At 37.8% G+C, this 144,179-nt stretch overlaps 1 protein-coding gene and 1 pseudogene across 1 annotated transcript; one reads left to right on the top strand and one right to left on the bottom strand.

Annotated features, from left to right (window-relative positions):
- Positions 1 to 25,856: 25,856 nt before the first annotated feature.
- On the top strand, positions 25,857 to 26,879 carry LOC148759045 (histone-lysine N-methyltransferase SETMAR pseudogene; annotated as a pseudogene).
- Positions 26,880 to 53,859: 26,980 nt separating this feature from the next.
- DERA (deoxyribose-phosphate aldolase) lies at positions 53,860 to 137,646 on the bottom strand. Its single transcript, XM_019744673.3, has 9 exons — positions 137,494 to 137,646; positions 109,440 to 109,537; positions 108,133 to 108,280; positions 106,519 to 106,614; positions 104,340 to 104,474; positions 91,882 to 92,010; positions 58,494 to 58,606; positions 54,783 to 54,932; positions 53,860 to 54,470 (listed from the first exon to the last, which is right to left on the bottom strand). Exons 1-9 carry the CDS (start codon positions 137,522 to 137,524, stop codon positions 54,414 to 54,416), a joined length of 957 nt encoding a protein of 318 aa, XP_019600232.1. The 5' UTR covers positions 137,525 to 137,646; the 3' UTR covers positions 53,860 to 54,413.
- Between the last annotated feature and the right edge of the window lie 6,533 nt (positions 137,647 to 144,179).

The following is a 144,179-nucleotide window of genomic DNA, read 5'->3' as shown; positions in this document are numbered from 1 at the left end:
AAAGACAGACCTGAGACAGTTCCTATATGAAGCCCTGGAGCGATTCAGAGTTGTCCCACCTTGAGGCAAGACGCATGGGACTTTATTGCCACCAGCACTACACCATTAATCACCCACTGAATCTGGGCTGTTCCTGGGGAAGAAGTGTGACCTTACACTAAATAGCTCTCCTCCCTTGAAGGTAATTCCCTGAGAGTCATTCAGCTAAGAGCTGTCAACCACCAATATTCCCAGGTGTTAGGACACGAGTGCCTGAGTCCTAAAGAGGACCTGGACAGTGTACCACCACAGCCACTGCAGAGGGCAATTCCACCATCTCACTTCGAGTCAGTCAATCCATGTCTCAGGTGTACTGTGTCTCCCCTCCACAAGTTTCACCTTGCCTTTCACCTTGTCCCTTCAGCAACTTTTGGTCTTCTGTTCTGAAGTAGAGTTTTGCTTCAAAGTTCCAAAGATGCGTAGGAGCTTGACCTCTGAAGAATTTGCTTTGCATATCAAAATTCAATTTAAGATAAGATTTGCAACACATTCCTAGGATCACAACATTCTCATTCACTCATTCAACCAGTATTTATTGGATGCTTTCTAGGTGTCAAGCTGTGGGAGCTAAGCAGGAGGAACACAGTGGTGAACAGAACAGAGTCCCCTTTGGCTAAATCTTACTATTGTGTTTCCCCAAAACTAAGACCGAGCCGGACCATCAGCTCTAATGCATCTTTTGGAGCAAAAATTAATATAAGACCCAGTCTTATTTTAATATAAGATCGGTTCTCGTATGATATGATATAATTTAATATAATATACCAGGTCTTATATTAATTTTTGCTCCAAAAGATGCATTAGAGCTGATGGTCCGGCCAAGTCTTATTTTTGGGGAAACACGGTATCATTCAGTGTTGTTCAATTCTGCATAATGATGACATTATGCATATGTTCAGAGTAATCTTTAATTTCACTTCCATTCTGGGGTTGAATGCTATAGAAGATAATTATGTCATTCTTGAAAAATCTATACTACTTCAAGATTTTTCTGTGATAATTTTTTCTCCAAGCAAAGTGTCTTCTTTGACTTGATATCTATTTGAGATTGTAGCCAGAAGAATTAGGCAGGGGCTTTAGATAGCAATTCAAGATAGTGTTCCTGACACCTTTATAATGATCAAGTTTCACATACTGGGACAGTTGAAAAAAATCACACCACCTATGTTTATAATTATTTGATACCATTCACTTTCTTGTATAAACACATAGAACAGATATTTGGGATATAATTCTCCATGGAACTTTCACGTTTCTGCCCATTTAAAGCCTAACTCTAATACTTGGACAATGGAATATAGTTCTCACTTTATAATGTCATTGTTATCATTAGGTTGCTTTATTTCTAATTATTTGCGTATAAAGCTCATTCCTTCCTGCCTCGCTCAATGTCCTGCTCTATCAATTATGTCTTCTACCCATTTGTCACTTCAATCACTTGCTCTTCACAAGTGCCTCTGTCTCAGCCAATAAATATTAAACATACTCAAACTTCCTTCACCTTAAAAGAAATCTCCTCCTCAACTTATCCTCCTGAATTTATTTCTTTATCTCTTCCTGGTACAGTCAACCAATTTCCTTGAATGAGAAGTCTTCACCTACTGTCTCTATTTACTCATTTCTTCTTTATTGCTCAATCCTTTGATATCTGAATATCACCAGCACTATAAACAGGAACACCTCTTGATAAGATCGCTAGTGATTTTTCATTGCTATCAGGGTAAATTCTACGTTATCAACTTGCCTGACCCATGGGGGTACACAGATATTAGATGTGTCTGTATGTTTCTGGATGAGATTAACAACTGAATTGGTAGACTGAGTAACACAGATTGCCCTGCCCAATGTGGGAGGGCCTCATCCAATCCATTGAGGGTCTGAATAGGATAAAAGGCTGGATAAGGGAGAATTCTATCTCTCTGCCTGTCTTTGAACTGAGGCATGTCTTCTGCCTTTGGACTCAGACTAGATAGATAGATAGATAGATAGATAGATAGATAGATAGATAGATAGATAGATAGATAGATAAATGATAGATAGGTACTGTTAGTTCTGTGTTCCTGGAGAATGCTGAATGATACAATCACTATGTCCAACTTAATTCTACTTTACCTAACTATGGCATATGATGTTATTCACCAAGCTTTTCCTCTTCGAACTCTTTCCTCCCTTAGCGTTGCCACTCTCTTCTAGTTCTCTTCTTACTTTCTGACTCCAATTCATTGAATCTCCTCTCAACTGTCCACTAAACTTGATATTCTAAAATGATTCCTTTTTCTTGATCCCTACTATGTTCCCCTGGGGAATTTTACCCATTTTTTCAGCTTCAACTATGATGTATTTGCTTTGTTTCCCAAGTCTTCATCTTTATAACTACAGTAGTATCTCGGCTTTCGAACATCTCCATTGACAAACATTTTGGTTTACGAACGCCGTAAATTTTATGGATCTATGGTATCATTAGATAGTAAAATTCATGCTAAATCTGCAGTTTTAGGGATTGATTTCAAAGGTCTGGAATGGATTAATCTATTTTGCATTCTTTCTGGGGAAACTGTGCCTCGGTTTTCGAATGTTTCAGAACTCGAATGGCCTTCCGGAACGGACTACATTCGAAAACTGAGGTACCACTGCATTTCCCTTCATGATCCACGTGCATTATTCCAATTGTCTAAGAAGTGTTTGCTTCCACGTGCCTGTACTGCAGACTCAATACATTCAATGCTAAGCATGTTGCTCTCCTAATCATCATCATAATCATCAACCGAGTCATCTACACTGAAACGCAAAGTGACTTCAACCCTTCTTGTCATTAGCAGTACTCTACAGTCAGTGGTTTACCAAACCCTCACTATTTTGCCCAATTGTTATCATTTAAATTTATCTCCTCTTCCCCACTCTTCTGTCTTGTTTCTGGTCCTTTATGACAAAGGCTTCCTTGTATAACTTCTTATGTCCTGTCTCTCTCTCCTCCATCACAAAACTGCCAGCAGAGTTATTACTCTAAGCAGAGAATGAGAGTGTCCCTCCTCTGCTTAAATGACTTCTAAGGCTCCCCACTGTCAAAAGAACAAAAGAGCATTCTAATTCATACCTGCTTTTTCCAGCTCATCTCTCCCTCACTCCACCAGACACCCCACATCCAGCCTAATCAGGAACTCATGGCTGTTACTCTTTCATGGTGACTCTGCTATTCCTCTTCACTAGCAATACCAAGTTATTCTCCACCTGGAGAACCTCTACTTATCCTTCAAAGGCCTCACTAAAATCTCACTTTATCTGAGCATATTTTCTCAACATTTTCAGGCATAATCAGTCACTGCTCCCTTGAACTACGCATGATACATTCTCTAGCTTTTTTGTCATGATTGATTGACACATTGATATCCGCCACTCTATGAGGAACTCCTTCAGAGGAGGGACTGCCTCCTATCTACCCTTTTGTCTGAAGTTCCAATGAAGTCAGCACTCAAAAATGTGTTAAAAACTGATGTATTAAAGACGTATGTTAAAATGAATTAAACCTGAGGACATGAAACTGCAATATGATAGTAATATCTATAAAATTTTTATATAATTAACACATCAAGTTCACATCTAAGAATTTATCCTAAATAATCTGAATAATACACAAACATGTAGCCAAAATGATGTTTGAGTTTTTACTTTTGTTTATTTCTTTAGTGCTTCTTGGAAACGTGGATGGTCCATATCATCTTTAGTCACTGCACTTCCCAGAATTTAGGGAACATATTTTATATAGAAAAATGTTTCCAGTATGCCTCAATTTCCATTTTCTGAACTCAAAAAAAAAACCACTTTTTTTTTTTTTTTAAACCTTGAGGCTTTAGCAAAAAGCTTAGACATTTCTTTAGGTCACCTATGGCATTTAGTTGTTATTAACAAAGTCTGACAAGTAAGTTTGCAAACCTGTTGCAACGATGTTGCTAACTTTTTTTAACAGAGGAAATTCATTATTCATTATGAATTTGTACCAACTGGACTAACAGTTAACCAAATTTACTATTTGGAAGTGCTGAAAAGGCTACATGAAAAAGTTAGATGACCTGAACTTTTTGCCAACAATTCATGGCTCTATAATTCATGGCTCTTGCATCATGACAATGCACCAGCTCACACGGCACTGTCTGTGAGGGAGTTTTTAGCCAGTAAACAAATAACTGTATTGGAACACCCTCCCTACTCACCTGATCTGGCCCCCAATGACATCTTTCTTTACCCAAAGATAAAGGAAATATTGAAAGGAAGATATTTTGATGACATTCAGGATATCAAGGGTAATACCATGACAGCTGTGATGGCCATTCCAGAAAAAGAGTTCCAAAATTGCTTTGAAGGGTGGACTAGGTGCTGGCATCAGTGCATACCTCCCCAAGGGGAGTACTTCGAAGGTGACCATAGTAATATTCAGCAACAAGGTATGTAGCACTTTTTCTAGGATGAGTTCGTGAACTTAATTTTGTCATACCTCATACATGCAGATTTTAGGAACAAGTGTCTCTTAGCTGTATGAATACTTAAAGATGCAATTTTAGCATGTGTTTGAGTTTCACACCTTATTTGTACAGTGTACCTATTGGAAGACAATGTTTGTTCTCTTGGATAAAAAGCAAAAATTTTAACGGATTATATAAAAATTAATGAAGTGCAAGAGGTCACCTACAAGTGTTCTGTGATACCACTTTACTAGAGAAAGATGACAGGGTGCTACAGGTTAGGGCTACTCAGGGATCTTCTGGCTCTTGTGAGGGAGAGATGAAAAATCTGGAGAAGCAGTGGACAAGCTGGGAATCTCAGCAGACTTCTTGGTGGACTGTGGGTACAGAGAAGGCTGTTTCCACTCTTCCAGCTGCCATCTAACTAGAGAGAATAATATCAGCAAAGACTCTTCTAAGAGTTCCTGGAAGCATCCTCCTCCTGGCATTCTATCTAGATAAGTGCCAACAGACTTTTGTCTAAATATTCTTGAACTTGAGTCAGGTTAAACGGTGAATCAACCCCAATCTCCACTACAAACTCCAGGCCGAGACTGTGATGAAGACCACACTTGCCACACCCTCTACATGCCGTTGGGGCAAGGACTAGTCACAGTGGTAGAGTAGTATATAGCTTTGCAGGCATGAGCTGCTTTCAGAAGAAAACTATGTGGGAACTCAGGCTACAAACACCACCACATACTGAGATGTACATGATACTCATTTGAAACACTAAGTCAAAAGACATATGCACCACCCCTATGTTTACTGCAGAATTATTTACAATAGCCAAGATATGGAAGCAACATAAATGTCCATCAACAGACGAATGGATAAAGAAGATGTGGTACATATATATAATGGAATATTACTCAGCCACAAAAAAGAATGAAACCTTGCCATTTGCAACAACATAGATGGGCCTAGAGGGTATTATGCTGAGTGAAATAAGTCAGACAGAGAAAGACAAATACCATATGATCTCATATATATGTAGAAACTAAGAAACAAACAAAACAAAACAAACTCATAGACACAGAGAGCATTTTAATGGATGCCAGACAGAAGAGGTGTGGGAGGATGCGTGAAAAAGGGGAGGGGATTGGGATGTACAAATTGCCAGTTATAAAAACAGTCATAGGGATGCCGAGTACAGCATGGGGAATATAGTTAAAAATATTGTAATAACTCTGTATGGTGTCACATGGGTACTGGGCATGTTGGGGTGATTACTTCATAAATTATATAGAGATCTAATCACTATGCTGTACACCTGAAGCTAATATAATATTGTACATCAATGTAATTGAAAAATTAGGGTGGTGAACACACAATGTGAGATATAAATAATGTATTACAGAATTGGACACCTGAAATCTATGTAACTTTACTAACAATTGTCACCCCAATAAACTTTAATTTAAAAAAAAAGAAAAATTAAAAATTATCTAAAAATATAAATAAAAACTTAAAATTCAAAAACACCTTTTTCGATAACAAAGTGGATTTAAAAGAAAAATGCAGGAGTTTACATTTCAAGAATTATATAATATTCAATTGACTTAGCCCATGTTTTGGTTTTTTTTCCAAACTCGAATTGATCCTAAGCCTTACGTGGAGACTAATGTGCTCTCAGTAATGCTGGTAGGCATAGCATTTTATCAGGCCACAGGATTCCTCTTCCACATAACTAAGATAATGTTCTACATCAACACACTGGGCTCTCCCCAAACATTGCTACATTCATGCAGTACATTGTTTCATTGGTAAGGAAAGAAGAAATTTCAGTGTGGGATCAGAGCAAGCAAGAGACTGGTCTTTGAAGTGCTCTGACATTATTTCACAAACTGCACATATTAATCTAGAAATATTCTGCACTGTAGATACTATAAATTTCACCCTATTTTTTTCAGTATCTGATAAAATGTGTTTTCTTTTATTCCTGTGAGGACATTAGCATGAAAAATCGAAGTGTTCCCATTTTGCTATATAGTAATGCTTCCTTTCACTAACATCTATACCTGTCACTGTTGTTTTCATCACTGATGAATGAGATCACTGAAGGCTCTATTTCTGTCCCCACACAACAAGATGTGGTATGAAGAAGACAAATAAATACATTCTGCTCCTTTCTCTTTTGCATTTCTCCCTAGAAGTATTTCTTTCAAACACATTCATTTCTTTTCAAACACTTCATTCATTTATTGACTATCAATTGTGGGCAAGTAATTTATATTTTTCGCCATCATTCAATTCTTTGTCAATTACCTTCCTTTTTTTTTTTTTTTTGCCATCATTCAATTCTTTGTCAATTACCTTTTTTTTTTTTTTTTTTTTTTTTTGGTGGTGATTGTGGTGCTGGAGACATTCACTTCCAGCCAAGATAAATAACAGTGACCAGACTTACCCTTCTGTCTGAAACAACAAAAAATTATATATATACAGGTATATGTATAGAAGTGGTTTTTCAAGAAAATGGACATCAGAAAATTAAGGACAATGATCAATGAGAGATGAGAAAGAAATTAGGTGAGACTTACGATTGCCCTGCTTCCTAACTGGGAAGAGTACCCAAATTGTAGCACAGGAAAGGAGACTCCAGGTAGAGCCCAGAGGTGTCCTGAGTCGAGGAAACAGAGCTGGCAGTCTGGGTAGGTCATGGAAGCTAGAATTCATAAGGAAGAGTAACCATAAAGGAGAGAGTTACAGACAGAGCTCTGGAGATCTACAGTGAGTCTCCCTTGATTAAAAAAAAAAAGTATGCCCCACAATAAAATTCTGCCCCAAAAGAATGCAAGTGATAGGATTAGTAGTAGACAATGCATTGAAATAGTTATAACTGTATTCTTTATGTTCACTAAATTAGAGGAAAGAATTACATTGTAAGTAGAGACATAAAAATATATAAAAGATGCAAATCAAACTTCTGGAAATGAAAACTACAATGCCTGAGATGAAAAATCAGGACTTGCATTAAAGAAATATTTAATAAATATTAAATACAGACCATTGTGTTGAAGATATCCATTCTATTAAGATATGCACCATATGGGAATGACAACAGATCAGATCCTGCAGATGAAAATATTAGTGAATTTTCAGACATAGAATTATAAACTGTCCAAAACACAGAATAAAAAGACTAAATAATAATAATAATAATAATAATAATAATAAACAGGTTTTCCATGAGTTGTGGAAAATCTTCAAGTGACTAAATACCTGTAATTGGTATCCACAAAAGAGAGAGGGCAGATAAAATATTTAAAAGTATAATGATCAAATTTTTCCAAGTTTGATGAAAACTATAAACTCACAAATCCTAGACTTTCAACAAACCCCAAGCACAATACACGTGAAGAAAACTACATGAAGGGCCATCATAATTAAGCTGCTTAAAACCAGTTGTAAAAAAACAAAACAATTTTTGAGCAGCCAGAGGAAAAAAGACACATTATGTACAGAAGAGCAAAGACAAAGAGGTTAACAGTCTCTCATTGGAAATGAGACAAGTGAGAAGACAGTAGAGCAACATCTTGAAAGTACTGGGAGAATAAAACTGTCAATCTAGAATATTATATCCAGTAAAAATATCTTTCAAAACTGAAAGCAAAATATTATTTAAATGTACAAGCTGAAATAATGCATGAGAAACTATACGGATAATATAAAAACTGTTTTCTTATTAGTTAACTCTCTTTGAAAGATAATCGGTATGTAAAGTAAAAATAACAAAAATGTGCAGAATAGATCTTAAATATCATTAGTATCTAGAGAAACGCAAGTGAAAAGTACAATGAAATGCCATTACACACCTATTAAAATCTCTAAAATTACCATTACACACCTATTTAAAACCTCTAAAATTAAAAATGTTGACGGTGTGGAGCAATTAGAACTCGCATGCACTGCTGGAGGAAGTGTAAAATGGTAAAACCACTTTGAAAAACAGTTGAACAATTTCTTTAAAAGTTAAAATACACCTATACTAGCCATTCCATTCCTAGGTATTTACTTAAGAGATATGAAAGCCTATCGTCACACAACTTGTACACAAATGTTCACAGCAGCTTTATTTGTAATAGTCAATAACTAGAAACAATCCAAATATCCATCAACAAATGAATGGGTAAACAATGTGGTATAGCCATACAGTGAAATTCTATACATGCAGCAATCTGGAAGAATATCAAAATAATTACGTTGAGAAAAAGAAGACAGACAAAAAAATAGTGTGTATATATATATATATATATATATATATATATATATATATATATACTATTTTTACACATATACATGTATGTTTGTATGTTTTTACACATATACACATATATATGTATGTGTGTGTGTGTGTGTGTGTGTGTGTGTGATAACATATTGGTAGAAAGCAGATTAATTGGGGATTGACTAGGGCAGAGAGGTATATACATATACTAAATTATATTATTTAACTTTAAGTTAAAGTTAAATTTTATAGTTTAAATACATGCCATTTATTGTACACCAGTTATACTTCTATAAATCTGTTTTTAAAATTTAAAAGAATGGCATTAAATATAAGCTCTCAGACAAGGATTTTTTTTTTTTCTATCTTAACTGTGGTGTCCCAACCATAGATGAATCAGTGACACATACTGTATACTTATTAAATATTTCTTTCATTCAAAGTACTAGAAAAACTGGCATGCGGTTACAGGCACATACACATGTGCCATGTTGTCTTTCCAAAGGACCTTGTGTGGAAGATGCCCATTCTATTAAGATACACCCCTACTCTACGTTTTACCTAGACAAGTTAGTGGCATTCTGTCATCTAAGAAAGCATTAGCTAATCAGTAGTTTTCTGACTCTTTTCACTTGGCTACAAAGAATTCTTAACTACAAAATATTTTTAAATATCCTACGGACTCTGATTTGCTTCAAACTCAGAAACAATGCTCAAGTGTGGCAGAGATTGCTCACTGTCCACCAAATATTCATGACCCTGTTCCATAAGGTAGAGTTGTTGTTGGGAAGAGGCTGACCCTGTCAAAGATTACATGTCTCAACCCCAGGCCCCATCAAATAATTTGTGTGGTCTAGTGCAAAAGAAAAATGCAGAAACCTTTTTTAATTTTAATTATTAAGAATGTCAGGATAAGATAGCAGAGCATTAAACCCAGCATGGAGCCCTTCTAAGCATGGAGCCCTGGGCTGCACATGGTGCGTGCCCATGTAGCCATTCCTGCTCAGCCCCTATTGCATCTGGACTCGGCGTTCAGGAAGGGTGTTCTTTTCAATGAAATGTGAGCAGTTGTAGATATCACTTCAAGCCAAGATGGTTTAGAAGATAGTGTGCCTCCTTCATCCTTTCTCTTCTGCCAGCTGGACATCAATAGTCAGAGTGAGCTCAGATGTCTGTGGTGAGTATGTCAGAGCCTCCATGGTCTTGGGACTCAGAATAACTGTGTGCCACAGAGCCTGCTCTCCCCTCCCCCACTTTAACTGGTACCAATTCTAAACTTTGGATGTTATCTAAGTAATAAATGTCTGACGTGATAAACCCCTAAGATTTGAGGGCTCCTGTTACAGCAGCTAGCATTCCTTTCACTAATGTAATAGTTGGGGATATAAAACTCTGAGCTAAAATCCCTTAAAATCCAAAGAGGTAGAGGAGTCCACTGTTGTGCTCCTACTAAGCCTCAATCTCCACTTCTCCTACGTTCTCTGCTTAGAATAACTTTAGACACGTAATAAGTATTCAAAGCACATTTATTCATTAATTATTTCAACAAATAGTTTCTAAGCACCCCCTTTGTGCCAGGTACTTGGTACTAGGGATTCAGCAGTGCACAAGACAAAGTCCCTGCCCACATGAAACTTACATTCAAGTGAAGGACTCTGATGACTAAATGAATGTGAAAGAAGGGATGAATATACCGGTATTAGAAGAAAAGTAAAGAATACCCAGGTCATGGTGAATGGTGTTATTTCCCAGAAACTGTCATGATACATATAGAATCATGATAATATCAATTAAGACCATCTTATACTGTTGTAGGACTTAACCCCCTTTGAGCAGCAAATGCCACAATAAATTAATGGTTTCCAAGCCATCACTCAGGAAACTTGCAACCATTCATGGTGGGAGGGTAGTAGTAGAGAGTGGGGAGAATCAGATATTCTCTCCTTAACCCAAAGTAAATGGCTGAGAGAGATATCAATTCAGAGAAATCCACTTTTGCCCACAAACCAGATTCCATTCCACCTAGAAGAACTATTATCTTTAGAAGACAGAGTACAACCTCTCTTATCATAAAAAGAATGATAGTATTTTGGACCTTATTGTAAAAGCCTTCCAGAAATAGTTATAATGCTACTGTACAATAATGAACTAAAAGCAGTATGATAACAATACATTGTACAGTAGGGCTTTCAAGTTCAACATCTAAAGCAATAATCATTTAATTACTGTAATTTATTTTACATCTAATAACAAAATATTTTTAATTAGCTACATGCAGAAACTATATAAATTAGCTTAAGCCCCAATTTCTTCAAACTAAAAAGATTTCTGTCAAATATACGGTGATGGAAGGAGAACTGAATCTGGGGGGTGAACACACAGTGGGATTTATAGATGATGTAATACAGAATTGTATACCTGAAATCTATGTAACTTTACTGACAATTGTCACCCCAAGAAACTTTAATTAAAAAAAAAAGAGAGAGAGAGATTTCTGAAGGCCTTGCCCAAACTCAGACATAGCCCTTCATTAGTCAGCGTTTCACCTTCCTTTTCCTCACACTGAAAACCACTTGCTTCAGCCCTAGTAAAAACAAGCTACACTAGAATGCTAATTCTCTACTTTTTTTAATTTTGTAAGTGCAAGATGTGTACAAAACATGCACAAATAATAAATATGCAACTCAGTGGTATATCTCAATGGGAACATACCTATGTAACCACTTCCAAAACTTTAGGAAAATCTTAGGCCTCAATTCTTTTATGTCCCCCCTCCCAATTATAATCTTTTCAGGCATTCCACAGGTAATATATATTTAGACATCTAACACCATAGATTAGTTCTGCCTATTTTTGAACCTTACATAAATGGATTATACAAAAAACACCCATATGTCATTAAGCTAGATTTACTAGTTATAAATATTTGGCCACACTTGATCAATCTTTCTCTCTTTCTCTTTCTCCTTAGATAGATAGATGATAAATAATGATAGATAGACAGATAGACAGACAGACAGACAGACAGATAGACAGACAAATCATTAGAAAGTAAAGATGATGGACATAAAACCTCACTTTTAAATATTTCACTATGTGGGTCCTAAGACAAAGCCATTTTGCTACATAATCATAATACTATCCCATTTAAGAAAATTAACAGTAATTCCATACTGGATATCTAATAGGCAGTCCATATTTAGTTTTCCTCAATCATCCAAAAAATCACTTTTTAAAACTCTTTTTCTACACAATATTCAGTCAGGTCTCACTCATTACATTTGGTTGTTAACTGTCTCTTTTGAACTCTTTTAATCTAAGACCTAACACTTCCTACTTTTTTCTCCATGACATTTCCTTTTTAGAAAGTCCAAATCAATTTGTCTTTTAGAATATCCCACACTCTGGATTTTTCTGTTCTCTATGGTGCCATTTAACTTGTGCCTCTATCCCCTGTATTTCCTCTATACTACAGGTTAGGTTAGAGGCTTGATGAGTTTGGGTTAAATATTTTTGGAAGAATACTTTGTAAAAGTCTATTCTGTCTTTATATCTATCCAGTACACTTTCATATCCATTCTTCTCATATAACATCCTCCCCATTTCTCTGTGGCTATTTCCAAGAATAGCAGTAGTTAAGCCCCTGCAACCCTTTAGTAAACCTAAAGAGGTTCACAGAAAATGTGAAAGAAAAGATTGCAATGTGAATGGCAGTGTGACTAGATGGCTACAGCCCCTTCCATCGAAGTCTCAGTTCTCTGACCCTCATAACGGCAAAACAGAATCTTCTATTCCACGTACAAAGACAAAATACCACTTCTTCTTATTATTGTAGGGAGAAGTAGAAGCAGCCAAGTGTGTTTTTACAGTTACCATTTATTAAAGATAAATATTTCCCAGTGCATTTCATGCCTACTGACGTAAATAAAAAGGCAGAAAAAGAAAAGTGAAATTAGAGCATCAGTAGGGGGACAGTGATAGTATTAGAGATGTGGCTTTCAAACTTTTTAGACCATGACTTACAACCAAGTGTACATGAGTATATATAAACCAAAAAAAAATCATAAAACCATACTTAACCTTGCTACACATGAGGAAACCCTGGTATTTTATAACCTAGCCTGTCATTATATTTTAAAGAAGAAAAGAAACTGTGTTTTATCCATAAAATTTTTATAACCCCCAATGGCTCATGACCTGGAATTGGGAGGAAATGCACCAGGCTAGTTAGGCTGTGTTTAGAAAACAAATGAGGAGGAATTAGAGTAACAGTAGTAGCATATCTCAGTAGAGAATTATCCGATATATCTTAATTATTCAAATCGATTTTTTCCTTCAGCTATAACATCTTGTAAAGATCAATTGGAGTCAAATGACTTGAGTTTGAATTCTCGCTTATTTTCAGCCAGATTACCTTGAGTGTGTCCCGTAGACTTTTCTGGAATTGTATTCCTCCCCTGGAAAGAGGGATAATATCAAGTTCTCTGAGTTGTTGAAGAGGTTAAAGGAGAAAGGGAACGTGAAAGGAAGGGCCTGTCACAAAGCAACAAGTGAATGCTGTGTTGTGGTAGCAGGGCATGACCTCTAAAGCCATAGTACCAGTATCACTTCCCTTTGAAGAAATCAGAGTAAGTAAATCAAGCAAGCTTTCGGAATCATTTTAGAGTGTGCCCCATCGCCCTGATGAACCCTCACTTCTGGTGTTTCAGACCATCTAGAGAAGAATCGGTTAGACAGTGAGAAGCACTAGGCAAAAAGGATCTGAGTTCATATCTAAATCCTCTCAGAGTGACACAATTCATGGAGCAAGAAATAGTAGAAATTAGCACAAATGACCAGCTCAGATTCTGTAAACTTCCTGCCATAAAAATAGTGACCAAAAACCAATAAAATGGTTTAAGTCTGTGCTGGTTTATTCCTCTAAGCAGATATGAGTCGCCTATCATTTGTTTTAATTATTCCCAATGTGTTGCCTACCACATCACAAGCTTCTTCAAAGGAAAAGGAATGCACAGTTGTCATAACAACAAAGCTCTTCATTACCCTGGGAACTTTCGACAGCTTTATTTAAAATGAAGGAGAAAAAAGAACCCTAACCAATTAGCTTTATCAGTCTGATTCATGTTCTTCTTAAACTGATAACAGTGTTTCCTGAAGAACTTACAATTTGATGGGGAAATGTGTCATGAATATTTATGGAACATAAAATTCAGGAAAAAAAATTGGCAAGCTAATTATCACTTGGAAGGTGTTTCTGGTCAAATTCCTGCCCAGTGATCCATTTGATTTTTAAAAATGACTTTTATTAAACAAATCAAAGAATTAGTGGGACTTTTGCCAACATCTAGAGCAGCAATGAGCCCTATTTAGGTTTAAACTTTAAAGCCAAGGCTTCACCTCTACTAATTTGATTTGCATTAACTTTGCATTCTGTTAAACTGGAAATGTTCTTGCCTGCTTTCCACCCTTCCTTCTCTGTGCCAGAGATACAGCGAAAGTCCCTAGAGAGTTTTAATTCTGCCCTTCTCTGCAGAATTAAAAAAAACAGATGTTTTCTTCTGGCTGCAGGAGATAAGACTGAGAAGTAATTATTGTTCTGGTCCCAAGTCCCACAGGTGTTTTCATTCCTAACCTGTGACCACAACAAAAATAAATAGTAAATACAAGAAGGTCTAGCTGGGGTGCTCTTCAAGTTCAGACTTGAAACCAAATGTTTGAATATTTCCTGCAAGTGAAAAGCTATTCAGGAGTCAGCAATTTTTTTTTCCTGTAAAAAACTAGGTATTAACTGTTTTTCACTTTGTGGCACCCAATATTTCTGTCATGACTAAGCAGCCATTGCCACTGTTGAGTGAAGCAGCCATAGACAATACATAAAGCAATAGGCTTGGCCTAGTTTAGTCCAGCTCACTCAAAAGGGCTCCCAAGAAATTAGATCTCTACCACCAAAGGAACAAGTGCATAACTTCTTTAAATAAACAATAGTGAGCCCTTGAAAAGCACATTCACAAAGGCTTTTCACATATATTCTTTCATTTAATCCTGAAATGAGGATTACTTAAGAGGCAGCCATATCATTTCTGTTTTATCCTACATATGGGAGAACTAGTCTTGGGGTGCTCAGGTAACTTCCTTGCTTTTCAAGACAAACAGCTGATCTCTTGATTTCAGTTTCACTGACTTTTCCACCATGTACCCAACTGTCTCATTAACAATGCGCTTTATACAGATCAAACAAAAAAGGTATGAATGATAACAATTTCTAAATAATGTTCTGTGAATAAGTGTAGTTAGTGCTCAAGAGAGTGAAAAAAACCCATTAACACACCTCAAGCTCTGTTGAGTGCCTCATGATGCTAACTCAAGCATTAGACCAAGCTTTTAGCAACTAGAAATCCAGAAAATACTGTATCCTGGGTCCAAGAGTCACTTCAGGACTTAACCAGAGGCTAGTTCACCCTAAACTGCCTGCCTTCCCGAACTAAAATCAGGGACTTCATCAATTCTTTGGAGTCAGAGATAGAAATCCAATCTGACACAGTCCACACTGAATCAAATGCAGGAGCAATTATTGATCAGGATGGGAATATACTTAAAGTCCACATATAGGAAATATTCTTCAGTTATGAAAGATTGTGCAGGCAACTACAATTTAATTATGACAACTATATACAGTCAGGATATTGCATTAGGAAACACAGATGCACCATCTGTTAAGGAAACACGATTTAACTGATTTTTTTCACTACTCTTAAGCCTTGTAAATATTAACTCTATATTGTTCAGCTCAAATGAGAGTTTCCATGAAAAATATTGCTGATGGGGCATCTGTAAATGGTATCCTCAATATCCAATTCAATTCAATTCTACAGCATTTACAAGCACCTACAAGAATCGTCTCCTAAGTGTCAGCTACAGTAAAATAATATCTGGCTTCAGGGAGTTTTACTGTTAGGAATAAGAATAAAACACATATATAAGTAAGATACATGACAGAATTTGGTATAGGAAAAGGATTAATACTACACGGATCCAGAGGAAAAAAGAGAACTGGAGAAAGGGAAGAGAGGTCTCACCAAGAAGAGGCTAGAGGAAGTTTCAGAGTGAACTGGCAGGAAAAGAGGGAAAGGCAGCTGTCCCGCTTGCCCATGGACTGGCGTGAACAGGAAAATAGGGCAGAAAATTGAATGAGGGGGTTGGGGGTTTAGTTGATTTCAAGTTTGCCACAGAGGTTAAAACTAGAAGTCCATAGACCAGATTCAGCCTGGAAACCTCATTTTCTTTTTGGGTTTACAGTTATTTTTTTAAAAAAATTAATTCCCACATTCAAAAGTTGGAAATTTCACGTACAAGTTTGATTTCTGGCTTCTCTAAAGAATCAGAAGAGCTAGTAACCAGGGGCACCATTACTGCATGTCAACGATCGGAGCTGTGTAGAGGCTGACCCTTAGGGCACGTCCTCTCCCATTTGTCTGGTCCCCCCCCTCCAGAGCTGTATCTATTTATGTTACCTGCATGACCTTGATAGGCATTTGAATTTGCAACAAATTTTCCAAAAGAAACACGAGCTATCTTCTAAGAACTTGAAATAATTTCACTATGATGGGGAAGGCGCTTAAAATTATTCTGTTCACTTCAAAAAGAAGTGACCAATTATTAAGTTATAAGCCCTGAATTAATAAAATAGGAAAAGTAAATTGAGTCATCTATACTGTGCAAAAGATTGGAAAAGATAATTGAGCTGCTTATAAGATGAAAATTGTTCATTTCATTCGATAAACAATGGTGAGTAATTGAACGTTTTTGTACCAAGGAATGATATGATTTTAGCTAATATTGGCTTTTTCAAAAGATGTGAATTCTGACTAAAATAAATTTTAAAACGTATACTCTTTGCTTCAGCAAGTAAACAGGTTATTTTATGAAGTATGCTGGAGATAAATGTACTGTAAAGTACATTTATATTTTAATTTATAACTTGGTTGACCTCAATTTGAATCATTAATCTTTTAATTTTTTTTCAGTGCTCTATATGAATTTCAAAACACTTCCCATCAACTTAAGCACCAATATATGTAGAACCAAATCATTAAAATACTTTAGTTTTTACAAGTTGTGTGTTTGCCTATAACTTTCCTTTTCTTTATACCACTTATTTCCAAATGAAAAATAATTTGTGCTGAATATATTATAAAGTCCATTTCTAAATGAAAGACAATCATTTCTGAGATACATGTATTCTGAAATTCTTCACATTTATTGTTGACTTTTTTTTTGCAGTTCACTATAAAATACCAAATGTCAGTTGATTACCTAAGAAATTTAAAGTTATTTCTTTCATAACATTTATATGTGCATAGTCAGCCTTTTGAGTAAATGGTATCTGTGACAAGGACTATTTTTATCCTACATTTAAAACATTCATGTTTTCTTTATGTATTCATATAGTAAAGTCAGTAATTTGTGACATAATATAGTTATCATTTTTTTAAATGAACAAAGGTAATTTTAAGCACCTTCCTGATGATAATTAAATTAATGCAAGCTCTCTTACCTTTTCTAAGAAATTATGTCACTCAATGAGCACATCTCATCCGTTAGCCCTTTTTTTTTTTTTTTTTTTTTCATTTCTTTTTCTCAATTCTATTACCTCTCCTCTTCTAAGGTTATTAGTCACCTCTCCCTTTAAGATATTATATTCATAAAATTTTAAACGCTGCACTTGGGCTATTGGCCAAGAATAAGTCCAGCAGCAGCTACTAGTTATCTATCAGATAAGGTTATTTTTTATTTCTATTGCCACTAGAACCATTTGTTTTTAGAACTACAATCTCTTTAGTTTATTACAAATGAGCTTGAATTTTACAACTGTATGTGAATTGCACATATTTTTATTTCCTGGATAAGACCTGTCTGATGACAAATTTTAAAATAATCTCTTCTTCAAGGCAAGGGATCTTACTTAAGCCAATAAATGCTTATCCCTGACAGTTGAACTGCCAAAGAAGACTATAATTATTTTGATAACCATTGGTTTTCTGTAAGAGATGTTCACATATATGCACACATTTAGGTGGGTTTTGTGCCATTCATACCTCATAAATCAATCTGGCAGCTCCTTATAATCACTGTGCTTTTCACATCCGAATCGCCTTTGTTTTTCAATGTCTTCCTTTTGCTGAAATCTGAGATCATGTGTATTATTCCAAAAGTGTTTCTCCAAGAAGTTATAAACATACTTGCCTATATTTTTTCTTGATCTTTAATGTGATGCCTTTGTTTAGTTTTCCTGAAGTCATATTGCCTTTTTCCTGCACCCCCTTGCATTACATGTTCTTACGAATTTGCTACGAGTTATCACCCCATCCATTTAGCATTACTACTTTCCAAGGTTTTCCTCCTATATGAGCGTCTGTTTCATATCACATTTTCCAAATACATTAGCTCCACTTATCGAAACATCACTACTTAAAATAATTCTGTGTATCGTTAGTCAGCAAATTTTCTTTTCACGTTTTATGCTCATACATACCCAATAGCAATTTGGTGGTGATTTTGAGAGTCCCTCTGACAAATAACTGCATCAAATTCCTAAAACATTACTGATATTTAATTTCCTTTATGTAGTCATTTGGATCTTAACTTATTAATGCTTAAGGCATTAAGTTCATCTAGCATCACTGGAATTAGGTAATTTCTACATCTTCATGATCTACAGAGAAAAGCTATTTCCATGTGAAAGAAGGAATCAAAAACTAGACATTATTCACAGCAGAGACTGACTGTGTGATATGCAAAGCTTGTAAGGAATATCATTGATCACATATTAGAAACAGCCTTCATACATGTCTTACAATAGTGTTTTGTATTGCCATTCAACTCATATTTAACTTTTTATATCTGGTCTCCTCAAATGGACACAAAATGCTTGAGAACATGGTGTGTGTGTGTGTGTGTGTGTGTGTGTGTGTGTGTGTGTGTCTGTGAGCTTCTTGAGATTTCCACAGCTTTTAGCCCTTAAACAGTATATATAATAGAGTCTTAGAAATACGTGAAGAAGGAAGGAAGGGAGAGAAAAGAGGAGGAAATAGGCAATGTAATAAATGCCCTTGAATAACACCAGGATGATTAAGAGCAGGTGATTCAGGGTTTACTGATCATCCTGCCAACTCACTTATCAATAAAATGTCTAAAGGCAAGGGGAGAGGGAGACTGGGGAAGGCAGTCCGATTGTACAGTGTTTATGCTTTTGGGGAGAAAAAAAATCAGTGCTATTGTAGAGAAAAGGAAAATTATCAGTTTTTAAAGAGACTAAAAATAAAGATGAAATACAAAGCATGGTCAGAGAGCTGCAGCTGGATATTCGGCAGTGTCATGCGGGAGACCCTGCTCACTGCACCATTTGTCGTGCGGGGTGTCACGCGGGGTCTCTGCTCCCGCTCCCCACATAACGCAGGATATGGTGAGGCCAAAAAGGAACACCCACGGAGCCATAGGTAGGGGAGTCATACCACTATATTCTTTCTGGCGGCACTATACTCTCAATGGAGGCTGGGTCCACACTGTCCGCAAACCGCCATCCACACTTGCCAGCCCAGCCGCCATCTTCTTGCTAGCCCCCATTCTTTCTCCTCTTCTCTTTCTGCTAGCATAGCCACAGCAGTTATATTAGTGGCCAATGGCTCACTGGTTACAGCTGACGGCCAACTAGCCACAGCTGATGGCCATCCCATCACAGTTGATGGCCATTTACTACCTGAGCCAGCACCTGTCTATGTGAGGCCGAGAGCCTGAAAACTACTTTCTGAGGCTCTGCCCCCACAGGCAGATTTTCAACAGTCACTCAGTACACAGCAGGGACTCAGAACATGTTTGCAGGATCCGTTAACAGTATTATCTCACCGTTTGTATGAATTCAATCATATACCCGTCACCACGCAAAGAGCTTTATGTGAATTATCAATTTTGAAAAACTCATTTCATTTCTATGAACAGATGATCAATCCATTTTATATAGATACTTATTTAATGTATATGGCTCAGCTTATTGAATTCTTGCTACAGCTCTATGATGTAAGTACTATTATAATCCCTATTTGTACATTTATACAGATGAGGAAACTGAAGCCAAAAATGATGAGTAACCGACCCAAGTTTTTACAATAGCTAGTAAGTAGCTGGGCAGAGTTCAAACCCAGGCTTTCTAGCTCCAGAACCTACATTTAGGCACTGCTCCAGAACTCCGGGGATTCTGTTACTTAAGTAATAAGCCTTACTAAGATAGAATTATGCAATTCTGGTGGCAAGTTCTTACCCATGCTAGACACCACAATGTTAACTCTTAGTGCTTGAGTCCTGTATATAACACAATCCAAAAGAAAGATAGAGCCTCGGGAATTCATTAAGAGATTTCTGGGGTATGCCTGAATCCATACACAGGAATGAAAACGACACACATTTTGCTTGTCTTACTCCTAATTACAGATAACAAACTATAAACAATGTACATGAAGATGACACATCAATTCCTCTTAAGAACATTAAGTTAGCGTGAGCAAAAGAACAGCGTCTTTGCGCTGTTCTACTCTCTATTCCCTGCGTGGCTCCCAGTTCCACACTCTTGTGCTCTAGGGCTGTGTTTCTGGGTCTTGAGGTTTCTTGGTCTTTTCATTAACAAATGCCTGTAGGTCTCTTTGAGTATCCCCAGTATGAGTTTCCTGGGGGCTTCCCTCCCATCTGAGATACAGTTCTAAGTGTTTACAGGCCTTATTTTCTTATTTTTGGCCCAGACTAGTCTGTCCTGCCAGAGCATTTGGTCAATTACTGTCTCTTAGGCAGATAGAATTTTAAAAATGTAGATTTTCAAGTTCACTCTCATTAGCAACAAGAATAGCTTCCTGTTTTGAAAACGTATTTCCCAGTGTCCCATGCCACGATGCTCTGTCAGTCTACACTACACAGCTTGTTGGAAGCAGGGGCTCAGAGACATTACTCTCGGATCATTTCATACCCCAGTATCATGTGAGCTCCATATCAACTTTCTGATCAACTTTCACATCCTCAAATCCTTCCCTTGTGTTCCTTAGGACTAGCCTTTACCACTGGCTTATGTTAGGTTCTTGTTCCTTTTCTATCCTTTGAGATTTCCGAGCCCTGTGGTCCTGAGCCAGAGAATAGCCTTAGATAAGCGTGAATTCTAGTCTATGGTCCACCACACTGTCAGTCTCTGCTGGGGGCGTTTCAAAGATTCTGCAGCAGTTCGGTCCTTTCATTTACATTGATATCATTTTTCATTAATCTTTTGGGTATTACAAAAACATGAAGGACCCTAAATGCTTTACTCTGAAAAGTGAGAATATTTGTGATCTAAACTAGGGAAGTTTCATTCATTCAACATATTTTTTTAGCATCTTCTATGTGCTAGCGAAACGGCAGTGAACAAGACAAGCAAGGGCTCTCTTCCCCTGGAATTTACATTCTATGACTTTGTCATTAGTTAATATTTATCAACTACATTTTATATGGAGAACATATGTTAGGTATTTGGGGTGGCCAATAAATAACCTCACTCCTTCCCAATTGAATTCAGAACCAATTTAGAGATAGAAGAGATAGACACATGGAGATCAAACTAACAGCTTTCTTACTGTTAAAGCTGATTGGAGAATGTGGCTTTAGATCTGCCTTTATTGCTGAATAGAAAAGACTCATTTCCTTATTCACTGCTATACCAGCTGCAGACTATTTGTCCCTAGAAACAGAGCCCTTACTACAGGGCAGACAGCTGACAAGAATTCATAAATTCTGTGGACATGTTCACTCTAAAAAAGAAAAGTCCAGAAGAGGCTGAGTCCAGCATGTTCGGTTTCTTCTCCTGAACTCACAAATCAGAGTAGCTGAAGGGACAGGCTAGGATCTCATCACATGGAAACATGAAACCAGAGTGACTGTTTATACAAATAATAAGTGAGACTCTGAAAACAAGTATAACTGAGTCAGGGAAAACATATTTGTCTTGAAACACTGAAGATTTATTGAGACTTACCAAAAACTCTCTAAGAGTTGTGGGTCCACAGGTGAAGTAAACTGGTTTTGAGAGTTTGTGCCATGTGATGGTTTCAGTAAACGGTCATAACACTAATGGTGAAAGCAAAAATTGCAGGTGAAGCAAAAATATGTAGATTGAGAGTTGCAAGCTTTTACTTCACATCTGAATTCAAAAAACCAACGATTTAAAATACAGTCTGTATATCAGTGAAAAGTAATTAAAGGAAATATTTTTAACGAAGCATTACATGTACCGTGTTTCCCCGAAAATAAGACTGGGTCTTATATCAATTTTTGCTCCAAAAGATGCATTAGGGTGTATTTTCAGGGAATGTCTTATTTTTTTATATACAACAATGTACATTTATTCAAATACAGTCATATCTTCTGGAACATCGTCATAACGTACTAAATGCGTTTATCTGGATGACGATCTTAACTGGGGCTTATTTTCAGAGTAGGTCTTATTTTCGGGGAAACATGGTAGAGACAAGTTGTTTGAGTAAGCCTACCATTGAAAATTCAGTATCACCTTCTTGCAGGTTTGGACTTATTAAACTATTTTCCAATATAATCTAAAAAGTAACAAATGGTTTTCAATCAATCATAACAACTAGAGTAATCCGCAATAAGACCTCAGGTAACTTTAGATGACAACTGTCTCACTCAGGAGGCTGCTGCAAACACAAGAGGCCATCATATTCCAAAGCTGTTGCTTGTTCCAAAGATATTAGGTCACACTGTTGAGTTCCCCAATTTACTTAAATCTGTTATTTTATTTCAAGTGCTAACTGTCTCTCACAAAAAACAGAGACTTCTCTCAGATGCAATTATTAGCATTACAATAGATAATTACAGGAAAGCCTAAACACAGAGCGGGAAGAGTTGCCTTGGTTACATACCTGTGATGCTTTAGGTATTACAGTTCTAGTCATGTTTCAAAATGTCCTAAAACACCCCCATAACAAAGTGTTGCATTCTTTTCTTTTCTTCTTTGTGGCCATTCCAAGTTACTTTTAACCAATATGGAGGATTATGCTTCTACAGGTATTTGCACAAGACCTCTTAAGTAAATAACCCTACAAAACAATTTAGAACATTTCTATATACCTGTTCATGCACTTTAATGAGAAAGAATTTGAGTAACTGTTTCGTGCTAGAGAGGCATATTATTATATTTGCTCTTTCCACAATCACGCAATGCAGTCATTACACAAAACTCTCATCTCTCTTTTTAAAAAAGAAAACTGTAAAATAAACCACCTTATAGCCCATCGCTATCCCAGTCCCAAAATGGGATTTTCCTTCTTGAGTGTGGATTGAGTAAGGCTGGTAGGGTGGCCAAAATGTAGACCTCTATTAGGGCTCTGCTAGTAAATCTTTTGTTTTGTTCTTTCCTCATTTATTTGGGAATAGAGATTTTAAAATTTAAGATAATTATTCAGATATTGATCTATTAATTTAACTAACCATTTAGAAAGCACATAGGAAAATTCATGCTATAGAACACCTTGTTGTTTGTCAGGCTGTACTAGTGGCCAGTATAATATCTCCCTTTCACTCATTAATTTTGGTTATGAGAGATATTTTTTATTTCCAAAATATCATGTGTACCCCTAGATGACTTACATTTCATCTACCTCAATAAAGATATTCAAAAGTATAAATGATAGTCACCATTTATTAAGGACTTCATACATACCAAACCCTGTACTAGAACTTTTAACAAATATGTTACTATCTAAATATTACAATAATTTTATCATGCAGGAATGATTATCTGTATTTATATAAAGGAAATTGAGGCTTACAATATAACTTGAACGGATTTTTTTTTCTTTTTTTAATCCAAAAATATTTTTACTAAGGAAGTAGAGTGGAATGCTTAAGAGTCAGAATACTGGATTAAAATCCTAGTTCTGTTACGTAATGCTGTATAATTATTGGTAAGAGTCTTAACTTCTCTCTGTCATAGTCATTTTATCAATAAAATGGAGAAAGTACAAAAAGGGTTACAGTGAGAACTAAATGAGTTAATACATGTAAAGCACTTGAAACATTGCCAGGCACATGGTAATTATCCAATGTTAAGTCTTTAAATAAACTAGGCAATTTGTTACTCATAAACTGACTTGCTTATACCTCAAAGATGCTTCAAGAGAAGAATATGACAATAGTAATGAAAGTAAGATTGGGGGACTATGTAAGGATTTTTATTTTCTGTCTCATTTTTATTCCTTCCTCAATGGAAAATTGGAAATTGACTTGAATGAATTGCTTCTGTTCCTGGAAGAGACAGATAATGTTTCCTAATACAGGGTCCCAGATCTAACTGGTGTGTGTATGTGTGTGTGTGTGTGTGTGTGTGTGTGTGTATACACACGTCCTTCACCTTTGAAAATGCTAATGTTGACAGCATTGTTTTCCTTGTTTATAATTATAGCTGCAAAGATTAAAGCATCCCCAGCTGATCTGCCACACTGACACATGTATAAAATGTCCTTTCGGAGTGATGATGTCCCTTGACTCAAGCACTGTCACTGACTAAGGCTAATATCCGACTAGAGTCCCTGAAACACCCACAGCGAGCCAGCAAGCCTGTAAAGGGGACTCCCAGGAAGGCTGGAGAACCTGGAACATAACTTGTCAATTCACCCTGGCCATGCTTGTGTGCTTCAGCTGTATTTAAGGAGCAGAAAACCGGAGGAAGAACAGAGAAGGCAGGAGGTGCACACTGGCATTTGACTCTGCTTCTAAGAAGTGTTGGAAATGAACACTGCACTGGGCACACTAAATCCGTGTAGCTTCTTTTTGAGATGTAAGTATTAAGAACCATTATTCTGATTCAATTTTCCCATGGCTACCCATATCCTCTAAGTAGAAAGGAAGGTTCTTTATGATTCTACAATTTATCCAGCCTCATTTCTTACTGCATTCACCCAGCACTACCCTTCTATCTTAAAACCCCGAATCTTATAACAGTGATACTTAAACATGTTCCATAGCTCTTTCATCTTTGCAGACCTTCGCACATGCTGATACCTTTGCTTGGAACATTATTCTATTCCGCTTTTCTTGTTAATGCAGCCTGTCAGACTCACCTCCAGTGTTCTTTCCTGCAGGAAACTTTCCTCGCTCCAGTGTGGTTCAGGAGATCTGTGATGGCCAGCCTTTATGATAGCCCCAATGTGCCTACCTTCTGATATTCACATTCTTGTGGTCTCTTCCAACACTGAATAAAGCTGACCAGTGTAACCAACAGGAAATTGTCAAATGTCTGGCTTTTGAGGCTAGGTCATAATAAAAATAGTAAATCTTACCTTGCTTTCTCTTTTATTGCTTACTCTAGAGGACACCCACTGCCATGTCTTGAAATCATTCAATCAGCCTCACAGAGATGTCAGTGTGGTGAAGACTTATACCAACAGCTAGTACCAACTCCTCAGCCATGGGAGTAAGCCATCTTAGAAGCAGATCCTGCAGCCCTGGTTGAGCCATTGAATGACTACAGCCCTGGTTGACAGCTTGACCATAATCTCCTGAGAGATCCCAAGCCAGTAACATTCAGCTAGGCTACTCCCAAGTTCCTGACTAATAGAAGCTATATAAGATAAATATTTATTGTTGTTTTAAGCCTCTATGATTTGGAGTAATTTGTTATATACCAATAGATACAGGGTCCCTCTCCTCTATTTTTTCACAGCACCCTGTGTTTCCCTCTATCAAAACCTATCTCCCGTTGTCTATTTACTTCTCTCTTCCACTAGCCTGAGGTCATCGTGAGAGTAGAGACACAGCAATTCATCTTTTAATTTGCAGAGCTTCAATGGTCCAGAGAAAGACTATTCCTAATGATTGTATAGGTTATATTAGGTTGGTGCAAATGTAATTGTGGTTTTGCATTGTTGAAATTTGCTGTTTGATATTGGAATACATTCTTAAATAAATGTGGCTATGTTATATATCATTTTAATGCACATTTCTCGCTTTATGTTTTTTTTGATAATGACTTATTGCTTGCTGTTTATTTTTATGTGTTTTAGACTATGGAAATGATGTTAGACAAAAAGCAAATTCGAGCAATTTTCTTATTTGAGTTCAAAATGGGTCATAGAGCAGTGGAGACAACTTGCAACATCAACAACGCATTTGGCCCATGAACTGCTAAAGAATGTACAGCACAGTGGTGATTTAAGAAGTTTTGCAAAGGAGACAAGCGCCTTGAAGATGAGGAGCATAGTGACTGGCCTTCGGAAGTTGACAACAACCAATTGAGAGCCATCATCGAAGCTGATCCTCTTACAACTACACGAGAAGTTGCCGAAGAACTCAACGTCGACCGTTCTATGGTCGTTTGGCATTTGAAGGAAGTTGGAAAAGTGAAAAAGCTCGATAAGTGGGTGCCTCATGAGCTTACTGAAAATCAAGAAAATTGGCATTTTGGCATCTTCTCTTATTCTACGTAACAACAACGAACCATTTCTCGATTGGATTGTGACATGTGATGAACAGTGGATTTTATACAATCGGGAATGACCTGCTCAGTGGGTGGACCGAGAGGAAGCTCCAAAGCACTTCCCAAAGGCACACTTGCACCAAAAAAAGGTCATGGTCACTGTTTGGTGGTCTACTGCTGGTTTGATACACTATAGCTCTCTGAATCCTGGCGAAACCATTACATCTGAGACGTATGCTCAGCAAATTGATGAGATGCACTGAAAACTGCAATGCCTGCAGCCGGCCTTGTCAACAGAAAGGGTCCAATTCTTCTCAACGACAATGCCCGACCGCATGTCACACAACCAACGCTTCAAAAGTTGAACAAATTGGGCTACAACGTTTTGCCTCATCTGCCATATTCACCTGACCTCTAGCCAACTGACTACCACTTCTTCAGGCATCTTGACAACTTTTTGCAGGGAAAACACTTCCACAACCAGCAGGATGCAGAATATGCTTTCCAAGAGTTCATTTAATCCTGAAGCACAGATTTTTACGCTACAGGAATAAACAAACTTATTTCTCATTGGCAAAAATGTGTTGATTGCAATGGTTCCTATTTTGATTAATAAAGATAGTTACAATGATTTAAAATTCAAGGACCGAAACCGCAATTACTTTTGCACCAACCTAATACAACTGCTCAAAAGTGCCTGCCCAATGTGCTAAAGCAATGGAGGTTGAAGTCCAGCCCTTGTTCACCCAACAAGTTGAATGTCCTGGGGAGGGCTGCTGCCACCGGGAGAATGACGCACTTCTGCCTTTGGACAAAGGCACCTTACACAGTAAATCTTGTGAAAAAGTCACCATTCTCATTCATCCACTGTCATTCATCCACTGTCAGTCAGGAGACAGAAACCATACAGAGAAAGTTGACTATAAAGAATAATTATCTACAACAGGGATTCAAGTAGTAGAGGGTTGGCTACTGAGGGTAAAGAAGAGTCTGAACAATACGGGATAACTGATATAGGGATAAGCCACTACCTCTATGATAGAGACTAAGCACCCAAGTAAGGAATAAATCTAGAAGAAAGGCCCCTGTCCACCAGGTCCAAGGGACAGGCTTTGCTGGAGAGAGCATAGCAGGTGTCCACTAAATGACAAGGAAGTTTGCTGACATGCAGCAAAGCAGAACTTGCTGGGAGGCGAACTGGGAGAAGACACCGATGGGGAGGTGCCACCCATGCCAAAAGAGAACACACTCTGAACCAGGAAGAGGAACCTCTTCTTCCTCCAGGACCCTGTATTGACAGGCATAACTAAGTCCTACTTGGCAAGGGATAAATGTTCCAGTATCATTAGCAGGGCAACAAAGTGCAGATTTGCAGTGGAGAGGCCATAGATTGATAACTAGAACACCGACCTAGAAAGGAGTCATTTTCTAATTTGTCCACCCATAAGGGATGCCTTTTTCAGACTCTCATGAAGGCACTCTATGGCTCTAGTGGTTGTTTTTTAAAGAATCATTAAAACATGGTTTAGGGTACTTGGTGTTCCAGGGTTATTCTTCACCTGGTTTGCTCTTAGCAACTGCTGTGCCCAGACGGCTGTTTCTCAGAGACAATGTGTGCTAATGTAATGTCTTGGCTATTCCTATTGACCTTGCCTTCCGCCCGAACTTAGTAGCCTCTTAGCACTCCTTCCGGCCTGCCTGAATTCATCTACATGGCAACTGACTCCCTACCCTGGTGACTTCATTTCCCACGACACAGAAGCCCGTACTCTATGATCGTTGATGTCTACAGAACACCTGGACACCTTGTTATTACAAATGTGGGCCTTGCAATTGATGTTATGTACACCAAGTAAGTATGACAGATGAAAGATGAAACCTTTCCCCATGCTGAATCTAATGAGGATACAGGACTTCTGTCATTTTGAAGTTGACTGGCTCTTAAAAGCAGTTTGGTTAAAGTATCTGTCAGAGAGGGTAATGTTTTGTGACATCAAATCACAATAGTATCTTCACTAATAGGGATATAATGGTAACAGATGCTTGCGTAGAGTTATACAGCATGAAACTATGGCTTGTCATCTTATTTCTATTTGTATTATTTTTCTATAAAATGAAATAATATTGCTATAAACACCTAGCAGTCTCTGAAGAAATAAGCTAATTGTATGTTGAAGGAAAAGTTCTATTTCTAATGTATTAAGGGCAGAATCAGTGTCAGTTCAGTCAACATTTATTGAGTCTGGTGAAGTTACAAAAGAAAGAAGAAGGTATTAATATCCTTGCCCTAAAGTAACATACCATCTAATATTTTCTATCATACTTTGTGTTGTATTCTGTATACTGCAGTTTCTTAAACATTGTTTCTCCTCTTTTCTACAATACTTTGATACTAAATGAAAGCAGAAAACTGGAGAGCTGCACCGTATGGCTATCTGGATTCTGTTGAGCATTACTGTAAACAACTATCTCCTTCATCTTCAGATGCACATCTTCATTTACTAAAGGATCTTGGAAAAGGTAAACAGTTGGAAAGTAAATTTAAATTTAGTTCTATTGAAATGTCTTTAGTAAGCACTTTTTATATGCTAGAAAAGCGTCACACAAAACAAAAACCTATACAGAAGGTTCGAGTGTTTCACTATAGTCCTTGAAGAAACAAAGAAAGAAAAAAAAAGATTTGCAAGCACTCAGATATAGTGGGCTAAATAACCATTACTTTAAGAAAAGAAACACAGACAGCTACCGTAAATCAAACGTACTCACCAGTGATGTCTTTCTACAGAATTAAGAGAATAAACCTGATTAATACTAATCCAAATAATGTAGAAATGATGCTGTTGAGAAAGGAAAGGGGTCAGAGGTACAATAATGATAATAAAAATTATAATTAATGCTAACATTCCCTAAACTCTCTTGGTGAGCCAGGCACTGTGCTAAGCCTCTAAGTGGTGTGTTAGTCAGGGTTCTCCACATAAATGGAACCATCTGTTTCTCTGGAGAACCCTGATTCGTGTGTGTGTGTGTGTGTGTGTGTGTGTGTGTGTGTGTGTGTGTAAAACCATATATATAGGACAATTAAGTTCATGAACTCATTCTAGAAAAAGTGCTACATACCTCATTGCTGAATATCACTATGGTCACCTTCAAAGTACTCCCCTTGGGAAGCTATGTACTGATGCCAGCGCTTAGTCCACCCTTCAAAGCAATTTTGGAACTCTTTGTCTGGAATGGCCATCAGAGCTGTCGTCACATTACTCTTGATGTCCTGAATGTCATCAAAATGTCTTCTTTTCGGGGCCGGCCCGGTGGCTCAGGCAGTTGGAGCTCCATGCTCCTAACTCTGAAGGCTGCCGGTTTGATTCCCACATGGGCCCGTGGGCTCTCAACCACAAGGTTGACGGTTCAACTCCTCGAATCCCGCAAGGGATGGTGGGCTTGGCCCCCTGCAACTAAGATTGAACATGGCACCTTGAGCTGAGCTGCCTCCCAGATGGCCCAGTTGGTTAGAGCACAAGCTCTCAACCACAAGGTTGCCAGTTCGATTCCTCGAGTCCTGCAAAGGATGGTGGGCTGCGCCCCCTGCAACTAGCAATGGCAACTGGACCTGGAGCTGAGATATGCCCTCCACAACTAAGACTGAAAGGACAACAACTTGAAGCTGAACAGCACCCTCCACAACTAAGATTGAAAGGATAACAACTTGACTTGGAAAAAAAGTCCTGGAAGTATTCATTGTACCCCAATAAAATCCTGTTCCCTTTCCCCAATAAAAAAGAATCTTAAAAAAATATATATCTTCTTTTCAATATTTCCTTTATCTTTGGGTAAAGAAAGAAGTAATTGGGGGCTAGATCAGGTGAGGAAGGAACGTGTTCCAATACAGTTATTTGTTTACTGGCTAAAATCTCCCTTACAGACAGTGCCGTGTGAACTGGTACATTGTTATGATGCAAGAGCCATGAATTGTTGGTGAAAAGTTCAGGTTGTTTTAGTCTAACTTTTTCACGCAGCCTTTTCAGCACTTCCAAAGAGTAAACTGGGTTAATTGTTAGTCCAGTTGGTACAAATTCATAATGAATAATCCCTCTGATAGTAAAAAAGGTTAGCAACATCATTGCCACAAGTTTGTGAACTTAATTGTCCAACCTCGTGTGTGTGTGCACACACATATATACACATGACATAGGTATGTATACATTTATATGGACATATAGAGAAAGACAGATTTATTATAGGAGTTATTATAATCACGTGATTATGGAGGCCTAGAAGTCCCATGCTGTACTGTCTGCAAGCTGGAGACCCAGGAAAGCTGGGGTGTAATTCAGTCAGAGTCCAAATGCCTGAGAACCAGAAGTGATGATGTCCCAGTGCAAGAGAAGATGGACGTCTCAACTCAAGCAGAGGTGGGGAGTTTGCAGTCCTTCCACCTTTTTGTTCTATTCAGGCCCTCAATGGACTGGATGATGCCCACCCATATTTGTGAGGTCTTCCTTCTTTACTCAGTCTACCAATTCAAATGCTAATTTTAATCTCTTCTGGAAACACCCTAGAGACACTCAGAAATAATATTTTACTGGCTACCTGGGCATCCCTTAGCCCAGTCAAGTTGACATAAACTTAAGCATCACAGGTGGGTACTGTTATTATTACCGAATCTTACTCTCCTTTTAACCACACTGCTCCACTGTGTATTTCCCCAATTTGGAATAGAGACGCACATTTTGACATGTTAATGTATTTACGGAAGAGAATGAGATTTCCATAGGTATTAAACTATAAAATAAAGAACTCTTAGTTGCCATAATGTTTACTAAATAGAAGGGAACAAACAAAAAGAAAACAAGCATTTAAGAGACTCTGACATGCCAAGCAGCACAGTAGGTGATTTGACACATATTATCTCATTGAAACGCATTCCCAGTGTTGTGGATGGTAAGCAGTATTTGGAGCCTTTATTTTCACTTTGTCAGCCCTGCCTTGTGATAACAGTATCAATGCTGGGGGAATGAAAGCTCGTGAATGAACATGTGTTTTGGTGCAGCAATTCAGGTTGGTTTGGGGTGAAGCAGAAGAGAAGCCCCTCGAAGAAGAATCACAGTTTTCTTAAGAATCCTTTGGTTGGTTACGTGTAATAGGAACTCACTCAAACATGGTTAAGAAAACATAAAAAAGGTTTTAGTAGAGAGTCACAGGGGTCTCCCACTGAATTCAACTGCAAGAAGTACATCCAGGTCACCTGCAGACAAGAACTGGGGAGTTTGCTCATTCCTTCTCATCAATGGTCCCTCTCATTCCCACTGTTCTCTACAGTGATTCTTCTCTGTGTCCGCCTCCTGGCCTCTACTCCTTGCTCAGGTGCCTCTGGGCCATCCCAACCTCAAGATAAGTCCAGCAATCTTGGGAGAAAGAAAATGTTTGGCCCAGTCCAGCCTTTGGATGATCCACCCTTATATCTAACTATCTATGACCTGAGAGGAAAAGTCAAAGTCATAAATGATAAATGTGGGACTATAATGGCTCAACCCAGGGTTGATGAGTGTATAGGGCAGGGGGGAGGGAGGGAGGATAGAGGAGAAGCTAAAGGTTTTGCAGGCAAATTAACCAGCATCAATTCTACATCAATACTAGAAGAAGGTTACTGCTACACTACTTCCCATAGGAATTTGAGTAAGATACTTGACCTTCGTGTGCCTCATTTTCCTCATCTGTGAAATGAGGATAGTAAGTTTTTTTTTTGTGAGGGTTATGTGATTTAATTCACATCGTGTGCTTATAATGCAATACATTTTACCTATTATTATTTTTGTTGTTTGTTGTTATTGTCTGGGGTCAGCTCCTGACACCTGTACGTTCTATAACCTAGAGACTCAATATCGTTCAGCACACTCCTTATTTTACTGGAATAATCTCTCCTTTCCCACATGAAAAATCTAATATCCCATAGATTTGGGGGTAAAAATTTGAAAGATTTCAGAGCAAGAGGAATGGGAGGCTTAACTCTTTTAAAAAAGTATCATTTTGAGTCATTCACACTACTGTACGTTTTAGGCATAAATAAAAAATGTTTGTGGTTGATAAGCAATGGAAATTTTTGGATTTCAAGGAGGAACATATAGAAAAAAAATGAGTCTTGGGCAGTGGTTGAACTATTGCAATTGAACTGGCCAGTCGATTAGTTCCAGCAACCAATTTCACTGGCTTTTCCATGTAATTGGCCAGTTGCTTGACCACTGTATAGAAATGCTGTGGAATATGGGCATTATTGAACAAAGCAAAACGAAGCAACCCATTAAAACAGATTGCAAGGAAAGAAATAAGGCTCTGCTGAGAGGTGGTTTTACATAAGCTGTCCCATTTTGAATAGCAGAGGCTTTCTTTGCAAATCTTCATTATTTGGAGTTATTTTGTGATTTCTGGTATAGATATAATTTTGGCACCATTCTCTATCCTTTGAAACAATCTCCCTTCCATTTTTAAACTTTTGTGTAACACACTCAACAATTACTCTAATTCTAGTCTCTTAATTCACATTCTTTCTCTGAAATCTGACATTATATACTCCATTTCAAGAATTTAGTTAATTTCCTAGTTTGTGCTATAAAAGAGAAAACTGCTTTTTTTTTTTTCTTTTGCTAGATTGGTGTCTCTATCCATCCAATTCCCTGTATTACCAGTAGCTTATCATTCACTTTGTTCTGCCTTCTCACTGTCAAAAAAAAAAAAAAAGCTATTTTTTTATTCCTTTCCCTCTGTACTGTCACTTCAGATTCACAGTTGCTGAGTGTTCCAGGAGCCCACCAGAGGGACTTTCTCATGGTGTGATTTGCAAACTTTGAAATAACACCCACCAGCAGAAGCACCATATGCTATGAAGTTACACCGTAAACTGACAGGAGCATCTCATTTGTCATTTGAAATTCAAAAAATGTCAACAATTTTCATACTCAGCAATTGCCTAACTGCCTCTCTGGTTAGCAAGGAGTAACATTTACTATAAATGCCATGAAAATATGAAATTTTACATTGTGATTCTAGAGGAATCATAACAGCAATGCCAGTATTAAGACTTACACAACTCGATGAGCATATGGACAGACGTATCAAATTTCTATACTCATTTTATATTCCATGTGTGCATCTCTAGTTGAATGGTTTTATCTGTAAGGTTTATGACATCTAGGCTATTCACATTCTATAACAGTGGTGATTCAAATGTGCCTTCTTATGATAAAATATAATACCAAAGAATATTTTTAATTCATTAAAAGCAAATTTAACATAAAACACAAGCTGTTCCTTTGTGATTAAGCTGAATTTTCAGCCAGCTGCACTTAGTCACAACAGAGCCAAGAGAGAAAACTACTTGGCAATTCTTCCTAATTAAAGGATGTTAATTACTGCTAAATACTATATACTTTCTATGTTATAAAGGTTCATCTAAATCAATGTTATTACAATACTAAAGAAATTAATAATGATTTAAAATCTAGCGTGGCCAAAGTACCCATTAGTTCATACTTCTAAATGACTTCACAGTGCAACTTCTGAATTGGTATTGTATAAAGTCTAGAATGGCCTCGCCCATTCAGCACATCTTTTACGTATTAATCATAGTACCTGATGGTGTTTCTTCTTCATACCTCCATAGAGATGACATGGCAGAAGCAGCAGCAGAGGTTGTGTGAAGATGCAGAATGGAACACAGTAAGACTCGGTGCTTCCTCACCTTTGGCCAGCGCTGCCTCCCTGGAACAGAAGACGTTAGATTGAACTCCCCACTATCTGTATAACCAGTAGATTAAGATCAATAGGGACAAGGAAACTAATATATACTGAGCCTCAGAGGCTTTCTCATTTGATACAACAGCCCTCAGAATAAGTATAAATACCCTTATTTGCATATGAGGATTTGGGGGCTTAGAAGTGAAAAATGCCAACTGTACCCAATCAATAGAAGGCACAGCTATCTCGCAAGTACATTCTCTCTGACCTCTAGTCACAGGTTCTTTCCACTAAATCATGTTCCCTACTCCAGGAAGGAAATGTGAAAACACTTTGCATTATGAGCCCATCTTCTTCCTTCACTTATCACTTGGCCACAGTCCTGCTATGTTGCTCTGAATTTTGGTTTAAGAGGTGACTTGTAAACCCTCGACTTGGCTCTGCCATTGAGGGAAAGTCACTCCATGCCTTTGAGCCTCAATTTCCTCACCTACAAAATGAGTAACAACTCTAAGTCTCTCTTAAGATTGTGGTGATGATCAAATGAGGTAATCTAATGGGAAAGAAGGTATTTATAGGTATAATACAAGACTAGGTACTTTGGTTAAGTGCTCCACATGAGAATGAGTAGAGAGGGAGAGGAATTTGGACTTTTTATAACCCACAGGTGATAATTATTTTTAGATGACTAAAATCCACTAATGGTTATAGGCAACTGCATAGCTGAGTTATTACAATACCAAATACTTAGGACTGTGAGCTCTCGGATCAGACAGATAGACCAGAGTTCAAATCCAGGCTTCTCCAATTTCTGTTTGTTTAAGCTTAAGTATGTTACTTACCCTTTCCCACCATAGTACCTCACCTGAAAAGATGAAAAATAAGGTACTATCTTGTAGCCCAGGCTGACTTTATAGACATGCAACCTGAGTACTTACATAGGACCCCATGCTCAGAAGCGGTCCTGAGTACTTACATAGGACCACACTTGGTTTCATGCTCTGCTGTCACTAACTTGAAATTCTTAAAAACATTATCTTTGAACCTGTGTTTTGTAAGTGAAGTCTAATGTGACAATGGAATATGTACATGAGAAGAGGAGATATGCACAATATGTGTGTCTGCTTGAATTCCTTGCTACTCCATTAGTGTGTAACACTCAGGATGCCCCATGAGCACAGAATCCCAGTGGACACATCATGCATGGGAGTTCAGTGATCTTCAAAGCAAATGCAAGATAAGCATGTTGGGTTTATGGGTGAGTAAATGAAAGCACTGACAGCCCGAGAGGCTATTCTTGCCCTTTGAAGTAGAATTTGTTTGAAATAAAGAAGGCAGATGCTCTCAGACAAACAGAAACAACCAAGGAACCCTATCATACCCTTCCTTACTTGAATGTTACTTCCCTGTATTAGCCAACCACTTGTTCTGAAAATGATGACACTGAAGGAAAGGAAAAGACAGGGCAACCCATAGTGCTTCTTCTTTTCAGTCCTTTCTTATTCATTAGTAAACCAAAGATGGACAGTATAGTAGAATGTGCACATCTCAAGAAGTGAAATAAAAACTCTCAAGTTAGTTTTCCACAGCATTCTGCTGTTCTGATGAAAACAAATTACATAGGCATATATGAGCTACAAAATACAAGATGTATAATTTTTGTGATTCTGTATATGAGTTAAAATGTTCTTGTAGTTGCATTTAAAACTGGTGCTTATAAATATGAATGGTGAATATTTGTTAATAATTAACAAAAATTTTGTTAGAATGACATGAAGTAGCAAATAAAAAAACACCATGAGGAACCATGAAGAAAGGAAAAAGTTATATATTTCAGTACTTTTTTGAATAAAGGACTCTGCATTTTCATCTTGCACTGGGCCCCACAAATTATGTTCCCATCACTGGCCTTAGCATTTGTGACTATAAAAGTAGACATTTGACAGTGTCTGATACTTGTAGTAATTGTTCCTGAAGTTTTATGCTGTTAAAAGTGTTTTTAAAAATGTGCAATCGAGAGCAGAGGTTAAAAAATGCATGCTCTGGAGTCAGACGGCCTATGTCTAGGTTAAAATCCATGTTTTTTCTTTTACTTCGTAGCTGTGTGATCTTGGAAAAATCACTTAACTATTCTGTGCCACAGAAAATAACAGTGCAGACACCACAGAATTGTTGTAGAGAATCAGTGTGTCATCATGCCTAGAATAATGCCTACAGAACATGACATTGTTCATTACATTTTTGGAACTCAATTTTGCTGTTGTTTTTGCCATTGGAATACAGAGGAGGGAGAAATTAATTCAATATTGGAGAAATCAGGGAAGGTTTTACAGAGGTGATAACATTTGAGCTGTCCCTTATGAAACTCACATTCATAAGTAAAGTTAGTGGAAATGAAAAGCCAACCATAGAGACAGCTTGCAAGTGCCTACACCATTTCCTGACTCTGATGGCCAGGCCATATCAATCAGAGCCCTCTCCAAACTTTCAAATAACTTTTGTAAAACTATTTAGGCTAGCATGCTATTCTCTTTACATGTTGATTTATGCTCTTAGGAAGACCATTATAAGAAAAAAAAATTTCTTTAAAAACACATAGTTGTCAGAAACAATCCAAGATTCCCTCACTGGAAGACTGCATAAGAGAAACTCTTAGCAGAATAAAATTGCTCCTAATGTGCCGGCATACACAGAAATCAATCAGCCTTTTCCCGCAGCTCTTGTCTGTTCATTTTATATAGTTGCCCAGTTTGACAAGAAATCCAGAGAACGGCTGAGGAGTGTTGTCAGCATAAAGATGGGAGAGAAGTGATGTACTAGGCTAATAAAAGGACTCACAAAGGTCCCTGAAGTCATAAATCCTTCCTGCGGCTTTTAAAATCTGTTTCCTTTGTAGGATTGTGATGATGGAGCTTTGACAGAGTGCCCTTTCTATCCTCTCCCCTGCATGTCGGGAACCCGAGCTAAGTGTGTGGAGAGAAGACAAAATGCAATGTAACTTCCTGCCTTAGCTATTCTCCTCACTCCATGAGGGTCTGTCGCAGCCTTGCTGATGGAGTCAGTGCTGCCTGGGCCTCCTGATCTTCACCTGCCTGGGCAGCCCTGCCCTCCCCATTAATTCTTATGATTGCCTCTTTACCACATGCACTTGGAGAACTACCTGATTCTCACACATCAGTTCAAATCCTGGCATTAATCCTTAGCGTTTTCAGTAAGAGGGTGGCTTTCTTTTTGGTTTCGTCAAGACTCTTCAGGTAAGCCTGGAATGGGAAATATTGCAAATGCGAATTATGCACTGGATATTGACTTACCACAATGTAGGAACAGTATCCAGGCACTCCACAAATAGGTCAGCTTTGAACATGAGCAATAATCACAGTGGTAGAGGAGATCATCGAGAAGACGTGATTTCTGATCCACTCCAGAGCTGGACCGGGACAATAGAAGGTTCCTGACTCCCCCCTTCTATCCTTGGAATATATGTTCCACCCACCATTTTCATAGCCGGAGCCATTTCAAGGACGCAACCTAGAGAGAGTCAAGTGTTGTTGAGATGGATTGTACACGTAACTGAACCCAGCTGAGGCTTCTATATAAACTCTGGCCATCAGGTGCAGAGATCTACTCATTTTGTAGGCGCCCAAGAGAAGCCTCCTGTGTAAAAACCCCATGCTTATTAAAGTGACACCTACCAATCGGAAGTGGTCTGCCACTTTCTTCAGTCTCTCCCTGCCCTCCTTGTCTGTCAAAGGTAGGTATCGTATTTCCCCCAGGAGAACTCCTGAGGTTTCCATCCAACACACAGACACAGTCAGCTCTCATGGTTCCATATTTGGGATAATCTGCTTTCCTATACTTGAAAAATACAACTAATATGTCTATTATTTCAGGCAACATGCAATTAGGAAAATAAATTGATAAATACCACTATAAAAATGTACTAAAGAAAACATTAATATATTTTTATTGTTGGTGATTTTATTTACCTATATATTACTTTCCCTTATACAGTGTAAATATTTCCAAGTTACTGGAGATATATAGAAACCTAGGTGCTCTCCCCCCAATAACGATATTTAAAACAAAGCTAAAACAAAAATCTACCTTTTTAAAAATAAATCTAACAGAAATAGATTCATAGATACAGAACAAACTGATGGTTGCTGGATGGGAGGGAAAGGTGAGAGGATTAGGAAGTAGACATTGGTCGTCACAAAACAGTCACGGGGATGTGAAATGCAATATGGGAAATATAGTCAGTAATGTTGTAAAAACTATGTAAGATGTCAGATGGGTACTGGACTTATCGGGGAGGTCACTTCATAGATTATACAAATGACTAACCACTGAGCTGTACTAATATGAAACTAATATGAAATAATATTGAATGTCATGGGATGTATAGGAACATAGTCAGAGGAATTGTAACAGCTATGTACGATGTCAGATGGGTAGTAGACTTGGGGGGGTTATCACTTTGTGAGGGGTGTAAATGTCTAATCAGTGTGTTGTTTTATACACCTGAAACTAATAAAAAAATTAAAATAAATCTAAATTAGTTTTCCCTTCAACCATCTATGGCAAGCAGCGTGTTTATTCCAACTGTACCACCATTGCCACAAATAATTGTGAGCTTGTGGTTCACTGTGCTTCATATTCCTCTATCAGGAGACAAGTCCCATCAGCATGGGTCTCAAAGTGACTCACAACTTGGAGCAGAGCTGCAGCTGACCCAAATATAGTGGGAGTGTGATGTAAACCTGGGCTACATGTGAAAGCAGCATTCCCTGATCCGGTGAGGAATTCAATGCAGCATTCAGAGCTGTAGGAGAAATCGAGTCTCACTGCTTTATAGCCACTTTTTCATCCTTTATTTTCCTTATGTGATTTGAGCCTACATGTCAGACATTGGTAAATGACTTTAGGCTGTTGGGACAAATTAATTTTGTTCTCAGAGGATGAGAATCACTGCCACTGAGTCTTTAGCCACTGCTCACAGGGATGATGGGTGTGTTGGGTGTGTAGTCATATATCTAGAGATTGGGTGGGATCATGGTCCCCAGGGTCAAGCTAGACCAAGAGGGTTTTCACCTGAGCTGCCGGCAGCACCTTAGGCAAGAGAAAAATCAGGATCATCGTCAAGAAGAGATTATAGCTAAAACTGTAGAGCTAATTGTCAGGTCTGAACTATGAGTTGCAAGTGGGAGATTAAGTAATGAACTCAAACACTGAGAGGATCAGAATTGGACGAAGATATGGAGTAAGAAGTAAGCCAGGATGAGAAGTCTAAGACATAAGGCAATAAAAGAGTGAGAGAATATTTGAAGCGTACTCTTTTGATGGAGCCACAGAATCCTGAAGATATTCAAAAGAATGTTCCTAAGGCTCTGAAGGCAATTCCAAAATAGCAATTCCAAGAATGTTTTTATCAGTGACAAAGTGACACTGAAGTGTATAAACATCCCAAGATGCCTACTTTGACGGGGGAAAAAAAGCACCCATTTGGATGTGTGAATTCTGGCATCTTTGTTAAACATCAGACATACTACTTAAGAGTGACTCTTTAAATATGCACTGTGTTCAGATACAGGAAAAGCCAACCTGGAACACTGGTGTGTTTTATTTCTGTATTGCTAGAGGTTCTATACTTTTCTTTGTTTTTCTCAAAACACAGTCTTCTTATTTGAAAATATTTATGTGTGTGTGAGAGGACAGGAGTTTTTTTGTGCATTGTTCTTTGAAACTTTTTTCTACATTACTGCATTCTCACACATCCTTTTCCATGGGGCAGAATGACTGTTTTTCTTTATAACCATCAGTTCACAAATCCTCAGGGACCCTACGTGGCACAGCTCATGATAACTTTCTAGTTCTGAAAGATTTAAGGGGAAACTATATTAACTTTATATCAGCAGATAAAGCAACTCAACTTTATTTGAAACCTTTATCAGTCTGACCCCAAAAGAAGAGGTACCTTGATTATTCCAGGTTGCAGTCGGTCTGTTGACATATCTGGTGACTGATTCAAGTTACAGTCTGAATTTCACCAGTTCACTTTGAGATTTTGAGCTAAGTCACTTCACCTTCTGTAATTTGTTTCTTCTCCCAGTGATCCCCACCCACTTCACAAAGATGTTGTGAATATTAACATCAAAGGCTTTGAGCACTCCCGAAGAAAGGCACGCCTCCAAATATATGGCATTAAGTCATCTGAAAGGCTCCACTTCATGATTATCATATAAATAGTCAAGAAGATTTTATCAAGAGACCAGTTACTTTGCCCTAAATCCAGCTAACTAATGGGGGTGGGGGGAATGCATAGGAGCCAGAAACTATTAATGACATATGTCCTAAAGATGTAGTTACTAATCACTTTAACTGGGGGTGGGACTAAAGGTAAATCAATAAGCAAACTGTTTGTAGGAGGTATTTTACAGTGTTGATGTGCTTGATTTTAAGGTACTATCCTTCTCATTTGATCAAGGACATGGAATTCAGTGCAGGGGACAAAAATCTAACAAAACGATCAATGTCATTAGTCACCAGAGAAACGCAAATGAAACCACAATGAGATAACTACACACCCAACTGAATGGATAAAAGTAAAAAGACTGACATTACCAAAGGCTGGTGGAGATGTAAAGCAGTCAGAACACAAATAAATTGCTGGCGGGAGTGTTAAGCGGGACTTTCTTACAAAGGTAAACATTACCTACACAATGACCCCCAAATTGCCTTTCTACGTATTTACCCAATAAAAATGAAAACATATGCATATGTCCACAAAAAAATTGTACAAGAATGTTCATAGCAAATTTATTCATAACAGCCCTAAACTGGTAATAACCCAAATGTCCATCCATAGGTGAATAGATAAAATGTGGTATAGACATACAATTGAATACTACTCAGCAGTGAAAAGGAGAAAACTCCAGATACATCAACAGTATCTCATGTGAAAGAAACCAGACAACAGAATGTGTCAGGTTGGCATTAACAATTCTGCTATTATGTCCACAAAGACTGTTGCCCATTTCCAGTCATATAACATATCTATTCACACACACACACACACACACACACACACACACACACACTCACACACACAATTTGTGGCATGTTAGAATGTAAAATCATTACATTAAATAATTTAAAATTTTGGAGTGCTTTGTATATGCCAGGCACTATGTTAGGTGTTTTACATGCATTGTGTTAGTTAATGGGTAAGGTACTATTATTATAATACTCATTTTTTTAGACAAGAAAACTACTGCTTAGAGAGGGCAACTGAAGTCACACAGCTAAAAATAGAGTTGGGACTCAACTTCACGTCAGTCAATCCGAGTCCAAAGCCTGTAGGAAAAACCGGTGCCCTCAGTTGGCCTTCATTGTTTTTACAGAAATACAGAACCTAGTCTATCAGCCCTATTAACCTATGTGATTGATCACATTGTGGTAGAGAAGAAATGAATCATGGAGTATGGGTTATTTACTGATAAATATCTACATTTATCAGGACATCGTTGTCAAGAAGAAAGAGATAACCCTATCAAACTGGGAAACAAAGAACACAGGTCCCTTGTAAGAGAAGGTCCCGGTATTGAGGGCATATGAGAATTTACTGCGATAGTCAAGTAAATACTCGAACTGGATTCAGTCCCTGGGCCGCCAGCTTCTAGATTTCACCCACCTACTTTAGTTTCCCACTTTCTGCCTCCCCCAGAAGTTCAAAGCTCAGTCCACTCATCTTCATTCTCACACCACAGCAAAGTCAAAGGATCTTTGCTCCCATATAAGGTACAAAGACTTGGACTGCAGTTCCTCCAGGAATTAAGGCAGATGTAAGAAGTATGTGAATAGCCCCTACGCCATTCCTCCTACAGCACGCATACACAAACATACATACATGTTCAACATTAGAAAATGAAGAACTCAGACAATCATAAACAAGAAAATCAATTATACATGACCCCATTATCCCAGGATATCCAATTATTGCTATTTTGTTACTTCCATGTTTTTCTTTCCATGTATAACCTTTGGAAATATACTGTACCACATATTCTTTCATATTGTTTTTTACTTTGATATTTCATATTGTTTTATACTTGATATCATTTTCCCATGCCATTTACTATTCTTCTACAATGACATTCTCTTGTATTTATTTAATCATTTTCCTATTATTGTTAAGATTTACATAAAAAATGCTTTAACCATATAGATTTGTGTACATCCTTATTTTCCAAAATAAATTCCTGTATATGAAATTGCAACTTTTTGTGACTGTGTATTATCAATTGGCTTCCTACAAAATTGTTCCAACTTACCCTTCTTCTAGCAGTAGATGGGGTGCCCAATTACCCACACATTTGGCAACATTTGGTATCATTATGTCCATTGTTAACCATCACCAGAGTGATGAATAGAAACTGATATGTCTTCTATTTGCTGTTTCTTGACTGTCAGTGAGTTTGACAACTTTTCATAAATTTAGCTACCTATGTTATACAAAATACCTACTTGTTTTTTGCACACTTTTCTACTACAATGTATTTTTTATAGATTGGTAAGCATTTTATATATCAAGGTTTTCAATTTTTTCCCTTCTTTGTTGCAAATGTTTTTTTCTAGCTTCATTTACTAAAAAAAAACCCTTTATTTTTAAACAGTTATATATAGATTCACAAGTTGCAAAATATAGTACAGAGTTTCTGTGTATCAAGGTTTCTGCATTGAGAACATCTCACGTTAACTATAGCACATTACCAAAACCAAGAAATTGACATTGGAACAAATTGGTTAAATACACTACAGACCTATATAGATTTCTTCATTTATTTTTAAATCTATTAATGGAGATTTTTAAACATGAATTTTAATGCATTCATTCCTATTAAAAAGAACCTAAACTTTACACTTCTGGTTTCCAGTTCCACATGTAAGAAGCTTGGAAGTGGCCGCGCTATCTAAACAAGTACTAAGCTAAAGAAACTGAAAAATCAACAGCTCTTCTTGGATCCATAAGCTAGAGGAAGACATGGCAAACTGCTGCCCCCAAGACTGAAGACAGGCAAACGCAGAATCATGACTTGCAAGAGCAGAGACTCACAAGCAGAAACAACCGCAGGGACCAGTGCAGGGGACGGGGGGGGGGGGGGGGGGGGGGGGCAGGGGGCGGCAGGTAGGGTAGGAAAAGCTGCACTGTATTCGATGAATTGCTGGGGTCAATGCAGATGAGTCGGAGGTTAAAAATTCCAACATTCTCTACCACAAAACCCCTAGTCATCCTCAAACATTACCTATTGTATGAAGCTTTATTTAACCTCCTAACGTATTCTCCCTTCTGTTTACATAACATTTTGCACATATAAATAAATTCAACAGGTGATATTAAGACTATTACACGCTAAGTACAAAGGATATAAATACAAATAAGGTAATATTTCTGTCTTCAGAAACTTGCAATACTGTATCTATGACAACATCTCTGATATTGCCCTCAGACTTTTATCCTCTACATTCATTCTGTCAACAAATTTGGAAGCATTAAGCACACAGGCACCCTTTTTCGATGAAATAATTTACCCTTGTCATTGCACCATCTGTAATCTGTCTATATCATTTGACCCTCACAAATCTGTACTTGACTTTCACGATGCCCCTGAAATCTTTCCAAACTACTCTTATTTCCTATCAAGATCCAGCCAGACCAGTGCCACCAGTAATTATCCCCCAAACCTAACAATTCATTTTTTATCTTTCCCATTTCCCTAGTAATTTTATACTTGGGTGGATGCCTTTGTGTGTTCGTGCATTTGGTATTTACAGCTATAATGGTAGAAACTTGCAGTAACAGCTCATCATATAAAGATTTGGAAATAACATGGGCCAAATCCCGCATCCTAAGACCCAGCAGTAAATATAATAAAAGTCTGATATAACATGTTTAACCTATAAGAAGGGCACTGTTTCTGTCCCTGAACAGCTCGTTATAGAGATTCCACTGCATAATTATTTCTCCCCATATCTATGGCAGCCAGCAGACTGCTTGAGAACACAATCATTGGCAGGATGGTTAGATTAACTGACCTTTGGGGTCTGTTTTTACCCCTTGAAATTCTGTAATTCTCGTGAGTTTCCTTTCCTTGGAATTATGGCACAAAGATTTCATTTCACCAAGTACTTGGCACACAGTCTGTCACAGTGGTTAAAAGTACAGATGCTGGAGACAAGAGTCACTGGCCTCAAATCCCAGCTTTGTGTGTGACCTTAAAACAAATCACCTCATGTCTCTATATTTTCATCAACTCATGTGTAAAATGATGACAATTGTACCTATCTCATAGGTATGTTGTGAGGATGAAAGTTAACCATAGAAAGCACTTAGAATAGTACCCACCATATACTAAGTGTACAGCAAACTAGCAAGGTAGTACCAGCAAATGTGTTCCAAAAAATTCTACAAGTTCATGAATTCCCCGCAACTTAAAAATATCCATTTAATAGGCACTCAAGAAACACTGGAGACTGCTCTTGGGTCTGAATTTTATAGACTTATCCAAATCCTTTTAAATACCTTGTCTCATTGAAATGAAGAGATTTTAAAATTAGAAAAGCAGTTAGTCTTTCTTGAAAACTAATTCTCAGCATATACACCAGGCATATATACATATTGAATCTACCAACGAAATCTTATAAGTCCATGTTTTCATAATTCTATTATATTAAAAAATATTCATATACATTTTTTAGAGCTCAAATCAAGCACTTATCAAACTGTAATATCTCTTCTTTGCAAACTCTTGTTGTAGGTGTGTCAAATGTTCTAATCACTCCACCAGGTACAGACCCTCACTGCAGTCTAAAAGATATTATCAAAAAACATGTTAAATAGTTCCACAACACTTGGAAAGTGAAGCTTGCTTTAAACTATGGAGTGGATTAAGCAGTGGGTAAATATGCCACATTTGCTCTTAAGTCATTTAAAAAAGCATTAAAACATATTTCAAAGATTTCAAACATGCAATTATTTTTGTTGCCACTCAAAACATAAAATAAACATCGCTTTAAAAAGATATGTGCAGTTTTATCAAAACAAACAACTCAATGAATAAGAATTGTTTTCCCAAACCATTTTTCATACATTTGCAACCTGTCCAGCAAGTTTTAAGTCTTAAAATACAAAAAGCATTGGTAAAATGTATCACTGTCCCCCCAAATTAAAATGCATTAAACTCAAGTTGTGGTTATTTTACGGAAAACTCCTCTAAAAATATGTATCATGCATTTATTTAGGAGTTCCATTCACTGGCAAGCTGTATTTTGTCTACCTGGATGACACTGATTTTTTTGTCCTTATTTTGTGGATCAGTCTGATTTTATAATCATACCTTCCTTGTATTTACCTACAGTATCTTTTAAATTAATTTAACAAATAAATTTGGATCACCTGCTCTCTTTAAAGTACTTTACTGGATATTTTAAGGAGTTTAAAGCTCTAACAACAGGATTACCTACCAGAGTTCCCACTCAGGGTGGACATAAAGACAGTGCAGACAAATAGACAGAATATAAGGCGATATGCTCTGTTCCTATCATTTTACAATTTCCAGGAGTAGTGTCATCACGATGAAGGGAGAATACACAGGCCAACCAGCCCTCTCTCCTAGACCACCCTTGCCTGCCAATTTCTTACTCTGCCCTCAATTTCTTATTCTGTGATTCCCTAGCTTAAAAGCTGGCCCCTATACCCACTCCAGGCTGGTGTGTTTGTTGACACACACATATAGAGCCTCTTTGCTGACTCGGATTTCTCTCCACCCTTGAGTCCCAGACTTTCAAAGCTCCAGGTAACAAATCTGTCTGCCAGTTCCGCTTTGTAAGACACTATGTAGCCTAAATCTCCTCTCCATCCCTTGCCTACCGCATACCCAAACTGGCCTGGCACAGGAGAAGAATTAGAAAAAAACAAAAGGCAGTAATTTTATTATAAGAATAATTTAAAGATCAATAGAAACAAGGCCTTCCAGTAAGTCAAAAGAATAAGAAATGGCTTCTGATTTGAAATCTTCTTTTCTGATGCTGCTTAGTGATGGGCTTTAAGGACGCCCAGTAGGTTGAACTGGAGCAGAAGCAGCATGTTTACACTCATAAAAAGATTAGATTTGTATTATCAAAATAGTATATTTTTACATCGGTGATTTTCCACCTTTTTTGTAGCGTCATCCTGATACCAGAGAGAATAACTGGAACTTTTAAAACAGCTTTTACATGCCAGCTACTTCCCAAGTTCAATTTTATTTATTATTCCCCTCCATATTCCAATGGGAAAGATGTTTTATCTGAGGGTGAGATACAGAATAATACCAGATGCCTCTGGTGCTACAGCTTCAACCTCCATTTCTTAGCATGTACGGTTTTAGAGTTGCTGTTGTTTCTACTACTGATTTCAAAGTGAATTGAAATGTATATCCATTCCAAACACAATTAACAGCTCTTTCTATTCAAATGTAACATTTATACAAATTCCAAAACTTTGGCCTCAAAGACAGCAGATCAAAGTAGGTGGCATACTCTAAGAAGGCAGACCCATAAGTTCTATGGATCAGTAGGGAAAGGTGCATGAACTGGCAACAGGAATTTCCATTCACTGGACCTAGTTTGGCATCAAAGAGGAGCAGAGGAGTTAGGGCTAAAAGAAAAGTTATACAGCAACCCAAGAGTTGCAGGAAGCAGCCTGTTTTTGAAGAAAGGCCAGAGAACAGATGTGCAATGTGAGTAGCCCTAAAGCCATTGGTGGCTAGGGAGAGTTAGGGCCAAAATAATTCAAACACACAATCTTGTGTCATAAGGAACTATGTGTCTGTGAACAGTAAGAATTCCTGCTGGCCTAGAACATGGACACGGCATCTCTCCCACATAAAAGTCCTGTCAGTTGCTGATCTAGAAAAAACAAACAAACAAACAAACAAACAAACTCATATCATATATGCAAAACGATTACAAGAAAATAAAAGGAAAAAATAAAAAGAGATAAAATGGAAGTCAAAGAATACTCACCAGAAAATAATATTTCCTTAGAGCAGATAAAAATTTGGGCCAAACATATTGCCATAAACTTAAAAAACAAAACAAAAGATCTAAACAAAGCTACCACATTCGTAAAGCAAGAGCTCATATCAAATATACAAGAGCTTGGGGAAGATACTGCAAGACCTTAGGAAATGAAATATGATGTGGCAGAACCCAGGAAACAAATATTTCACTGGCAGCAACCATGATCTGCTAAAAACATGGAAAGAAACAAGTATGTTAGAAAAAGAGTGCAATTCAATGAAGTAGAAAAGAATTAGAAAATAATAATAGCTAGACAGGACAGATTTAAAAAAAAAAACTCAACATATGCAATAACTAGTATCCTGAAGTGGTAAAATAAATAATAAAATAGGAAAAAATTAAAGATATTCTTCAGAGTAACTCTCCAGAAATATAAGTCATGACTCTATAGACTGAGGGGGAACACTGAACCCCAGGAAGAACAGACACAAAACATTCAACCTTGAATCATGTTTTAGTAAAATTATTGTAATTTAAAGAAAAAAGAAACTGTTGCACATTGAGGCAAAAATTTAAGTCAGACTGTTACTTTCCACAGCAATGTTCGATGGTAGAAGAATATTGGAGAAATGGTACAAAAGCCCATTGGTACAAAGTCCAAGAATTGTACACAGCTAAATAATCATTAACATGTAATGAAAATTAACATTTTTTGAGCCTGCAAAAACTCAGGAATATACTCTAAACCCTTCCTGAAGAAACAACTATAGGCCGACTTTTGGAAAGCAGAGATAAATGGAGTACTGGTCCTAAATATTGGCTTCATTCAACTGTAGAACTAAAAGTAAAATGATTTTGGAGATTACGATCACAGAACAGAATTTACCTGTTATAAACTCTAATGATGTAGAAATAATATAGCGAAGGCTTGGAGGGGAATAGGACAGATGGTGGACAGTAATATCAATATGCTGATTTTTCTCATCTGGTAGAGCAGAGGATAGTAAGATTATTGAAGCTGATACATCAGTATAGCAGAGTTATAAAAACATTTCAAAGTCTAAGAAATATGATATGAAAAGTTATGTAATCATAAAAAATCAGGTGAGTTTGGGTAGAAGACGAAGGGGAGGAAGTAAAAAAACAAAACAAAACAAAACAAAAACCTAAAACTAAGTTTATCATTACTCATATTTGGAAGTCAACAGATAGCTGGCTAGAGATATAGAAGTTTAACTATTTTGGGGAAAGTTCATAGTTTTATATTGCTGGTGAGAGTGAGTGTAAAAAGGACTTCATAGTACTTCTCTAGACCTGCATTGTGGTATGGGACAAAGAGACAAGAGGTGACTCTAGAGTCCAGCTTTAGAGTCTGACTGGAAGTGGAAATACAGCTGAGGGGCAATGAGTCCTTCCCCACCACAAAGTTATGAACCGTGTCTCCTGTTACATGGTAGTTAACAACTATCATAATTAGTGACCAAACGACATCTTTTGAACACTATGTCCCACTTCCCTCAAGAAGGCCAAAGGTGCTTTCCCAGCTTCCTTTACAGTTAGAATACAGGCATGTAACTGAGACTCCAACAACCAGACACAACCACACAGGAATGGTAGGAATAGAAAAAGAGTGCAATGCAATGAAGTAGAAAAAAATTAGAAAAATATAATAGGTAGAGAGGGCCGATAAAGAAACAACAAAAAACAACTCTTATCATATGCAACAACCAGTATCCTGAAGAGTTAAAAATAATAATAAAATAGGAAAAGACAGCAATGGAGGATTCCATCTTTGGTCACTGGGGGAAATGAGGGCTCCAGCTTTCAGAGGCGGCAAAGGCAGAGGTTCGGGTATCAAGCACCCAGAGGTGGTAGCATTGAGTCTTCACAGGAGCAGCTCTAAAGAGTAGTTTGGGCATTATTCCTAGCTGGCTGCCTCCGTACCCAACGATCCGGCCTTTCTATTCTGTAAGATACTCAATACGCTTTAAAAATAAATTTTGTTTTCTGCTTAAACTATGTAGAGGAGAGTTCTGTTACTTGCAACTAAGAACCATGCCTATGTATTGTCTGGCAGAACAACACACTTAAAAAGCAATTAATAAATTTAAAACATCCTTTTGTGTTAAAAAGACTGAAGATCTAATGTTTTCGTTACCCCCCCCATCCCCCAACTGGGAGATCACTTACACAGTAGCTTCAAATTAAGAAGCCAAGTGTCTGTGAATGGTTCCTTCCCTAGAACGTTGTATCTATTTCAAATATAAGTTAAAGAATGGGTTCTGTTTAAATAGGTCTTGGTTTTAAGTGCAGTTATACTGGAATCACCAAAAATTAATGCTTTCCAAATAGGTCAAGATCAAACACCCCTACAGCTTACTATCTTGGCTTGCTGAAATCCTTTGGAAGATTCTGTAGATGATTCTCAACTCATCTAAAATGTTTATTTTAGGCTCCAAAGCTTGCTTTTTAAACCCCAAGTGTAATCAAGTTCACTGCTTGCTGTGAAAAGATTAAGAGATAATGTCATTTGCATTATTCCTTCTCTAGTTCTTGGCTATGAAACCCAACAAAATATACACATATAACCTGGCTTTCATGATAAAGTGCAGCAGCTGGTGGGTTTCTACTACTGAAAGGTGCATGGACACTGGCGTCTAGGTGTTGAGTACAAGGCTTTCTTTTTTTGGGGGGGGGGAAGGGGAACATGACTTTATTGGGGAACAGTGTGTACTTCCAGGCCTTTTTTTTTTTTTTTCCCCCAAGTCAAGTTGTTGTCCTTTCAATCTTAGTTGTGGAGGTGCCGTTCAGCTTCAACTTGTCCTTTCAGTCTTAGTTGTGGAGGGCGCAGCTCAGCTCCAGGTACAGTTGCCATTTTCTAGTTGCAGGGGGCACAGCCCACCATCCCTTGCGGGAGTCGAACCGGCAACCTTGTGGTTGAGAGGATGCATTCCAACCAACTGAGCCATCCGGGAGCTCAGCAGCAGCTTAGCTCAAGGTGCCATGTTCAATCTTAGTTGCAGGGGGCGGAACCCACTATCCCTTATGGGTCTCGAGGAATTGAAGTGGCAACCTTGTGGTTGAGAGCCCACTGGCCCATGTGGGAATCGAACCAGCAGCCTTCGGAGTTAGGAGCATGGAGCTCTAACCGCCTGAGCCACCGGGCCGGCCCCGAGTACAAGGCTTTGTAATCCAGTGGTTCCAAAGTGTAGTTCCTGGATCACAGCATCATCATCTAGTAACATCTTGAAAATACAGATTCTGGAACCCCATAGCAGATTTACTGAATTGGAAACTCTGGAGATGGGGTCCAAATTTCTGTTTCATAACCTCTCCCAGTATTTCTGATGTATATGAGTTTGGAAAAGTAATTAGGGAACTACTTTCTTTGACAGCACAACCAACCACTCCGATCAAAGGAGAATCTACTTCTGAGAAGGGAATAGCGTATGTACCTCATAACACATTTCAGAGCATTAGAGTTCTTCCCTAGAATTAACCTAACTTCACATGTAGCATAAACTCATTTCTTTCTTCTATAGAGGAAATACAGGACTCCTGGTTGTTAAGATCTAATATGGAAGTAACTTCCTGGGATCGTTAGTCATCAAGTACCCTGCAGTCTTTTCCTTGGGCCCCATTCCTTTTACCTTTATTTATAATGACTTTTTAAAACTCTCATCATCCTTGTCAAGGTCCAGAATAAAGTATAACCTCATTCTACTGTTCAAATGAATTAAAACACATTTCCTGTCATTGGACCATAGAAACTAATCTGCAAGACCTAGGCTTTTTATATTCTACCTGTGTTTTACAGTAAAGTTGTACTTCTAGAAATAAAAAATCAAATTTTGTCTGTCCTTCCTAGAGATTGAGTCCTCCTCACCTATTCTTCCTAAAAAACAAGTTTTAGTTCATCATAAGGTCACTAAGTATTTCACATATATTGCATTCAACATTCTGATCCTCATTTGCCCTATTAAATAAGAATTGACCAGATGGATATTCCTCTGACTCTCTCTCTTGAGCAGGTTTTAGTTAATTAAAAATGATTATTTTTACTACATATTTTATATATCAGCCAGATGTTACCTATGGTCATTTCTGGAAAGGATCATTTGGTGGTGATTATAAAATATATATTTTCCTTTGGGAAGCAAGACTTTTGTGCATGATCAGGAAAACAACTGTAGAAATTGATTTCACCTCATACCTTTTGCCTAGTGCCAAAATGGACGTAACGTCTCATTTCCTTTGAAAGTACAATCTATTCAAATTCTTTCTTCTTTCTATTTCTGCATTCTGGCCCTATTCATGTTGTGCCACAAAAATGATCAAGTTGATATAAGAAACATTAATATTGATCTCCCTCTGTACTAGAAGTGAAAGTTGACAAAGAAGCTGATTTGGTTTTTCAAGATTTGGCTTAAAACATATACGAGTATATATGATGTAGCAAACTGTTCTGCTCAGTCAGGGCAGACACCATTTCATGTACCCGCAAGGATGCACTTCCAGGTTAATAGCTGTAATAGTTCCTGCTTTGCACGAGTCTCCTCATATGCTGTATTTCATGCAAACTAATTTGCCTAACTTTCCCGTTAATGTTGAAATAATCCAGAATGAGGCAAAGATAGTAATTATGAAACTGTTTTGTGATTACACTAGTCATTCTTTCTCCATTTGTAGACTAGAATCCAAACTAACTACCCCCATCTTTTTCTTTAAAAAAAGTCAACGTTAAACTTTCTTTTGTTAAAAGAAAGAGTTCTTGAGATCACCCGAAATTCTAAAAGTCTAACAGATGAAATTAACCACACCGTCAGTTGGACTAGATTTAGATGGTTGGTCTTCTCCGAAACACCAGTTAGAAGACACCTGGAGGCAAAAGTGAGTCTGAAGTTCACATGTTGAGGAACATAATTTTAGGCATGGCAGGATATATAAACAACCAAGGAACTGTCAGCATTATAAAATATTTCACAGCATGATATGCATCTAGGTTCTGGGCTCAACTTTGCCTTTCTATGTGACCTTGCGTACCACCTCCCACTTTGAGTTTCTTTTCTCACGTAAAAAATGATGGATGGAACTAGGTATTCCCTAAACTCATTTTAAGCCCCTAAATTATATGATTGGCTGTTTAAAAATAACATTAAAACCTAATATGCTTTATTGAACAACTGTGACAATTTGGAGGGGGTTGATTTTATTAGAAGCTCTAAACACAGAAAACAGCAAAACTCATTTTCTGCTTGTATAAAGCATCTGCTCCCAGTGTTCTCAAGTACACAAATCTGCTTGTAGTAAATCACAGTCACCTCAGAAATGACCTCTTCATGTTTTCATAGCAATCGACGTTTACTAGAGTCTTCCTATTCAAGTCATCTATGTTACATTTGATTTCAAGAGCCAGGTAAGGTGGAGACATTCCTGATAAAGAGGCTAATAGTCTTTGAATAAATTGTCCCCCAAAATCTAACATTACTTACCTTTAGATCAGGCCATGCTCATCAGCCTCTAATAGGTTTTAGGGACTCACCAGTCTTAATTTCATATGTGAATCTATAATTGTCCACAGAGGTCAATTTCAGTGGATGCCTCATATAAATTAGAATTGAAGATAATGATGCCTGTTCACTTGATCAACTGAAATGACCAGCTGGGTTTAATGGGAGGAAAACAGAAACCCCTGTGAAATTGGAATAGCTTCAAAGGTGATAGAATGTAATTATTTTTCTGCAAAGTTTCTTCTCCAAAGGTGACTGGCCATTCTGCTGGTGGGCACCTGGACCAGCATGTTATGAAAGTGGATATGGCATTCAGAGACACTGACCATATCCAAATCATAAGTCAAGAGTCAGCTTTCTGCTAAGGTGCTGGGAGAAAGCAGGATTTTTTTTCTCGTTCTATTTTAGTCATTTCATTTAGTTAGAGAGGTGCTTGGAGGGATTTACCTAATTGACTCCTGAGAGGCAAACTGTAATTTAGGTTGCTACAGTAAGTTTTTTCTCTTTATAACCACAAAACATTTTCTTGGATTTGTTATAATTATCCTTATGGTATTATAATTTTAGGTCTGAAAAAGCTTTGATATCACCTAACTCTACCCCTCTATGTTACAAATGAAGAAACTGAGGTCCAGAAAACTTAGGTTCTATGATGTAGTAGAGGTGCTAGCAAGCAAAAAAAAGGGGAGGTGAGAAGCTGGGAGAAACAGAGGGCAAAGGAACCAGTAGACTACAACACAGATTATCATGCCCCATAGCTGACAGTGAGCTCTGTTTCTGCACCTGTGTGGGGAATAGTGCTACACACCGGTGTCGGCAAAGACTCACAGACTGCCTGCCTGGGCTTGACTCTTGACTCTGCTAATTTTGAGCTTTGTGACCTTTGGCAAGTTGCTTAAGCTCTCTGTGCCTCAGTCCCTCATCTGCATAAAAGGATGTTAATATCAGTACTTCCTGTTGTAAGGATTAAAAATCTTATTGTATTTACTTTACTGTTATAGGGATTAAACAAGGATTAAATTGATATCTGTAAGGAGTTTAGTACTTGTTAAGTGCTATGTTAGGGTCTGCTGCTCTTTTTTCCTATTCACTACACCAGAAAATCTTAAAAGTTTCAGAATACATATATAAGTTGTATTCATTAATAATGTACTGAGGTGCTTTATCTGAGATAAATACCCAAGGATTCTACTAGGGAGATTCAGGAAGTCATTGATAAAACCTCTTTACATGTTCAATGGATTAATTTTGCAATATGGTTTTGTTATAACTTAAAGTTCAGAAAAAATAAACAACTACAGGGATTTTTTTTAATTAAAAAATTCAATGATATCCATAGTCTCACATAACAATGACAGAAATTTCATTAATAAAACAATTAATAAAACAGTATATCTGTTGCAAAAATTAAAGATGGATTTTCAAGGCAGGAAATTAGTGCTGAGTCAGTGATTCCTGAGTCGTTAGAGGACAGCAGCAGGTCAGGGGTGCTACGTTTTCTTTTGTTAAAGCACGTTTCTTGGGCAATTTAACATTTTTTTTCCCCTTGGAATTCAATGTTGTCAAAGCTATCATTAACATTTTATGTGGAGTTTTTAAGAGAAAGCCTTCACAAAATTAACAGTGCAGATCTTATAGTAATTAAGATCATTTTAGATGTGCCTGAAATGAGTACCATGTGTGGAATGGCTTTTTTTCCCCTTCCATTCTGTGAATTAAATTCAATGGAAATTTTAAGGGAAAAAAGTCAGTTACCTATTCCTCCATTTTTTCACTAAATAATTGTAGCATTTGCGTAGAAAAATAATTTTTCAATGCTGCAGAAAACTTTCCTGGAATTCATTGCTGATTTAAGACATCGGAAGGTCATGATAAGCTGCATATCTTCCAGTTACGTGATGGTAAATCTGTGAGGAAGGCAGAATTTAGTTAATTAATAATTTTATATTATTACACATATCAATTAATTATTACACCATTACATAATAATTAATAACTTTAATTAACATTTCATTGTAAAGCCCCACGATTACAGGCTTCAGCATAATCTCCATCCAACCTGCTTTAGGAAGCTTGCTAGGAAGACGGCAGAGGTTTGGGTATGATGAGGTACCTCAGATGAGTGTTCCTCTTTAGTTCTCACAGCCCAATAGATGACTTTTCATTTCTTTCTCAAAAACACTTTCAATTTGTTCCAAGGACAATGGGTTATTATTCACCTGCCTCTCGATGTCCGAAAGCAGAGTGCTGGCACCTATTCGAAAGAGTTCTGGCTTCAGCCATTCATCTCCTAGCTCCTCCTTTATGAGAGAGAGCCAAGCAAGGGAATCTTTGGCACTGCGGATGCCGCCTGCTGGTTTAAAGCCTACCTAAAAGGGAAGGACGGAAAGAGAACAAGGTTTATTATTACTGAATTGCCTTAAAAAATGGCACTGCATTATTACAGGTTCTCTCTCTCTCTCTTTTTTTTTTAATCTATTTCAGTTCACCCAGCGAAAGAGCTTAGATCACTGACTCGCCCATTCGCACTACAAAATGACTTTTCCAGGATTAATGGGAAGAATGTCACAGCTTCTGAGGAGACACTAATGAGAGTTAATAACCCTCATTAACATTTCACTTATTGGAAAGTCATAACCCTCAACCATCTAGACTATAGCTGTGAACCTGGGATAAACAAGAGAGGTGCCAATAAAAAGGAAAACATGGCACAAAAGTCCATTCATTCTACAAGTAAGCCTGTATAGACACCTTTCAGCCCTTCATCTGGAGGTGCAAAAGACGCAATAAGTGTATTTAAAACAAGAGGAGCAAATCAGCGAGGTCACCCTAACCAAACTGGCAGTAGTCAGCAAGGAGAGCTGACAGTTGTTTTAATCAACTGAACTGCAGAGCCTTTTTTTTTTCTAAGTTGTAAATAGAGTTACAGAGAGCAGCCCAGTTAAATAAGCCCAGTAGAAAGACAGTGTAGGGTCTCTTGACATTTCAGCAGTCTTTGAAGTTGACCACAAAACAGCACAATTCAGCCAGTATCTGATGTTTACAAATGACATCTCTGAGTCCATTAGAAAAGGATAAATGTGTTCTATATGTAGTAAAACCTGCTTATCTGGATTTACTTGTCTCGAGAACTTGACTATCCATTAGATACTCTAGATGGGAGTAATCAAGAAAACACCCTATAGCCCAAGTACTAAAGCTCACACACGTAACCACTGAGAGCTGTTGGTTTGACAGGCAGGGGTGGGGACTAACAGAATGCTAGGGAAGGGAGACAAGGATAAAGGCACGGTCCCATTATCAACCCAAGCTAGAAACCTCACGGTTAACCTAGACTCCACCATTTTCCTCACCACACCACATATAATTGGTCAATAGTCAAGGCCAAACAATCCTACCATCTTAACTTCTATATGTCCCCTGGGCACACTTTCCGCTCCCCTCTTACTTCTACTGTATTAGTTTAAACCCTCATCAATTCTCACATAGAATATCAGTAAAGGTCCCCCAACTGGTTTCCCTGCCACAATCACACAACGGCACACTGTTTAGCAGCAGCTATGGAGAGATTCTAACCATATCTGCCGATTATTCTGGAGTCCAAGTGACTTGTAAGAGTGAGGGGAGGTGGTGGGAGTGGGGGAGATAAGTGGGATGAGGTTATTTATTGAGGCAAAAAAACCCCAAAAAATCAATTAGCCAATATTAACATAATGTTAATCATAGAAGCACTTCTATCAATTAGGCACTGATGCATATAGATTTTTCTATATAATTCGGTTGTGTCAGCAAATCTGTTTGGCAATTCTTCTAAACAGAGGTTCTCGCATAAGTTTGTACTTTTTTTTTTTAAGGAACAGAGTATGGAAAACATAAATCTGCAGTGAAATCAGTTATGAAATATTAAACCTCTGCTTCTTAGGAGTGACACTAATCATGGTCGGGAAGGCAGCTGATCACATTTTAGAACACCCCTTAAATCAACGATGTAGAAACTTTACAGTCTAAGGGCTACCCAAGCAACTTATCAACAACCTGAAAGGTTCTGCAAGCTACAAATACAGTGCCTCGCTGTGTGAAATCAAGTGTGACTAAAATGAATACGGTTTGACTTATACCTGTTTGTTTCTTAATGAAACTGGGATGAACTTTGTTTATTAGCTGAGGAAAGCACCAACACAATTTTTTAACAAAGTGTTGAAAGATAGTGAAGTGTCCCTTACCCTCTGCTCTGGCCTAGCACATGGGGCATTTAAAACGCTGACTGAAATTCTTCACTTGTAGTCTAAGGGGACTCCTGGGAAGGGACCTGTTCATTTTTGTACCCCTTGCATTTAACATAGGTTAACATGGAACATAGCTAACGACTGAGTAAATGTTTGTTGAGACCAAAACTTGATTGGGTCCCCAATGAAAGGTTTTAGTCCTGACTACGAAGCTTATGACAAGTGGAGATGCCTGAGGACTATCTCTGATCCAGGAGAGCCAGGGATGAGGGCCCAGGCATCTTTAAGTATAAAAAGTTTCACATCTATTTAGATGTTCTTTGGACAAGAATAAGAATCATTGGTCTCATGAGAGATGGGCCCACTCACTCAATTGGGTACCCAAAGATAGAGTTCTCTCATTTTTTACAGCTTTACTTACTTATTTATTTTTAATTTGGATCACTGCGAAAAGGCTACTAAGCAGAGGTTATTCGCGTCGGGTCAACTTTCATATGTAGGTCACAGTAGATATTTATCCTGTTTGTACTTTTTGAAGATATAAAGTTATTGTGAAGGAGAAAATTCTGGAAGGAGTTCACTTCCTCTGAAACCCAGTACATTCTAAAAAAGGTCTCTGATTCCAAAATAAACTGAAGCTACAGTCACATATAAAGTCATCACATCCAGTTGGCAAAAGATTAAAGGTCTTTTTTGGGGTGTCTATTTGGCAGAAATCAAGAGATTGGTTTTAAAAGCTACCTTCTGAGGAAGGGAAAGTCTCATTTAAAAAAAATTACCTTTCTCTACAAGGATGTAGGAAAGAAAACTCCTTTGAGATAATTTGCAACTAAACAAGCAACTTGAAGTGAAAAGGAAAATCCAAACTCATTTTAAAAAACACCTCATACGCATTTTTCCTTTTAACTTCATGTTTCAAAAAATATGTATTATTTTTCGAAAAGCTGACAAAAGCTAGCCTATACCCTCCTCAGCTTAACAGTCTTCCAAAGAGCACATCCAACTGCCATGAAACGCAAAAATGGATATTTAATTCAAGAGCTATATAACGGCTAGCTACCTTTTCCCTGCTGTTTCACAGCATTTCATTATTTTGTTTAATAAGTTCATCTCCTCAAGAATTTTCTCTTCACCTCATATTATTAAAAGTAATAAGTTTTTCTGGACCGGGGGTTTCCCAACAGAAAAACCAATTTATGTGTGTCCTTCAATAATGACAGGAAAAGATTATTTCCCATTATATTGCATACTTTTCATATCACCACCACAGCTTATCATTCAATAAATGTTACTCTGCAATTCTTTCCATTCCTCAAGGAAGTTTAATTTCTGCATTAACCTGTTTTCGCTGGCCAACGCCTTACCAGAAAGCCTCTGTGTTGCAGCAGAATTAGTTCATTAAAGAACGCATTTAGGAATCTCTTGTCAGAGATAAAATTGTCTTCGGTTAATAAAAGAACATAAAGTAAGTTTACATCTTGATCACACATGCTTACTCCCACACTCACACTCACTTTCTGTTAATCGCACATTTTTCTCCATGAATGTGTTCTTTTGTAATGAAAGGTAAATTAAACATTTTAATAAAGGTAACTCATTCACACCTTCTGCATATAAAGATAGTTATCAGTTATCGTGGCTGTAACTAGCACTATAAATAACATTATCTTTACTCTGAAGAAAGATTTGCTGGCAATAATATACCTTGTTTCCAGTTTTCCAGAAGAAATCTCTAATGGCCCGTAGCATTACTATTGCTACAGGGAAGGTGGCATTTACTGTTTCTTTTCCAGTAGAAGTCTTAATAAAATCTGATCCTAAAACAAAAGGAAGAAAAATAACACATTAATTTAAAAACTTTTAAGATTTTGAGTCAGTGGAAGAAATGAGTCATGTAAATTTTTTTCCTGAGGAACACAAATAAAGTTGTGTCATTAATTATTTGAAAACTTAAAAAAAAAAAAAAATTCCTCTCTTTAAAATAATTCTGTCCATACTTTTTCTTCTCCTTATTATAAGATGAATTGAATTAAGCACCAAATGGATTCGTACGGACCCCTGGGGCTATTGCCTCTATATTTCCATATTACCAATTAAAATCAAGTTGGTTTATTTAATGCATAACTGAGATGAATAAAAACAAATTTATGCCCTGTGCTTAACACCATATAACACTTGACTACAAAACTGGAGTGCCAACTCATGAAGAATCCCCATTAGCTGATTTCTACTGTTTCTAAGAATCACCATTAGCTGATTATTAACTGTTTGTTAAAAGTACTATTGTATCTTCCATCCAGATTAGGTTTTTCATGAAAGACACCATGCTATTTCATAACTTGCAAATATTTTAAATAATGACCCGTGTTGCAAATGTATCTTAAACCTATTGATGTGGTTTAACAGAATAACACAAGGAGACAAAGAAACGATAATATTGTTAAGACTCACTGAGTGCAATGCACTGTGCACTATTCTAACCAATATGCTACAGTGTCTCCAAGGAATTTACCTAGGGTCGCACAGTCAGATAGCCAAATAGAGGTTCCATCTTTCATGCGGTGGTTACTTATCCCAGAAAGCCTCAAAATGTGAACCACAAACCTGCAGCATGTGCACCACCAGGGAGCTTGTCAAACATGCAGACTCCCTGGCCCTACACTAGACCAACTGAATCTGAATCTGAATATAAACAAAGTTCCTAGGTGCTTCGTATGCAAATTTACAGCCCTAGCCCACTGAATCTATGGACCCTCATGTAAGGCTAACCTCTGAGGTTCTCCCCTCAAGAAGTGGTTGATGGAAGTGGAGGTAAGAAGTGGCCAAAACTTTCCCCTCTAGTTTCAATTGGAAAAGATACTTGCATGACTATTCTGTGGGTTGAAAGGTTCAAATTGATACCCCTTTAGTAAGCACACTGTGGGTACAGCACAGTGAAAAAATATAAAAACAAATAATTCAAACCCTTGCTCTCAAAAGCATGCACAGTCTATGTGCAAGTGGGAATGAAACATAATCCTTGTTGAGGTAGAAGTCAGGAGATCTGGTTTCTAGCTATGATATTTACCTGGCAAATTCCATCTCCCAACCTTTATCATTTGTACAATAAATCTAAAAATTCTTACTGACTTCATAGTGTTACTTAAGAAATCAAATCAGACAATCGATGGGAAAGCACTCTGAAAACTGTCAAGTGTTATACAAATATAAATGGAGCAAGGATCTAGGTAATATTGCAATCTGTATAAATATCATAAGAATTCTGATATATCAAACAGATCATCATAAGCCTTCTTTTCTTTTGCTCTGTAAACAGGCCCATGGGAGAAATGGAGAAATACTTGTCATAGACGCATTCATTCAACAAATATTTATGAGTGCTTATGATGTTCTAGACTGTTCTAGATGCTGGGAATAGACCACTAAACAAAATACACAAAGTTCCTGCTTTTGTGAGAATTTCTAGAAGAGAAAGACAAGAAACAAATGTATAACAAATGCCAGGTGAAGATAAGTGCTATGAAGTAAAATAAAGCAAAGTAATGAGATAGAGCGGGATGGATTTGGGGAGAGGTAGCTATATTTAAATAGAGTCATCATAAAGATATCTCTGATGAGTGAAATGCAAAGATTGAATGACAGGAATCTATGAAAAGAGCATCACAAGTAGGGAAATAGCAAGTGCAAAAGCCCTGGGGTGTGTGCAAAAGATGGGGCGTGTGCTAAGTTGATTAATACATGACATGAATGAATGAATGGAGTGGGACTACAAAACCGCTACCTGGCTCCTACAACATCAGAAGACAAACAGAGAGGAAATTAAAACCTCCATATAGATGTAAGAAGGTGAGCGGAATATCCGAAAATAATTCACAATGAGACCAAGATGTGTTTTCTAATAGGTGACACTGCTTGGATTCACTAGAAAACTTCTGGGTAAAACACTGGATATCATCTAAATTCTTTTAAGCATCTTGAAAGAAAAGATTATTAAGGTAAAACACAAAGACCACATTTGGAGGCCTTGAAAAAAAGGTATAGTCACTTAAAAAGCAAACCATCAAAAGTTAACCAAAAGAGCCAACCGCCTTTAGAAGAGTTTGGAGGCAGGGTCAGGGAGGATACTCTCCTCCTAATATATCACAGTAGGTTTTTGTGTGGACATAGTGTTTTTTCATGTGCATATATTAAAGTTCACTCTTTGTGAAACTTTTAGTGGTTTTCACAAATGTACAATGTCATATACCCATCATTACAATATCAGAATACTTTCACCACTCTAAAAAAATCTCCTGTACTTCACATTTTCACCTCCCCCTTGCACTGGCAACCACTGATCTTACTAGCTCAATAGTTTTGCCTTTTGCAGAGTGTCATGTAATTGGAATCATACCGCTTTTCCGATTGGCTTCTTTCCCTTGGCAATATGCATTTAAGGTTTACTCATGTCTTTACATGGTTTCATAGTTCATTTCTCTTTATTGCTAAATAATATTCTGCTATATGGCTACACCACAGTTTGTTTATCCATTCATCTACTTAAGAATATCCTGGTTGCTTCCAGTCTTTGGCAATTATGAATAAAGTTGCTATAAACATGCACATGCAGGTTTTTGTGTGGACATAGTCTTTAAATCAATTGGGTAAGTATCTAGGGGCAACAGCTAAATTGTATGGAAAGACCATAGTTAGCTTTGAAAGAAACTGACAAACTGTCTTCCAAGTAGCTGCACCACTCTGCATTCCCACCAGCAGTGAATGAGAGTTCCTGTTGCTCCACATCCTCGCCAGCAATCTGTGTTGTCAAGGTTTGGATTTTAGCCAATCTAATAGCTATGCATATAGATCCTGTACATATTTTTGTTAGATTACACCTAAGTATTTCATTTCTGGTTTGCTATTGTAAATGGTAGTCTTTTAAATTTCAAATTACAATTGTTAATTGCTGGTAGATAGGAAAGGAACAGACTTTTGTATATTAACCTGGTATCATGCAACCTTGGTAAACTCACTTAGTTACAGGAGTTTGTTGGTTTGGGGGGATTTTTTCCATAGACAATCATGTCATCTACAAACAAAGACAGTTTTATATCTTTCTTCTTGCATTAATTTCTTGTGGTTGTTAAATTATAACATACACAGTGGCTTAAAGCAACATTTTATTCTGTTCTAGTGTTTTTGATTTCTAGCATTACCTTTTAACTATTCCTTAGAGTTTCCATTGCTCTGCTTACATTACCTATCATTCTTTCATGCTAGCTACTTTTTCCATTAGTTATAGCTATTTAAAATTCTCTTTCTGATAATTCTAACATTCCTGTTTTATCTGAATCTGGTTCTGATACTTACTGTTTTCTCTCTATAGACTATATCTTTTTCTTGCCTCTTAGCATCTCTTGTAATTTTTGTTGAAAGCCAGACATGGAATATTGGGTAATAGAATACAACTATTGTATAAACAGGCCTTTAGCATGAGATTTTATGGTAATCTGGCTAGGCGTTGGGCTGTGCTTAATGTCTGCTGTAGCCGTAGGTACCAGAGTCTCCAAATCCTATAGTATCTTTGGTTTTTTTCTCCCCTGCTTACTTTGGGCTTCCTAAATATTCCTCCTCAGAGAGAGTCTATATTTTCAGCTCTGTTAGCTGTAATCCACAAGGTTATTGAAGCCCTATTGGTATGGTGGTAATGTATGGAGGAGAGGAAGTATTTTATAATCTTATGATTAAATTTCAGTTTTTTAGTGGGCCTGTGTCCCTGGCTGTAACCATCACAAGGGTGTCTTAGCTTTGCTCCCCAATTTGGTAAGGCAGGAAGACTAGAAGGGAAATGCCCTCCCAGGTAGGATAAGACTCTATTAAAGTTTTCTGCCCTGGAGAGGAGGCGTTTGTTAAGGAGAATGCGCTGCACATATTTCACAATGATTATCTTCCCCTTCTCCAGCCAGAGCCCATAGGGATCTTTCTTGGTTCTTCACTGTAAGAATCTGGGGTTCCTAGAGGAACAACCCACCAAGTAGCAGGCCACACTCAGCATCCAACCATTTGTCAAAATTACCATGTAAGTGTTCCTACCAGTTGATGGCTCTGGCAGGTAAGCAGATCTTGGTCGTAACTCTCATGATTGCCTGTCTCTCCAGATTTCAAGGTGGCAGTTTGCCCTCTGATCTAAGTTCTTTGATGAGTCTTAGAAAAGTCATTAATTTTCAATTTATTCAGATTTCCCCTGTTCTAAAGGACAGGAATGACAACTTCCAAGCTTTTCACATAAAACCAGAAGTCCTTAAATATTAAGGCCAACTTTATTATTTAGAAATCAGGTATGAATAGAGATACAAATTATATATGGTATCTACGGTGTTTTAGACATATGCCAAGTAACTATTATGATCAACAGAATTTGAAAGATTCAGAGATTCACTTTAGCCAGAATGGTAAGGGACAGGTAGAATTTGGTACAGTCTCTGAAGGAGAAAACAAATATAAAGAAGAGAGGGCAGATGGAAAAACACTACCATTAGAAGAAACACTGAAAAGTATCAGACACATCCAAAGAATGATAAATGGATTTATCTAAGGAATCACTGTGGGGGCCAGGGAGCATGGGGGAGTGGAGGGCAGTTATGTTTGGAGGGTGTGTGTCAATATGTACTTTACAACATGTGATTGTAAAAGTGCCTTAGGAAACATGAGGTCTAATCACCCACAATCAGTGTTTAAGACACTAACTGCAGTGTCTATTTTGGATAGGTTGAGAAAAGACAATGAAGAGTCAGTTACAACACAAGAGATTAAAACAGCAATTCAAGCATGCAGGCACCACTGTCTATTTCTTTAAATCCAGGAAGAAGACCTAGCTTTAATTACACAAAATACTTTAGAAAGTACATTAATATTTTACTACTGTCAAAAGAACAATGGATTTTCCAAAGGGATTAAGTAGGCACACACTTTTGTTTTACTTCTTATTTTAATATTGTTTCCCTGTCCCTCTGCTAAAACAAAATTACCTTAGAGAAATAAATGCGACATTTTGAATATCCAACACCCCAGAGCACCACAGACTTTCTTCAGAGCTTATGCAAATCCAACATTAACCAAGCTCACCTCTGCTCAGCTTGCGGAATAAACCTTATGAGAAAATATCTTACAATTAAAATAGCTATCCATATATATGCTCTTTCATCAGTGCCCACAATTTCAATGAAATGACTAACCTAGGAGATGAAAGACCTGAAGTCAAAAGTAACACATAAAATAGACTAGTATTCAACTGTGATTAGTTGAAATGAAAATTAATAATAAATTTGTAGTATTATATTAATTTTTTTTTTTTTTTTGTAATTTGAAATCTCTAGCACAATACTTTTTTTTGTGGTCTAAAGCAACTCAAAGCTTTTGTAAGGCCTATAATTACAAGTCTCCATGGTACAGTTTCATTAAAAACTTTCATTAAACAACAGCTGCCCTTGTATATGGTCTTCTAATCAATTTGGTCAAACAGAATGACTTCTAATCAGCTGTTGATAAAAATAGAAGATGAAATTTTAATTCTAATAGATTAACCACAAACTCAAGACAGTCTTCAAAATCCATCTAGCTCTATTCTCCAGTGGATTTAATGACTATTCAGCAACTCATTACTAAATAGAACAAGATGAACATTTTCCAGTTCATTAAAGAAATGTACTATGTATTTTTGCATTGTCCTCATGATTCGTTACAGGGAGTCTTAATTACAAGATAATGGATAATGGTTATTAAATGCAGAGTGCAGTAATGAAGCACTATTCATTTGCGAACCTCAGAGACTGCAAAGAGAGGAAAATAAAATTACTAGCTTCAAAAGATTAACGGATCAAATTATTATTCAATTTTGAAAATCTCATTCAGACTTCATAGAAACAAGGAGATTAAAAACTAGTATTAAGACCAAAGTAGTACATTTAAAAAAATAATATCTTAAGGCTATTACTGCATAATAAGCTTCAGATGTGATTATTAGAAAAACATATAGCTAAAAATGGGAAAACATACATTTTTATTTCTTGAACAAATCTTATTTATGAGATAGGAAGTTACTAGTAGGATCTTAAAGAGAGTCTTGGTGAACACAGAGGATACATGCTACTATGCTACAAAAGAACAGCACAATGGAAGGTATTATTAACATTTTATACTTCACTAATGAAAAATAGGATTAGAATCAACTGCTGCTTGAGAAAGCTTGTCATTCAGTGGAATTCATGCCAACCCAATAATAAGAGCTTTTGGGCACACTATTCTCTAGCACCATGTTTTCTATCGTTCTCTAAAAAAATTACTGATTAAAGTTAGCAAGAGAGTTTGTATGGTAATTCTGATACTAATTTATACTTGCAATCTGCAACGGGACACTTTTTTCTTTTAACAAATATACTGTACAAAAATATGAAGCCCCAAATTAAAACATATTCTTTGATATTGTATTCTTTCACTCAACATAGGCTTGAAAATCATCTGTGGTGAGCTATACAGATCCAGTGTTATGGCTAAAAAACTGGTCAGGGTAAAGATGGAAGCAGAAGGTCCCTGTGGAGGTATCAATATGGTGTTAATACTCAATCTGGAGACCAATTATACTACAGACATCCTTACATGATCTAGGGATAACAGCTAACCTTATGAAAAAGGGGGAGATGTTTTCTAAAAGAGACAGGAAAAGTCTAAGAAGGAAAGAAAAAAATAGAAACACCTGCTCTCTCAGTTCTTTCCCTCAATCTGAATAGTGAGCTCTGGAAATACTTCTCAGTTGATTCAGTCTATCACATGAAAAAGGCAACAGCGCATCATAATTAAGTAGTAAGGCATGTTCAGATTCAATGGCCATCAGAAAGCAATCACAATCTCAGAGTTAGAAACTATCTCAAATACCCCAAGGGTAAGATTAGCTCATGATAACCACATTCCTTGTTGTTGCCTTCCCCTCAATAAACATAAAAATGTGGCCATTTAAAATAATGCAAAACAAAATGATTCAAATGAAAGACAAGGTGGGGACTCTGACTACATAATCTGTAGTAATTGACAGTAATGTCCCTGGGAGACTATTTTAAACAATTATGGCTAACCATACAAAGATGTGGTAGAATCACTTGACACACACAAAAGTCCTTGAGTTATGTCTAATATGCTAGAAGTTTCCTTTCACTTCTAAAACTTGGCTTATTTGAAATGAGTTTCAGAACTGCAATAATGCTAGAGATGAGTTACCAATCAATGCAAATATCTATTTTAGAATGGATTTAAATGGTTTAATCTTTCAAACAACTTTTTTTCTTTAACAAATTTGGAGAAAGCAAAAACTTATTTAACTCAAATGTTTACTAGAGCATATTGTCAGCATTTGAACCAAGAGTCAAACTGGGAAACAACAGAATGTCTCCTAAACCAAGCTCTATGCCTCCTCTAATTTTTAATATTGTTAGTGCTTCTGAGGATGTTTGTAAATAACTACATGGAGTTCACAGTTCAGAAACAAATTCCCCAAAAAGTCATGCTGCACTTCTTAGTTCTCACCTCTCTCCCCCTTCTCCCTCCCCCTTTTGAGTAAGGTCATCGAGCAAGGAGAGTTAGGGGTCAGGGAGCCTTAGACCATATGAAAGTAAAACAAAACGTTCTGAAATTAGATAGTGGGGATGGTTGCACCACGTTGTGAATATACTAAAATCCCCTGAATGGTACACTTTCAAGGGTAAAGCTTATCTTATGGGAATTACATCTTAATTTAAAATTTAAAAAAGGGGGGGTGTTCACAAGGGAGGAAGGGTGAGAAACAGGAAAACAAGTAAAACTAAACCTAAGTAAAATTATCAATTAGTTGACAACTCAAGTTTACATAATCATCTGGACCTTCACCCTTTTTCCTGAACTCACGTCTTAAGGTTACTCCTCGTCTCCTCTGTAAGTGGTTTCCTACTGGCTCCCAAGTATGGCATCCATAATCCAGGCTTCCTTTCTAATCGCCACTAATGATAACATAACATTGAGCCATCACTGGTCTAAGTAGATACAGTTATCTATTGATATTGCTTCACTACGCAGACTAGGATAACCAAATGAACAGTATTCATATTCAAGCATGAAGCTACTTAAAGCATTACTTTTGAGGGAAAATACTTCAACAGATTCATCATTATGGTTCTTTAAAAGATTTTTAAAGAGTAGTGTTAACACTAAGAACTTCATGCTGGCCAAAGAGAGAGAATTCTGACTAAAGGGCCTTTTAGAACCAGCTCAATGATGCCAGCTGGGAATCCCTGACTGCCGTGTGCTCAGTCTAGGACTATATTATCCAACATGATAGTCACTCACCACTGTGGCTACTGAGAACTTGAAAAGTGGTTAGTCCAAACTGGGATGTACTATCAGCATGAAATACACATGGGGCTTTGAAGACTCAGTACAAAAACTAGATGTGTGAAATATCTCATTAATAATTTTTATATGGATTACACATCAAAATGATATGTTGTGGATTTATTGGGATAAATAAAATGCATTATTACAATTACATTCACCTGTTTCCTTTTACTTTATTAATGTGGCTGTTAAAAATTTTAAATTATATATCTCTGTTGGACTGGTCTAGGGCTTCAATGAGACACCAAAATCTGTATTCACTTCGCGTATGCTACAATTGGATGTCCTTTTAAACTAATATCCTTTAAATGTTGGTTTAAATTTATTTAGCAAAAAGGGTTTAAATCTGCCTAGAGGTAGAGTAAGTAGTTCCCTGGTGACAGAATTGAACTAGTCTCTTTCATCCAAACAATTCAGCTCTGTCCCCACATTTGAATACTTAGCTCACCAAACAAAAGCTCTATAATTAATTGGGCCCGCCCTCCTTAGAAAGCAGATAATATATGTTTGGAGAACATAAAAGCATATTCCTAGAATGTCGGATGGCCAATCCCAATCACATACAGTAGAAGAATTGTAGTAAATGCAATTTTCTGTCTTGAACATTTTCAGTGGTTTCAATGCCTCTTATGGATTAACACCCTGGGAAACTGGCCATCTGGCTGGCCCCTTAATCCTGTGTGGAACTGGCCTTGCTTTGAGTTTTCAAACACACAGGAATAACTCTAAACCACACTTACAAACTCAAGACTGCATATGACTTGTGCTCACGGCGCTGTGCTCAATTCAACTATTCTTTCCCAATCCTTCAACATCCATTCAACTAATACTTACTGAGCACCTACTATGTGCAAGTAGTGTTGTAAAAACTAGGGACACAGCAGTGCACAAGACAAGGCTTCCCTTAATGGGACTCTGCACAGGTAAAGTCAACCCTGACTCAGTAATAAGTTATTTGTTTTCTCCTGGTCTGGCTACCTAAAGAAAAACATATTTCTCTGTCTTTATCACATCACCCTGTTCTTCAGAGAGCTGGTAGCATTACTGAAAAGGAAAAATGAGATTCATGACGTTAGGCCAGTACTGGATGGTCAAAAGAAAATGCCAGAAATGGCTACAGGCATCGTTATTGTACAGGTAAATTGGTGTGGATGAAATAGCAAAGTGTTTTAGACTCAATATAAAATGAAAACATCAACCTGTAAATCAAGTTATCGATGCCAAATGCCTCGAAATCAAAATGCTTTCCTTATTTGGCCAGCCTCTACAGCTGAATTTATTGGCGTAGGGATTTATTATGTTAAGCAAATGTCCTGTATTGATATGGTAGTTTTAAACTCATCTTATCTTAAAATGACACAACCATATCTAACACATTCTTTTTTCCTTTGCATTTGCTGGGAGAAAAGAGGGAGATGGAACCTCAATACGAAGTAAAATGTGATTTGGTATCACTATACTTTGGGCAAGGAAGAGTAAAATGAAGAAGCATTTTAACAAAATAACAAGCAAGATATGCTTTAAACAACTGAATTTCATTTTGATTGTGCTTCCCATTGTCACAAGCAAGTTTGGAATATATAGTATATATTAACATTAAAAGTCAGGTATGCTAGTGTGGAATCTATTAACTCGAGAGCAAATTACTCAAATTGAAGAAATAGCTACTTAAAATGGATTTAGAAATATATTTTACTGAACAAAGCAAGCTAGAAAATTAAGCTACTTTATCAGGATTAGAAAGTGCTATGAATTTTAAACACAAAGCTTTTAAAAACAATGCAGAACATATTTGAGATTATCATACCTCAATGTCATCATAAATCTTTTTTTTTTTCAACAATTGATAACTATGTAGAGTTACTTTTTACAGTGACCTGTCTTTCATAAAAACATTGTGTTAATTTTTCTGTGGGGAGTTTTATCTCTAGGTGATTGCTTCACTGTACCTGGAGACTCATATGCTTTCCATTAGCAGATCTATAGATGCTAAACCTTGAAAAGGCTCTGAATGGAAACTATTCACCACGTGGAGCTCTCGGGTTTGCTATGGAGGTTACTGCAGTTACCACTTAGCAACCACTTATAAAAACAATGCTGCCTCAATCCCATTGTTCACAAACAATTTTCAAGTTATAATTCTGTCTCTATTTTTCAACTAGTCACGCCTTCATTTTTATCTGTATTCCTTTCTACTCAGCCACCACCAGAAACCTTGATTCCTCAGCAAACGAGGCCCAGCAACTCTCCTCTATGGTAAGGGTCTAATCAGAAAGAGTCACCGCAAACTTTTGCCAAATCACGGGCATCATTGGGATAAGAGAATCAGTCACAAATTCCTGAAAACACATGATGCAAAGAGAAAGGGCAGAGGTGGGAAAGAAGTCTGTGAATTGGGCAGAAGAATGGTCCTGACCTAGACTCCGAAAAAGTCATGAATTAATACAACATGCCAGCAAGCTGGATCCATTTTGCATATTAACTAAAACTCTATCTCCCTGGATGTCGCAAATTGTTTTTCAAGGCACTGCCTTGCCAATACGTACACACACACACACACACACACACACACACACACAGCGGGGGTGCCAAAAAATGTATGTACATTTTAAGAGATGTTATCTATGCTCAAGCAGTAGTTTGCTGTAATCAGAAGTGTCTGGACACTGATGGTAACCACTTTGAGCAACTCTTGTAATTGCAGAAGTCATATGTAACTTGTATTAATCTTTTGTTATTGGTATATATCGAGTATTACAATTTTAATACAGTTTTTTCCTTTCTTAAAATGCGTATACATTTTTTTATATATATGAATATCCTGTAGTTCCCTTGTAGCAGATGGTCTATGGGTTCCTTTTCTGACACTCTTAAATAGAAATTACATATAACCATATGGTAGAGCTGTGTATTTCAGACAAATAGTTTACACTACACACTTAATACAGAAGTTTTATCTGTCTCTCACAGAACATGCTATCACAAGACTAATAGGTTTGATTAAAGGCTATTCATTTTTAGGAGATTTTCCCCCATCAGAAAACAATATAAATAGCTTCTTAATATGTTTAAGTTAGATATTTACCTATCTTCCCTTCAAACCTACATTTAAAATTTTTGATACATATTTAATGTTTTTTACATTACCTATGTAATTGCTTTGAGTGCAGTATTTATTTCCTCCTCCTAAAGTTCATGTTATATTATAGATATAATTTCTCCCAGGTATTTCAGGGGAGTTATTAAATGTCAAAATCCAAAGTGAATACATAGGTAACTTAAAAATGTAAAACCTCAGAAAAGAAAAAATTGCAGCTATTAAGTTTATTACCAAAAATGGGAAATGGGAAATGGGATTCACAATGATAACCTATAAGGTAAAAAGGCACTTAAAAAACAGAGTTAGAGACAGCTAACAGTGTCAGCTTATGCTCGAGATGCATTTATTTGTGCTTCTGACACAAGTATCATAAATTTACTCTTGAGAAAGAAGGTTTTCTGGATTGACTTGGCTCAGTTTTTATATTTAATACATGGAAATTAAAGAACACAAAAAATGTTTAAGTATGAGGAACAAAGAAGTGTTGAAATATGGAATGGACTGATAAGACAGGTTTGATCATGGCATTTTTCATCTCAAAACCTTCAACTGCTTACAAAATAAAATTCTAGAATTTCCACTCTACAGAATCTGAATTTAGCCTACTATTCCATTGGTCCCTTCTGCTACTCACCCTCAAGTATCTTGGACTTGAGCTCATTCTGATGATGGTGATGATGATGATATAACAACAATAACAACGATAGGAGTAGATTAGGTCTCCTTTTTGAGAACTCACTAGCTGCTACGGGCTCCAACTTAACATTTTATATATCTACTCTCATTTAATCTCCACAATAACTTAAAAGACAGGTACACTTATTATCTCCACTTACCAAAGAAGAAACCAGGGGTTATAGATACTGAGGAACTCAGCTAAGACAACAGTTTATAAATGTCATGAATGGAATTGAACACAGCTTTTTCTAAGTATAAGTCCAGGCTTTTAACCACTGCACACTTCTGCCTCCTAAGCCTGACTAGTCATTGTTCTGCAGAAATACCCTCTCCCTTATCAACTCTGTACTCTCCATCCTTTTTCTTCCTGTCAAAATCCTACCTGACCCAGTTCAACTGTTTCCTTCAATATGTAGCAGCACTGATATTGCTTTCTTCCTATTTTGAATGTAAACATGATGAGTGGAGCTGTGGCAGCCATCTTTCAACCATGAAGGAAATGCCGAGAGACTAGCAGAGGCTCCTATCCTGACATTGATGATGAACTAAGGGCAGTGACTGACTACACCTCTGGACTTATTGTTTGTGGGGACAGAGCCGCAGAAAGCAGTTTCCAGGCTCTCGGCCTCACATAGAAAGGTGTTGGTTCAGGTAGTAAATGACCATCAACTGTGACTGGATGGCCATCAGCTGTGGCTAGTTGGCCATCAGCTGTAACCAGTGAGCCATTGGCCACTAATATAACTGTTGTGGCTACGCTAGCAGCAAATGGGGGCTAGCAAGAAGATGGTGGCTGAGCTAGCAAGAGCAGATTGCAGTTAGGATGCCAGGTTGCGGACAGTGTGGATCCAGCCTCCAGTGAGAGTATAGTGCCGCCAGAGAGAATATACTAGTATGACTCCCCTACCTATGGCTCCGTGGGTGTTCCTTTTGGGCCTGGCCACATCCTGCATTCTTATATGGGGAGTGGGACCAGAGACCCCGCAGGCTGCCCCGCACGACACATGGCGCAGCGAGCAGGGTCTCCCGCATGACACTGTTCTATGATAAAAATAATTCCTTATTTATTTAAGCCACTGTTATAAAGTTCTGTGCTATTTGCAACCACATTCAAACCTATCTGATGCAGTCCCTGGACTGTTTACTGACACTCTGCTGACCTAGAAATCTAATAGTGTACTACATCCATTAATTTCCCTTGGGCATCACTTTCAGCAAACATGGACACAAAGTATCATCCCCCACAGACACCCTGTGCTCTGCCTAGCTGAGACCCCTGCATACCACCAGCTATGCCTATCCAGGCCTCAACTCCCCACTCCACCTACACTGGTAAATCAGACAAAAGGAGTCAAAAGTCCATCTAAATAAAATGTGGAAGGAAAAGTAGCACATGAAAGAGATCCTAGTAAGCTGTTACGAATTATTAGGAAAAGCTGAAACTGAAAAGCCGCAGAACAACCGATTCTGGAGAAGCATCCGAGAAACTAGTGAATGAAGCATCGATACCCTAATCTCTCCGAACAAATTATTGAAGAAACAGAGAGAAAGGAACTGTTTTATCAACAAACAGAGATAAGGAGCTCTAGCAATAGTAGAAAATGGAGGAAGAAACTAAGTTACAAGTCTTAAAAAGCTAATTGGTGAAGACACTGGTCCTGAATAAGATGAAAAATTTCTCAGTGTGCCTGACCCCACTTCCCATGCCAGTGAACTACACACCCTTTGAAGGTCATGGCTCCTCATTCATTGGCATTATATTGACCATATACAGCTGACGCAATGGTCACAGTAAAAAGTTAATAAATATACAAATCTAAATAAATTCAGTATTAGGCAAGCTTTAATAAAGACTAATGCCTACACTAAAGACAACCAAACTCTTCAATGATTCCATAGCTGGCTACTTGTATAAATAAAGTAGGGTTTCTGTTTAATTAATCTCTTTAAATACTTATATAGCACTTACCATGTGCTGAGTACTGTTCAAAGAGCTTTATAAAAACCCTGATAAAAATTAAAAAATAGAGCAGTTACCTGACACTTCAGGCTCTCACTGAAGCTATCTTGCCGAGAAAGTTTGGTTGTAACACGGAGAGTAATAGGTCTATTTTTAAGGCTAAGTGTCCAAGAAAGAATTTTGAGAAATCCTGGATGGCAGCACAGGTTTATGCTTCCCAGCTCTAGGGACCTTTCCTTGACCTATTCTGTCCCACCACAAATATCTGTGAATGACTCCTGCATTCTACGCTGTGTGCTCCGCAATGATTAATAAGCTTTCCTGACTAGAAACTGCTCCATTCTAGAAAGGCAGCACTAAGTGGCATATATACGAGTGCTGGAGAGGAGAGGATACAATGACAGATCTGGAGTCCACAATGGGGTATGATGTGAGGAAGTGAATGGCTGAGGTTTCTTTCTTCCGCTGGGCGTAGTCAGAGAGAGCAATTTATCCAGCACACTCTTAAGTCACAGCTGCTCATTAACTAATTGGGAAAGTTTGGGTTTTGTTTTTCTGATTTTAGTCTTAGTTTCAGTCAGTTTAACTGAGCAGATTTTGTATTAAATTTCCTCTGTTCTCCTTTTGTATTTATATATTTATTTAATCAGAGTATTAATACAACATATCTTGATTGGGAACACTGCTTTCAGCCTAAAGAGAAATTTTATTTTCTCAAAGTTTCTGATTTTGGCTGGACAAATGTCCTGACTTCTTTTCACAGTGGGGTGGGGCAGGGTACAGGGTGAAGAAGGGATTGTAACCTAAGGTTTCAACTCCATGGATGTTTTTTAATCAAATATTGTCACAAAATCCACATCCAGTTCTCTTCATCTATCAACTACCGTATTTCCCCCAAAATAAGACTGGATCTTATATTAATTTTTGCTCCAAAAGACACATTAGGCTTATTTTCAGGGGATGTCTTATTTTTTCATGTACAACAATCTACATTTATTCCATGTACAACAATCTACATTTATTCATGTACAAAAATCTACATTTATTCAAATACAGTGACATCATCTTCTTCTGGAATATCGTCATAACTCTCCAAACCCCGAATTCTGGCTTGAATTTCTTGCAACTCCATTTCCTGTAGAACCATTGGCCCCAATCTCTCCTTAAATGAGCACTTGTTGTCCATGTAGCCTGCTCGTAGTGCATTGGCAACACAGCTGTCAGTGATTTCATCCCAGGAATTCTTCACCCAAGTCACGACCTCTTGTAGGCTAGGCTTCACAAAGTTTCCACACTGATTTCTCTCCATTCTGTTTTCAATGTAGTCATTGATTTCCATATGCAAATTGTCCTTGAACAGCTTGTTTATTGCAAGATAGGCGGTCATTCCTGTGGAATCATTATTTGATCTATTCTTCTCTCTGCAAGGAACTTCTTCATGTCTGTAGCGCTGGGAGTGCTGGCTGAATCCCAGACTAGCAGACCTCTTTGGCCACCTCACAAAACAAGTGGCAGCATTAAATCGACCCACTTCCTTATAATTGCTTGTGTGCACCAGGTTTTTTTGGTTTCAAGAACATAAATGCCTGAAACATGTTCAACCTCATCTTTCTTGCCCTTAGTGATGATTAGAGGTGGGATTTCTTTCCATCCAGACGAATTGCCAAAATACAGGTAACACGTGCACTTTCATAACCAGTGGAGGGAATATAGATTGACGAGGCACCCCTCTGATTAATTGTCATTTGAGATTCTTGGCCCATAAACACTGCAGTTTCATCCACAGCAATCATGTTGGAGAGCTGGTATTTAGAAAAGTCAATGCCATCATCAAAGGAACTGAATGCAAGTGTACATTTAATAACTTCAGTATCTTCCAGCTTGAACAGTGTTGTTGATCTTAGAGACAGTTCATATCGCTGAAGGAAGCCATCCAGCCAGTGTTGTGATGCTTTGAATTCTTCTGGGGATACTTCTAACTGGTGCCATTGCAAGGGCAAATGTTTGAACATCAGCCGTACGCACAACCAAAGCCTTTGCTCTCCTGTCAGCAATCAATTCACAGATGATGTCTTCCAGCTCAGGAAATAATGGTTGCCGACCTGATCCTCACTTGCACTTCTTAGCAGTTCCCTCAACCACCTGTTGACTGAGGTTACTGTACTCTGCTCGCCATTTTCGGGCCATTCGGATATTCATCTTCGTCTCTTTGCAGAAAGCCGTAAGATTCTTGCCCCCGGAGTCCTCCACAATTCCACTCAATGGAATAGCTCTTTCTTTTTGCACTCATCTTCTCTGGGTATCAAAATATTATTCCCTTTAAATCTACCATTAAGTCAAGTGTTAATTGAAGACTTACGAGACAGGAGTGGCAACAAAAATGACAGTTAAGGATGATGGTCCACACAAAAGCGACAAAAAATTGCAGGCACCAAAATTCAGAAAACGTTTATTTCACACAAGTGCATTAAGTACGTCCGTTACAACACACGACATTGAATTATGAAGAGTCATATTAGACACAACCGCATCTGTTCGTTATCAAGTGCGCACATTATTCGTGTGTTGTGTCTGTACTCCTATTGGTCATTCGGCAATAAGTCTCGAGTTCATCTGTTTACCTCTCATCCAAAGGCACCCACTTGGGTATTTACAAATACTTAATTATAATTTATGTTATTATTTATTTTAAGTATTAATGTCAATATCATTTACTTATATTTAATTATATTAATATTATTTTATAATTTAATACGTCCATCGTGTGTTGCAACAGACATAGTAAATGCGTCCGTCTGACTGACGATCTTAACTGGGACTTATTTTTGGGGTAGGGCTTATATTACGAACATCCTGAAAAATCATGGTAGGGCTTATTTTCTGGTTAGGTCTTATTTTTCAGGGAAATACGGTAGTTTTGCTCAAGTAATGTTACACAGTTACTGAACCTGTTACTTCTTTTAAGTGAATTTAAATTTTAACAGGTTTAATATAAAGAATGAGAATCTAACCATGGAGTTTCAGACAATAGCCACAGGAACAACAGGAAAGGGGCAGTATTAAAAGAGAGTGCAAGGGAGGTTTTCTAAAATTGAACTATTTATACCGGCATGCTTATGTTCCTATAGTTATGTGTTCATTGTAATCTTGTCTGCTTAAAAATTTATACTCCCACACAACCTTCTGTGTCTACAGATCTTGACAGAACCTAATAATACCCATTACTCTATTCTTTGGTTCAGTATTAATAATGATACATGAGAAAAATTTTGTCATACCTTAAAACAGGTTTTGTATGAGGGCTTATTAAAAATACACAATTTTTCTTTTTGTAAACTTTCAGGGTCTTTTCTAAGTGCATGTGCACTATGAATGGCTTACAGGGGTATATGTTACACAGTGTCCCCAAAGTTGTATGACCTTGTGATCTCTTTTTCAAAGAAGTTTCAACTGAAATACTGTGTCATACAATACAATTTGTAAATCATTGCTTTAGCTGAAAATTGTCCACAAACACACAACTTTTCTTTACTCATTTAGTTGGTGGCAAACTGGTCTTTAGAATAATCTTTGTAATTCTAACACTACTTTTCTGTACTCCAAATCATCCAAGGGCATGTGTTATCAAGTTCATTATATTGGCTAGAAAATGTGTTTTGAATTAGACTGAATGAAAAGAAAGAAAACAATCTTTAAAACTGCTTTTTGCAAAATTTAATTTGAACTCTATAGGGCATGTAACCAAATTCTCAGTTGCTGTTTCTTTATCTAATTATTCATAGACTCTAATTCTTAAAATAGGTTCATAAATCACACTAAATTATCAAGATTTCTAACCTCTTTTACTCAGAAACACACATATGAAGATGACTTATATAATTCATAAATCAATGGTTCCTAACCTTGATTTTGCAAACTCCCAAGGTATTTCTATCTTAATTTATACTAAGATTTTCTTTAAATCTCAAAAAAATTAATAAATGTAATCTATATTAATTTTTGAGAAAGGAATGTAACAGAGAACCAAAGCCCCATTAAGTCATGTGTTGCCATTGTGCAAAGGATATATTTGTCAATACCCTCTTGTCTTTAAAAAGAGAGCATACAATTTAATGTGTTAAAGAGACGAGTTATAAAAATTTAGGAAGACAGCCAGTTCTTTCTTAAGTCAGAAAATACTGTCCCCCCACCCGTCTTTATTTGCTTCATTTTTTTAATGCATTAACAAAAATGGAAATTGTTGCATTTAAAAGTAATCTTTTAATAAAGATTCCAGGAAGCATGAAACGTCTTAGATTCATAAATCAAATGCAAAAGAAAAAAAGCAAGATTTGGTAGGGAAACAAGGTTACTAGGCAGCAGTTAGGCTTATTTAGTTTAGTTTTGTTTTGTTTTGCTTTCTGCAGTGTTTCCTTTGCCTTGGGTAAGGTCTCTGGGGAAATTATGTGTGCTTTTTACTTTTTCTCTATCTATTTATGTATTTTGACTACTTAGTTTTAGATTCAGATTTAAAGGATCTGCATATATTAAACTGCTAGTTGACTACATAGATAAACCAGTTACATTTTTCTACCTTAATTATTAAATTGAGCAGTTTAATACACAATTCTCCAACCTAGAAGTAGAACGCATTCTGAAAGTTTGTAAATTCATGGTTGGCTGGAAATTAAAATGTACTTCTCCATATAAACAATTTCACCTGATAGTAAGTCCTAGCACAGCTCAGAAAAGCATGTTTTACCTTTCCTGAACCTAAGTCCCATTAATACTATCCCTCCTAAGCATTCTGCATAATAATGTTTTCTTAGGAAACAGAGGAAGGCCAGGATACACGTGACTGTCAGTCTCTACAACCCATCACCTCCATCATCCATCTGCCAGGTTGGGGATGGAGTTCTTCTGAACATGAAATTACCAGTGGAGTTTGCATTTGGACAAGGAATCTCAAGATGACAAAGTGAGAAACGCTGGGTATCCAGGTTTTGGGAGGAGTGAGTAGTGAGAAGTTATGGGAGCTGAGAGCTTCTCAGGCACAAATCACTAGAAATAATTCTCACCAGTGAGCCACGTCCTAGTCACTCTTGCCTCCTGGCACTCTGCCACCAATCACAGACTCACTTGCTTTTTTTCCATCAGCCCTCTCCACTGCCACCTACTTGTTGTTTTAGTTTGTGTCATCGCACAATAGTGATCGATTAATATAATCTCACTGCTTCTCTTGTACCTAAAACAGGCACCCAGCCCTTAGACACACGAGCAAAATGAGCAAAAAGTTCCTCTCTAAACTCCAGCTTTGCTTTCCTTATTTAGAACTCATTTGTTGTGGGTTGAACTGTGTCCTCCCTAAAATTCATATGCTGAAGTCCTAACCCCTAGCACACTGCAATGTAACCATGTGGAAATAGGGTCACTGCAGATGTAGTTAGTAACAGGAGCAGGGTGGGTCCCTAATCCAATACGATTAGTGCCCTTGTAGAAAGAATGCCATGTGAAGAGACAGAGACACAGACACACACAGACACACACACACACACACACACAGGAGAACGCCATGTAAACACAAAGGCAGAAATCAGGGTGATGCTCCTACAAGCCAGTGCCCTACCAGGAGCTAGAGGAGAGGCCTAGAACAGGTTCTCCCTCTCTTCCCTCAGAAGGAATCAACCCTGCCAACACCTTGATCTCAGGCTTCCAGCCTCCAGAACTGTGAGTGAATAAATTTCTATTGTTCAAACCACTCAATCTGTGGCACTGTTATGGCAGTCGTAGGAAACAATATAAGAACCTACTAAAAAACGAAAAAAAAAGACATCACATGCGTAGGTGTTAAGAGGTGAGTCTTGAACAGTTCAAGGTTAGGTCACTTATATTTCGGAACAAATCAAACTCAACTCTCCAGGATATTTCAGCACAGAGCGGGGGCTAGGGAGGGGACTGATAAAGGGGGGAGATGAGGAAGGCGGGCACAGCCAAGAAAATGGCACTGGGCCTAGCAGAGCAACAGCTGCAAGGGAAGAGAAGAGACAAACTGGACTGTTGTGCTGCCCTGTCCAAGACAAGCTGGTATTTCAGGAGAGGATAAGGAAACAGGGACAGCAGCAACCAGCCAGGAAAAAGAGGAGGAGAGAAAGCGGAAACTCCCACAGGCAGCTCTGAGGGCAGGGGCATTCCCAAGTCTCTGCCCATGTGCTGGCCAGGTCCCAGTCGTGCACAAGAGCCACACTTAAGTCAAGGTTATATACATTGGCTCCTACCTGCTATTTTTCCATCTGCGTTTTCTCTGGCAAAAATTTAGAGTTCGTAACACAGTGCCTGGCAACCATTATCCTAATTGTATTTGCTTGAACTTATTTGGGGCACTCAGGAAAGGGACAGTTTGTCTAAAAAATCCACATTGTGATTTCTTTTCTAAGCTTCCAAAGCACCTGAACTCTCAACAAGTTTCCAACTAAAGGCTTCCTTCCTCAAAGTGCCCACCACTTCTGACTGTGGGGAGCAGGAGACAGAGTGTTCAGCGTTCATATTCTCCCAACTCATGACCACCTCACGTCTCTGAAAATTCTTCCTCTAATACCATTTACTCTTCTTGTCCTTCCTCAGTTGCATTTTCCCTTTTCTTACTCTACTGACACTGTTACTACCTTTTAGCAGACAAAAATTCAGGTAGATCCTCTGGAAATTACTGGGATCCAATAATCCCATATATGCCTAGAATTACCCAAACATGGCGCACCTTTAAGAGTATCAAATACAGGGGCAGCCAGTTAGCTCAGTCGGTTAGAGCGCGGTGGTCTTAACAACAAGGTTGCTGGTTTGATCCCCGCATGGGCCACTGTGAGCTGCGCCCTCCACAACTAGATTGAAACAACTACTTGACTTGAAGCTGATGGGTCCTGGAAAAACACACTTAAAAAAAAAACAAAAGAGTACCAAATACAACATCACACAAGATCGTGAGACTAGGGCTTCACAAGTGTCTGTCTCTCTCTATTATTGGGCATGAATCTCTTTCCCATCTCTGTGTGAGTCGCTTTTCCTCCCAGTCAAGTGTCTTGAATAAAAACCCTGAACTTTTCCAGTCTGGCCCTGAAGGAGCAACCAAAGAAAACAATTAGTGGAAAGGGGTGGGTTTAACTAAAAAATATATTCAATTATAAGGGAATACTTGATCTCCTCATGAGAGTGTGAACATTAAAAAGCAGAGCAGGAAGCAATAGAGCATCAGCTATGCCTAGGTGTGTGCTTACAGACAGAAGATGAAAATGAGAAATGTACTTCAAAAATAATTTCAGCAGAAAAGTATATTTAATAACCATTCAATTTAGATAATACCATCTATAATGCAAATGCCTCAAAATAGTTCTAAGGGTTTTTATTTTACATTTTGGAAGGCATTATACTAATGAAACTCTAAAATGAGAATGCCGAGAAAGGCAGAAGAAATGTGTTTTTTAACTGTCTAAGTCATCTAATCTACGATCTTATTCAGAAATCTCAACATCTGTGAATGCGACTATAGGTAACATTATAAATGCTAAGGTAATGTATATGCTTTTTTCTTTTTATTAAAAAATAAACAGGAATATTTTAATTATTCACTAGAATGTTAATATCAAACCAGTGTGATAGCAGCTAACATTCTACAAACAGCCTTTTGCTGGCTTTGTGTGACATGGATGATCTAAATTCTTTCCAATTTCATTGACTATTAGTGCCTCCTCTGTTGTCCCTGCCCAATTTAGCAGCTTTGTGGCATAGGAAACTTACTTTTCCGGTGCCCCAGTTGATGATAAATTTTTTACAAAAAGCATACTATAACACTCATTCTTGGGTCACTAGTAAAACAAAGCATCACCCCAATAATTCAAGGAAAAGCATGAATTTCCTTTTCCTCCTGAATCATTAAAGCAACTGCATTAGTTTTCGATTTTGCTTCACGAGCCTCATCTTGCTAATGTTTTCTAAACAGAAAAATAACCTCTCTTTCTTTTACCTTCATAGCTTTAATCAAATTTCCATAACAATGTTAAATGTTTTTTCCTTGTTACAAAAACAAAAAAGGAGAGGAAGAGTGGTGAGACTATGGTGCATTCTGCAGTACGCCAACGACAGAATGAACAGGTGAAAGTCTTAGAAAGGGAAGCTGAGACTGGGATTTCTGGCCTGGGAAAAAGCCTTGCTTCGGGTGAATTCCCTAATCTGACAAACGGCCTCATTATGAGTTGTTTTGTTCTCTCCTTCCTCTGCTCAGCATACAAGTGTTCACCATATTCTATTCATTCTGCCCCCTTAATATCTCCCATAGCTGTCCACTCCTCTCCATCCCTACTGCACCCACTACCACAATTCAGCTCCCATCATGCTCAGCTTGACCGTGACAACAGCTTCCGAGGGGGGTTCTCTGTCTCCAGCCTAAACACACAGACCAAAGGTTATGATTCTAAAAGGAAAGTATGACCATCGCTCCACCACTACAGTGTCTGGAGTGAGGGTATCTTATTGATCTTTATTCCCACTGCCTGGCACATAGCAGATTTCAATAAACCTGAGTGAAGAAATGGATGGAAGAAGTCCTCCCTTAATGCAAATCCTAATGTTGTCAATAGGTTCTTAGAAACTGCAACTTTAAGCAAAATGATGTATAATGCAACTAATTTTACCATAGGCTTATATAAACCAGAGTTAGGTTCCTAAGGCATATTTCTGGTCACAAAAACATCACCATACTTCTAAACAAAGACCCAAAACACTTCTAATGTTAAACAAATAAAAGTGAGCTTTACATATACTTAAGAGAGATGAATAAAAACAAATAAGATAATGATTTTCCACCTACTTATTCCAGCTCAGGGTTGCAGCCCATCCCAGCAGCTCAGGGGGCAAAATGAAAACCCACCCTGGACAGGACACCCTTCCATTGCAGGGCGTACTCACACTCACACCCACACTCACTCAGGCTGGGACCATTCACACATGTCAGTTCACCTATTGTGCACATCTTTGGGATATGGGAGGAAACTGGAGTCCCTGGAGAAAACCCACACATACATGGGGAAAACACAAATACTTCACACAGGTGGTGGCCACGGGCCAGAACCGTTTTTTTTTTCCTCTCAGTGTCATAATGAAATGACGTTGAATAAAACAATGTTACTCGACAACCTGCTGTGCTCAACTGCTCATTTTGCAGGCTCCTAGGCCACTCGGTTTGTTAACTGTGGTCTGTCTCTATTCAAGTTTCCCTTCCACCCTAGAATTTGAAATTCTGTTTTTAAATAATTTCTAAACTGCCAGTGTGAGAGGAAAGAACACTTGTCTTAATATCAGGGAACCTAGATTCTAGATCAGAGGTTCACATTCCTGCCTAAACGGTAGAAGCACCTGAGGATGTTTTATAAATGACTAATTCTCTTGGTTCCATTTAAGACCAAGTAATAGCAGAACCTCTGGTGGTAGGATCTTTTCAACTGTTTATTTAAGAAGCTCTTCAGGAAATTCTAATGTGCAGACTGGAACGAAAACCTCATTCTAGACTGTGTTTTGATTTCAGCGCTTTGTCCCTGGGCAAATTCCTTATGAATTTGGCCTTTCTGTTCTTGGTTCTCCCACCTATAAAATAAAAGCTCTGCTGTTAATGAGACTTTCTTATGCTTTATAGTCTTTTTTGGTTTTTAAAGCATTTACAACTATTATGAGTTAACTTTTGAACAGTTAGTTGCTCCATTTCTCTTGGCTTATCTGACAATGCACAAATCAAGGAAAAACAGACATGAATTTGTAAAGACCTTTCAGGGACAGACTAAAGGAGTGGCAGGCAAAATTCCAATATGAAAAGTACGTTTCCCAACATACTAACTAGTTCCTAAGAAGACAAAAGTTACATATACATCACCAAATATTATGGATTTTTCAGAGCCATTAATGTTAAAACTTTAAAAAAGGAAAAACGTTCCATAATAGTTCACTCCCTCAGATGTGTAGTTTCATCATTCTAACAATGACATTTTTGCATATGCTTCCATTAAAGTCATGACTGCAGAATAAGCTGATGATTTCAATAATGCCCCCTCCTTCCTTAAGTCTTTCTACTGAACAGCTTGCTGAGAAATTTAACACACAGGGTCCCTACTTCCTTTATTCTACTGATGGCAATGTAACCTTTTCTCTCGCTTCAATCAATTTTTCCCTCAGTTAACACATCTTTCCAAGTTAAAAAAAAAAAATACTTTTTTCATTTATTTGGCTTCTAAAATAAACCCAGAAACCTGCAAATATTTTTTAAAAAGCAAATAAAATGCAGAAGAAAAGAGAACACAGGAGAATCGCTTGCTCCATTTTATAATATTATGGTACATTGTGTAGTCTTCTGTCAGTATTTATTATCAGTCATTTAGTTTATGATAGAGAATAACTTTTGATTACTGATGCTTGTAGCATTACTCACTCTGTCTTGGACTGTTTGAAGATCTGTATTTTTATTACAAAGTCTAATAAAAATAAAGTGAAAAACCCATAGGTCCCAAAACTGATTCCTGGCTTGTGCTGTATGTCACTCCTTTCCAATCTAAAAAGTATTTCCTTCTACTGTTAGTCTCTGTCTCTTGCTCATAAGCAAATTTATCTCCTAATGCCTCATTCTTTATTTTAGCCATTAATCTCCCATTGAGAACCTTACCAAATGCTTTTTGCAGATAAAAATATTTAATATCTACTAGATTTCCCCTACCCACAAAACCATCCAACATTGCTTAGAGGTAAAAAAAAGAAAACACAAACAAACGAAAACAAAACAAAACACTATTTTGTACCTGAATTTAAGTTTGCTGGTTTGACTCGAAGTATTTTTCTCTTGCGTCTTCAGGTCTTTATAGGAAATAACAGAATCATAGTACATGAACCCGATTTCTCTTTGTTATGGGTTGAATTGTGCCCTCACCCCGCAAAGACACGTCGAAGTTCTAAGCCCCAGTACCGCAGAAAGAGACCCATTTGGAAATAGGGTCTTCATACATGTAATAAGCAAAGAGAAGGTCTTATTTACAGGGCATGGAATGACTCGTGTCCTTATATGGAGAGAAGAGTCACAGAAATACACAGGGAGGAGATGGCCAGGTGATAACTGAGGCAGAGACTGGAGTGAGGCATCTGTAAGCCAAGGAATGCCAAGGATTGCCAGCAAACACCAGAAGGGAGAAAAGGCCAGGAAGGATTCTCCCCTACAGATTGCAGAGGGAGCATCACCCTGGAGACACCCTGATTGCAGACTTCTACTCTCCAGAACCATGAGAATAAATTTCTGTTGTTTTAAGCCACACAGTTTGAGGGACTGTGTTACAGTAGCCCTAGGCAACCAATATACTCCTCTTTTCCCATCATTTCCAGATTCGGGGACCCTGTCTATACTGGATTATAATCTACACTAAAATTTCACACACATGTGTGCACACATACAAACAGAAACAAACAGAAAAAAGCATCTGCAATGGTCACTGAGTATCACTTAATCTGACAGCAGCTGCAGGCTGACATCCAGCCTGTGATCTGAACATCTACCTGCTTACGTGACCCATCCCTTTTCTGGACAACTCGGACTTTAACAAAACTCTGCCTTATACCGGGCCAAAGCCATCTTTCCATAACTTCTACAAGTTGGACCTAGTCCTCCTACCTTGGGATAATAGAGAACAATCATCCTTTTCCATCGTGTGTGTGTGTGTGTGTGTGTGTGTGTGTGTACACAAGTATTTGAACACAAAATCACAACACCAATGATTGCTCTCTTCCTAAATAAGATATCCACTTTCCATCACTCTTCACGGGAAGATTTCAATTTCCCCCCCTTCTACGCTGGGAAAGCCTTCTGCACAGGCTCCAATACCACGGCCACTCTCTCATACCCTTATCTCACCCCTCTGTTTCTTCATTCTCAGGCTGCCTTCAGCTTTAACATCTCTCCTCCTCATCCATCAGACGGACAAGAGAAAGCAAGGTCCACATCCACTGTCACGCCCTAGCTGCTCTCTCAGTACCCCAGGGAGGGGAATCAGAACATAAACAAGAACTTGAGTACAGAACTCCAGTGGCAGTTGTTAAGTAATGACCCTGCTAAGATTCCAAGTGCATCATGGGACCATCAGCAGAGCAGGGAAACACACACACACACACACACACACACACACACACACACACACACACAGAAAAAAGAAAAAACAGCAGTGGAAGCTGCCTGAGGCGAGGCTGCTCTTGGCATCCTTCCTCTTCATTTCAACAAGGGTTTACTGCGGGTCTATGACGGGCAGGCCCCAGGGCTCGCTTTTAGGTTTCTCTTTCATGTTTATTTCACGTCCTCCTATAGTTTCCCCACCTTCTATAGTATTTCTCCAAACACTGTGTCTCCCTATTATCCGACTTTTCTCATCCTCAATAGAAAAGTAGCTCAACATATAAATCTCCTTCAGTGATACTAGAAATGCATGTGTGCCTCCAAAGGTTAAATACAGCTTTCATATTTAATATGTTACATACAGATCCATTGCCGGGTGTAGAAAAGAATTGTGCAATAACTAAAGCATGGAATTTGGAGTCAAGAGTCCTTCAGAATTCTGCCACATCCTCAGTGTGTGACCTTGGTCTAGTTACTTAACTTCTGAGCTTCAAGGTTTTCATCTACTAAAAGATGACAAGGTACCTCCCCTATTTCCCTCTTAGGACAACTGAATAAAGACTATGCAAACTACTAACTTCACATGATTTTTTAACCTTTATTCATTTCATTATTCAATCAATATGAAGTATATGTATAAGAACTATAACCATTCAAGGATTCTACTTCCCCAACATTTAAGAGTTTGCTGATAGATCAGCATTTACCTGACACAGACATTAAAGAATAAATAACAAAAGTTAATGTGTTAAAGGAATTAAAGACAAATGAATAACAGAATCTCAGAGACAAGAGCAAATATCTACAGGTCTGACCTCTATATCATGTACCAAGATTTCATCGAGGAAAAAAAAATTGCTTAAGGTTTGTTTTAATGGGAAACTACAGATTAAAAAATTGAATTTTACACATGTTGCTTACAAATATATATATTGATGCCCCTTTACCTGAACCTATCAATAAGCATTTCCTAGGCTCTTACTATGTGTTAGCCCACGTGCCCTTGAATTTCTCTTATGCAAGCTAGGTCTGGAGAAGGCAGTTATGTGATTTTGGAATAAAGTAAGTTACATTTTAAAAAATTTCACACAGTAAAGTTTTGCACAGACTAGTATACACCACATAAAAAAACTAAGCTTACAAGCCTTTCTTTTCCTTTTCTTCCCCAGAAGCTCAGGCATGAGGAGGCAAAGAAAATGCTTTACGTTTAGATGTAGAGACTTAACATTTTCTTTAAAATGATAGGTAGGTACCAAAATGTACCATCAGTAGTTCCTGCACTGCCAGGCTAGAAAACATGGTAACTACTCTCTTTTGCAGAGCTCTTTATTTCGCATTCAACAAAAGATGGGGAGCGCATGGGTGAGGGGCAGTAAACTTTCTGAAATTCTTGCTTGGGGGTCTGAATTTAAATTTACTCCCTGAATAAGACGTCAAGGTAATTAGTTTTTACCCTATAAGTGCTATAATTTTCAGGGCTAGTATAAGGAACTGCAAATAAATTTACACTGTAAATCCTTTAACTCTTAACCTAATATATAGCTATATTCTTATGCTTTCCCCAGTGATGAACTTTCAATTGCAGCATACCTTTTCATAAATTAAAATGCTTTCCCTATGAAAGGGAAATCATATATATATATATATATATATATATATATATATATATATATAAAAGCTGGAACACTGCAGGGGCCTAGATTTGCCATCTGGATCAATATTCCTTGAGTATACAAAGATTTGCACTCTAAGACGAAGGACTCAGTGTGAACTTGTGGTAATTTTAGAAAAAGAAATCTATACTGTCATTTTTGCTACTATTTGATTCATATTTAAATTTTTAAGTGTATTTTTAAAAAATACAGATATTAATTTGCTATTAATCATGGCATCTTTTTAGGGTTTTTGTTTCCTTCAGTCATAACAAGTTTTCCACTATTTTTCTCCTTTATTTTATATTATTTATTTTTTTAAATGGCTTCCCTTATACTTTCTTTTATTTCTCTGCTCCATTGCATTGTTTCGGTATTACTTTGATCTTACTGGATTGAATTTTGAATATCCCTTTGCCTGGTTGCTACTTTTTTAAATTTTTTTTTTTATTTCCTATACATTACAAAATCGCAGCCAAGTTCAAAACTCATTTTGCATTCCTTCAAGGTCTGCTTTTCTCAAGCCCCATCTTTTTGTGTTAGTACTCTTCCCACAGATCTTCATCAGCAATTCAAACCTGATGACATTATGATTCCATCTTTAGTGTTTTTCTACTCCAACCTTATTTATCATGTCTGCATTATTTCCAAAGATAAGGTCTAGAATAACTTCAGAGCAGAGCTTGTTAACCGTGGCATATGTGCGAACAGCTCACCGTTACTAAAAGATAAAGCCACTTTTCTACATTCTGGCATTGTTCTTAACGTGTGTGTTTGCTGGGCTGAAATCCCTTAGCAGTAGATTGGCTTTCTTTTAGACTTCTCTTTCCTGTAAGCATGTTTCCCTTTCTATCTTACTTCCTATCACCTTGTTCTTGCATAGTTTGATGAAAAAACTATGGCCCTCCTTTCTCTTCCCTGATTATATTCCTTTCAAATTGTTTACTCTGACCTCACCTCCTCCTTTAGTTGTACTTCTCTCACTTTTCCACGAATGTAAATGGAAGATCCATTTTCTTTGACCAAAAAGCCAAGGCAAAAAGTTTTCCTTCATCCTTTCTTGCCTCCATAACTACTTTAGAATCCAAACACACCTTTAATATGTTATACCACTGCTTGGATCCCCTAAACAGTGCTATGGATATATAATCTCCTTGTGAAAGGTATAACTTATCTTTCTGTCCAAATAAAACAAAAGTTTGCTCTCAACATAACATGTCCAAACTCTGCAAAGTTGTGGCACATCTAGAAAGATGAATCTAAATTTTCAAATTTCACTGCCTGCTTTCCCTTTTCCTTATCACTAGCTTTATCATTCATTCATTCATTCATTCATGTATTCCAAAATATTATCTAAGGCTTTCCTAGATGTCAGGCATCATAGCAACCACAGGGAATACAGATAAGTAAGATTTAGTCCTTTACTTCAGGGAGGTTCATAGTTTTGCAAAAATTCTAACAGGTAGAACAACTGATGATGATACTAGTATGTGACAAATGCTACCGGTATTTACAACTATCCTAGGAGCACAACAGTATGAACAATTAATTAACTCTGCCTTTAGAAGATCATGGAGAGATTTCACAGAATATAAAAATTTTATTTAAATCTTAAAATTAGCTAAGGGGAGGGGACAAGGCTGTAACAGATGGAGGAAATAACACCCCTCACAATAACAAATCGAACAAGAAGACCAAAACGAAACAAAACCAGATCTGAAAAATGCTACCAACCAACCTGACCTAATTGACATTTACAGAACACTACCATTAATATCTGCAAATATACAAGATTCTTTTCAAAGGCACTTCAAGCATATACCTAAATATATCATAAAATGAGCTATAAAATAAGTCTCATTATTTACAAAAGACAAAAGATTCTTATAATATTCTCTGAACTTAAGAGAATTTTAAATTATTAGTCAACAATGATAACATAATCAGAAAAGCACAAAATATTTGGAAATTAAACATTTCATTCTAAATAACACTCTAATAGCATTTTAAATAATAAGAGAAGTCCAAAGGAAATTAGAAAATATTTTTACCTAAATAATGAAAAAACGAAGCAAAAATTGACTCTTTGAAAAGATTAATATAATTGGCAGAACCTAACAAGGCTCTTTTTCTACCAAAAAACAAAACCAAAAAAAAAAAAAAAAAAAAAAAACCCCAACAAAACAATAACAACAATAATGACCAATATCTGGAATTAAAAAGGAGATATAACTACAGACCCTATAGACATTAGACTAATAAAAGAATATTGGAAAAAACTTTATTCCAATAAATTTATCAGCTCAGTATATTTGTGCAATGGAACATTTCTAAGTAAACTCATATACAGAACAACATGGATAGAGCTCACGACGATTATGTTGTTGGATGGGGGGAGGCAAGAACAGAATCTTACATACATTTAATTATATGGTACTCTAAAATCTATGGTGATAAAATCATATCAGTGGTCACACCTGGGCCAGAAGGTGCTATGAGTGGAATTCACTGCAAAGGGACATAAGTGATATTTCTGGGATGACAGAATTTACAAATTCTCAAAATTCATCACATTATACACTTAACACCTGAACTTCATTAAATGTAAATTTACCTCAATGAAGTTGATTTTTAAGAAAATAAATAAATAAAAATTTAATCTTTTCAATCTTTAGTTGCAGGGGGTGCAGCCCACCATCCCAGGCAGGAATTGAACTGGCAACCTTGTTGTTGAGAGCTCAAGCTCCTGCTCCAACTGAGCCATCCGGCAGCTCCTCCGGAAGCTCAGAGGCAGCTCGTTGTCTTCAATCTAGTTGTGGAGGGCACAGCTCACTGGCCCATGTGGGAATCGAACCAGCAACCCTGTTGTTGAGAGTTCGTGCTCTAACCAACTGAGCCATCCAGCCACACCCTCCATCATATGTTCTTAACAAAATAGGAAGCATAAACTATGGGCCAGGAAGTGTGTTAGATGCTTTCACACATGATACCTCGCAAAGATTGTGTCTTTAATTCATGATAAGATCTACCATGGTGCCTTAGGAAACAGCTGTGTTGCAAATGAAAAAGAAATAGAACTGGAGCCAGAAGACCTGGGTTCAAATAATGTGATCTCTTAGTTTTGTGACTTTATAAGTCACTTAATCTTAAATTTCATCAAATACAGGGCTGATGTGATGAAGAAATATATTTTAAAGTGTCTGGTAAAGCACACTATAAATACAAATGCTCAATAGACACTGATGAAATGAAGAAATGAAGGAGATAACAACATGGACAGAGATACAGTAGACAGGAAGAGACAGAGAGAGTGTGTTTCTAGTCACATGTTTGTCTGTGGATGGGTGGGGTAGAGGGTGGAACAGAGCGTCCAAGCATTTTGACCTAATACCATGTTCCTATCATGAGCAGTAGGTGCAGTGATTAGGATAGGGTTGGCTGATGTCTCAGAATGAATAACTTTCATTGTGACCTGGATGACAGCATTCTGGGCTAACGATCCCTTGTCCTGGCAAAGAGCATGAAATGGAGGCTCTTTGTCTACTTAAGACTCTAAGGGGACTTAACCAGGTTCCTAAGAGTTACAGTCTTCTGTTACTGTAGATCATTGACATGCCAACATGACTGATGACCCACTGTTTAACGTATTCCATTCCTTCTTATCCTTATTAGGTTTTTATAGATTTTGCTCTAAATGAGACAACCAGAGCAGAGATCTTCAGGATACAGCAGCAGTGACTGAGCAATACCATCATTATTGCCTTGAAGGCTCATCTTCAGTAGAGTTCCAGAGAATGACGCTAAGTCTGACAAGTATTCAAAACGTACCTGAGTATGAAAACCTACAGGGTGACTATATTGATTTAAGACATGGGAAGTCACGTATCTTCAACCAAATATGGAGACACTAGTAGGGCACCTAGAAGTTCAAATAGTCAATCACTGTTGTGATAACTTATCTAACAGAGGTTTTAACAGAACGCTATGGAGGCACATAGAGGAGATAATGAACCAAGTGGTGGGGGAGGAATCAGTATTGGGAAAATATTCTTGAGAAGAGCAACACCTGTGCTGAATCCAAAGCTGTTTAGGAGTTATTTGGGCAAAAGGCATTGTAAAGCAGGATGCACAGCACAATGGACAGTGCCATCCACAGAGAACTGCAAGTGACTCTACAGAGCTAGAGCGTATGTGTGTGTATATGTGTATGCATATGTGTGAAGGGAGAATGAGGAGATGGCAGAGGCACAGGCAGGATCTTGGGAAGGACCATTTTAAAAATCAGACTGAAGGAATTTATAGTTTGTCTTGAAGGTGAAGGAAAGCCACTGAAGGATGTAAAGCAAGCAGCACCATAATCAAATCAGGATTTTTAAGTGATCATCCTGGCAACAGTGTGGAGAACAGATTGGAAGGAGACAAAACTAGAGACACGGAAGGTAATTAGGAAGGAGTCTGTTGAAATGACCCATGTGGGAAACGACAGTGGCCTAACAGCAGCACTCAGCATGGAGAACAGATGTATTAGATACAGTCAAGAGGTTGACCTCTCAAGACTTGTTCACTGATTCACGTGAAGGTGAGAAAAAGAAAGAATCAAGCGTGACTCCTGGGTTTCAAGCTTAGATACATGAATGGAGATATCCTGTTCATCGAGATAAAGAATAAGTCAACCTACATTTGAAAGTCCCAAAACCAAGATACGGTACTAAATTTAAAAAGAAAGAATTAACACAGACAAAAAAGGACAGGTTGTCTAAGACTGCATGGTATACCATCTCTGAGAAAAATCAAACACTTATTAAATTCACAGAGCGGAATAAGTCAGAGTTAAAGAAATTCCTGTCTAACATATGTTGATGAATGAATAATCAAAGAATAACACAGGCGGCAATTCACTAACAAGAGAGCCATCTACTGCCTTACAAGGATAGTGCAGCAATGAAATGCCATCAAAAAATGTGGAAGGAAGCCAAGTGTTTGAACAGTTCACATTGTACACGTCGGCAAAAAATATCTGACCCATCCCGCAAAAAACTTCCAAGTGGTTGGCATTGTTAGCCAATATAGCCTAATGTTTTTACTTACTTGTTTCTCCTAACCACGTCAATATATATATATTATCATTTGAATAGTCTTACCTGCCATCATTGCTATCATACTGGCTTTGTAGACATTAGTAAGAGATCCAAGTTCTCCTGTTGCTAAGATGGTTTTGAGATGAGCCTTCCCACAGGCCTTGCGAAACTGACGAATCTCATCATACAGGGCTGGGGAAGAAAATAATTGAGGCAGTTACAAAGCAGGCAAGTGATAATATACCTTGGCAGCAGTTTAGAGATGGTAGGACCCATCTCAGATTTAGGAAATATAAAACATTTGTCAACTTTCTAAAAAAAATCACCCCAATTTAATATTGCCTAGAGCATTCCGTTGCACTTCACATTCTGTTACACGGAATGCTTAGTTTGCTACCAGGCAACAGTTTCTAAGCCCTGACCAGAGGTCTAGAGCCAAGAAGCTTTTAAAATATCATTATAATGACATGCAAATTACCAATAATTTTTACCTCTTCCAGGTGACTATTACTTACAAGAAAAATGAAATTTATCTATACCATACATACAGGGGTGTACCATTTTCCAAACTAAGGAAAAGAAAATCCTCAGGTCCTTATAATAATTCTTCCATTCACACATAATAAGTTCTCTTGTTGGAATATAAAGCAGCCCTTTCCTGAGAGCTCTGCTAAGGACAATAAAGACAGAACAGTTTGCCCCACTATCTGCCAGGGTATGTGTCTGTATACATGACTCAAAAGTGTTGAGGTAGTGTTGGATGTATATGCACAAAGCCAGCTCTAGAGGGATTCACAGATGCAGCCTTGAATCTATTAACCCCTGACCCCAGAACCACATCTGGCTTTCTAGGGCTCCAAATAGTACCCTGAAAGCAGCTTGATTAAATATATATATTTAAAAAACTGTATATAACAAAGTAAAATCGAGGGGGAAAACATTTCATGTTCAAAATAACAGAATTTTAGTAAACAAAAATCAGTACAATGAGTATTAAATTTTTGAAAAATATTTTGCAGTCTTTTTTCATGATAGCAGTGGATTTGGGCTCTCACCTTGCATCAGGTTGGCCATATTCATTTCTTGAACTTAAGCTATTGCTACATTATCAGGAGTGAGATCAGAGCTTTTTCTTTCTCCTGTAGGCATATTTCATAGGAAGTAATTTTAGTAGCACACAAACTAAACTGAGCAGGAAAGAAGCACTCATAATAAAGGTTAGGGTTAATGTAAGCGTTTTTTAATACTAAGATGAGAGTTCATTAATTCATAGGTTTCCTAAAGTATGTATAAAAGACTTAAAAGACAGTAAACACAGTCAATTACATGAAAGTTATAACAAGAGGAACAAAACTTGTCTTCCCAGTCCTAGAAAATCTGAACTTAACTTGAAACTCAAAAGTGAAAACTGAATACAAATAAAGTCAAATATTCTATTACGAGATGCTTGGTATAAAGGTCAGTGTTCGTTGCCGCCAAGAGATGGTAACCACAGGTCTTTCAAGAAAGGATTGAGTATTTTCACAAATCCCTAATAACCAGTAGTTTTGAGTATTAGAGATGATCTGAGATGCCACACTCCCGAACTTACCTTGCCCATCCTACCTGAGAAAATCATCTCACCTCTACATCCAATATGACAACATGTATGAGAACGTATAAATGGTAAAAGACACATTGTGTGACAGGGATAACTTACATTCTTTTAACTTAGGGAATGAATCTTGGATGGAATGACAGTTCTTGAGTTACTAAATCTAAACAGAGAAAGTTGTTCTCTAAGAACTATAGTGACAGGGAAATCTCTTGATCTAAAAAATTCAAGAATGCTAATCCAGAGTTAACCTGTGATTTAATTAATGACTTTTTCTCCACAGTACAGTGTTGCCATCAAAAGCAAGCTTGAGAATCAGACAAATGGGGATCTAACACCCAACTCCACCACTTCCTGTGTGACTTTGGGCAAGTTACTTCTCTTAGATTTAGGACCATCCTAAAAGTGTCAATAATAATATTTACTTTATAGGGTTATTATGAGGAATATATATATATATATATATATATATATATATATATATATATATATATAACTTTGCACATTGCCTGGCTTATTGTAAGCACTCAAAAAGTATAATCGTTATGAAGCTCAGAATTCTAGTAAAATGAGTTTCCATTAACTATTGTGTAATAAAAGTCAAATCTTGTTTCATGGGCTGATCCAACTCCTGTACTACACTGAAATTTTTTATATGGATTAGTGTTTACAATCAGTGGGCCATCAGATAAGTTACAAAAATATTTTATTACAGCATTTGTTAAAGTGAACTTTGGCCCATATAACAAAATTCTTAAAACATTGATTCTGATCATATTTATGGACAAAACTACCATCCCTTTTCTAAAGAGCATTATCCAGTGAATTTCTTCACCTACAGTTAAAAATCAACCAGAAACCCAGATGTATTTTATGACTTAATTATCAGCCACCTGGAAGTTATGCTCTTTAATCCATGATCCAAACAGAATAAACCAAAAATCACTTAGAGCTTAACTGGATTTAACAAATAGGCAACCAGTGCCTTCTCATTCTTTTAACTGCCAACTTCTCAAATCATTTCACTGACCTATTTCAACACATAATGGGGTCAAGTTTTTCTGAGCAAATATCTTAATCTTTGAAGTTCAATATTGGGAAAGTTGTCGTTTCTTTCTATTACTATTCTTCCCAGAGTACATCAGAACAATTATATAAAAAAGCATACCAAACATGGACTTTAAAAATGTGGCTTGGGCTCCATCAAGCGAATGCTTCTACCTGGGCCTTTGAATCCTACTGAGTGATGCAAGATGCAAGAACAGTTAGAGATTTGTATTAGCATTGTAGCATCAGCAAGGTCAGCAGATCCAAGAGTCAAGTGGCCCAGTGGCCACCAGCCAGCAGCAGTAGTACCCTTGCTGGCCAGGGGCAGCAGCACCAGTAGTGGCCCTGTAACCAAATTCTTCCTGTGGCTCAATTTGGCTGTATCCTCTGCTCCCTGGTCTTTCATGGTCCTGCTTGCTTTCCAAGCCTGGTTCTCCTGGCTTCTTACTGATGCAATGAGCTACTACTGTATGTCCTCCTAATACATCTTTTTTCAGCTTAACTTAAGCAGAATTGGTTTCATTAGTGTTCACCTCATAATTCTAGCATAACGAATATTTACTGAGTAAGGACGGTACAACAGACAACAGTGTGTGTGTCCCAACTGCCTGAGTTCATATCCTGGCTGTGAAATCAATTTATTGTTTGATTTGGGCAAGTTACTTAACCTTTGTCTCAGTTTCCTCATCTATAAAATGGGGATAAAAGAGGTATGCACATCTCCTGGAGTTATTTCTAGCATTACATAGGTTAATACATATAAAGTGCTAAGGACAGCACCCGGCACATAGTTAACATTCAAGGAATGTCAGGTACTTGTTTTCCTACTACTCATAGTGGTGGCAGAGCTGTTGCTGTTACTGCTGAGTGCTTATTAGGGTCAGAGTACAGAGGGACTGATAAAAGCGAGGACACCAGATCTCTGTTTCTTAAAGAATAGAAGATACAACTTTTTTGGAGCACTCAAAGAGCATTCTGGGCGAAATAAGTTCACTATATTACAAACAAATTTTGTTTGTTTGTTTTAAACTCAGAGCCCATGTTCCCTTGGATAGCACAGACTCCTGGGATAATAAGACCGTTTTGGCTACTTACTAGATTTGTAAACTTGTAGGAATTACTCAATTTTTCCAAGCCTAATTACTTAGGGAGTCGCAGTTTGCACACATATTATTGTGAAGATTAAATAACATAATACACGTGGCTAGGACAGCACCAGGCATATAATAAGTAGTTAATCATTCAATACTAGTTTTCCATATTTCTCTCATATATTTCCAGAAATGCAAAAATAACTTTAGGAAAAAAAAAAAAGCAAGCAGTGTTCTAATACTTATGAAAACATAATTAGAATATACAGTTCTTACATATAAGAAAAATAGGCCACCTCATTCCAACACAAGCCATGAAAGCTACAAGAAGCATTTTTAGAAGGGTCCAGGTAGTTTTGAGCATCTTGGCATTACAGTGATAGACACCATAGAAACGAGAGAGGTGATGTGAATCAAAAATCTTGATGGCTGAAATGTGAGCCAGTCCATTTCAAATCATAACGTCCTTTAACATACTCTACTGTCACTCTCTTTTCAATATAAATAAGTAAAACAATGGAAAAACTAATGGGTAGATTTTCCCCTACATTAGCAGGAAAGAACAGCATCAGGATGTAGATTTATATAATTGCTAAACATGTGGGGGAAATTACAAGTGAAGCAATAAGTTCAAGAGATCTGCTTTCCAAAATACTCCTCATGTGGAATAATTACCCAAAAGAATGAAAAATCCCCTCAGTTTTCAAAACATTTTCCTTCAAAAATTCTCAAAACGTTTTCTACACATAGAGGGACAATCTTACCAGCGTGAGCAGGGAATTCTGGAGGACTTGGTGAATGTAAGCAGCCTGAGCACATGGTACTGGGCCAAGGAAAAAGCCCACGTGGTCAAGAGGTTGTTATATACAAGGACATTGATCGAATAAATAAATATAGTGAGGATAATGGGAACAAGATTCCTCACTGACAAGAAAGAGGGGCACAAATATAGAAAGGGATGGGGCAAAAATAAACCACGTGGTGTTGGCTTGTAATGGAAGGTATCAGTGTGAACTCATGGGTTCTAATAAAGATAGACGGATAGACAAATATAGATGTATATGTGTCTATATGGGTGCATTGTGTATATGTGACCATTCATGTATTTCCTAGATCTGTCCACTGAGAAGACCTAGAAACAACAGCCCTATGCAATCTTCCATTGAATGGTCATAAATAATTTATTCAATGATTTTTCTATTATTGGATATTTAAGGTTTCAGACTGTTTGCTTTTATAAGTAATAATTTAGTAAACATCCTTATAGTTAAATCTTTGCATACATCATGACCTTATTCCCTAGAGCACTTATTAATTTTTTTGCTCACATACTCACATATAATACATATTCACTGCTAAAATTTCAAATATTACAGAAACTGAAAATCCCCCATTAAAAAAAAAAGAAAAGAAAAAACAATTCTTGCACATACCAGAAAAATAATAATTTGGAAGGCTATTATAAAAGATGACTGACAAACGAAAACGGAATTCAAACACCCGACTGCAAATTAGTCAGAATAATGCAAAATTTAACAAAACACATACACCAGAGAAGTGGCTGGCGCAGTGATGTCACATTAGAAACCTGGTAATAAATGTTTTGACTCATAATGAGGTTTTCAGGAGTAGTGAAAGTGGGAGTACTAGAAACCCAGGATATATTACATTGTAGATGCTTAATCAATACAGTGTCTCAACCAGCGGAGGGGTTGTCTCCTGTCTGTCCCCCCTCATCCCTCCTACTACTGCCACATTGATGAGGAGAAATGGAGGTCATAACCTGACCTTCTGCTCGTCACTCCCAGCTGAAAAACAAGTGAGGCTGTGCTGGTGGAGTGTTCACTGACAGAAATCAGAGAATTCAGCCACACTGGGAACGGCCTGTGTACATGAGAATTTAGATCCAAGGAGCAAAGGGGGTCATACTGCAGCTGTTGTAAGCAGCATCCAAAACAGGTTGATACTCGCTCTTCCTTCTGCCTCCCCATGGCAGCAGGAACTTACACCATAGCATTTTACTTTTCTCTATTTTAAAATTAACTTGTTTCTCCCCAGTTTCCTCATTAAAGGAAAACATATTCTTAATCTTGAGGCTGCTGGCAATCTGTTAAATTTTCTGGAAAAGCACTGCTATAGGCATAGAAATCTAAGTTAGTAAAGCTTCCATGTGTAGAAATTATGATTTAAGCAAGAATCCAAGTGTTTAAAGATGATTATTTCCTATCTAAAAGTCATAAAGTAGATTTCCTTTTATATTACATGCTATTCAAAGGCCCTTTAAAAATAATTGTTAACGAACATATCTAAGCAATTATTTTTTGAGTACTGGAAAGATGTTCAACACTGCATAAGAATGGCCTGAAAATAACTCTTAAGATAATTATATGTACAGTAAAACACTTAATATAAAATTGTACAGCAACCTTTTAAACTAAAAAAGTCACAAAATGTTCAAGAACAGTTTTCATCCACCAAGGCAACTAATTAATCTAGCACGGCTAAAACAGAAATGAGCTAAAACACCAGGTGCTAAAATAACCTGCAAGAAATCAAACACACACATTTTTGTCAATAGTATTTGAAGTGTTGGAGAATCAGAGCATAAAAACAAAAATCATAAAAGCACATAGCTGCCGTAAGTATCTTCGGAATTTTTCTGTCATAAACAACGCCCCAAACTAAAGCAGAAATTATGGGTTATGTGATTCCTCCCCAAAAAGTATTTATAGATTTAGAGATTGCTTTTTTTCATAGGATATGATTAACAGCTCTACAAAACAAAGCAAAATACCAATTTCTTTTAAGGGTTTTTTTTTTTTTTCTACCATTCTTCTTGTGTACAAATAAGCAAATAAGAAAAATAAATTGTTGCCCCGATTCAAGATTTTCAGGATCCATTTGCATAAGATACCATAATAGACATTGTGACTTTGGCATAAATATTTCGTTCTCTCACCCTAAAACTCTTGAGAGCTGTGAAACATGTACTCTACAAGCCAAGTTTAAGAAAGCAACTCAGGGCGGAAGAACTGAAAGGGGGTAAAAGGCACACCAGGCTCTGGATATAGAAGACCAACAATATTTCCAATTGTGACATCAAACATACTGTCTGAAACAATATCGCAGAAGAAGCCACCTTTGGAGTCATATCTGCTGGTGTTCCAGTGTGAAATAGGTTTCCAAATACTAGTAAAGTCACCTCTAGGTTCTGAGCTCAAGGAACTGGAACATTCTTGAATGAAGCTGATTCTGATAGCACTTTCTTGTCATTGGCACTATAGTAAGTAAATTTTTGCAGCAGAGACAAGTCATAAAAAAAGTGAAAAAAAAATTCTCTGTATATTTACAGAGCATGGAGTGCATTTGATTTTCAAAACCTGCTCAGTAAGATTTACGAAATGATGCATCGCTTCTGGTGAATGCTTTCATCAAAGAACTGTTTCAGGAATGCAACTTAAATGTCGACTTCAATATCATCATTAAACAATACTATATTACAAGTACTTATCATTGGACCAATACTCACAGATAATGAAAACACCAAATATAAAATCACAGGCCATTACAGTTCTAAAAGTCTGAAGTCTTATCCCCACAGGGGTAGCTTATTTAAATGGAGGCACAGAGAAGTGAAGTGTCTGCCCAAAGACTAGGTGTAAATAAGCAATATTACAAAGACTAAAACACAAGTCCTGAATTGCACTTGATTTACTCAATGCATGTGCTATAGGGTTACTTCCCTTGACAACATACTATCATCAGCAGCAGGAGGAAGGGGAAAAAGAAGAAACTGCACTTGGCCTGGAGGGAGTCATCTGGGCCAAGCAACAGGATGATCAATTTACATACATTATCTAATTTAATCCCTATTATAACCCTGTGAAGTACATGCCATTATTGTTATTTCACAGAGAGGGAACAGGAGGCACAGAGAAGTAACTTGCCCAGGAGAAAATGGCTAATAACGTAGCACCAGGATTCCAACCACCGTCTATCTAATGCGAAGACTGCTCCCAGCTCTTCCCATTTCCCAGTGCTATCTTCCCTTCTTACTCCACAGAGTCCATGTTCCAGGTCAGTTCTGGATCTGAGTGACTCCCATGATGACTGGCTGGGTGCCCCCCCCCCGCCATGGTCCAGCACAGCCCCATCCCACCCCACCATGAGCTGCTACCTTCATCCCAAAGCACAGCCATCCCATGGAGAACAGAACTGTCTTTTTTCCAAAGAGCACAGAAGCAGACGCACTTTCTGGCTAAACTCACCAGAGTAAAACTTTATTCCTTAGGCATCTGTTTATAGCTAACTGCAGAGCCAGGCTAAATAAATAGAAATACATGAGAAATATGATATGTCCTAATTAATTAATATGTAAATTTAGCAATGCTTCAATTACCCTGTACTGAAATGATGTGGAACCAAGACTGAAAAGTACGTGTTGTGTTTTTTTTAAATGTTCTAAATTAGTACTTTTCCGCAGGACTATGGGATGGTGAAGGTGGGGGGTGTGGGGCTAGGAATCAAAATCACCTGAAGCGATTTTCACGGTATAGGAGCCTATTCTTCTCTGACATCCAACCCCCCAATTCTGATATTACACATACTTGCGGGGGGGGGGGGAAGGAATGTGCAAGATTCTGTACGGAGAAGAGCTGGGGAAGTAATTTGAAAATGCTTGTCAGGTAATTCTGAGAACCAGCAATACTACCGTCCCAAGCGATAAGTTAGATGGTGTACATTTTTGTGCGTACATGGCAAGGAGAGAGGGAAGTATTGGCAAGGAAGGACAGTGCACCATAAGGAGCAAAACAGGATCTGGCAGTAAAAAACTTAACAGCAAAGGACCAGGCCAAACAGCAACAACAAAAACGTTTAAATGAAAAGACATGTGAAGTCAAAAAGCACAACAGTCTGGACCATTAGCTGTGGGGCAAGTCATCTCAGAGATTTCAGTAGCCCCTGAGGGAATCACTGTGTTTCAGGATAATACTGTCTTGGATACAACAGTGCTGAAATGAAAGCGTATTTAACTGGAAGTGTTCAAGTTAGGGGAAACGTAAACATTTTTAAATGAATTTCTTTCTAAAATGGTGAGTCTCTGATTTGGTCAAGATGCACTGATTTTGAATGTCTACTTATGTGAAAATGATCGATGAAAAGCAACATGGTTTAGTTGGGAAGTGGAACATGAGTTCTGGGGTCATGGGTTGAGGAGGTTTGGTAGTCTTCAGCATAGGGAATGTAGCTGAAATAAGCAAAGAGATGAGCTTTCCCAGGGCGAGTGTGTAGAGTTTGAGGGGAAGTTTGGCAGCTTGCGAAGACAGAACCTGAGAATCTCCGATGCTTCAGGGATGGCACAGGAGGCGGAGAACCTTGCAAACAAGATGCGGGAGTAATCACAATCATGGAGGAAAACCTGAAAAATGTAGTGTCGCCAAAGATAAGAGAGTGTTTCCAGAGGGAAAAATGACTCACTGTGTCAAATACTACTGAACAGTAAAGTTAAACAACTGAAGCGCATCCTCTGGGCGGAGTGAAATGAGAGGTCATTATTAGTAGCTTGGTTAGAACAGATTCAAGAGAAAAAAGTAAATACCACTCAAGAATTTTCACCATGGAGGGGAGACTAGAAAGGGAAACTTTGCCGGGGACAAGGGGGGATACTGATTGGCATGTGGGTTTTTTTAATGAATCAGAAAAGTTTAAGTATGTTTAGATGCAATGGGAATGAGCTAGCAGAGAGAGGCTGAAAATACAGAAGAAAAAACGGCCCATAAATGAAGTAAGGCCTCTGAAAATGTGGGAGGAGATGAGAGCCATGGCACAACAGAGGGGTTGGACTTAGGAGGAAGGACGAAGGAAGGAAGCAGAGCTGAGGCAAGGACCTTGAGGGACTTCATGTCTAATGGTTTCCATTTTCTCTGAGAAGTAGTTGGTAGGTCATCTGCTAAGAGCGAAGGCGCTTCAAGGTGGGTGGAAGGGTTAGAAGTTTGAGGAAAGTAGAAATTTTTTAATCATCACCATGGAGAAGCCAAAAAGAGGAATGAGCCCCCTCTAGTCTCCTCTTTGAGTTCTTACCCTAAACTGTGGATCCCTGTAACCATAAGAAATGGTTAGAATCCACTCAATGCCAGATTTTAAAAATAGGATTTTTTCTTTTGTGCTTTAATCAGTGTGTTATATACCTCAGTACACAGAGGAGAGGGACCTAGTTTTGAACGTGGAATAGCCCGACAGACACTTCCATCAGCAAATTCCAAGAAATCAATTTTAGGCTCATATTTTAGTAAACAGCTAATATTAAAACATGACACTGAAAAATACAATATGTAATCAAATTGAAAACCGAAACTAAGACAAAATACTGCAGTGGAAAAAGTCCGAAGTCATTGCAGATTTCTATTTAGAATTAAATTTCTAGTATTAAATGTTCCTTTTCAATTTGTCTTGGGTCAAGAGGTTATTAACACCATAAAAAAGGGTTAATAGAAAAGTATGGTCTAGGACAAAGACGTGTTATTACATTTTGCATGAATGCCTGTTATTGGGAAATTACCAGTTCTTAAAAACAACCATTCCTAGTTCATTAAGGGATTTCCAATTATATCAAAATCCATCTCCTATTGTATTTTATTTTCCAATTAGCAGAGACAAAAGCACAAGTTATAATATAAACTATACTTCTACATCTACAACTCCAAGACATAACGAGCATCTAGTTTTTTATCTAACTGAATCACCTAAGAGTTTATTTCCAAATTTGTTTTAATGCTCACTCATTTTTTTCTCTTATTCTAGCCTTAACTCATAACTGAAATCTGTGTTTAAAAGCAGACAAGCAGAATTAATATATAGGGACAAGGAACATCTATTTAAAATAGGCCTTTTCAGAATAATTGAAATTGGATAAAACACACATGGGCCATACAAAAAGAAACAAAAATCAAAAGCACAGAAAGATATTTGTGAACTGTCAAGAATTTAAACCTGGGAAGGACTGAAAATGTTGATGAGTATAGAGGAGTGTGTAAGGCAACAAGAGTGGCCTTGCATTTTTTTCTAGATCTTTCAGAACTGTTAAGTCCCTAATTGCATTATCCTGGAACACAGTGATGGTCTCAGGGTCTGCTGAAATCTCAGAATGGACTTGCCCTGCAGCTACTGGTCCAGGCTGTTGTACCTTTTGACTTCCTTTATCTCTTTAATTTAAACATTTTTGCTATTGTTGCTTTGCCTGATCCTTTGCTATTAAGCTTTTTATTATCATATCCTGTTTAGCTCATTATGGCGCACTGTCCTTCCTTGCCAGTGCTTCTCTCACTCCTTTCCATCTGGGCACAAAAATGTACACCATCTAACTTATTAAGAATGTACAGGAATGTAGCTAATATTCAAGAGAAAAAACTACATTTTCCAGCTTCATTCGCAGCCACGCATGGCCACATAACATAGTTCAGGCCAATGACGTATAAGCAAAAGTGTTGTGTGAGATTTGGAGATAAGACAGGCCCTTCTTTCTTGTTGTCTAGGGGTTGAGTGGAAAGGCAGGAGCTTCACTGTCAGAGACAAGGAAGTACCCTTGAACGTGAGAGTAGAAGCCACACGCTTCAGAACTGGAAGATAAAGGCATCCTAGGTCTCCAAGAACTTTGTGAGATGGCCTCTGGAATACCGACCTTCAGACTTTAATCCTTGAGTGTTTACTGAATCTTTGCTACTTCACAACCAAAAGCAATTCTTAATGGATAAACAATGGAATTAGGATTTACAGATGATAAGATAGATGGATCAATAGAGTCACAAAGATATCCATGAGATATTGGCAAGTCCAATAAGTAGGTTAAGAAAAAATACAATAATTACAATCCTACTTTTTATTTAAACTTTTAAAAAGGGTGGGAGTTGCATGTGTATATAGATAAAGATAAAAAAGTCTGGAAAGTTGTATATTGCAGGGCTTTCAGGGGTTATTTCTAAGCTATGAGATTATGTGGAACATACTTCCTTTGTTACTGGTTGGAATTTTTGTTTTTAACAGTGAGGAGATATATCTCCATAATTAGAATTAAATATGTCTTTTATTTAGTAGTCACATATCTAAAGAGACAGTATATTTTTTAGCTTTCTATTAGGATATGGTTAAAAATATTTAGTTAAAATACTTGTTATAATGACTTGTTTGAAATAGAGAATTGTACTTATTTTAGTACAATGGTCTCTAGTACACAAAATATATTTAAGACAGAGGTAAAATCTATTTCTTTGCTATCAAATTATAAAAACAATAGCTTGTTACTGGAATGGGCAACATCTTATTGTAATCAGTGATAGTAAATCAAGAATCTCAAAGGTGAACATGAAATAACATTCACAGGAGCTTTGTGCGAGAATGATCGGAGGAAGAACAGACTTAGACTTATTAATAACTGCACATCCTAAAAATCTACAAAGATTAACATAAAAAAGGGAAATTTCCTCCATTACAATAAAATAAGCTTTTAATAAAAGAATTGCCTGAAGTGATTTATGTATTCAGTAACAAAACAATACAGACTAGAATAAGAATTAATAATCTACTGCATGAAAACAACTATTCACCAACCCACTCAAAAGGATCAAAAAAGCTCATGCAGTGAGATATGTTTTCACCTGGATTCACTCTCTGATCTAGTGACTTGGAATCTGGATTCAGTGACTTCCAAAATATGCTGCCTCTTACCAGATCCCCACCATCGGATCCACCAGGGAAGAACTGTGTCTCCCTTTTAGATAAAGACATGCACCTACCTTCCCATTGGCCTGTCAGCACCAAGGTCCTATTAATCACCACATCGATTTCCATAGCTCCATCTTTCACAGCCAACGTGATCTCTTCTAATCGTGTTTTTAAATGAGTCTGTGCAGCTGGGAAGCCAGTAGCCACTAATAGAAAGAGAAGGAAAAAGGCAAAGAAGGAATTTCAATTCATCAGTATCTCAACAAAGAATTTCAGACAAAAATATCAGCATTCAGAAACCAACGTATTTATGACACTTAAGAACTACACGAATATCCTGAAAAGTTAAGTGTGAAGAAACAGAATGCTATCTTACATAGTACTGGTGTTAGGACAAATATTAGTATTATTATATCCTCTAGAAGACCTGAAATTAAATTGCTTCAGAGATCCTCATGAGAGTGCTCTGAGTAAATAGCAATTAAAAAAAAATGTTATCATCACACTGATGCTCATAAAACAATAACTATAAATAGTCCTGTCTTAATGGACACTGATATTTCTTTATCCTACTCTTGATCAGTTGACCATCACTGTGTCCTTGATTTACCATTCACATATTTAGCTATTATAATCAAATTTAGTGTCGGTTCCTCCCACTGCCTATCTTGAAACAACCTGCCAAGAACATGGATACAAAGGGAAAAGAATGCGGGAGGAAAAGCACCTGATTAGTCCACAAAATGGCGGCAGGGGCAGAGCAGGTTAGAGGAAGGCCAAGTATAAACAAAAGGAAAATGAAAACACAATTACACTTTGGAAAAAGGATTAACATTTTTTTTTTACATCGCATCATTAATTCCATTCTAGTGTCTAAAGATAACCTTTTGTGTTTCCTCAATGTTATTAAATTCCTTGGGTCTGCTACCTTAGAGAAAAGTATATTTCCCTGTTGTGTAAAGGAAAAGCTTAATTGACTGAAGTTGATGAAAAATTAAGGTCGATAAAGGTGTAGATGCCAAATATGAGTACTTTGGGAATCTTCACAAATGGGTTGTATATAAGTACTGTGCACCATGTTTCTTTTGATGTAGTTCCAATAAAATAAATTAATGATCTTTATAGACTACTTCTTTAAAGCACCAAGATGTTCCTCCAACACCTTTTAAAAGTAGAATCTAATTATATGTCCATCCATCCATCCATCTGGGAAGAGGAAGACACACACACATTTACATAAAAAAGCTTTTAAAGAGAGTTTTCTTTCCCTCATGCCAAGTCCTAATGTGTCTATCTTAATAATTGTTGAACATACCCTTTCTTCATTATCTTCCACGGTTTGGGATGGCTCTCATCATTTCCCACACGGACTGCGGTACGTCTCCCAAACTCCACTACCATCCCTTAACTCAGTACGTCATGAAGCCGATGGTGGCCTGCCTCTATATAAAACCCTTCAGTACCTTCCCCATCACCGGAACACAGCCCAAATGCCACAGCCTGCCTGGCGTGGTCTCCTGATACGATCACCAGCTTCACTTTGTCCCGCCTTAGGATCAAACCATTGCAAACACTTTCATTTCCCTGAACATGCTTCTGTGCTTTCACACATGCTTGTTCCTCTGTATAAAATGCCATTCCCCATCTTTTCAACACTGTAAACTCCTTACCCTTTAAGAGCCAATGCAGTTATTATCTCCTCTGTGAAGCATTCCCGTACTCTCCAAGTATCATCAACCACTGCAGAGTAAATCACTCCTTGCTCAGAGTTACAGCTGTGCTTCTGCATATCTTTATCTCACACACACACACATATATATAAAATAATATACTACATCTCCTGCATTGATTTCAACTTGACTATTCCTAAACTAAGTTTCTTTCAGGACAGGGATACAGTTCTGTATTCTTGGGAATTAATATACCGTGTTTCCCTGAAAATAAGACCTAACTGGAAAATAAGCCCTAGCATGATTCTTCCAGGATGACATCCCCTGAACATAAGCCCTAACACATCTTCTGGAGCAAAAATAAATATAAGACCCAGTCTTATTTTCAGGGAAACACGGTAATGTTTGCTACTTAGAAAGCAATTCATAAATACTATTAGAATGAATAAATACAACCAATTAAATGTATTAAACTAATTAAAATAAGAGTATAAAACTATATATAACCCTCCAAAGTGTCTTGAGTTGAAGAACTGGAAACACGTTGAGAAACAGCAACAGAAACCACCCCAAATGGTACCTGATGCCACTGGGATCGTACAGCCTGCAGCCTTCAGTGCTTTCACTGCATCACATACGCGGGCAGGATAGACACAGACGGCAGCAGTAGTGATGCCTGTGAAGAAAGGAATCAGAGCAGCCTTCTGTATGTGAAGTTCAATGTGCACCACAAGCTTTTAATTATTATTGTGCTTGCTTCGACAATAACTATACAATAACTGTTATTTATAGCACATTGGCAGAAATCAAAATGAGAGAAAAAAACAATTCTCCTACAACACTGCAACAAATAAAAAGGTTTTTATTTTCCATGCCCTTCTAGTTCTTGAGGAGATGGATCATTTCCTCATCGTTACAGTCCTAGAATAAAACAATTGTGATACATCGTTCTTTGAGGTTAACATCATACCACTTTTTAAAAATTCCTAAATAGTAAACTTGGTGGGCCTGCCTCAATGAAAATATTTTATTTCATGTAAATAACAAAATCCAGATTTTTACAGCATTTAACCAGACAGTGGATGAAGAAAAAAGTAAGTGAACCCTACAGGGTAGTACAGCAAAATGACATTTAACTAATCCTAGCCCTTCTTTTACAAGAAATAATAAAATATGAATCTGGAAACCCCATTTTCAGGAATAAGCTCTTAAAAATAAAAATTAAAAAATCAAATAGCAGCTGTAAAACAATAACATAATTGCATAAGAGTCACACAAAGTTGTTAATTTTTTTAGCCCCTTTCCCCCAAAGTTGTTACTTTGAAGTCTATAAATAGGTGGTATTTTTATTGTCAACTCAAAAGAAATGTCGTAAATTCTTTTTTAAAGCTGCAGATTTTTTTAGGTCTGTAAGTTATCTACCAATTATTTGGGATGAAATACTTTCATTGGGCCACTGCAACACCTCCAGCTGCACTCGTTACAGACAGGCACTCAGGAACCAAGGAAGCACGCCTTCATGTTAAGACCTGGCTCCTAAAACCAGCCCAGCACGTAACAGGGCACATTGTCTTGGAAATACCATTTCGCCTTCCAAGTCTCAGTTTCCTCATTTAGAAATGAGGGGATCGACTCTCAAAGGTCTCCTCCATTTCTAAAATGTTATGGTTCTAAACTTATGGCAACTTCAGAAAGTCCTTTCTTTCACATATTCTAAGAGAGTGAATATAACTTTTTTCAAAAGACCTAACCTAATATGTAAGCATGCAGTGTTTCCCATCTGCATTTTATTCTCAAAAGTATTTCATTTATTCACAGAAAATACTTTATGTATGAGATGTGATTATTAAGTAATAAGACTGGCGTTTTCACATATGGCTGGGGAATCAGAATCAGTATTTTAGAATCATTAGACAGAAAATCTCCAAAAATGAAGAACTGGCAAGAAAAATCAAGAAACTCTCAACCAACAACTTTAATCCATGATGGAAAGAACTGACCTAAAAATGAAACTCAGGTTCTCTCCCTGCTGTTTTTCAGAGAAGAATCTCAATTATTTGTCTATGTACAAAACTCTATCATGGGTTTCATTGCTGCTATCATTTTAGCAGCTGAATATTGCCTTCAGTCCTCTCAGATTTAGTAATGAGTATTGTAAAAAGGTACACACCAGACAAATTATATGCAACATTACCTTTATCGTGCATATTTAAAGCTTTTAAGAGATCTTCTCGGATTGGATACTTGGCTTTGTAACAGAGCCTTTGAATATTGGAGGATGTGTCATCGCCTGAAAGTGTAGTAAGATCTATAAAGGTAACAGCTTTCAGAAGCCAAGCAGCCTGGTTTGAGGAAAAGTAAAAACATAGTTAAAAAAATTAATGTTCAACCCAGTTAGTTAGTAGAGAATCATCAGACAAACATGCGTGTTAAAATCTGACGTCATACTGTTCTAAGACATTATCATTCTGATATATGAAATCAACATTGCTCAAGAGTGACCAACAAGATGAATAGAATATAGAATATAAAAGGGAAGAGAGTAGCCTTAAATTACATTTTTTCTCTCAGAGACATTGCAAATTGAAATTTCTACTAGATCGAGTCTCCCCACATTTGTCTTCTCCATCTTACTCACAAGGAGCCGCTCACAGCCACCCTGGCATGGGAGAACGTGGGGTCAAGAGTGTTTCTATCTTACCTTTTACCTCCAGCCCTGGGATCTCAGATGAGACATTATAAAAAGAGTCTCTAACTTCTTTGTTTGTTTCAACTTAATCCAATTCTATTTTTTAAACAATATTCATAGTTTATAACTCATTCTGATGAATATCCTTTACCTTTTCAATCAGAATATTTCCAAGGGTGAACAAAATTTGTTCACCTTTTGACATGTCACCCAAAAAGGATTCAATCAGAATATTCTGCCTCACTTGTAAAACGAACTCTGAATTCCTTTTAGTCCTGCGATGTATAGCACGTCTTTGGTTGGTAGAATATGGAAGAACATGATTACCACAAGTACTCCACAAAACATCATTTTCTAAACTTTGAGAAATGATTTATGAAAATTAATACCAAGGGAAACATGATGGTCAAAGGAGGTCAATTCTTATACCTAAGGGCTTCAACAGTGGGCACACCAGGTTTAGACGTTATGGCTTGAAAATTAAAATAGAAGACAACCAAAGAAGGACTGTCTAAAAAACCGAATAAATGTGTTGCGAAAATATGCCATTTAATTCACTCATGAATAAAGATGCCTCAAATTCATTTGCGGCTTTGCCACTCAAGAGTGATAAGATTTTTAACTTGTTTGGATAAATGTGTTATCTTTCTTCAACCCATCATCATCGTATATGAATTATTAAAATAAGTCATGGACAGCTGCAATCTTTTAAGTTTAGATGCATCTTGAGTGAAATTCAATATTGTGGCCTTGAGGGAAAGAGCCCAGGCATTGTAAACTACAGGCACAGAATGCTCGAGAAGAACCCTTACTTGCCACTCCTTTTTCACGGTTCTGCGCGCCTGGATTTGTTCTGCACGCCTCAGAACTGCCGGCTGATTCACCTGTATTTTGGAGATCCAGCTGAGGTCTAAAGGGGAATGAAGAATACTTTTTAAAACTTACAAGTTTTATTAACTATATTCACGTATTTTTTACACAGTCCTTGACAGGATATATTCATCATTTGGCATCAAAGCTCTTTAAAACTTATGTTTCTTTTTCGCACAACTACAAATAAATAACCTTGTTGAAGGATGCCCAGTCATGAAAAGGCCTGCTTCATGTAAAATTAAGTACATTTGGAACCAGAAGAAGCTGTACTGATTCATTACATACATATGTCTAACAATGGGGTGAAATGTTCATGGAGCTTCCAGTGCTACGTGCCTTACTTCTGACAACAAAGACTTATGTGTGAGTGCCCAGTCCAGGAGAGAAAATGATTAATACATACTTAAGTGAATTAATGTCGGGGCTTAAAGGAATACTTGATCACCACCCCCTTACTGACAAGACTAATATCTACTAGATGCTGATATGATACAGCCCATTCTTTCCTCAAATGAGAATTTTTCAGAATGTATTAGAAATTACAACACTGACATAACAGAGGTTACAAAAAGGAAATTAAAAACAAACTGTTCAAAATTTCAGGGGACATCTCTGTTGCTTCGCTTTTGAAATGTTCTCTCCTATCTCCATCCCATCCTCCACGCTCTTCCAGTTGACTGTGATTTCTACTTTAAGACACAGCCTAAATGTTTTTCTTTGTGAAAATACTACCAGCTCCCCAGATAGCGCCAACATTTGGATATGCCTCTACTACAGAACTTGGATTTAGTTCCTCGAGAGATTGTGGTAAAATTGTCTCCTGTACTTCCTATATTGAGATACAATCTTACTCATCATTGAGTTTCTAACACCAAACATAGTATCTCGTGCCCATGTATTTCAACTTCATCCCCCAAGACTCTATCATACAGGTGACTTCACAGTAAATTGAGCATGTGCCCATTTACCTTCTGCAACTTCATTTCTATAACCTTCTGGCAATCTCACATTCTTGAAGAATCTTCTTTGAAGAGCTACTGTGGAAAAGACTTAAAAGACTACTGTGGAAAAGGTTATGAATTAGGAAATATGTCACAATTCCACAATTCTTTATAATGTGATGGGGAAAACTGCTGATTGCATACTGTACTATGTAACAACACAAATAATAATAATAAAGTACTTGCATCCACTACAAAGATAAAACCACCACAAAAACTACTTTCTACAAAAGACATTATAATTTTCTCTCTCTCTCTCTAATTTCTATTTGATTCTTATCAATTTTAATGGTGTAGAAATCCCAAGTTAGAGTTTGAGGGATTAATAATGATATTCTTATTTAAATATCACTGAATAAGGAACAGAGTTTGGGTACTTTTTTTTTCCTAATTAAATTTTTTTGTTAGCTGAAATCACTTAACAAAACAGATTTTTAACATTTCAATCCATCTGCTCTTCAAAGACACTGTATGTTTTTCTGCTTATTTGCTGAGCCAACTTCACAGAGAACTGGGAATCTAAGGTCAGGCAAACGAAATCTGCCTCTTCTTCCCCACCCAGAGACTGATTTTGTTCTCAGTAGAGCCCAAGGGAATAATACCAGACAGACATACTAGATTCATCCCACTTTATTTGAGACCTGTAAGAACCTCTCTCTAACCAAAAGTAGGGGAGGCTCTTTTTTCTTTTTTTTTTTTAATTACTAATAATGGTGATCAGGTTCAAGATGAAGACTGTTGCAGGCAGATAGTAAAAATGCGTGAAGCAAGGAGTTGGATGAAATACAATGCTTACCACCAGGCAGCAGTTGACAATGGTCAAAAGAGGGAAGCCTGTGACAGTGGGGCAAGGCTTTGCGGGGCTGTCCTTTATTTTATATAACACTTCCTGGAAGCTCCTCCCCAGCTTTTCTCTACTCCCCACCCACTACCTCCACCATTAGAAGCACTGATCGCAGACAGAGGTCTCAGGCAATCCCAGTCTTCATGATCTGGCTTCCACCTCCTGCGCATGCCCCATCTTCTCCCTCTCTGCCAATTTAACCCTGTGGCACAGCCTTTCCAAAGTACTGGGAGTTCACTGCTTATTCCTTCTGCTCAGAATGCCCTTTCTTATCTTGCCTGTATAGTGAACTGTTATTCAAACTGACTCAGTTCAAGAATCTGAATAGACATTTTTCCAAAGAACCTATATAGATGGCCAATAGGTATAGGAAAAGGTGCTCAGCATCACTCATCTTCAGGGATATGCAAATCAAAACCACAAAGAAGTATCACATCGTACCTGTCAGAATGGCTAGTATCAAAAAGATGAGAAATACGTGTTGGCAAGGATGTGAAAAGAGAACCCTATGGACTGTTGCTGGGAATATAAATTGGTGCAGCCACTATGGAAAACAGTATGGAGGTTACTCAAAAAATAAAAAACAGAACTACCCAATGATCCAGCAATTCTACTTCTGGATATTTATCCAAAGGAAACAAAATCACTATCTCAAAAAAATATTTGGGGGTGTCCGGTTGGCTCAGTGAGTAGAGCGCAGTGCTCATAGCACCAAGGTCGCCAGTTCGATTCCCACATGGGCCAGTGAGCTGTGGCCCCCACCCCCACAACTAGATTGAAAACAATGACTTGACATGGAGCTGACGGGTCCTGGAAAAACACACTGTTCCCCAATATTCCCCAACAACAACAAAAAGCTACCTGCACCCTCATGATCACTGCAGCATTATTTACAGATGCCAAGATATAAAAACAACTTACTTGTCCATTGACAAATCAATGGATAAAGAAAATGTGCTATATTTATGAAATGGAATATTATTCAGCCATGAAAAAAGAAAAATCTTGCCATTTGTAACAATATGGATGGACTTTGAGGGCATTATGCAAAGTGAAATAATTCAGATAAAGAAAAACAAATATTGAATGATCACACTTGTATGTGGAAGCTAAAACAAAACAAAACAAAAAAATTAAACTTGTAGGTACAGAGAACGGATTGGTAGTTGCCAGAGGCAGGGGGTAGGGGATAGGGGAAATGGGTGAAGGGGGTCAAACGGTACAAACCTACAGTTATTAAATACATTAGTCATGGGGATGTCATGTACAGCATGGTGACTACAGTTAATAATACCGTGCTGTATATTTACAAGTTGCTAAGAGAGCAGAGCTTAAAAGTTCTCAGCACAAGAGAAAAATTACAACTGTGTGGTGAGGATGCTAACTAGACTTATTGTGGTAATTATTATACAATGAAACATTTATCAGATCATTATCTTGTACACATAAAATTAATACAATGTGATATGTCAATTATATCTCAATTTTAAAAAGACTCAGTTCAAATGTCACCTTTTCTAAGAACTTCTCTTAACCACAGAGGTTAAGCTGTTCCTTTATGTCTTTGTGCTTCCATGCCACTTTACAGGCTAGCTTTAGTATAATTTCCTCCATTCTGAAGGATACTGATTTGTCTGTTTATTTTCCCAACAGATTTTTAAAATCTCCAAGCAATGTGCTCATGAATACATGGGTGGCATTCAATAAGTAAGCTGAATAGTTCCCGAAGTCCAGAAATGATCTAATTCTGGACGTCTTTCCCAGTTGCTTCTTTTAAAAAAAAAATAGTGTTTACTCTTTTTCCCCCCACAGCTTTATTGAGGTATAATTGACAAATAAAAATTATATATACTTAAGGTGTACAACTTGATGTTTTGATACACATTATAAATTAATTACCACAATCAAGCTAATTAACATACCCATCACCTCACACATTTACCATTTTTTTGCGTGCTCAGAACATGTAAGATCTACCTTCGTGGCATATTTCAAGCATCAATACAGTATTGTGAACTATAGTCTCATTGCTGCACAATAGATCTCCAGAATTTATTCATCTTGCGTAATCAAACTCTGTACCCCAATTGCTTCTGATTAGCACGGAGTTTTGGATCTCCACAAGACAAGCTGGGACTAAAGCATGAGTGGGCTACCTGAAGACATTTACCTTAAAAGAATTCTTAGTACAGTCCCCCACCAAAGATTAGAACCTGCGAGGCCTGCTCTCACACTTCTCAGACACCACTTGCCCTAAGTCCCTGAAAACCATCTTTTGGAGAATATAGTAAGATTACTTCTCTCACAATATCAGCCTCCACTGCTAAAAATATCATTAGTGGTCATAAAATTATCTAGCCCCATATTTAATCTAGCCACAAAATTTGCCTCTGTGACCTCCCATGGTAATGAATTATAAGTGACTATCACATTTTATTAGCACTTAATTTGCTACTCTTTAATTTCATCAAATAACCCTTGTTCTCATATTATGGGGTCTGGGGAAAGGGAAGGACTGATTGGCCTTTGTTATGCCCTTCATAATTTTTAATATTTTATTCGAGTACCCTTTAGCGTCTCCTTTTCAGGAGAAGTGATTCCAATGCACACAATCTCATCAGGACCATACAATCTTCTCTTATGTGGCCAGGAGGGATTTCAAGTACATGTGCCTCTGGGGAGAAGAGACATGAAACCGTAATTGGAAGGCAATAATACTCTTTTCTTAAAAATCTCCAGTGAAGAAAATCCCACTGTTTCTCTGAGTATGTCATTTTGGTGGCTTTCAGGCCCTTCTGTCAGTTATAAATTTGTTCTCAAATACTCTTCTCACAATTTTTTTGTTATTATTATTTTTTCCTGTTCGAGTCTCAGTGGAGACAGAGATCATTCTCCCCGCAAATCTACTTTGTGGCCTTTCTCCATCACTACCATTTGTGTTTCTATGACTATTCTTGTACTTCTTCACAATATTCCTAAAACATGTAACATCAAATAACTCCAGGAAAGGAGGTTTATTTTGTATTTTGATTTTGCCCTTGTTCCTAGTGGAGAAAAAAAGTTGTGATAACTTTATCAGAGATTTTTTTCCCCCAAAACCTGGGAAAAGTAAGAATGACTAAATTACCCATGTTTTCTCTTTTCATTCTTTCTGGCTTTTTATATGTAATTGTACCACCCACGTTTGTCTACAATCGATATCTGCAATGTACTTGTACAGTTTTAACCCCAGACTCTACTACTGAGTCTCTTCCTATTATGGTGATCTAATTGTGTATTATTTCTATGTTGTTTATTTTCAATTCTAATTTGCAACTTCCCAGGAATCAGCCACATCCTCCCATGTGCATGAGTGTCTGGCATAGAAATAGTGGCTCAATAAGCCCGTTGTATCATGGTAAGTTTATTTTTTACGTCAGACACTGAAACTAGTGAAATATCAATTTCATCATGTCTAGTCTTTCAATCTTAGCCCTGGAAAAGGTTAGCTTGGCTAGAAAAAAGAGCCCTTGATGTCAGTACATGTCTGATCCAGCCAGACTCAGAAGATATTTGATTGATTGATATATATTTGATTGATACAAATGACAAACTCAGCCTCGCCCAGTTCCTAAGCCAAAATGATACACGACAGGGACTGTGCTGGAAGCCTCATCCTTCCCAGCAGGTGGGGTCTAGAACTAGTCTTCTTCCCAAAGCCTAGTATCCAATAAACCCTGGGTGAGGCCACAAAGGAATCCAGGCCCCCACCGGACATTAGCCAACTCCTCTAACATTCTACTATGTAAGCCCAGTCCTTAGAACCCACACAGATGCTCTAGAAATCAAGACACCAGCAACCTGACAACATACAAGGTGTGACAATTAAGTTCGCAAACTCATCCTAGAAAAAGTGCTACATACCTCATTGCTGAATATCACTATGGTCACCTTCAAAGTACTCCCCTTAGGAGGCTATGCACTGATGCCAGTGCTTAGTCCACCCTTCAAAGAAATTTTGGAACTCCTTTTCTGGAATGGCCATCAGAGCTGTCGTGGTATTACCTTTCAGCATTTCCTTTATCTTCGGGTAAAGAAAGAAGTCATTGGGGGCCAGGTCAGGTGAGGAGGGAGGGTGTTCCAATACAGTTATTTGTTTACTGGCTAAAAACTGCCTCACAGACAGTGCCGTGTGAGCTGGTGCATTGTCGTGATGCGAGAGCCATGAATTGTTGGTGAAAAGTTCAGGTCATTTTAGTCTAACTTTGTCACACAGCCTTTTCAGCACTTCCAAATAGTAAACTGGGTTAATTGTTTGTACAGTTGGTAAAAATTCATAATGAATAATCCCTGTGATAGCAGAAAAGGTTAGCAACATCATTGCAACAAGTTCGAGAACTTAATTGTCATACCTCCTATATTGATTGACAGTCCACAGAGCCTTGCTACTGTGACATCTCCCCACATCTACTCTGCCCCTAATCTCTCATTCCACACACATTCCCCATCCAGATCATTCTTTATTTTATAGCTGGTTTGTTCAAGTCAGGATCCAAATAAGCACCGTGCATTATATCCATTTGCATTTGTCTCCCTTAATCTGATCAGCATTCCCCCCCTTTTTTTTCTGTCTTAAGTTGGATGATATTGGGTTACCTGACCTGTAGATTGCCCCAACTTCTGGATTTATTTGATTATTTCCTCATGATGTAATTTAACTTATTTCTCTACCTTCTGTAGTTCCTTTAATTTGGAAGTCATATCTTGTATTAGTCTGGGTTCTCTAGAGAAACAGCATCAGTAGTAGATAGGTATCGCTACCGAGATTTCATGTAAGGAATTGGCTCATGTGATTATGGAGGCTGAGACGTCTAAGACCTGCAGTTGGCACGCTGGAGGCCCAGGAGAGCCAATGGTATTGTTCCAGACCAAGTATGAAGGCCTGAGAACCTGGAGAACCAATGGTGTAAATTCTAGTCCAAGTCCAAAGGTGTGAGAAACAGGAGAGCTGAGGGTTTAAGTTCCAGTCTTCTTGGAGTCAGTGATATCTCTATAGAGATAAGTCCAGGTGAGCAATGAGTTCACTGCATCCTCTGAAATACTTCTACTTAAATCGCTGGCACCAAGTTGAAAGCCAGCTTGATCTGCCCATGTGATCCCTCTGCACCAATCTTTTTTATTCTCTGCTTACACTCCTTTTCCATCTGCATATCATTTCTAGTATGTCTTGCTTCTACAGCTACATGGATTATAACATCCTTTCAGAATGTTAGAGGAGTTGGCTAATGTCCAGTGGGGGCATGGATGTCCTAGAGGAATCACCCAGGTCTGACTAAGACTTAAATTTATATATTCCTTAAACTAATACAAAAGGGGTACCCATGAGGATGCCAGGCACTGCGATAGGCTCTGCAGATTCAGCAGTGAATGAAAATACAAAATCCTAGTAAGCAAGGAGGCAGGAAGTCGTAGAGAAAAAGTCAGAGAGGAAGGCAAGGGCCATATCATAGTGTAAAAAGTTTTCCCAACGGAGGGTCATGACTCACAGATAGGTCATGAAATAAACTTTGTCAGTTGCAGCCAGCATTTTAAAAACAAGAAGACAGAAAATAGAAAATATCAGGGTACACTTATGTAATACAGGGAGGGGTTATTTATGGAAGTTCTGTTTTAATTACACATACGTAGGCATGTACTGTGCAGCAATATAAAATACACTGCCTATTGTGAGGCATGGCCAGTAAGTTTAGAAAGTCCCTTAAGTTGGACTTTTTCAGCATGGAAAGGACTTCAGCATGGAAAGGTGTGACACGGGAAGTAGTTAAAAAATTCTGAGCAGAGGGCTGAAATGATCTGACATACATTTTGAAAGAAGGCCTCTGGCTGTGGTGGGGAAGCCGATTAGGAGGCTCACATAAGAGCAGGTGGGAGCTTGAACCAGAACACGAGTAGCGGCATGGAGAGAGTGGTCGACATCTCTCAGTCCCCACCGACTATAGCATTTCTATTCTGCCTGTAAAATCTGCCTTCAAATGAATAAGAGCTACTCATTCTCTTGTGCTATTATTTGTACCTGGAGAGTGAACAGTCCCCAAAAAGCTAATATTCCAGAAGCAGTTCCAAGGTTCACACAGCATAAAATTCAAGGGAATTCCCTCTGTTCTCTACTCATAACTACCCTCAGATAAGTGGAAGCAGTCACAGATCAGAACCAACTGTCAAGGCTGCTCTCTCTGCCACCTCTCCCAACTACTCCACACTCTTTAAGTAACTACTGGAGTGAAACAACTCTTCCCAATACAGTCCATCTGCTGAGCTTTCAGTTCTCAGTAGGGGACATCATCCTGGTTTGCCCAGGACATGCCCAGTGGACACCCCGTCCCATCTGGTTTGGTATTTGCCTTGTATTTTTCATTTGAAACAAACTTAAACCACTTTGGGTTTGGCAGACTCCAGCCTCTACCATGGTCTCAGTAATAGCGTGTGGAAGACAAGTGCAGTGAACAGAGGTCTCACCTAAACAGGTAGCTCACTCTGCAAGAAAACCAAAACTCGACTTTTCCCCATCTTCCCAAATATAACAGAACTAATACTACCAGTATGCAGAGCATTCACTGATAACTGAGGGCATTCGGGAGATTTGTGGCTAGCAACAGAGAAGTCCCTCCATCCCTGGGTGGTGGTGGGAGAAATATGCAATGCTGCTGATTCTCAGCAGCCACTTGATACAGCAGCCAGCTGTGCCCTGGCCTGAGCCCAATCCTGCAAGAGATACAAACACACCATGCCACCAGTCAGTAGGCTCATGAGAAGTATTAGAAACTACAGGTTAGGTGAACCGGGATTATGTATGGGGAATCTCAAGATTCCTCGAGGAGAGCAGACTGAAAGTAATGTTTTTTTTCATTTTTATATTCTATAAATATAAAACTATTTATTTGGGGTGAGGCTTTTTTTATTTTGAAAAAACAAACAAACAAACAAACAAAAATGAAAAACCTATCAGCAGCAGTGAACTCAAAAAAAGTATGTTTAATGAAAAATTAAATTCTGAATTTCCATGTCTCAGGACAGTTGATGATTCGCAATTTGCACAAATTGCTTTTCAATGTTTATCACATGCCAACATGTCCCTATAGAGATATCACTGACTCCAAGAAGACGGGAACTCACACCATCAGCTCTCCTGTTTCTCACACCTTTGGATTTGGACTAGAATTTACACCATTGGTTCTCCGGGTTCTCAGGCCTTCATACTTGGACTGGAACAACACCATTGGCTCTCCTGGGCCTCCAGCTTGCCAACTGCAGGTCTTAGACAGCTCAGCCTCCATAATCACATGAGCCAATTCCTTACATGAAATCTCGGTAGCGATATCTATCTACTACTGATGCTGTTTCTCTAGAGAACCCAGACTAATACAAGATATAACTTCCAAATTAAAGGAACTACAGAAGATAGAGAAATAAGTTAATTGACATCATGAGGAAGTAATGAGATAAATTCAGAAATTGGGACAATCCACAGGTCAGGTAACCCAATTGCATCAACTCATGGCAGGAAAAAACGGGGGCAGTGGGTGCTGTTCAGATTAAGGGAGACAAATTCAAGTGGCTATAATGCATGGTCCTTATCTGGATCCTGACTTGAACAAACCAACTATAAAATACATTTTGGGGACAACTGGGGAAATTTATATATGGACTTGGTATTAGATGATATCAAGGAATTATTTCAAATGTGGTTAATGTAACAAGGGTATTATGGTATTGTAAGAAAATATTTTTATTCCTTAAAGATGCAAAGAAGTATTTATGAGTGAAATGGCATGATGGGTATCATTTTAATTTAAAATATTTCAGAATAATATAGCCAAAGCAAACAGTAAATTATTAACAACTGTTAGGCTAAGTGACTGGTATATATGGGTGATCTTCATATTAGTCCTTCTACTTTCCTGAATGTTTACAATCTTTGTAACAAAAGGAAAACTATAAATAAAGGCAAGCTGAAATAAATAACATAATGAATAAGGGAAACTGTAGTATTCAGCCTCCACAATGGCCCACAGTGATTCCTGTCTCCTGGGTTTCATGCTCCTTCCACAATGAACAGTACTGACCTATATGACCAATAAGAAATTGTGGAAATATCAGTGTGCGACTTCCAACATTTGGTAATAAAAGACATGGTGGCTTTTGCCTTACTATCTTTGATCACTCTCTCAGGGAGAAGCCAGGTGCCATGTCATAAGGACACTCAAGCAGCCCCGGGGAATATCTACGTGTTGAAGAGCTGAGGGCTCTCACCAGTTGCCAGCACTAACTTACCAATCTTGTGAAGCAGCCAGTTTGGAAGTGGATCCCCGGTTCCTGTCAAACCTTCATATGACTACAGTCTGGGCTGATATAACTTGACTGCAACCTCATGAGAGGTCACCAAGCCAGAATGACCCAGCTAAGCCACTCCCGAATTTCTAACCAACAAAAACTGTGCGAGATAATAAGCGTTTATTGTTGTTTTAGTTCGTAAAGTTTTGAAGTAATTTATTTCACGCAATAAATAACATAGAAACCAATATGAAAAACTTGCAATAGCAAACTGCTTCACAAGTATAACATGTCAGATTACGAACTATTTTACTTTTTTCTTTTCAAACTTTAAAATATAAATATTTAACACTACACTAATGCAAATGTATAAATCAAATTACATTAAAAACTAAACTATACATTTAAAATTAGTGTACTTCACTGTATGTGTGGCTGTATATATGTATATAAATGCATATAATACATATACATATGTAATATATATATACACATATATATGTGTATGTGTGTGTTTGTATATTTATGTATATGTATATATATATATAACCTTGCTATGGTCTGCATGTTTGTGTCCCCACCAAGAAAAAAACTTCCGTATGTTGAAACCTAATCCCCAACTAGATATTATTTGGAGGTGGAGCCTTCAGGAGGTGATTAGGTCACGCGGGTAGAGCCCCTATGAGTGGGATTAATGCTCTTATAACAAGGACATAGAGAGATCCCTTACCCATTTGCCATGTGAGGTTCCAGCCAAAAAACAGCCCTCTGTGGGGCAGTGGGGACTCACCAGACATTAAATCTACTCGCACCTCGAGCTTGGACTTCCCAGCCTCCAGAACTGTGAGAAATAAATTTCTGCTGTTTATCAGCTACACAATCTATGGTGTTTTTTTGTTATAGCAATCTGAACAGACTAAGACATACCTCAATTAAATTTCTTTTAAAAAATTATAGTGAAATTCTATGTTAAAATATCATAGCAATAATGTCTGTGTTTTTATATTCAGCCCAATTTTTTTACAAGGCTAGTGTATTTTTGGTTTTTCAAAGTATCTTTAACTTGATGTCCATCAATTGTTTCTCTAAGCTCTCCTCCAAAGAGTTATGTTAGCATTGACAATATTATTTGCCATAATAAAGCTGGTATCAACCAATGACTGACCTCTCTGGGGAATGAACAGCAGCTTTTCACTTGTACTCTGTTTTGCTATTGTTTAAATAAATTTAAATCTATGGGAAAAGCAATACTTTTTACTCTGTTGGCATTTTTCCTAAACTCTTAGGGGAAGCATTATCAAAACGTTTTTCAGAAAGTAAGTATTTCTACCAGGTTCCCAGGATGAAGCATTTCATTAACTATTTCAAAGAACTCTTAACCTGCCAGGTTGGGATAATATAGTTTTCTTAAGCAATCCAAATATCAAAGCTGTTTCAGAAATGTACTCTTGGCTTGAATCTAGAAGTCAAAGAAAGAGACAGTTAAAATATCCAAGCTGTAGCAGTCAACACTTTGTTTTTAATTCACTATAGTTCCAAGTGAGCTTATCGTAAAATGTTAACAGCACCGTGTGTTAATAACCCATCGAAAGGGACAGGCCACCGACTGACGCCTAGTACTTGACTGCCAAGGATGGAGATTCATAGGAGCATGCGGTTAAAATGGTTACAAGGAAAAGGTAAACAGGAAAAAAAAGAAAACAAAAAAAATGACCAAATGGCTAGGCTCTTTTGTCTTTGATATCAAATTATAATGTCAAATGAAGATCTAATAAAATGGGGGTATTCTGAAGGTATTTTAGAACAAAAATAACAGGTCACTTACATACATTCTCTAATCTGGGCTGAGAGACTCGAAAGAAAAAAAATCACAGGGAAAATAACCAGTAATCTGAATTCAAGTCAGCTAAAAATGAACTTAATAAATCCTATCACACTAAGTGTCAAACTAAGTTACATAACTTGCAGCCAAGAGATGTGAAAATAAGAGTAGAAATAAGGGGCCGGCCCAGTGGCTCAGGTGGCTGGAGCTCCGTGCTCCGAAAGCCGATGGCTGCCGGTTTGATTCCCACATGGGCCAGTGGGCTCTCAACCACAAGGTTGCCTGTTCAGGTTCGACTTCAGCAAGGGATGGTGGGTTGAGCCCCCTGTAACTAACAATGGCAACTGGCCCTGGAGCTGAGCTGCGCCCTCCACAACTAAGACTGAAAGGACAACAACTGGAGGCTGAACGGCACCCTCCACAACTAAGATCGAAAGGACAACAACTTGACTTGGAAAACGTCTTAGAAGTACACACTGTTCCCCTTCCCCAATAAAAAGGGAGTAGAAATAAAGACTTTTATGCCTTATTCTACCTCCCTCCCATTATTCTGCATTTTTCATGAGAAAACACAGTAAATGAGGCACACAGTACTTTGGAAGTTTAAGAGAAAGAGAGTATGCTTAGTGGGGTAAAAGAAAAAAGAGCCATGTTGAAAGAGTTATGCCACCAGCTGTGAAGACAAGGTAGAGATGGGGGCAGAGGGTTGCTGAGAAGGCACATTCTAAGCAAGACCCTGAGATGGAAGAACTCAATATTTATTTCAGGAAGAATCAAGTTTTGTTGTTGTTGTTGTTGTTGTTGTTGTTTTGCTGAAGAATCAAGTCCTTATCAGAGAGAAACAGAAACAAAGAGTGAAAGACGGGATGGGAGTTTATCATGAAAAGGCGAAGATTGGTAGACTGAAACAATTAAATTGAATTCAACAGACAATAAGAGACATTGAGAATTTTAAACCTGGGAAGTGCAATATAATCTGCCCCTGTATTCAAGAAGGCAAATCCAAAAGTTCTTCAAATCATTAGTTTGCCATCTAAATTCTCAGGATAAGCAATAGCTAATCCAAATTTCAGTATCTACTTAAAACTATTCTCACTGGTCAGATTAGCATTAAAAAAACAAACAAACAATCCTCAAAAGACACTTGGAAGGCAAAGTCAACAAAGGACTTAAGACAATTAAAAAAAAACAACTTATGACTAATGAAACCATTAAATTCTTCATAAAGTAAAACTTCGCATACCCAATGTGAAAAGTTTACATCCTGACACCTAAGCAAAAATTTCACTTAGAACCTCACTGCCTTTATTTACATATCTGAAAAGGACATGGTATTATTAATTAGCTAATATGATTAATCACCAACAGGTATTCCCTTCAACCTACCCTTTGGTTTTATATCCCTAGTGCTATTCTTGTAATTATGTGGACCATTATAACATCTGACGCCTTACTTACACCGCTTCACCAAGCGGCAGTCTTACAATGAAATGGCCCAGCAAGATCATCCTATGTTTGATAAACTCCATCCATGCCCAGAAAGCTTCTAATGTGCTTTATACTGCTACAAAGTTTGGTGGAATTCCCCAGACGACCCTCAATTCTGACACCTCATAGTCATAAGTTGTGGACGGGGGTGAGGGGGTCCCTAAGACCACTCTCAGGTTCGATAATTTACTAGAAAGACTTCCAGAACTCACTGAAAGGTAGAAAGCTGTTATACTCACAGTTATGGGGTATCACAGCAAAATGACACAGATTAAGATCAAACATGGGAAGAGACATATAAGGAAGAGTCCAGGACAATTCCAATCACAGAGCGTCCAGCTGCCCTCTCTCAGTGGAGCAAGGGACAGTGTGGACTCCTCCTTGAAACAATGTGTGACAATATGCATAGAGTATTGCCAACCACGGAAGCTCACCCGGGCTTTGGTGTCCAGAGTTTTTGGCAGGTCTTGGTCACAAAGACATGGCCAACCCCAGGTGACTGACCTCAGTCACCAGCCCCTCCAGAGGTCAAGCTAATGCCATATGACCCAAAGCATTCACCAGGAACCACGTGGTCAGACTATCTGGTGTGGCCCAAAGTCCCCAGGTAAACAAAGCTACTTTTATCAGGCAGGACATTCCAAGCTTTAAGCTCAGAACTTTCCAATGTTCCTATCATGTCTTGTGAAAGGGAAGGGAGGGTAAGTAGTTCTTATTGTGGCTTACTACCTTCCAGGCAGTATGCCAGTCGCTCTACATGTAACATCTCATTTAACCTTCACAATTACTCTGGGACCTAGCTTTTATTCACCCCGTTTTTTAGGTGTGAAAACTCAGAAGAAGAAAAAAATCATAGGTAGAAGAATCAGGATTTGAATCCCAGGGACTCTGCCTTCAAAGTTCAATTTTATTTCCAAAAAAGAAGCTCTACTTATTATAATTAAATGGGTAACCATCCCAACATATATATTTATTTGCAGAAAAGTTTAATCTGGATGGTCTAAACTACATAACCAAATTGTCAATCTTGGACAAGAGATCCTCCTTTGAAACCAAAGTGAACTAAATTTTGCAAGAAAAGTAAAAATAAAAAAAGAAACATTTATTGTGTGGCTACTGTATATATTATACATGCTTTATGTCACTTTCTCTCTACCCTTTGATTTGCAGAAAATATCAAATGCTTTCAGAACCCCTGCTTACCACACGTTCATGCTCTCCAGTAATGCCTTTCTCTGTGTTTAAATATATATTTTAAACACATGCAGAAGGAGCTTAGAATGTAGGTACACCCCTTAAATAGCAGACATCTGACATGTGCTAAAATACCCTGACTGTAAGGGGACAAGGCTTGAGTTGATACTGTCTCAACCAACCAACCAACCAACCAACCAACCAACCAACCAACCAACCAACCAACCAACAAACCGTCGCTACATTACGGGGCACGACTGCCAACACTGTCTGGGAATATCTGTTCAAAACTGAATTAGAGTGGAAATCGCCGCCTGCTGGGTGCTGATTCGAAACACGACTTCCCACAGCACCTGATCTGCTGCAATTTCTCCTCAGGAAGAAGTTGTTTTGTGGCACAGGTTTTGACAAGGCGGCTGGTTTTCCCTGTGCTTTCAGATGCTCTGTGACAAGTCATCAAAAACGTCAAAGCATCCTACTTTAAAAAAGAAGTCATTGGATTGCCGACTCACAAGTTGGTCTGAGTCAGCTCTATCAATGTAACATCAACTCCTGGCCGTGTTGGTCTGGAAACACGCCCCCTTGTGGTGCAACAGAGGAACACAGGCTCCGGCCGCCTGCTCCTTGGAGCCAGGTGAACCAGAAGTCATTTGTGGGAGTCACGTGATAGAGTCGGCTCTCTAAAGGAGCAGGGTCTTGTCCCACTCTCCTGTCTGCAGGGCAGGATTTAACAGCTACAGATCTAGAAGGCTGACTTATTTATGGTCAACCATACAAAACACGGAGTGGGCAGAATTCAAAATGGCAAGATTTCAGACATAGCAAGAAGGCTTCACGCCACCCAATATTCCCTATGGTTAAATATTTCAAATTGTACAATTAGAGTCATTCCTTGGTGCTTATTAAAGTTAACTTCCCCAGGAAAAAGTAGTTCTTTACACCATCAATCCCTCCCACGTTGGTAGGAAGTGAATTTTCCACTCTCCCAGACAGCTTTTAAACAACGGGGACAGGCACCCTCAAAGCAGACACCTCAGAGGTGGGGAAAGCATGCAGCAAGAGGCTGGTGCACCCTGAGGCAAAATTTTCCCTGTCTCAAAAGGAGTAGCCCTGACATCAGCTGACCCTCAGTTACTCAGGGGTTAATGACCCAAACAGGTTGATTTGGGCCCCTGGCCTTTTCCTGTTTTTTTCCATTGCTTGCCTGTGGCATATCTGTCATATAGTCCAAAAGGCAAAAATATAGAGTTGAATTTTAAAGCAATCATTTTTGTTTCTTGTTTTAAAATTCCTAAAAGTGGAATCAAGAGAAAGAAAATTTAAAGTTATTAATTAAAATAACACTTGGAAATTATCTATAGATTTCCTATGCATCTTCATTTTGAGTTCCTAATTAAGACAGGTAATGAACAGTTGGTCATACATGGAATGTGAGGTTATATGAATAATAAAATATATATATAAGCATTGAAAGAAGCAGTGCAATTTTCAGATTATGAGCAGACCCTAGAGTCACACAGACCAGGGCTGAATCCTATTTTACCCCTTACTTGCTAGCTGTGCGACCATGGGTAAGAAGCCTTGCCTCCCCAAATTCAGCTCCCTCATTTGTAAAATCAGGATAAAAACAGTATTGGGACTACGTAAAACTATAGCGAGGAGTAAAGAACAGGCTAATGCATGTACTTAGCACAATGTCTTGCATACTGTAAGTACGCAATAAATATCAACGTTTATTGTAACATTCATATTCTCATCTTCATGAAGGCAAGAGTATCTCCCTTTCAAATCATTTAAGGAAATCAATTTTAATTTTGTTAGCATGACAATGATCAAATAATTATGCAACAATATACTGTTTTTCTACAGATACATATCAAAGTAGCAGGGGGCAAAATGGCACGATGGCATTTTGAATTTACTCTAAAACACTACAGCAAAGAAAGAGGGCCGGTAAAGCAAGTGTGGAAAAACTGATGTCTGTCGAATCTGGGGGACAGGAATATGAATTCATTATACTCATCTCTCCACTTCTGTGAATGTTTGCAAACTTAAACAATTAAAAGGTTAAAAAGAATCAATTGGCCTGTGAATTTATATTTATTGAGAACCCTCCAGGAGCCTAATATCTAACTGGTGCCATGAGATAACAGTAAACCATTGTTTAAAAAAAAAAAAAAAAAAATCAGCAGGCATCAACTTTACCTTTCTGGCATGTTGCCAAGAACCAAAGAATGATTTCAGAGTCCAGAAGGTGTTTATACATCTGACTCATCAGAAGAGTCCCAACAGCCTTTCTCAAGTAGGGTTCTTCATCTGAACCAGGGAATTAAAAAACAATGTGAATGACTATTTTCTCATTTCTCAATGGAGAATTAGGACCCTTGCAGATGCATCAGAGAGAAACTGATCCATTATTTATAACGGTTGCCCTAGGGCATTAATGCTTAATTCTCTTGCAGACCCCAAATGTGGACAGATGCTACAACCTCCACTCAGAACCCACTTGCTCTTAGTTTCCTCACAATTTTAGTAACCTTGGTTCTCTTGTTTCTAGCCGAGTGCATACTGGAAACAGCACATCAGAAGGCAGGAATCTCTACAGGAAAAGAGTGACAGCATGACTGTAGGAGAGGAACCACAATATTTGTTAAAAACGCACTCAGTGAACCAAAGAAGCAAAACAGCCCAGCTACTTGATTAGAGGAAAGTGGTTCCAAAAGCCTCAGGAGTCTTTTATACCTTTTATACTAAAAGTTAATATTTCCTGAGTACTTATGATATTGAGCACTTACAAGGAGTTATGTGCTTGTAACGATGATACTCCAAGTCACCAAAAACAATTAAGTTCTACCCAGTGCACGCTAGCTCAGACAGGGACTAAACCTTCAGAGTTCTACCTCTCCATGGGACAATACTGAGCAATTTTAATTTCCTTCTTTATATTTAGGCATTTTCAAAATTTTCTATAATGACTATGTAGTACCTTTAAAATTAGGCAAAACAATTTTCAAGATACTTAATTTTAGAAGGATTTCATCCCGGATGGCTTAAGTTTTAGATGTTGTTTTTTTTTTTCCCAGACTTAAAAGAGTTCCACATTGATTCATTCATTCTCCAAAGTTTACAGATCGGTATGCCTCGTATATATTAGCTATTGTCCTTGGTGTTAAGGAACATGTGACCAAAATGGTGCGAAGAAAACTTACAGAGAAAACAAAATCAAAATTAAATGTTAAATGACATATACTAAACAAGAGGAATAAAAAATTTCATGAAAGTGAATTTAAGCTTGACCTCCAAGGCTCAAGATATTTCCCATAGGCAGAGAAGATAATGTGGATAGGTATTCCAAAAAGTCCAAGTCAGCCTGTCGGGAGTGGAAGGTGGTAACAGGAATGGGACCAAATGATCCAGGATCCTCAACGATAGTGAAAAGTGTCTGGGTTTGGCACACCAGGCAGTAAAAAGCCACTGTAAGTTCCTAGAAATGGCAGCAGTGTTTCTTTATTCTTTCATTTAACAAACACTGATAAAAACAAGTACTTGCATCATGAAAAGTACTGTTCTAAGTGATATGAGGGATACAGAAAACTAACAAACACAGATCCTACCCTTGAGCAGCTTACTAATAAAGCATCACTACAACATACAAACACAAGGCAGAAATCAGTAGAAACCATAAGAAAAGACAAAGGACCTCAGGAGATGACTGGTGAACAGTCCAGCAGAGGAGATGAAGAAAGCCTTCCCAGATGAGAGAAAATCATGAGAGCAGCAATTTAGGAAGATGAATGGAATAACAGCTACCATTTATTGGTTACTCATGGAGGTAAATATGATTTAACTATATTCTCACTGAATATTCACTTATTCTGCCATGTAGGTTTTCAGTCCACTTGCAGGTGAGAAAACTGAAGTTCAAAGAGATTAAATTACTTGTCCAAGTTCACAAAGTACGAGTCAGGGCTAAGATTCAAACAGGTCTCTGATTCCAAGCCTAAGTTATTTCTAGCATGCTGTATATACAATCTTTAGAGTGAAAAACATACTTACTTTGTTCAACTATTTGACATACAACTTAACAGAATTTAACAGACATTTCTATTTCCAGTCTTGTGAGAATTCCTACCTAGCTAAACCCATTCATCACTTCCTCACAGCACTATTTGACTATGCCCATTAACTCAATTCCTCTACTAAAGACAATAATTATATTAATTTGATTAAGGAAGACTTTACACTTTTCAGGAAATGGAAATACATCCTAAAGGAACCAAGTAATCAAAATAGCAAATCTGAGAAAATAAATATAATTTCTTCTATTTGAACAAACAACAATAGGAAAAAGTTTAACCAAATATGAATTTTCCTGGGACAGATGAGAAAGACCAGAGGTAGAGAAATAAGCTACGTATGAGGCTACCACAGTAATTCAGGTGTGTGATGGAACTAGCCAATCATAGGAACAGAAGAGGAAGAGGTGAATCCACAAGATATGTTTTTTTCTTTGCTTGTTTGTTTGCTTCTGGGAAGAAACAGTAAGACTATAATTAATACATGCAGAGGAACACATACAAAATAAAAGGCTCTGCTTATATAAAGATTTATGAAGTCAAGACATATACTCATGAAACATCTGGAGAGAAAGAAAATACAGAATAATGCATTCAATCATATTCAATCATCAGAGAAAGGGGGGAAATGCAAATTGATCACCGGAACTTACAGCCTTAAAAGCCAGAGCAGACTGTGATGGCCAGAGCAGGAAGAAAAGAGGTCTGTATTCAAGCACAGGGAACAACCTCTAATTCCACAGAATGGTAAAATTCTAAGTAATAATCAGAAAATACAAAGAAGTTCAGAACTAGAAGGATTCTCAGAGATCACGTCTGTTTTCTGTTTTGTTTTTTAAACAGGCTTCATTTTTCAGAGAAGTTTTAGGTTCACAGCAAAACAGAATGGAAGGTAGAGACTGCCCACGTACCCCTGCCCCACACACACACAACCTCCCCCACTAGCAACATACCCCACCAAAGTGGTACATATGTTACAAGTGATAAACCTACCTTGTCATTTGTCTGTTTTATAGATTTGAAAAGTACAAGCCAGTGCACTGAAGTCCCCTGCCTGGGGTCACATGGCCAGATCCTATCAGACCTAGGACCAAAATGCCTGGTCCTTTCCAGAGAAACCACAGTGCATTCAGTGAAGCATACACGGCCAACTACAGATCCTCTGACATTCATTCCACAGGATGCCCAATTTTGGCTTGTCCAATAAAAGTGACGGTTGTCAAGCACCAAAATGACTTAACTTTCGTTAGGGAATAGAGAGAACTCTGTTTTTCTCTGAGACGTCTTCCATAGTATTAGCACCAATGCCTACTGTCTGGACTTGACCGGCTAGTCACCATGTCCCACAGCTTCTATTCTGTAATTACTAGTGTAATATTACAACCAGCCAAAGAGGATTCACCTGCAGGCGGAAAGTGTGATGTTTTGCTTCCTGGAGACAGATGTATGGAGGTGTTTTTACCCATAAAAACCCATGTTAGATCTTTGCCTAGCTAAACAGACTTTTAAATGATTACCCAAAGGTTAATCCTAAATACAAGGTTGGCTGGTTCATCATATGCAAAGGGCCACCTGCACATTCTGATGATGAACAAACTCCTTGGAGAGGGTACAGCAGCCTGCTTCCCAGGGATGCTTTAGTTGAATGAAGGGAAGTTTCTCCACGGCGGGGCCTCCCAACTTCTGTTGCTCTCTGGTCTCTTTCACATAGAGATGGACGGTGCTGAGTACACAGTAGGTAGTCTACATATACATGCCGAATGGAAGAGTTTGAGATTATAATTACCACTGCCTCCTGAAGAGACACAAGTTTTTTAAAAAAAGGAAAACTTGTTTCTTCTTTGGAAAATTATCAGAAGCATTTAAGTTTCCCCTACATACTAAAGGAAAAAAAAATGTCCCTCTAAACACCAAAATACAGAGAGTGCCAAAAAAATGTAGATATTTTAAGAAAGGAAAACTGTATTAAAATTGTTAATACTCAATATGTACCAATAACAAAAGATGAATACAAGTCACGTTTGACTTCTGCAATTACAAGAGGTGCTCAAAGTGGTTACCATCAGCGTCCAGACACTTCTGATTACGGCGAACTACTGCTTAAGCAATGTTGACCAAAGTGCCCCTTGTATAAACTTTTTCGGCACCCCTGGTATAAAGAGTCTGAGCTCCTTCCCCAAGTACAAATATGATGACTATTGCCACAACCTACCTTCCTCCCTGAGTCCACAATACAAACTTAATAACCTCCAAGGAATCATGAATGTCCCTTTTTCCACCAGAAAATTAACTAAATTACTCTTTCCGATAGAAATGGAGGTGATGGGAGATCTTTAGGGTCTATCTCCACCAGTCTCTGAGACTATGGAGAAGATACACTCATGTCAATTTCCAAAAAAAAAATCATCATGAAGAACAGTTTAGTTTTATTTTTACATCAGCCATTGGCATTACTTGAATAAAATGTGCTCCTTTTCAGAATCAATGCATCTTTCAGATATATGGAACCGCTTTACTGCCTTATCTCGAGTTTTCCAGTTTTCACAATCATTTTACCACATCTTCACTTATTTTAATCAGAAAACAAAAGGCAAATTTCTTCCCCAAATTTGCTTACAGAAACTTTGCGAACCAAATATTAAAAACATGACAAAGATGTTAAGATAAAGGCAAGAGTCACAGAGAGGTTTATCAAAAATGACACACAGTAATTAAGATTCTCTGCGTCTCTAGTTAATCTGGGTAACGACAGCTTATTGCGTGTTCTGAATCTGCAGTGTTCGTAAGAACCACCTCAGGAGCTTGTGAAAATGCAGGTTCCTGGGCCCTGAACTATACAGATAAAGCTACTGTGAGGCTCAGGAATCTGCATTTTTAACAATTATCTCAGGTGACCCTCCTTCAGGACTACATCCCAGTTGAGAGCCCAGAAAACAATGACAAGGAAGGTCATGCAATGCATTGGAATAAATCAGCATGGAGAGTGCCAGAGTGTCAATTCCAGCACTGCCTCTCACCAGCCATGTGACCATACGTTTACCTTGCCCAGGCCTCAGTTTACTCCTGTGTATCAGAAGGATATTGGACTGACAGGTAAGATGCTTTCCTGCTATTCCTGCTATGAAATTGTGACATGTGTAAAAAAAAAAAAAAAAAAAAAGAGGTCACTTTATAAAAATAGTGTGTAAAATATTCATAAGTAATGTTTATTCAAGGATGTCTACATTGGAGATAGTTATACAGTAAGCATGCCGATACCTAGTTCATTGTCAAATGTTAGACATTTGAATGAAATCACACACACACACACACACACACACACTCACTACTCACTCACTCCTACCTTGTGGCTCTGGGGGAAGGAGTATATCCACCAGGTGTTCAGCTGAAAAACTAACCCGAATTTGGATTACAAGGGCAATTAAATTAATTTGGAGGTTTTTTACCAGACTTTAAAGACCACAATTTTGACATCATTAACCGCATTCCTAAAGAACCAAAGCACCCTTTACGAGGCACCTTTTTAGGAAGTAATTACCAGAGGCTACAGTCATCTCAGACTTTGCTTTAGGGAGGAAAGCCTGACTATACAAAGAGAATCAGAAGTTGCAGCCAGACTGTCTCAACATTTAAAAAATCTGTATAGTTCGCTGGAGCTGAGATGAAACATTTATCCCTCTCTTGAAACCACTTTGGTTTCCAGGGAACTGACTGTTCCGGCGTAGGAAGGCTGAGGAGAGGTACCTCTGTAGACACACACACAACACACACCAAAGTTAACTGAAAAATTTCAAAGTGCCTTTTTATGCCTTTAACTCAAAGATGAACACATTTCAAGGTGACCCAATCCTCAAGTGACAGTGTTTTAAAAGGGCCAGAGCTTTCCACTTAAACAATTTCTAGTGACATGTTCAACTCGCATCCTCAAGGGTTCTATCTGCTGTCTCATTTACTAGTCTTTCTTTCCTGGCAGAGGCATCCCATTTTAAATGAGCACTTGAAGTTTTTATCTTCCTTCCTAACAATTAAAATCCATAGGGCTTAGATGCTTAAAAAAAAATTTTTTTTTTTTTAACTTAGAGGGTACCATGGAGTACTTTTAATTATTCAATTTTAAAAGAAACCCAAATTATCACTTTATAGTTTTTTTCTAGTCATCAAAACAGTATCAAATAATAATAATAATAATAAAAAACAGCCTCATCACTCTTGCTTATAAGCACACAGTAAAAGACTACACTATAATAGAAATCTGAAAATGGGGTTCCAATCGTTCATGAAACATGCCAGACTGGTTTTGCTCAGTTCCTTTGCAGAAATGACTCCATCAAAAATATCCTTTTCCAAGAAACCTCCCTGGATTGTCTGTGAAGTCCTCTTCCAATCTGACCACTCCTCTATGGTCACTTGTATCTTCCTGTGAGGATAGACATGACTGTCTCCCTCAGCTGAGCTCTGGGAGAGCAGATAGCAGGGTGTGTTCACATTGGTACCCCAGCCATTACCATGAGCAACAAGTAACGAGTGACAGGAATAGCGGGCACTCCACTTAAGCTTGTTTCTTTAAAAAAAATTTTTTTGTAAATTTATAGTATGTAAATATAGATTTAAAATTTTATTCTGGTGCCCTCCCACTTCCTGAACAATTGTCCTAAATGGGTGTGGGGGGTGGGAGGGTGAGCAAGGTAGACATTTGAGCCAGGCTGGGAAGGGGGAGCCACTATGGCCCAGAGTGGGGTATGGGAGCCTAAACAATGGTGAGGGTACTATGTGCACAAAGGGACAGCCAGACATGGGCAGTCAAGACAAGCAGGATAAAGCAGCTCTCTACATGGAGGGGCAGCCTGACAGATTGCCACAGACCTCCTGGGGGGTACCAATGACAGCAGCAGCCTGATGCAGGGAGTTGGAGCCCAAGCAGGACATGGACGGCACCCAGCTCAGGGTGTCGGAGCCTGTGAAAGTCAAGAGGAATGTCTACTGGGGGTGGGGTATGTACAGCCTTAGCATGTGAAGTTTCAAATATGGAAGGCAGAAAAATGGAATAAACCCTGTGGTGCTGGACTGGAATTGGAGGTATTACTGTGAACGTGGGTTTTTCACTATGCAGAGAGATGTAGATAGATGATAAGTAGATAAATATACGTGTGTGTGTGTACGCGCGCACGCACACGCTACACACATTCTTCAGCTGTGCCAAGTGAGAGGCTTGGGAACAAGAGACACTCCAGTCACCACGAGCATACCTATTGCCCACATCTTGGCTTTGAAATACCATTATCCACTGAAAGAAATACTCTGGAGAAATAGCTGACTCCAGTGCCAGTACAGAGAATGTATAAAATAAGCTTGGAACACCTTGTTAACCCCCAAAATAAGCGGCACATCAAAAAAGAGAAAGAAGCCAGGCCGAAGGGGCTCCCATTAGCAAAGTTAGAATATGAAATGATAACAGTAACAATTATAACCCATTGGAAATACAGGAAACCTCAAATACATACTAACATAAACAAACAAATTGGAAGTTTGCAGAGTAACAGGATACCTAAATAATTTCAAAGTACCAACCCCAACAGAGCTGTCTAATTTCTTCAATAGAGAAAAATAAATGGAAAATAACTGCATATCACATTTGTAATTATTTTCATTGTGGCTCTGGCTTGATGCCTAGCTCCTGAGGCAGACCTAGGTCTGTAAAGCAGGGACTATACTTATCCATCTTGTATCCCCGGAGCCCAGGGTAATACTACATAGTGCACAACTGCTAATTGTAACCACTTGTTCAATGACTAAATGTGCTTCATAAAATACAAAATCCCATCATGGGTCTTGGTTTGAAAACAAGCCGAGGATGATCTCCTTTATCATGTTTTAAACAGATAAGCTGTCCTTTCTGTTTGTTCTGACTTTGATTACAAAAAGTCTCTCTACAGAGCAAAATAGTCTTTACAGTCCTCAAAAAATCATGGTCTCTGATGATTCTAATTTGTGGATTTATGCCTACAACAATCTCTTGTTAACTCAATCCAGGAAATCCATTGTATTCCCCCCATCCCCTCCCAATTAAAAAATCAGTCTTCAATTACTTTTTTTCTTTTGTTTTTCAGATACTCTTGAAATTTTCCTGTATATCCAGATATACAGACAGATATAGAGCAGAGAGATCCTTAGAATTCAGCTAATACAACCCTCCCATTTCCAGATGCTTCTAAAAAAAAATCACATTTGAAAGGAAGCCACACTATCAACATCCTTCATAAGCCTCTTGAAATCTTTAAAGACAGAAGTAACAAAAGTGAATTTTAATGATATTCAGAAAAGAGGGAGTGGGTGTAGCACTTAACAGCACCTGCCCCACTGAGGGGCATAGCTGGATGCCCCAATTCTCCCAAGCAAGGAGTAGTTCTAAATTCATTCCTTCATTCAACAGACATGTTTGAGGGCCTTCCTTGAGCCAGACACTATCCTAGGTGCCAGGGGTACGACAGTAAACAAAAGAAAGATCACTGCCCATGTTGCATCTATATTTTAGGCAAAATTTTTGGAGGGTCTAGGAGAATAATGAGAAGAACATCAGTTCATTTTAATAGACCGGAAGCACTCTATAGAGCCATAGAGATCATTAGGCCAGTAATTCTCAAATTTGGGCGTATTTCAGAACCACCTGGCAGACTTGTTAAAACTCAGAATATCGGGCCCCACCCCTGGAGCTTCTGATTCATTAAAATCTCAATGGGGCCTGAGAATCTGCATTTCTAATGATAATGATAATGCTGCTGGTCCAAGCACCACACTGAGAACCCCTGACCCAAATCAAAGAAATCAAGCAGGTTGGCCAGAGCCATTGCCTGCCTACTCAATAGCAGGGCCAGATTAGGGTTTTCCTTCTGACTCCAAACTGGTCAAGCTCTCTCTGTAAGAACACAGCTGTTACCTACCCACTAAGGGCAAATATTGCCCAAAGGAAAAGAAACTTTCAGCTTTATGTTTGTTGGAGAAAATCAGAAACGACCACTGTTGAGTAGAAAATATGCTAAACAGCAATGATTACAAAACACTGACATAAAAATTAACCCTATAGTGTTCTTTCTTTCACACATCCAAATTCCATGATATAACAATGTTTTCCTTGGGGGCGGGGGGTTGTCACTTTGTGAGGGGTGTAAATATCCAACTATTACATTGTGTTGTACATCTGAAACTAATAATAATACTACTAATAATAATAGAAGAGAATATTTTCCTTGAAGGGTTTTTATCTTGAGTGTCAGGTTCAGTCTCAAATGAACCTATTTATTAAAAAAAAAAAAAAGTCTTAACAAGAAGTACATACACTAAAATGCAAATAACAAGGATTGGATTAGTAATAATTTTAGTTTTTTGTGCTAATTATATTTTCTAAACTTTTTACAATAAGCATGAATTCCTCTTGTAATAAGAAAGAATAAATGTTAATTTCTTTTAAAAAGAAGTTACAATGTTTATTTAAAAAGACTTTTAATTAGAAAACTCTATGAAAGACATCAGTTAATATACTGCATAACCTAATAGTGAATTATTTTTTTTCCTAGTACATAAATAATTCAAGTAACTTATTTTAGCATTTTAGGCTAAACCACTGGATTAGTGATTAATATCAGTGAAGGAAAAAAAACCTTGAACTATATCTGATTTTATTTAAACAAAGAGAATTATACAAAACTATGATTATTTAAATCACTGCATCAGAATCACATTTACTATTATTCTACATAGCAATTGTTTTTTATCTATACTGTTACTTTTCAACAAATAAATGGAAGTAATTCTAATACTTGCAAATAAGAAAAATAAAAATGTTATATGTCAATTATATCATTTTAAAAAAGAAAAGTAAAAATGGTTTAATTGTATTTCTATAAAGAAAAATAAATAAACTTGTCAGTTTGGGGGAAATAATTGTGTACCCTCTATGTGTGCAAAGTCACATAGCCACATACCTGAAGATACCAAGGTAAGACCCACACCCCATCCCTATCCCTCATCCACCATCTTCCAGGATCTTCCAGTCTTGGGAGTACTCCTTTATTACTAAAGTCCACATTCCAGAGATAGAACTAGAGTTTAAAACAATCTCCTAAAGGGCAGTGACTAAAGGAGAATCAATTTGGAGAAGAAATCATCTGTTTTTATAAAGACACGCTCTTACCATTCAAAAAGTTCTAGACCACCTCTTGAAGTCCAGACTGTTTAATTAGAACAGACATTTTTAAAGGAAAAAAAAAAAGTACCTGTATGTGTTATATGTAACTTGTAGCAAATTTTCTCAAAATTAGCCCCTAAAAATAGAACTTTCTACATAATACTAGTATTTATTTATTAACACTTACTAGGTATTTACAATGTATCAAACACTTTACATCCTCATTTAATCTCCAAACCACTTTATGAGATAAATACTATTATAACCATTTTACAGAGTAACAAACTTAAGCACAGAGTGATTAACTAATGTGCCCAAAGTCACACAGCTAAATTGAAGATCCAGAATATAGATATCCAAGCTATAAGGCTTAAAATGAGATCTTTAACCTTTGGCCGGTCATGGTTTTGCTATGTTTGAATTACAAATTTTTCCCATTACGGAAATCAGAACTAAGTTTTTTTGCCACTAATATTTATAATATCAATGAAATGAAAAGTGGTGAAATAATTCAGGCACTTTTACAAATCTTTGCACCTGTAAAATCACACACAATTTTCAAAAAGTTATATTGTACAGAGACCCTAACAACTTTTCTACCAGCAAGACCACTTTTGGGATACAGCTGTGTTAAAGTTATCTGTGGAAATCCAGTATTAAAATCGCACAGAGATTCTATTAAGGGTGGGTGAGGAAGGTTTATATCTGGTTTTGTGTGTTTCGGGTGCGGGGGGCTTGTTTTTGTTCTTTGCAACTAGAGAGCTAGAAGGAAAACGAGTAAACTGGAAACTGAAAGTCTAATCCTTCCTGTTCCTTCCGCTTACAAAAAGAAGGCTTGGGTGTCAAGGCTGGTGGGGTTACCATGCCCCAGAGTTAAGTGCCCCAGGTTTGGCCTTTGCTTGTGGTGGGAGCGGACCCACTGCCATCGCTTTCTGGCCCCGCGAGTGCCTCTGAGAGACCATGCCCAGGGCACCGGGCGGCGGCGAGCCCCGCGCTAGGCAGGAGACTGGGGGCTGGAAGCGGACGGGTGGGCGGGAGGCGAGGAGAGGGGAACGGACGACTCGCAGGGCCCTTACCGAGCTCCGTGCCCGGGTTCTGGGCCTCCATCGTGAGAGCTGCTGCTGCAGTTGCCTGCTCCTCGGCGGTTGGATCACCTCGGTCCTGCCCTTTCTCCTTCCTGGTTGCCCCGTGGGAAGGAGGGGATCGCTCCGCCCCTGTTCCCTATTGGGGCGGAGCCTCGGACTTAAGCCGCTGGATCAGGACCCCAGGCCCAATGCTCTACAAGGAAAGCCTGCGTACCCCCTCCCCCAGTCCTCTCCAAGAGGTGCAGAATTCTAGAACTGGCTCCAGGAAATAATGCTATCAAAACCTGTTTTAAAATACTTAAATAGCTGACTGCACGGAATAACAACGTTTAGAAACTTTTAACTGTAAAATTGCACACCAAAAGGGGAGGCACCTTTGCGGCCTGAAAAACAAAGGGGCCTAAGAATGAAAAGATCTGGTTTCTCAGCCTCACTACTGACACTGACACTGGGCACATAAACTGCCTTTCTAATCTTCAGTTTCCCTCATCTGTAAGAAATGACCTTAACAATTTCTTGGAGCTCTAAACTCTGAATCTGTGATACTAAGATTTTTTTCCAGCCTGACTTTTCTGTGACTAGGGGTTTAAAATCCTCTGCAGTCACTCAACATAGGCTATTTGTCAATTCATCAGTTTCTACAGAGGTCCCTCCTCTCTGCTGAAAGAAAACGTAGTTAAGGCTTTGTCTACCATGAGCCGGTTACTGTGTTAGGGGCTTTCAGATATAAGCTAGCATTTGAGTCCCAGAACAGCCCTGCCACATATGTATGATATCTCCATTGCTATACCTACATACACTAAAGCTCTGTATGTAGAGCTTTAGGAGAGGCATCTTGGTATAGCGACAACTGAGTAGGCTCAGAATGGATAGAAACCCTTAATATACCAGCAATTCCACTTAATAACTAGCTAGTTCTAGGAATGTGATTGCTACTTGTCTGTAAAAAGGGGGTGATCAAAATATATTTGCCTAGAACATTGTATGTATGTAAAGTTCCTAGGACACATCAAGGCTTATAGTAGGTGCTCAACAAATAGAAGCTGTTAATGTTATTGTCAGGTTCACAGGGCAATTATGGGGCTAAATAGGAAAAGTAATCCCAGTCTTATTCCCCTCTACTGAGCTGCCTCTAAATATCCTAAATATTTTGGATAGGTCTAGATTCTAATCATACATGTAATAGCATGTTTTCCTTTATTTTTATTTTAACCTGGAGAAAGAGAAAAGCAGGCCCTGAAAGCTTGGAACTGGCCTGACACTCATGGCTGGACCATTATGCTCTCCAGTTAAACATGTCACAGAATGCAGACATCAGCCAAGGCCATTGCAACCAGGATGAATCAACAGAAACGAAGCCATTCAATCATGTCTACACATGGAAAAAACGTGAACATTGCACAAATCACAAAAATGGCCTAAGAGCCCCCTATCCTGGCTAATATACAAAGGTCAGACAACTCAGTTCGTGAACTTGTTGCAATGATGTCGCTAGCCTTTTTGGATATCAGAGGGATTATTCATTATTAATTTGTACCAATAGTAACCAAGTTTATTATTTGGAAGTGCTGAAAAGGCTGCGTGAAAAAGTTAGACGACCTGAACTTTTTGCCTACAATTCATGGCTCTTGCATCACAACAATGCACAGGTTCACACAACACGGTATGTGAGAGAGTTTTTAGCCAGTAAACAAATAACTGTATTGGAACACCCTCCCTACTCACCTGATCTGGCTCCCAGTGACTTCTTTTTTTAACCGAAGATAAAACATTGAAAGGAAGACACTTTGATGGCTTTCAGGACATCAAAGGTAATACGACGACAGCTCTGATGGCCATTCAAGAGTTCCAAAATTGCTTGGAAGAGTGGACTAGGCACTGGCGTCAGTGCATAGCTTCCCAAGGGAAGTACTTCGAAGGTGACCATAGTGATATTCAGCAATGAGGTACGTAGCACTTTCTCTAGGATGAGTTCGTGAACTTAACTATCACACCTTAAAAGTGACTGTCCCCTCTTTAACCATCAGTTTTGGCCTTACCCCATTCTTCTTGTGTTTTAGATAAAAATTAAGATGGCCTGCCACAGCATTACCATTTTCTTCCAGCAATACAATTCAGAGCAATGGCCCACTTCCTTGAACCTTCCCCAAATCCCATGTCATTTCTAACATCCTCTTACTGAGAAACCTCACAGTTCCCCGTGGTGAGCATTCTCCCTTGTTGCACTAAGTCAATACACCCAAAATTTATTCAACTACAGGTGTATTCCTGATGGTCCACGGCTGGAGAGCACTGCCATCCCTAAAAGATACAAAGACAACAAATAGAATTCTATTTTTGGTGGCAGAAACAACTGTAAGCCAGATTCCAAGCCATTCATCATACATTGAATGTATACTGTACAATGTAAATTTATTAAAACAACAACAAAACAAAAAAGCTGTGAGATCCTAATATAGCTGAAAAACCAGAATCAGGGCAGCCTCCTACAGCAAACATTTCAGCAATGCATCTGACAGAATTTCTCAAGGACTTTTTCTAAAACTGACCTGTTGCACAGTGCCAATCTGGAATTAATCTCTACAGTTTCAAAGTATGTTAAATTGGCAGCATTCGTAGATCATGGGGATAGCATGCAAAAAAATGAGTTTCTTTATTGGAGAAATGTTCCCAAAGTTCACTGAGTTTCTCTTTTATATTTATTGCCTTCTGAAATTTCTAAGAACCCCTAAGGCAAGGTCTCTCAAAGAAAGATCTATAGACCACCACTATTATATTGGACTCTCCCAAGAGTTTTTTTTCAAAGTCTATTCTAGGCTTCATCACGGACAGCCCTACTGAATCAGAATCAATAGGACTTTGGAATCTGTATTTTTAACAAGTTCCCGCAAATGATGTTTATGCAAGCTAAATGTAAAGACTCAACCTAGATGCAGAGAAGAGCAAACTATGCATGCCAATCTGTAACTATAGCCCCAACTGGCTCTTACAAGAGTAAAACTTAAAACTGTCTTCATTATATTCTTTTAATCCATGCAAATTTTGCATGCCTTTCCTTTTTGTGGAGGTTAATATAAAATTTAAACTGCCATATAAATTATTTGTCTCCCCCCCAACTCCTTCTTCAATTAAAATTAAAGCTCTAGGAATATGTCATAATTATCTTGAAGCCTCAAGAATCTACCTGTCCTGGGAGATAGGTGTAATCTATGTTAAATTCCAAAGGGCATTGACCATTTGTTTGGTTTGTCATATGCCTAGTGGTCTAGTACAGTACTTGGCACATAGTAGACTGTGAATATTGGTTAGATGAATGACTGTATATTACTGTCTGCTATGTTATTATAATGCCCATGCTTTCATCCAGTCCAATTTCATTTGAATTTAGTCCTTAACTCGATGATTTCTAAGAGCAGTCATTCCTTAGGTAAATATAGACGATGGATTGTCAACCAGTATTTCTAAGTTAGATGGGGAATGTAGAAGCAGGGAGGACTAGGGAAGAGTATGAATATTAGAACTGAATTATTTCAGAACTGGAGGGAGACTTATAGACCATCTAATTCGCACTTCACTATGAAGAAAAATAAGAATTATACTGAGTCTTTCATGAGGCTAAATTTATTCAGTTTAAAGAACAGTCCTTCATTTTGAGATTATGGGCTTCAGTACAACTTGGATTTTAAAATGTTCTTCTTTTATGAAGATGGTGGTGGTAATTATTTTTTCTTTTTTAATAGTCTTGCTTGGCAATATTAGAAGCAGACCATTCCATTTTGCCCACCTCCCCAATTTTTTTTAATCTATTGGTTCACCATATCTCAAAATTACGGAATCACTGATAGCATGTATAATACTAGGTAATATAAAGTGCTTCCTATGAGGTAAGCCTTTTAAATCAATTATTTGATATCTCCCCCAAAAATATCCGTGTGAGAACTATCATCTTCCTTTACAGATAAACAAAAAAAATTAAGTGTCAGAGAGATTGGTCTGTAAATGCTAGAGGATGGTTCAAAACCAGGCAACATAACCCTACAGACCACACACTTACTATTCCCACTATTTGAAGCAAAACTCATTAGACAAGCCACTTAATCTTTCTGAAATTAGGTTTCCCACATACAGTCATATGCCGCTTAACAACAGGATCTGTTCTGGGAAATGCATCGTTAGGCAATTTCATCGTTGTGCAAACATCATAGAGTGAATGCACTGACACAACCCTAGCTGGTACAGCCTATTACACACCTAGGCAGTATGGTGTAGCCTATCGCTCTGAGGCTACAAGTTTGTACTGCATGTTGCTGTTCTGAATATGGTAGGCAATTGTAACACAGTGGTAAGTGTGTATGTAAACATATCTAAACATAGAAAAGTTACAGTATAAATAAAGTATAAAAGATAAAAAATGGTACAGGGTACTTACCATGAATGGAGCTTGCAGGACTGGAAGTTGCTCTGCATGAGTCAGTGAGTGAGTGGTGAGTGAATGTGAAGGCCGGGGACATTACTGTACACTGGTGTAGAATTTATAAACCTGTGCACCTAAATTTATAAAACACAAGATTAAATCAACCAGAAGAGAACATGATGCATTCAAGAGACATAAGATGTAAACATGAGATGTATGAGGCTGCTGCCAGGGTAACATGGCATACTGCTTTACAGCAAACTTTTTTTAAAAACCAAAAAGAGTACACTACAAAATAATGATATAAAGCATAGTAAACAAATAAACCAGTAGCACAGTCATTTATTATCAAGCATAATGTAGTGTACATACGAGCTATAATTATACAACTGGCAGGACAGGTTTGTTTATACCAGCATCACTAAAAACATGTAATGTGTGTGCTACGACAGCTAAGATGGCTATGATGTCACTAGGCGATAAGAGTTTTCCAGCTCCATTATAATCTTATGGGACCACCATTGTATATGTGGTTCATAAACTAAAAATCAGTTATTTTCCACTTGACCAAGTATCATTCTCTCATTAATTATATGAAGTGATTCAACCTATAAAATATTATTACTGTTCATTAGCTATCAGTTAGCTGCATGCTTTGGCTTTGTTTCCACTGGTAAATTTTTTAGATGTCTCATTTGTTTCAAGAACAATACTGATCTTACAGTCACACTGAAAATTGTGCATTCCTACAGATAAGCTACAAAAAGCGAGGCCTTCTGAGAATATTCTTGTTCCATTAATTCTTCTTCAGAAATACCCGTAGAGTAAGAGATCAACATGTCCAGTGATGTATATACCCCATTAGGAATTACTTTTTGTTTTAAAACATCGAGGTATAAAACTTAAGAACCTACTAAAATATTTTCCCTTGGGCCACATGTTCAATTCCCCATTTTGTTATTGCTGTTTTCTGAAAAATTACACCCATTTCCCCCCTACCTTGGCCTCAAAGAAAAGGAAGCTAAATTAATAATTTCACTGAATTGGAACTATTAAAAAATGTAACCTGTAAGTTATTATAAATTATGGTACATCTTTACTACTTTGTAGCCTTATACAAGAATGTGCTGAACTTTATTTCCTGACATGAAAAATTCTCGAGAACTGATGGCCCATAGTCAATCCTGGTTTCTTGGAAGAAATACCTGGATGGCACTAAAGCTGAGAAATAATGATTCATAAATTCCTAAAAATTAGGCAGGAATTTGGGTGACCATGACCTACTGGACATCAGAACATAGGAAGCCCAAATGGAATGGGAAGGACAGTGGGTAGAGTTGAGGGGACTGTATCACACAAGCTGGACTCCTCCTAGGTAACTGGGAGGCTGTACAAGTGTTCCCAGGAGAGGCAAGGACTCTGAGTAGGTTCCTACCACATCTGACTCTTCAGAGAGGATGGTCTGTTGTATGGTGGATAACTAGGAAATAATCTTCCTGGTCTGTTAAGATTTGGTACTCATTTTAGGGACTTGTTGCAGTAACTATTGAGTACTTTTGACATACCATACCATACCAGCCAGCTGTCTAGGCAAAGGTAGTATTGGTGAAGACAAAAAATATACAAGTAACTTCAGACAGTGAACTATAGATAAAATAGAACAAAACAGCAAGTGACAAAAGAAGGGATGCAGGAGTTGGGACCTGAAGCACAAAGTGTTGGCCATGCAAATATTTAGATAAAAGTGGACCAAGTAGCAGAAATAGCAAACCAAGTGAAAAGGCCTTAAGACAGAAATAAAGCAACTTTGGCTAGAGCCGTGCAAGCAAGGGAAAAATAGAAAGGTCACAAAAGGCTAGTGTAGGATGATAGTAAAAATATGGTATAATGGGAAGCCACTATGGATTTAAACAAGGCCTCTTCAAAGCCTAAAGCAATTACCTTTCTTACTGTGTAGAGGATGCATGGGATACAGGGAGGGTAGGGGGGTAGGGGCAAGAGAGAATAGTTAGGAAGGCATTGCAATAGTCTGAGAAATAAAGACAGCCTGGCCTAGGGAGCTACAATGGAGATGAGGCAAGGCACAGATGCAGAAGAGCTGAGGGGACTTGCATGTAGACTAGGTATGGGGATTACCAAGGAGCCAGAGAGGTGTCTTTTATTATAGTTTGAACAAATGAGTATTAGGTAGTGCCACGTACTGGAATGGGTAACAAGTTGAGAAGGAAACAGGTTTGGCTGAAAAATTAAAATTTGTTTTAGA

Source organism: Rhinolophus sinicus, chromosome 1 (genome assembly GCF_057876585.1).
Source record: "Rhinolophus sinicus isolate RSI-liver-muscle chromosome 1, RSI-T2T, whole genome shotgun sequence".
NCBI classification, from domain to species: Eukaryota; Metazoa; Chordata; class Mammalia; order Chiroptera; family Rhinolophidae; genus Rhinolophus; species Rhinolophus sinicus.
The sequence above is the reverse complement of the archived record's forward strand: the minus strand, read 5'-3'. Positions and strand labels throughout refer to the sequence as shown.

Bases quoted from the DNA above. Each gene is read 5' to 3' on its own strand.
- DERA (XM_019744673.3), bottom strand. From the start codon at position 137,524: ATGGAGGCCCAGAACCCGGGCACGGAGCTCG. The intron at 92,011-104,339 runs GTAGGTGCATGT...TTTCTTCCCCAG, and splicing joins GCTGACAGGCCAATGGGAAG to CCCTGTATGATGAGATTCGT. The intron at 58,607-91,881 runs GTAAGACTATTC...CTTTTGTTTTAG, and splicing joins TATGATAGCAATGATGGCAG to GATCAGATTTTATTAAGACT.